Below are 121,838 nucleotides of genomic sequence, written 5' to 3'. Positions count from 1 at the left end.
CAAATTTGCCTCATCATTGCTGTCATTCCTCCCCACAGATGGTCATGGTGCTTTCTCTATTTTCTTGAATGCATCCATTGATTTATTCTCTCTTTTTCGCATTTCTGACCTTGCTTGGATTGCTATTGTTTGTTATGTTGAGACTGCAAGGTAGGTTATGGGATTGGGATGAACTCTCGCTTCTGTTATCTATACAATTGTGCATCGACATACTGGCATGCTTTGGTATCATAAGAGTCTGCTCAATACTATAGGTCTTATGTTACGTTGTTTAATGTCTTGTGTAGATAATCTATGGAAAGATTTAATGTCTTGATTAGCAATAGTTGTCTGATAGCCAGGCATGTGGATGTTAATATTTGCAGAGATTTCCTTCTTGTCCCTCAAGGGTTTCTGGTTGTTGCAACTTGTTTTCTCATAGTCCAAATGATTTTTCTGAAATGTGATTATCAATTGCTCCTTTGTTCACTGATCACTGCCATGTTGTGTTCTGAAGGTAGTTGCTCAAGCAATTCAATCCAGAATTGCTTTTGCTTCGGGAAGTTGCAATGTTTCCCCCCCTTTTCCTTCTAGTATTGTTTAGCAACTTTTGTTGACTGGTTTGGTTTCATAGAGCCTGTTTTCAATGAGTAGCATGCTTTAATATCCTTAGCTTGTGTGAAGTGTGTGCCAATTATCTTGACCAGTTAAAGGTATGTATACACATACTCGTGCATTTACAATTATCGTGACCAGTTAAAGTTTGGCTGGATCGTCTCTGTTGGTTCCAGGATCTATTCTTTCTCAGGTAAGTAGTCAGAGTACTATTGTGTATGGTCTATTGGGCTCAGATGCATATAAACTCAAGGATAACTGCATGCTCTCTACATATATGCAACACATAAAGCTTAAATCTACTGTTAAGTTGCTGTTGCCGCATTGGTTGGTGAGTCCTGGTTTTGTTTATCGTTCTAACATGAAAATTTCTGGTGAAGTTGGTAATAGCAGGTTGATAGTGGTTTAGATCCTGTTCAAGTCACAGGTAGTAACAATGAAGCATCTTAAATTATTATATTTATGAAACCAAGGAACCTTCGTTGTTAGCCAATTTTGACTTGGTCGGCACCATGTTTATCCTGCTTTGAGTAGACAGCCGGCTGATGACATTGAACATGTGAATGTGTCTTTGGGTGTAAAAGCTGATGGTGAATTGGATTTCTTTTTGAGAATAAGAGGATAACCTTTTCTTGTTTTTGTGTTGAATATTTAGGCAGGCGTGGATTAAAGAAAGTGGTAAAAGAAGCATCAAGCCGAAGTGAATGTCTCCAACAAGTAAAGTTCCTGCTTTCACTTTGCTGTCTCTCTCATATTGGTAGAATATAAGAAAGGGCCATTGAGTGCTCATCCACTGGTGTCTCTCTCAGCTGATTTGTCTCTCATCTTCTTCCTTATCCTTTTCTTTACTTTACAGAGACATTCCCCAACAAAACAAACTGCAATACCGATGCAAAAAATACCAGATTGGATCGAAGCAGGGCTTCCAATGGGATTGGATATTTGAGTTGTTGGTGTCCCCTCAGTAGGTTGATGAACTATATGATGGTAAAGTGTTCACTACCTCTTTCTGGTCTGTCGACATCGAACACATGTTGTCTAGCGAGGAGCCGCTGAATTTGGCCAAAGCCAAAGTAGGGATCGAACTATATGCAAAGATGCTCTACTATCTCTTACAAAAATCGGTAGCTTTTGGTACATGGAACATGATTGGATTGTACAGGACCTTCATGGTTATTGGTATTTCATGTTTGGTGCGAACAGGACAAAAATAGTTCTTGTTTCGTAGAACACCTTATTCTATGGCGTTTTGCGTAGTTCCATTCTGTATGATTCTCGAACAACAGATGGAAAGTCACTCATCATGGGTCGAGCAAGTTAATCTACTTTAATCTACAACAACATTGTTTTTAAGAGCTTTAACTGGGCCAATTGGATTACAGATTGGTTTTTTAGAAAGTTGGCGTGGGTCATGAAGTCTCGGGTCGACTAAACAATCTCGAAAGATGAAAAGATACCGAGTTAAACATCCATTGAAGATCATGAAGGTCAAATAACTTAACACTCAAAACAAGGCATCCACCAAGAAGAGCACCTATCACCTGCAGTGCAATACTTGAAAAATTGAATCCGTGAGCCTACCATACAGTAATGCTATTGGATCTAGGGTTCTTTGTTGTCGTGTGTGCTAGGGTTCTGATTTTCAGGCCATCTCTCTACTGTTTAGGTATTATAGGCTTCGGGTGGGTTCTTGGTTTGATAGGCTTGTCCAACACTTCTGAGGCCCTTTATTTAGACTCGAATTTTCCTATTAATTAAAGATGCTAATTATTACTAAGTTAGATATTATAGTTGATAATTTTATTTTTTTTCTACTTTACAACTTAAATAAACCCAAAAAAATCTAAGAAAACATGAAAATAAAACAAAAACAATAAAGTCCTAAGCAAAATAAAAAAATAAATTATAAGTATAATATTTATTTTTATAAATTAAATAGAAATAGATAAAAACAACTAAAAAGTATTTTTTTTTCCCTGAAAAAACCTCCTCCATCAATTTTCCAGGCCGCGTTTTCGGTCGCAAGATTGCAGCCAGTAACGACCTCCGACGGGCTACATATGCTTCAAATGATCTTACAGTTCTATACAAAGAAACTGAGGATTTGAACCAATATTTTTCTTTCTACAAAATTAATTTGCAAATGACAGATCTCAAGCATACAACATATCTCCACTTCTTTGCATATAGAGCTGACCTGGGACGAGAACATGCTTGAATCCTAGATATTATGTTATATTAACAAACATGGTATTTTTACTGTAATCCATGCACCTCTTCTGGTTTAGAGTGGATTGTTGTACAACTTTTTTCTTTTATTTTGATTATTGAATTTTTTTTCTTTACGAATTGATCCCTTTGTGGTCAGATTGATGGCCAATTGCATCTAATATGTTAGAGAACTACAAGAATAAAAGATAAAGAGCTGAATTTAAAAGAATAAGGAAAATAGATGACAGTTTCAAAATTGGTATGAAAAGCTTACTTTGGTCCTTCTACTTTTTTAATTAATATTTTTCAGTTATTTTAGTTCTTAAAAAATTCTATCTTGGGCAATTTTTTTTTTAATATTATTATTCTTAGTTTGAGAGAAAAGAAAGAAAGTTACTGAATTCAAGTTGAAGAGATGGAAAATCATCGGTTAACATTAATTTTTACAAAAAAAAGGTTGATTATTGTCAGCTAGTTTCATTCAATGAGAAGAGTTGCATTAAGATATTTTTTGGTTTTTCCATCATTTGAGAATGTAAATATAAGCTCAAAATGTTTTTGAATTCATTTAATTTGAGTTTTTGGATTGATTGTGGGGTTTTAAAGCCATGAATGAGTTAATTATTGTCTTTCTTGTATTTTCTAGGTATTTTAGATTAAAAATAGACTGAAAAATAAAAACTTTAGGTATAAAATGCCCTGCCTTGATTTTCAAGTAACCCTTTAGCCGCTAATTTTTATAGTAACAGATGACATGTTATTTGTATTTTATTTAAGAATTAAATCGTTATCCATCTTTTTACATCTTAAACTTAAATAAATCACTTTATTCTTTGTTATTTAAAGGTATTTTTTTTTATTTGACTTTAAAAAACCCCTCTATTTGTTATGAATCAAGCAGTGCATGATTTTGGCAATGGATTTGCATCTTTTTTAATTGGTCATTTGAATTAATTTAATTGCATCTAGGTTAATTTGGTAAATCATGTAATGATCACGGGGACTTTTTTTTTGAAATCAGCACTCAGACAATGGAAGACAACTATTAAAAAAGCCCAGGATGCCAGCATTATTCCTTGGCCAGGGCATTTCTCCAGTGTTTACCAAAAGTTTATTAGTTCTTGAAAAGGGTTTTTTGATTTCTTGAAAGAAGAGTACGCCGGCGACCATGCTGTGGTTTGAGTGGTCAATCCTACAAAGGGCAAGAGACCCTCCATAATGTTATCCTCTCAAAGGCCAACAGAGACAATTACAACCACCCAGAAAAAGCAAGATTTAAATCCATGATTGTGGAGTTGAAGGCTCGAGTTTTTATTTAAAAAAAGAAAAGAAAAGGAAAGAGACGATAAGACATTTGGTGTCCCCATTTATGTCAGCAATTGCTCTACTGGGCATAATGGGAGTGTCGCTGCCATGCTTTGGAGGCTTTCGTGGATCTAATGTCATTTCTCCCCTCACTCAATCCGGCCGTGTGTCCAAACTTGCCTGCAAAAAGTTTCATGTGTATTGTGAATTGGGTTTTTTTTTTTTTTTTTTTTTTTTTTTTTTTTTAAGATTAAGATATCAAGAACATTTGAAATTAGAGAACAATATCAATTTAGAATGCAATAATAATTAAAATAATAATAATAATTTTAAGTTAAAAGACACTTCCAATTTTTAGTTGAAAAACACTTAAGTTTTTCATAAAGAATCATTTCTCAAACCTTCCATTTATAATTTTCACGGGAAATTGTTTATTAAAATTATACATCATTGTTAGTCCTCATTTTGTGCTACATTAGCTTTTTTTTTTTTAATTTTTTTTATTTAAAAAAATATTAAATTAATTTTTATATGTTTTTTTATGATTTTAATATGTTGATGTTAAAAATAATAATAAAATTATTATTTTTATATAATTTCAATTAAGAAATATTTTTTTAAAGTACACTTTATATCATGTTACCAGATAAACACATACGTGTAATTATGCATAATCCAATTAGGATTTGATGGTAGTTAGCAGATGGTATGTTATTTTGCTTTCTTCCATTTATCCTCCTTGTCAAACAAGAAAAGTATGGCTCATTTTTCCATGGACCTAATTTCTCTAGCACTGTCGTCATTTACTTTAAAGGTGTTTAGAAATATGACAATAATTGATTTTTTTTTATTTATTTATTTCAAAAATACATTAATATATATATATATATTTAAAAAATAATTATTTTTGATATCAGAATATCAAAATAATCTAAAAACATATTAATTTAAAATAAAAAATAAAAAACTTTTAAAAGTATTTTCTGACCGCAATATCCAACACTGTCGAAATGCATCAAGGTAGAGATGTGACAGGAAAAAAATAAGATTTATAGATTATTCAAAGAATTAATTAATAATATTTTTTCTTTATTTCAAAACAATTAATGTGGGATGATAAAAGGTAGATTTATATTAATTAAGCTAAGAAAATCATTGGTGCTGAAGAGTGAAAGCTGAGCCAAGCAGACAAAAGATGACACAATAATGGTGTTTAATGGCTTTATAATTATGGTAGATAGATTGAGTAAAGGGGATGAAATTGAGGGCGTGATAGAGTGGTTTTAATTACGAAGAGAAGAGCACGCTTGAAGACAAAGGGCATTGATGCTGCTATCTTTAGATCTCTCTAGGGCAGACAGTACATTCGTTTCAATGCCTTGCATGAATCCCATCCTCTTGCTTAAACAACATTTATCACATGTTTACTCTTTTTCTTTTTACTTTGAAGTCATCTTATGTTTAATAAGTATTCCTTAATGATGTTGTCGAGGATTTGAGATGGATGATACTTTTATCTTGATTTGATAAATACCAAATCAAACCAGTCAATTTGAATGAATGAAGTTTTTTTTGGATAATTGGATAATTATTTTATTTAATGAATAATAGATTGTGTATAGATATTGTGAAACTCAATTTAAATTTGATGTGAAGCATATTCATACCATTCAATATATATTACTATTTTATTTCACACTGAACAATGAATTATACTTAAATAATAGATATTGATGTGATTACCCGAAATCCAATTGATAAGGTATAGATATTTAAAATTTTTATTCTTAAAATAATAAATAAATAAAATATGAATATAATAAAATCCGAGCTATAGATATTCATTATCATCCATATAACCGTATTAATAAACATTCATTCAAATGGATATCTTGTTTTAATTGCTTTAAAATTAGAAATTATGGATGAAATATTTTGTTGGTATATTATAAAGATTTCATCGGTATTTTTCAATACTGATGAAATTGATGACAAAATATTATTGTTGAAAAATTACTCGTAATAATTTTATGTTCATCAGCATTATAAAATATCGATGAAATATTTAGTTGGCATAAAAAAGAATACTCTAGAGACATTTTTATTGATGTTTTCATTTATTTTTATTATTTGTTATAATCCCTAAACCAACAATAATTTCTAAACTTCTTTCTCCATGAATGCATCAAACAAAGGAATAACAAAGCTTATAGTTTCTAGTCGGTACAGATTTGTAAACACCCACAACTTAAGATCAAAACACTCTCGAAAGCATATAGTTGCTAATTAAAGTGAACCTGCTAAAGATCATAAATTCAATTATAAAAAGGCAAGCTAAAGTAGCGATTGAATATAAAATTAAATAGGACGCTTGGCATGTAGAAGTTTGGATCTTCCCATAAATATCAAATCATGCATACCATTCTCAAAATCTTAAGGAAATATTACCTCGGATAGTTAGTGTATTTCTATATAAATTTCAAGTTTTATAAATTATATATTAAAAACTTAAATTTTTGGATCGAGATATATTTTAAATATAGGATAAAGTGATGAGGTTTCATGCCTAACTTGGCAGCCAAGTACGACTTCAAATCTCCAACTCATTCAATAACACACCATTGTTTACCGTCAGAAAGCTTGAATCACAGCCTAACAAAACAAGACTCAAGACAACAAAAGATGGCCTCGGCATGATGTTGAGCATCAAAGGAGTGTAAAACAAGACTCATGACCAGTCAAGAGTTCACATCTAAGATACTGTTTCATCGTGTTTTTTAAAAAAATTAATTTTTTTTTATTAAAATTTAATACAATTTGTATATTTTAGATCGTTTTAATGTGTTGATGTTAAAAAATATATTTTTTTAAAAAAAAAAAAAAAAACTATTAACATGTATTTTAACATGAAAAGTTATTTAAAAATCAACCATTACCACACTGACAAACACAATCTAAACCCTAAAAGTCAACTAAGCTGTCAATTAACCTGTGTCGGCTGTATAACAGTAACACAGCTAGCGAGAGCAAGGTTGGCAATTAAGCTTAATCATGGTTTCCAGAGCATTGACATGCTCAGAAACAAACACAGATTCTTCGTTGGAGTTGCTCAAAGCATACGCAGGTACGCCAGCCAATCTCTCGTCATTAATGCAAGTGGCTTACACATTACTTGACTAATGAATGAGTGGCCATATGATATGGGTTAATTAATCACAAGGTATATTGGTAAATAAGTATTGGCTTATATATGATTTCCCCTCCCCCTTCAAAACTTGTAAAAAAATCCAAAAGTATTCCATAGTCCTTGGTGTCCATGCTTCACCATAGTATCGAGCTATTTTTTTTTATGTAAAAAATAATATTTAGGTTCTGAAATGAGATAAAAATAAGCTAATTTTTTATATAAAAATTAATGTTTAAGTGCTGAAATGGGGTAAAAATGACATAAAAAAACTAATTATAACAAACATGTAATCCTAGCAATCAGGGGTTCAAAACTCACGATCTATGTTATGAGATTATAATAATCCGATAAAAAAATAAAAAGGATCATAAATCTGTTTTTTTTTTAAATATTATTTTAACTTTTTAAACCCATGACCTAGGTCATCAGACCCGAAACACCTAATCTAGAAAAATCATGAAGTTTAATTTTCAATTAATCAAATATTAAAGGATAAAATTAAAAAAATAATTTTAATTATACAAAAAAAATTGAAAAATAGCAATTAAAAAATTGAGGTTTAGAATTGAAAAACATAATTAATTTTTTATTTCAATAAATGGTTAAATTGAAAAGAAAAATAAATTTAGAAAAAAGAGAAAAAAAGAACAAAAGAATGAGGATTAAAATTGACATAAAAACAAAAAAAAAATTGATTAAAGGGTGAAATTGAAAAGAATAATAACTTTTATAAAAGGGACCAGAAAAAAAAATTAGAGATTAAAACAATGATGATCAAATTGAAAAATATAATACAATTAATTTGAATTGATTGATGAGATTGAAAGCCAATAAAACTTTTATAAAAAGGATAAAAAAAAATCAAAACCAAAAAAATGAGGACCAAATTGAATAATATAATATTTGATAAATTAAGATTGAATGATAGAATTGCAAACAAATAAAAATTCTACAAAAAAACCAATTCCAAAAATTAAAAATAAAAAAAAATAAAGGATTGAAGTTTAAATACCAACAACAAAGAGAGAGAAAAAAATACTCATTGATGACAAATCATACCAACATCAGAGACACATGCTGCATCAATAAGAATAGAACATGACGACATTTCCAACGACATAGTAGGAGGATATTTTTCAACGCCAGGAAGCGCCACCCGAAGGGCACTATCTCGCGCCTCCCAAGCGCACCTAATGTTTTTTATTTAGTCAAATATAGAATTGCCCTTACGCTGACTTTGTATTTGCAAAAGAAAACATTATGAAAAACCGAAAACACCCCCTAACCTCATGCTTAATTTTTTTAAGGGTATTTTTTTTAGTTTTCACTTTGTATTTTATTGTTTATTATTTTTTATATTTTGTCAAATATCAAAGTGCCCCTCAATTTAAATTATAATAACTAAAGAACCATTATGAAAATATAAAAATAATTGTTAAAGCAAGGTTTAGATTTTTTGCTTCCAATCATATTTTGGCCATTTCACTATTCAACTAATATGAAAAAAATACTTATCTATCCCTCGTTGATTTGGAAACGATAAATGAACATGTGAAAAGACATTTATACCCTTGGAAACAAGTGATAAGTTTTTTTAGGTTTACTGTTCCAGTTATAACCATTATGAAACAGTTTTTTAACGCAATTCCAAAGGAATGCATGGTACTTCCATGTAATCCTGCAGAGGTCCCCTGTTGAACATGTGAAAAACAATTAATCCCACGCACCTAATTCATCTCCGTAAAACTGCAACATTATCACCACATTCAAAACTTACAGCCGGCAAGCCCACACTATATATATATTATTAGCCTTAATTATAGCAAAAATAACACTTTCAATCTTTGAATGTAACCTCTTAACGTAAGATCCAAAGTGTGACAAGAAGTTGATTGTTGCCATGCGCACAAAATGACTCAGAGAGAAGAGACATCCCTTATTAAAATTTTAATACCATGTTAAATAATTATATATTATTCTTTATCATAATTATTTTTGAAACATAATGATAAAAAAATTTCAAGAATAATTATCTTGTTAGTGTATATTTGGTAATCTAATAAAGAGTACTTTCAAAAAATATTTTAATTTTTTAAAAAAAATATATTAAAATGAGTTTTTAAGTGTTTTTGGTTCTTAACAACAACATATCAAAACTACAGAGTACTAAAAAATATCAATTTAATTTTTTTTTTAAATACTGTTATAAACTAAAAAAACAAACTGTGCCGAATGTCATTGGACGAGGAATGCTTTCAATAAAACAATAAGTCAAGGTATTTTTCTGAGTCTATATTATATTGAGGTCATTTGTGGAGGCTATATTCCACCAACCAGTAATCACTTTAACTGATCGTTAGCTTGTATTCTATGCAAGACACTGTCTGCACACGCAAATAGATAAACAAAGTCAAGCTGGTGATACCGACAATCTAACAGATGATGATGAGATGCATCAACTCTCATGCATACATCTGACAGATATATTTTTGCAATATATAATTAATGTTTATTTATATTATTCAACGAAAAATCAAAGTTGAATGGAAGGATATTGTGAGGAAGAAATTATTTAAAAATATTATATGCTTTGATAAATTTTACGAGGATATAGTTTTGTGAGGGAGACAACTACCTAGAAAATATGTCCTGTGTCGAGAGACTGTGTCTGGCCATAACAGCAATAACAATGCCTTGGCCAGCCACAAGCACTCTCGGATTATAATATCGAATTAATTACATATAATCGTATGAACCAAAGGATGATTTACATTTCATATTTTAAAAAATATATGTCAAAAAAAATTTCATAAATGCAGCAGTCTGGAATGATTTAAGATTTGATATTACTGTAAGGTTTAATGTTATAAAAGATAATAGGTAAAAGTACTTTAATAGCCCATTATATTTTTAATAGCACATTATATTTTTATTGATATTAATATTGTGTAAGAAAAATATGTAAAAATTTCTCTAAATACCTATTATATTTTCTTTAATATTAAAATTTATATAAGAATATTTATTATTTATTAATGCATGTCAGAAATTTTCTCTCATTAAAATTATCAAGAAAAAATTACATAAGCTATAAATACAACATGAATCTTCAAACACCAGGTTCTTAATCTTCATTCTCTGCTATATATTTATTTTCAGAGTTTTTTTTTTAAATATCATTATATTTTTTTAAAAAAAGATATTTAATTATCATAGTTTTTAAATTTACTAAAAAGAATCTATATCAAGCATCATTCATTAAGCCACCTTAGCTAGAAAAAATAAATTAAATTACAGATCAATGAAATTAACTAATTACCTAACACATAAACTTTATTCTTAAATTATTTGAATTTTCAGGACATCATCCATTACCAACTGTCATGGAGACTTGAACAACTGGTTGAACATAAAGGCCAATAAAAGTAATACCTACACTTAGTACATTGTTCGTTGAGTTCTTCTTTTTTTTTTTAATTAATAAACGCTTGAAAATTTTGAATGAAAATTCTTATTTTTTTTCCTATCTTTTTACTACAATATTATTTTGAATGAAAAACTTGTTGTTAATGAGTTTAAAATTCCAAATTAAATTATATATTTCAATGATTTTTAGCATTTGATCTGTCTCAAGTGGATCTCACCACAAAATTGTTGATTTTTAGTTTTTTTTTTTTTAATGTGAATTAACATACATATCTTATATGCAGGAATTTATTAAAATTCTAATGTTTACAATTTACATTCATCAAACTCCCAAACAATCATGGCATGTTTAGCTAAAAAAAAAAACTCTTCATCTCCATTTTTAATTTATATGTATTAGGATATGTTCAATAAAAAATATATTTTTATATGGATCTCCATTTCCAATTCTCTTCTCTATTTTCAAGAAACAATTAGGGAAAAAAAAAGTAGAAGAACATCCACACGGCCTCAATTTTATCTATGAACCAAGAAAGCACCACACATGGATCCAGGCTGGATGGATCATTAACCCAGAATAATTTTGTTTTAGTAAATGAAACAATCTTCATCTTATAAAAATTAAGTAAAAAATATTGAAGTGAACATGGTCAATTCTCGCCAGATTGGCTGAAAAAACTGGATCTTCTGAAGTGAACATGGGTCGAAACCCTTTTCAATGTGGGATTTGAAACCCTTTCTCGTTTCGAATTTTTTCAACATAAAGTATATATATGAAAAGGCTTCAAATCCCACATTGAAAAGATACTATGTATCCTTTTAAGTTGAAGTATTTCAAAAGGTTTATCCCACATTGAAAAAACATGATTTTTTTTTGAGAACATAGAGTATATATACCAATGGGTTTCAAATCCCACATTGAAAAAACATGATTTTTTTTCATGTAAACTAGAGTATATATATGAAAGGGCTTTAACCCCACTTTGAAAAATACTATATCCCTTTAAGTTGAAGTATTTAAACCAAAAGTTTTTTTTTCCCACATTGAAAAAACATGATTTTTTGCTTTAGAGTATATATACTAATGGGCCATGATTTTTTTCCATAGAGTATATATATGAAAGGGCTTTAAACCCTACATTTGAAAAAATACTATGTTATCATTTTAAATTGCCAATTTTTTTATCCTATTTTACATGGATTTTTTCTAACCCGGGTTGACCGGGTTGACCCATCGAGACGGGTGGGTTTAAATAACTATGCTTCTGAGGCTTCTTGTTATTTTTTTCTCTCCTAAGATAGGCGAATAGACTTTTCAATTTATCGTGTTTTCCAAGTCAATTTGGTGTAGCAGATTCCCTTTTGGAAATCAAATCAATGTGTGCGCGTAAAAAATTATTTCTGGTTGCTTGTACCTTTTAGCTACGGCTACTATCACATGAATGAAATGCATCGCTTCTCATGATGGATTGTGTCGGAAAACCCTTCTTATTAAAAAAAAAGAAGTATATATAACTTCTACATGCACCCAAAAAGAGAGAGAAAAAAATAAGAAAAAAAAAAGGAAATTTGATCAACTTTAATGTTGTTTTGTTCTCTTTTCTTTAAATTTTTTCATTGATGTTAACTCGTTCAATCTAAATCAAATTTAGTGGTTAGTTAAATTATAAATTAGTATGGTGAAGTTAATTAGATTTTTTATAGGTCAATATTCTTTTTAATTTATTTAAAATTAGGTAGATTTTTTTTCCTTTCTCAATGAAATAATCCTTAATTTTAAATCCATGGAAATAGTGCGTCAAAACAAAGATGGATACTATTTACTATTCAAGATTTTTTTCATGGATTTAAGAAAATAATATGGGGATTTAAAGTGTATTTGTTTTTATTTTTTAATAAATTATTTTTGTCATTAACACATCAAAATGATCTAAAGACATTAAAAAAAAATCTTAATTTGAAGTAAAGAAAAAAAAATTCTTTTAAAAATAATTCCAAAACACAATGCCAAACACACCCTTAATGTTTCCCTAATAAAGACTTTTCAAATATAAAGGATTAAAATGTAAGATCTCTCAAAGTTAGGGATGGCTCGGCCTCCTCGTCCTTCAACACCATATTTCCGCCCCTGGGGTTGAGAGTTATTTGAAAACAGTTGGAATCAAATTGATAAAATGCATATGGTTTAGGATCTAATCAAGAATGAGTAAATAAATTAGGGACTAAAATGAGAAATCCCCAAGAAAAAAGGCTGTAAAATAGAATTGCTAAAAAACAAAGACCTTTCCACTAGTCAGATAGGATCCTGTTCAATTTCCTATTGTTTTGTGGGCGTTCAACGGCTCCCGTTTCAGCACGTGACTGGGACAAGTATGAAACAAACAAAAAATTATTTTTATTTATTATTATTTTATATTCATTAAAAAAAAACTAAAATAATTAATTACCGACAACTCTGGATCCAATGCTAGATTAATTTGATTTATTAATTATTTGAAAAATTTCACCTAATTTTTTTTTAAATAATTTTGGTTAATTATCATCCTCTTTTAATAAATTACCCTCTGCTAAATTCTCCCACTTAACATAAAGTAAAATTCTCACCCACACTTACCTTTACCAAACATCTTCAAAAAATAATTAATTTACATTTTTATTTCTGAGAAAAAATGAATATATATATAGTTAATGATATAATTCTCGTGTTTTCACATTAACATAAATAACTAAAATTAAAATTTAATATATTTTTGTTAATAAACTATTATTATAACTTAAGTTTAAAATATATTAATGGAGTATAAATAAAAATCTTGCAATATGATTAAGGGAAAATGACATAAATAATCATGATGGAGATGAATATGTTATTGTAACATCATTAGTAGAAATTTACGAATAAAACAAAACTAGTTATTGGCCGCCCAGATATAATAATACCAATAAAAAATTTAAAAATATAGTAATAATTTAAAAATATTAAAAAAATCAAAATTTAATAAATAAATAAAAAGTTAAAAATCACTACCGAATAGTGCCTAATCAGTACAAATCTCACACCCCGAGGTGGACTAAAAAATATATAAATAAAGGGTCCCTCCCTCTCTCCTTCTCATTCCCCCGCTGTCAACAACACATTTCCTTCAGGCTTCATAATTCTACGAAGAGAGAAAGACAGATATACTCTTATCAATGGCTGTAAAAATCTATATCATGTAAGCATCACTATGATCTCTCCTTACCATCTTTGTTTTGGGTTGTTGTTTTCATTGTGTTTCTTTGTCTGTGTTTTCTTCATCATGATTCTTTTGGTGCATACACGTTTGACTTCTGATCATTTCTTGATTGTGTTCTTCATGTTCTTGTCTCTTTTTATTGTTTTGAACGATTCTTTTAGCTGTAAATGCAGTGATAGCTGTTAGTTTCTGTTCTCTTGGTGTTAAATGGCTCCAGGAAGTCAGCTTCCTTGAGAGATTCAGATTTTGATCTTTGGTAACTGGTTTGAATAATATTTGGTGAATTTTAATTTGATCAGGGATTCAAGTTTCTTTCAAGAACCAAATCAAATTCATCAATGGATAATTAAGTTCATGGATTTGTTGTAAAAAACTATAGAGAATTCTCATATGCCACCATCATCTGTGTTGTGAAAATATCTTGTTGATCTTGGCTAAAAGGTTAATTAAGAAGGGGAGTGATAGGCTATGAGACATGAAGCTGTTTATGTGTTTCAAGTAGAGGGGTCTAGTGTTCTTTCCTTTTCATTTCATTGCAATCTCTATCAATGAAACAAGAAATTTATACAATAAGTTTAGTAAAACTGTGAACACAACAGTTATCAGTAGGTGTTAGCCAAGAAAAAGTGGTTCTAAAGCTGGACCTACCTTTGAAATTATGATTCAGAGAGAGGAATGCTGGCCTTTTGCTTTTAGGAAACGTCTTCCCTTTATTCTCCATTATTGATACTTTATATGCATAACCATCACCAATGGCTTTCTTTATGATCATGGCCTGGAGTACACCATTGTTATAAAACCTCGCAGGCCCAGCGAGTCAACTTGCCGGCTTTGAGCCGGTTTTTGGCTTAGGTTTCATGTCAAACCATTTTTTTTTACAACACATCATAACGGGTGTTTTGAAGAAAATAATCAAAACCTAGGTGAATCCGCGGCGGGGTTCCGGGTTGATCTGCCCAACTTGTGATCCAGACCTTTAATCGAGTTGAGTTTTATAACTATAAAGACACTATTAACAATCTTCTGTTTAAAATTTTAAATTAATAGCTTTGTTGATATAGAAATTCATGCACTAAAAGCTGTCCCCTTGGTGATGGTTGAGTCCTATTATCCACCACGTTGATGTGTTATTGATGGTGGTTATACCACTCTTAGGACCAAAAATCTTTTTGGATTATTTTTCTTGATGTAGGCCTCCATAGTGCTTGCTATTGTTTCCCTACAAAGCTTCCTGTCTCCATCAAGCATTGAGATAACTTATTTATGAATTAATTACCTTTATGCAAATTTCCTTTTCCTTTTCCTTCTCATCATCCTGTAGGGATCGAAGATCATATCAATGATATGACTGAAAGAAATTTCTTTCTCTAGAAATAAAATATAATCGGGAAAATAGTCTCACTGATGGACAGTTTATGATTCTGTTTATCTACTTTTCTAGATCTTCAGAATAGTCTCACTGATCATGTCAAGTGTCAATTATTTGATTCCTTCTGCAGTTACTACTCCATGTATGGACATGTTGCAAGGCTAGCTGAAGAAATTAAGAAAGGAGCTGATACTGTGGAAGGAGTGGAAATTAAGCTATGGCAGGTCTGTGTTTAATCTTGTCCGAAGCACTGACAATTTGAACTCTTTAGCCTTAGGCGGTGATAAATCAAAGTGATTGAGAAACATATTTTCCTTGTGAAGAACAGAATGGACCGATTATATTTCTCTGGAAGAGAACATTGCTATTGCAAAGAAGTCAAAATCTGTTGAAAAGGAGATATGAGTTAATTTAGATGATTTTCTTGGCTAACTGGCTAAAACCTCAGCTGTATTTGATTCATCCATAAATCGTAAAAATTCTGATATTACATCACAAATTTCTTAAGTTTTTGCAATGTTGCTCTAGGAAAGGTATTTTGTATTTTAATGTATCGAGGACTGGAGTTCCCCTGATATTCTTGGCATATTGATCACAGGTACCTGAAACCCTGCCAGAAGAAGTTCTTGGAAAGATGGGCGCACCACCAAAGAGTGATGTCCCAATCATCAAACCCAACGATCTTACTGAGGCTGATGGTGTTCTTTTTGGTTTCCCCACCAGATTTGGAATGATGGCTGCACAGTTTAAAGCATTTTTGGATGCAACCGGCGGGCTATGGGGAACCCAACAGCTTGCCGGCAAACCAGCTGGAATCTTTTTCAGCACTGCATCTCAGGGAGGTGGACAGGAAACAACAGCGTAAGTTCCATTTGAACACCTGACAAAAACCCTTTCTTGTTCTTCCAAGTTCATAATTCTGGACGTCTACAGTATGAACTCTGAAATTCTAGCACTTGTTTTTCCTCTCAATATGCAGCTTGACAGCTATCACTCAGCTTGTTCACCATGGAATGATCTTCGTCCCCATTGGATACACCTTTGGAGCTGGCATGTTTGAAATGGAGCAGGTGAAGGGTGGCAGCCCATACGGTGCAGGTACCTTTGCCGGGGATGGCACCAGACAGCCTACTGAGCTGGAACTAGGCCAAGCTTTCCACCAGGGGAAGTACTTCGCCGGCATTGCGAAGAAATTCAAGGGAACTGCTTGATTTGAGCCAGTAAATTGCACGTGCTTCATATAAATTCCAGTCGTATGTTCACCTGATCAATAAAGTGCACCTTCTGGATTATATTTGGTGTCACAAACGTATGTATGCTTCATTCCTTTATAACAATGGCTTCTTGTAGTGATGAAAGATTTTTTTATGGAATTCTGTGAAAAATCATTTTGAATGTTCTTCACCTCCCATGCTTATCTCTAGTTACAGAAGCTGCGTGTTAAATCTCTTCCAGTTCTCTGACGCCTGAAGGGTTTCCATTGCCAATCACAAATCGCCAGTCCAGTCAAATTTAGTAGATTCAAAGGAAACTGATGAGTATATTAGAAATTGAAATGAACAGTTCATGCTCAGCATTCAAAATAGCATAAAATGGGTTAAAAAACGGGAACAAAAATGCTTTTTTTGGAAAATAAATTCCGGGGAAAGTGAATTCCTGGAAAGTGAATTCCGGGAAAGTATTTTCTGATGTTTGTTAGTGTTATGGTCCAGTGTTTGGTTGTATATGAAAAATGAACTGGAAAATATTTATTAATAATTTTTTTTAATTTATATAATATAATATAAAATATTTAATATAAAATATTTAATCAACAATAAAAAAAAATGAAAATTTAAAATGTATAATGATGGTTTATTTTAATAAATATAACTATATATATCATATCATATTGTAGAGAAATAAGCTTGTGAAATATTTTTTACTATTCCATGAAACCATTTATAATTCCATTACATACGAAATACATCCGACAAAAACTATAGTTTCAATAATATTTTTAGCATGTAATAAAATTGGATAAAATATTAAGGTATAAAATTCACTCTAAACTATTTTTTTTTTAATGTTAAAAAATAGCAAACTAAAAAAAAAAAAAAAGGAGTTCTGCAGGCAAGTGAACAGTGCAAGAGACTGCACTGTTCACTATTTTTTAGTGAACAGTGTACGCAATACACTGTTCATGTTAATTGTACTGTTCATTGAAACAGTGCAATTAACATGAACAGTTAAGAAAGCACGAGAACGCCGGCTCAGGAAAGTGTTTTCCAAGAATAAAAAGCGGAAAACACTTTCCTGAGATTAACGTTAACATTTCCTTTGACCAGAATTCACTTTCCTTTGACTCACTTTCCATGTATTTGTCAAACATTCCTGGAAACAAACATGGCCTAAATATAACTCGTTGAAATTATACTTGGTAAAATAAAAAATAAAACTATAAATCTAAAATTAAAAAAAAATAAAAAAAATATTACAAATAAAGCCATTGCTTCACACATCGAAGGAGCGCTTATCTTTTAAAAGCAAAATATACTATCACAATTAAATCTTAAGTTTTATTTTTGTATGAAAAAATATTTCTTAAATAATTTTTCTTTAGTATTTTTTTTTCGTTGTTCATCTTTTCATTTGACAAGTTATATATATATGTGTGTGTGTGTTTTATTTTTGTTTGTTTTGTTTAAATGACCACAAAATAAATCTTTTATTTGTTTTAGTTAATTTTTATATTCTTTTTTCCATAACGACCATAATAAATAAAAAGTTCATATCTTAAATTGTCATTTTGTTTTTCATTATCACTTTTAATATAACTAAATATTCATCAATTTTTATTAACGCAACTTTCATTTCAACACGTGTACATACAATATCAAATTTACTAAACTAATAAGCCAATCAAAGCCTAATCCATCAAACATAGTTGGGTGTTGGTAAATCCGGTTTTCTAAAAGTGTTTTTTTATATACAAATATATTAAAATATTATTTTAGATTTTTATTTTATTTTTTATAGCAGTATATAAAACATTCAAAAAAACAAACATTAAAAAACTCAATTTAAAATTTTTTCAAATCAAACAAATTTTTAATACACAATTTTAAATGCAAAAACAATTGTGCCTCGATGCACATTCCGGTTCTCTTTTCCTTGTTCCCTTGGTTTTTTTTTATTTTTTATTATTTTTGTAAAGGTGTATGTGAAAGTAAGATTGTTTATGTTTTTAGATGTTTTTTAAAAATATTTTTTAAAAAAAATATTAAATTAATATTTTTTTATGATTTTAATATGCTAATATCAAAAAAAAAAATTAAAAAAAATTAATATAGTTTTAAACAAAAAATATTATTTTAATACAATAATTTAAAAAAAAATTTATTTTAATATATTTCTATAAAAAAATTATATTTTAAAAACAACTATTATCAAACTCCTAATCACTCCTATTCACCATTACAATTACTCCTTTTGAGCTGTAGCATCGTAATACACCTTCAGACAATAAATAAATGGTGTTAATCTCATCAGTAACACTCCAACTTGGATTATCCTTGTATACAGACATATGCATGCGTACATTCTTAATCTCATAAACTGTATTCCCTTACAAGAAATTTCAGTTTCATGTTCTTGTTGCGATGATAGGATTTACATGCTTTTGAAGTTTCTTCACTTCCTGTGCTTATCTCTAATTCCAGAAGTTGGATGATAATTAGCATCAGTCGGCTCTCTAGATGCCTCAATGGTTTCTAATACCAGATGAGAATTTTCTCTCCGATCAAATTCCGTTGATTCCATGTGCTTTGAAAGAGTAATTAATGCGTCGTTAGTGTCTGGCATGCATTCATACACCTTAAAACAGCTGAATATAAGGTGAAAAGGAGGAAGAAGCATCCAAGACCCCTCCGGGAAGAAGAGGAAGAAGAAGAGAATAATGAAAATAATAAATTTGAGTTTACCGGTAATCAAGAACCCAAAATATTTTAGGAGTCGATTTCATATCTAAGTCTAACAACTGTGATTAAAATTTCTCATGAGAAAAAAAGGGGAAAAAATAGAACCAAAGATTCCAGTAACACTTCTCTCTTTCTCCTCATCTCTTTTCTGTGTTTTTATTTTGGGACTGCTGTAGGATGTCTCTAAGCTCAGCTGAGTGGTCCAAGATATTTGATCTTGGACCAGTGATGTCCCCACACTTACGAAGAAGACCACTTCTTGCAGTCCTGGATTTTCCTTGTCAGTTTATTATCATTATTGTATGGCCATCTCACTTACTCTCTGCAATTCTCTGTTTTTTCTGGGCTTCTATTCCTTATTTCTACATCACTTATCAATGCTCCTTGGCAAGGTTTTTCTGGAATCAAGGCAGCAACAGCACGCATCACTGTTGAGGTTTGTTTTTGTTAGCCGAAATCACTAATTCTTTTCAAGTTTTAAGCTGTGGCCCAATATTTTAGTTAGAGCAAGATCAGTTGTAAGGCCTGAATCAAAGAGAATTGGTCGGGCCTTGTCTCCAAGACTTAGATATGTAGATGATCAGTACTGTGGACTGGCTAGAACTCCTCATAAATTCTAGATAAATATTTGAGGTGAGCCAAAAAAAAAAAAAACCGAGAAATTGATTAAACTGAGAAAATTAAAAAAAAATAACTAAAAAAATCAAATCATAAAAAAAAAATCGGTTAGAATTTTAAAAAACCTGACCGGTTTTGTTCATTTTGATTCAGTTCGGTTTTATAAACTTGAAATCGAAAAAACCGAACCGAACCTAAACCGGAAAAAATAGAGCTAAATCAAAAACTGGTTTGAAACAGGTTGTTCCTAAAATAATCAAACTAAAACTGGTCAGTTTGAACAGGTTTCAGTTCGGTTTTGATTTTTTTTCAAAAGAGACCGGTTTTGGTTATTTTTTTTTAATAAAAACCAAACCGAACAAAAAATAATCACTTCTAATAAATTCTTCTATTTCCTATTACATGCAATCTGAGATTGTTTTCCCAGTTATATCTTAACCACAGTCGTTTGGTTATGAATTCTTTATAATTGTTTGATAGTGAGATAAAAGTTTTTTTTTTAAAAAAAATTAATATGGTTTTTGTTTTAGATTATTTTTTAAAATATTTTTATATTTTTTTAATAAATTAATGTTAAAATTTAACAAAATATATTTTAATTTATTTTAAAGTAAGAAATACTTTTAAAAGTTCTTTTATCAAACACTATCAAAGCAAAATGAAGTCATCTTGAATTGTTCTAATTTAAAGTGAGAATAATTGTCGATCGTAATTGCATTAACAGTGAGTTTTGGATTGGCATGATGAGTTGATATATGGATAGAATATATATTATTTTGAAATGGTAACGAAAGTGACAATGAGATTGATAACTCGAGGAGGATACAAAGTAATTGAAAAAGCTTACTCACTTGGTCCCATATCAAAGAAGTTACGTAGGTACTTCAATCGTCTTTTCAAAGTTCCAAGCCATGTCTTTTGATTCTTTAAATAGATGGTGTTTGAAAGTGTTGTAATTATTATTTTTTAAAGTGATTGTTTTATTTAAAAATATATTAAAATAATTTTTTAAAAAAATTAGGATATTAAAATATCTAAAAATATATAAAAAAAATTTAAAGTAAAGAAAAAAATAAAACATTTTAATTTTTTTTTTAAGATTGATTGAAAAGAAATAACCCTTTTAAGCATGAACGAAAACTTCTAGCATAAGACAACTTTAATCTCCATTGATTAGCCAAAACAAGAAAAAAGAATAGCTAGTTTTTTTAAAAGTAAAAGAATGTATCTCCATGTCTTTTGATTTTTTAATGAATTGGTGTTTGAAAATGCAGTAAATATTATTTTTTAAAGTGTTTTTCACTTGAAAATATAATAAAATAATATTTTTAAAAACTTTTAAAAATTCAGGACATTAAAATATCTAAAAACACAAAAATATTTTTTTAAAAAAAATTAATTTTTTTCAAAAACATTTTTGAAAACACGAAAATAAACAATTTTTTTCAATTCAAGATTGATTGAAAAGAAATAACCCTTTTAAGCATGAAAGAAAACTTCTAGCATAAAACAACTTTAATCTCCATTGATTAGCCAAAACAAGAAAAAAGAATAACTAGTTTTTTTAAAGTAAAAGAATGTATCTCCATGTCTTTTGATTCTTTAATGAATTGGTGTTTGAAAGTCTGGTAAATATTGTTTTTTAAAGTGTTTTTCACTTGAAAATATAATAAAATAATATTTTTAACTTTTAAAAAATTAGGACATTAAAATATCTAAAAACACAAAAATATTAATTTAAAATAAAAAAAATTAATATTTTTCAAAAATATTTTTAAAACACAAAAATAAGTTATTTTTTCTATTCAAGATTGATTGAAAAGAAATAACCCTTTTAAGCATGAACGAAAACTTCTAGCATAAGACAACTTTAATCTCCATTGATTAGCCAAAACAAGAAAAAAGAATAGCAAGTTTTTTAAAAAGTAAAAGAATGTATCTACTGCAGCTGGGAGTCGCATGCTTTATTAGCATCACAATGATGCCCTAGATGCTTTTCCTTTTTAGTATTCTCTCTATGTTTCTTCTTTCATCGACCTCACATTAGAAGAAAAAAATAACAACAAGAACTCAATTCCCATTGATGCTGTAGTATATCCTACAGCAACGGGTACCGATCCCAACGCTTGAAGGTTGGAGACGATACCCCATCAACAGATTGATCAATTACAAAGTCATGGAAAAGATTATAAAGCAAAAGTGTAAGAGATACCGATCAAGAAGATATATATTAGCTTTTGAAGTGGCTTTTTTCTTCTTTTTGCATGATTAGTCACTTGTCATGGCGAGAATTCTTGAATTTCAAGCATATATGAATTTTGCACAGTTCTTGATGATTAGCCTCTTCATCAAATGGTATTCCCTACATTTTAATAACCTTTTTTTTGCTTTACAGGCACGATTCTTTTGTCATGCTATATATGAAGGTCCAACACTAAAGATATGTACAGAAATTACTAGCTAGCTACAGGGATTCTCATACTGTGAATGTGGATCGATGGGCTGCCATCAATGCAAAAAGGAGAGCGAAAGTTGCGAACTTTGCAGGAATATTGATTGCTTTTCTTCAGGAGCTATGAAGGGAGTAGTCGTGCCCTTATTGGCTTTATTCGGGAGTGCATAAAACATCCACACGAGGTGAATATTCTCTGCAAAAGACTTGCTGGGAACTTCAAGTATACGAGAAGAACGCTTCTTTGGAATCCATGGAAATGGATTTTGCAAAGTTGACCATGTCCAAAAAGGATGGCCTTGCTGAGCAGCCATGGAAATGAAACAGGCATCTCCATCTTGAAATAAACATTTATGGCCTGTTTAAAATTGCGGTTCAGCTGTACAATTTCACCATTTTTTTAATGTAGAATCAAAGCTACAATTCTGTATAGTAATGATCATCGTTGTTATTATTATTTCCTCACAGAAAGAACACAACAGAGATGGGTTAAGTCAGTAGTAATTATAACAATATTGCAGGCCGGATCTTCATGTTGAATAAAGTTGTGCACAAGTACACTTATTACCCTCAAAGCAGCACTTCTTACATAAATCAACAGTACAAGACACAAATGATCAGGGAGGGATTAATTCTTGAGTGGAAACCATTAAGAATGCTTAACAAGCTAGCTACCCACCCACCATCCAAGAGTAATGCTTCCATGAGATTAAACTCTATTTGTTTTTATTTTTACAAATTTATATATTTTTTTATTTTAAATTAGTATTTTTTTTATGTTTTTAGATTATTTTAATACGTTGATATTAAAAATAATTTTTTAAAAAAATATATTATTTTAATATATTTTTAAATAAAAAATAATTTTAAAAATAATCATAATCATATTTCTAAACATACTATAATTCTCAAGCAAACCTTACGTTTACTTCCAAGGTTTGCAAGATATATAATTAGACTAGCTTGCGTATCAATTATTATTATGCATCTTTTTATGATTTTAATGGCACGCCCTTGCATAGATTTTCACGCATGATGGATTTTAAAAGTAATTTTTAATTTTTAATTTTTAACATTGATGTATATTAGAAAATAAGTTTTAAAAATTAAAATTGAGAAAAGAAGGAAGTTACTTGACCACTAAACTTATATCTAAGGGTTAATTAATGTGTGTATACTAAAAAAATTTAAAATTAATTTATATATTTTTAAAGAACACGAGGTAAATAGATATATAAATCTATTTATATCTCTTCAATACTAAAAAAATAACACACGCACGCGGGCGAAACATACCTTACAATTCACATTTAACCAAACACCTTATTAGAATATGGTATGATCTTTACCTAATATACATACGGGGAGGAAAGTTTATACACAAACAAGCATGCACGTTATCTATTCATCTAAAAAGAATAAGCAGAAAACCCTAAAAGCAAGAATAGCTGGCCGACCAATGACTTAGCAACCATATAAACAAGTGAAAAGGCTATAAATCAAATCAAAAAAAGCTCCACGCACTCGTACATATATATATTTTTGAATAACAAACAAATCAATGAGTACAATAATCCCTTTATTTCTTTTTTCTTCATCTACAATAACAAAAGCAATATATATTTATACGTATAAAGGTGGAATCGTGGTGCCAGCTCTATGCATCCACAACAATGGCGCAACAGGAACAAAAGGCCTTTTGTTCCAATCTGCTAAATTCACCCCATTCATATGTAACGATCAACAACATACAATTAATCTCTAAATTCACAGATGTTAATATATGTAGCTGAATTTAGCAGCTGTTCCTGTGCTTAGCCCCCACCTTTAAGGTATTAGTTAATAACCAGTAGTTCCTACGACTTGGATTAACTTCTAGATATTTATATTCTTCATCTCAAGTGGCTCCTAATCATTTGATAGCCTAACATCATTAATTCTTCTTGTAGCTGGCCCAGCATTGTCTGTCCATCTTTGAAGCCTGAGTTCCTTTTTCTCTTTTTCATTTGTTTTCTTTAGCTTTTCGTTCAAGACTGGAACAGCTAGCTAGCACAGCAGTGCAGTGGCTCCTGCTATAATCTTCTTCCTATATTGAGGTTATGAGCGTTTCCTTCCATCTTGGTTGGTTTGATACAAAACTATAGGGATTTAAATCAGTGCTTGATCGTTAGATATATAGAAGCTGTTTAGCTAGCTTTACTATAATCATCCTTCTACCTGAAAGTGCCACCAAATGTTGGTGTCCAGAAATCAGCAGTGGTCTCATTAGCAACAGGAAACGTGCTGGATATTGGCACAAGACATAGTCCTCGGCTTCTTAGATCTTGTTTTGGCCCTTCTAGGTCGTTCAATTTGTCTTCTGGAGCCTGCCAATTAATTATATTGTACTTCAAAAGAATCTTTTGATTCATCACATGCATAGTGGCGCAGTGTTGGCCAAAAGCAACAAAAGGAAAAAAGGGAAATAAAGAAAGAATTGTATTATACCTGTTGATGTTGAATGGGATTGCCATTTTTCATGTATGGATTACTTAAAACCTGCATTAACAAAAAAAAAAAAACATATATTAAATGCTAATTCATTAGTTTAGGCTCTTAAATGTATTTGTTAACGTCTAACTCTGTTTAAATCAAGTAGGGTTTTCCCATTAACTTATGTATACAGACATTTATAGGATTCCTAAGATCGTAGGACTCAAACTCAAGACTTCTTACCCTACTTTGAATTAAGGAGTGAGAATCAATGGATGAAACACTCGTATGGTAAGAAGAAGAAGATAAGATAACATACAGTGGCTTGGTCATGGAGGAACTTGATATACTCAATAGCTTCATGGAGAACCGATGCAGTATCAGTCTGAAAAAGGTAAGAGTACATGACCAATGGATGAGCCTTCAATCGAATCAAAAAGCAAAGAATTGTTATGGTCAATGTGCAATTTGAAAAAAGTAGAAAAATCCAAAAGCTAACCTTTCCGAAAGGTGAAACCAATTGCTGGAGGGCAGTTATTCGGTCCCCTAGCTTCTCTTTCCGGACCTGATGACAAAATAACATCTTCACATTCACTTCTTCAAAAGATAAAAGGAATATTAAGGAAAAAAAGCATGAAAGATAAAAAATAAGCTGTACGTTTCAGTACTCAAAAGCTTGATTGATTGTGTTTTGTATACCTTGAAAGTTGGTAATGGAGATGGTGCTTCAATTCGAGGCCTTTTGAATGCTGGTTCACATCCTTTCTTAACTACCGAAACCGAGTCTCGAACCTCTTCTCTGTTAGGCTGAAATATAAATAAATACACGAAAAAAGATTTAGTCTGAAACCCTAGTCATTAAATATTGATGAATAAGGCTAACTAATGAGTTGTTTAATCATCATCTTTACCTGTATGGTGAGGCTGGGGCAATTGGGTTTCTCTTCAAAAGCTGGCAGAAGAAATTGAGATGGTGATGAGGGTAAAAAGCTTGCTCTAATATCATTTATTCCGGTTGGTGAGGCATTCCAATAGGTTGTGTTGTTAGTAAAGTGCAAACTACTAGCCTGTTGCTTTTGCAAACAAGATTTTATCAAGGGAGATACTTTAGTCCAAGAAGGAGATGACAATTCACTCATGTTGGTCCCATAATTTGGAGCTGTCGGCGACAGGTAATTCATGGGCCGGTTGTTGAAAAGAGATTGTACTTGTTGTGGTTGAGGATGATCTGGTTCGAATAAACTTTGTATCAATGTTGAAGGGTAGCCATAAGAAGCTGTTGGCTCCATTGAAAAGCCTGTAGAAAATCCCTGGCAAGTTGGTGGCGAATTGCTGGAACTGTTAACCGGATTTAGCCTTTGTTGGTCCAAGGAGAAATCTTCAGCAGTTCTTGCATAGCTCTTTGGACTCCAATCTTTTTGGATTTGAGAAGAGTTCAGTCCTCCTGAATTCATGTCTTCTTGCAGCATGGAATTGTAACTCTCAGTTCTTCCATTCCCAGAGCTGCAAAAAGATCGAAGAATCTGATCATTGATTTAAAATCTTTGCCACTTGATAAAACTTCGATGATCGTTAATTTTGACTTGCTTTTCGAAACAAAAACAATAAAACAAAGTCAAGTATTCTTTTCCTAACTTGTGGTCGGAGTGCTTCGGACTTTAAGACCTTCGAGTTGGATTTCAACCATAATTGGAATTTCAGGAGAAAAAGAAAAAAGAAAAAAAAAAAAGAGGATCAACATGTGTACCAAACTTACAGTAAAGCTTGGTTCCAATCCGACGACGACGACGACGACGAGAGCCCGAACCCCATCATTTGCAAGGTGGAATCAATCAAATTACTGCTACCCCCACTATCTGAATTAGCCTGTTGAGGCTTTGGAGAATTTAGGAAAGCTATAGAGGTATCAGACACCGAAGTAGTGTTATGAGACTGATCCTTGCATGATATTGACCTCGGCTTCAAGTCTACCATGTCAGCCGTGGCCCATGACCCATTATAAGCTCCCATATGATCACTAGGGAGGCTCACCGTAGAACATGGTGATAAGCCGCCGATGAACATGCTTTTTGAAGAATTCATCCACCAGTTCTCGCCACAAATCCCGGCCTGAAACTCCTCTGCCATGGCCACAAACTTGTTTGTATTGATAATCTTTGCGTGTCTTCTTATTGCAGCTTGAGACTTTGAGGTAAAGCTTAGCTCTCTCTCTCTCTTTATAATGAAGCTATATACAATATTTATATTATATGGTTGAGGGAATGTAATCAATATGTTATATTATATATGGAACTGTTGAGGGGTACGGACAAAGGGAATTTACAGAAATAATATATAGTTGACATATCAAAGGGGATGATTGGACAAATGAGAGGAGGCATTTTGAATCGAATTTTTTTTCTTTTATTTACTTTTCTTCTCTATTAATTTTTGTTCTCTCATTAATTTGTTTCTTAATTAATTGGGGATAGAAGATTTTTTCCTTCTTGGAGCTTCTTATTCTTTATTATTATTTGTTATAAACCTGAGGAGTATTTTTTACGCAAACGAAAATAACAAGAAAGATAGCAAACACAAACTATATATAATTTTATCAAATAAAATTCTAATTTAAAATTTTATTATGATATAATTTTTTTTTGAAGCAGTCTCTTGATAAACAAATTAAAGAACGTCTCTGTTTATACTAAATATAAAATATATAAACTAAGTAGGAAGAATAAAAACACATAAAAAATAATTTTCTAAACTAAATAAAAATAAAAATAAATAAATAAACAAATAACTTCCCCTAAAACTCTTCACGCATCCATTTCAATCTACTTTATTATACTTTATTATCTTTAAATCATTTCATATATCTATAAGAAACTTCTTTCTGGAAAGTTGCAATGCATATCCTTAAATTTAAATTATATTAACTCTATATCATATCAATGAATTATTTTAACTTGAAAATCTAAACTACTAATAAAACTTCAAAAATCGTTATCTATCAACTGTGATGCAAATCTACTTACAATCTTAGCCACACATCAAAATTCTTTTCCTATTTTTAATTTTTTTATTGAAAGATTTTGTTCCTTCTGAGTAAAGGGAAGTGGGCATGGTTATGATTACGATGGGGATTCATGAAGATGCCATTTTATAGTTTTTGGGTGCTCTTGTAAAGGTGACTGTGTGCCCTGCCCTTTAATGGTTATCATACCAATTAGCAGAGCCATTTTCGTGGTTACTGCACTGGCTGTTATTAATAAATACCTGAGCCATTTTCATGGTTACTGTGCTGGCTGTTAACGAGTAAGCAAAAAAGATGAAATAAATAAATAAATAGTAGTTGTGCCCTAGCACATTGAAATCAACTCAAAGCGTGTTGATTAAATTTCCCTAGCCTGTGCCAGCCAATTTGATGCACACAAGGCTAAAACAACACACAATCTCCCACCCAAAATAGGAGTTAGGAACCCCGAAGGGTGTAACTCAATTAATCAAGTTCTAGATTTGCTCTTTAGATGTTACTAGTTCGACTGTCACAAATCTCAAAACTACTGAATACTTACCTGGTTGTTAACTTCAAGTTTTTAGAGGATTAGTTGAGGTGCGTGTAAATTGATTCAAACATCCACAGTTATCAAAAAAAAAAAATATAAGAGTTAAAGTTTCCATGAATCTCTACATTACTTTCATATGAAATTAAAATTTGTTTTCAATTAAATTTGAGAGATGAATCTAGTTAGGTTTTACTATGCAAAAACTAACCTTTGTGTACATATTGGATGTAGGGTTTTCCCATCAAGTGAAAAAAGAAAATAATAATTCTCAATTAATACAAGAGTGGGTGCATTACCCTCTTTTATGGAACTACTGGATCCTCGTATTGATTTTAGTAGGTTAGTCGTTTCGTACAAGCATGTAAATATATATTATTGGGGTGGATATGGCATTAGTCCACTATTAGGTATATGATGCTATATGGAGTCTATTACAGATTCTCTATGGACTATTCATCTTGAAATAATTTATAAAAATTATCAAATAACAGTGAAGGGAGCTCTCAGCAATTATGATATGTTGGGGTGTTCCTCAACAGTCTTAATTAAGTCTTAAGTCATTGTATATAGAGCTTATCATTCACTTCTACAGCCATCAACTCTTATCATGTTTCCCATTTTCTCAAGACACAGCACATGGAAATTCATACGATGAACAGCTACCTCCCATATGAATACGAGGAAAATGTAGAAATGATGAGAAAATCAACTCCCATGTCCTGATTGCGTGAGCTCTTTATGCATTATCCAAATTGCTTGGCGCAAAAAGGCTATGAATAGCACTTAATTACACGGTTCAATTTTCTCCAAAAATTGTTTGGGAACGCGTGGTGCAAACTGTATTTTTAAAAAAATTAAATTTTTTTTTGTTAAAATTTAATATAATTTGTATGTTTTGGATCGTTTTGATATGTTAATATTAAAAAAAATAATAATAAATCATTAAATATGTATTTCAGTACAAAAAATTATTTAAAAAGTTAATCACTATCATATTGACAAACCTACCGTAACTTGTTGCATGGCACACGGTATGACTATTTTATGAGCTAGGAGATTTTCTTTCAATAGATCCGTTGGCATTACAAGTTCAATCACTGACCAATAATGTAATGTTCCTACGTTAGTTCTTTTTTACGTATAGATATAAACTATAGATCAAGTATGCTTTCAAGAAAAGATATATGTGGAAAATGGAAGAAAATTGCTAGCTATTATAGACATAAGGCGAGGCTAACAGATGATCAGTGGCACACTTGACCAAACAATTTGCTGCACCTAATTTCTTATGCGATGAAATCAGCAAATTGGGATCAATCTCTTGACAAAAATCAATGGAGGGTCAATCGGATAAGTTACCAAACTCGTCAATGATCGTTTAAATTAATGAATAGGTAGCGGATTCTCTCATTTCAAAGTCAGATTAATTAAACATTGATCCCCAAATATTAGGTGCAAGGACTAAATGCAGCTCTTGTATCAAGGTAGTCAACCTTGCATGGTTTAACTTATTTGCTTAGCAACAAATTCACTTGTGAGGACTACATCATTTGTTCCATTTCCCAAGTAAAAAAAAAAAGGCATTGAATCTATTAGTTACATAATCAAATTTTACTCAAAATAGGAAATATATATGTGATGATGCTGTGAAAACTTCAGCATGACTATATTTTAGGCTGAATTGTGTGAGCTTGAACATAGATTTTGTCTCTAAGCTTTGATGTTTTTGCCAAAAAAAAAATATGAGTTTATTATTGAAACAAGAGACACTCTCATATTTAAGTTAATAAATATAAAAGAAGTAAATAATATATATAAGAGAGAGAAAAGTGCAAGGAGCGTGTGTTTATTGAATGAACTGGAGTAGAGCCCTGAATGAATGAATTTACATGTTGAACCCGAAACATTTATAGATCTTGGTTATGTTAGCTTACCCTATAAAAAGTGGTGTTACAAGCACCTCATAGCGAGTGAAGTTGCATATACCTCATGATGAGTTGTTAGTTGTTATACCATTAGTGAAGAGGTAGGTGAGCATCATTGATTTTAGTGCTTTGTTGTGCTATTAATGGAGAGGTTGATGTTTGTGCTCTATACATAGAATTTAATGTGTGCCATGAATTTTAATGATTGGTTTAGAGGTGCGCGGAATATACATCAGTGGATGATGCATGAAGCATTTTTGACTTTTTCAAGCTCAAAAAATACATGAAATGTGTATTCAAGACAGGCATATTAGAGAGTGACGAGGATGAATCGATATCGGTTATCACATTCGAGCTCGGCTCGAACCGCTAAGAATTTGTTTTTCAATATTTTTTCACCATCTATATGTTTAATAATAGTTGACTTGGAAAAGTTGAGAAATCAATTTTCAAAAGGGCATAAGTTAGGTAAGATTCATAAGAGTCCTAATTTTCCTTGGAATTGCAAGAAAAGACTCTAATTTCATTTCTTCAAGCTCGCTGGACGCTCGTATTCTATATCTCTAGAAGTCAATAGTCTTCCATTAGAATCAACTCAAAGAATTTTTTGCGGCAAGCGTGTGGAATATTATACACGATGTACGTAGAGGATGATTTCATAATAGTCATATAAAGCTAGCTGTACACAGCGAACCATGGTAATTGATTGTCGCAATTATAAAATATGTGTACAAATGTATAACTTGTGGGCCCCTAACTAATGATGACTCAATTTACTAAAAATCTAATTAATTAGCCGCACGATTCTGAATGGCCTAACAATATATAATGCCAGATATTACAAATATTTCTTCTCCATCCAATATTCTCTATCGAGACAATTTTAATGGTTGTTTGTTTTTATATTTTAAAAATATTTTTAAAAAATTAATTTTTTAATTTTTTTTAAATTAATATTTTTTTAGTATTTTCAGATTATTTTGATGTAGTAATATTAAAAATAATTTTTTTAAAATAAAAATATATTATTTTAATTATTTTTATATAAAAAAATACTTTAAAAACAATAATAAATACAGGCAAAGACACGCAGAGGAGAGACATCGTTTTTCTATAGGATCAGAGACAACGTTTGTCAGTATTGCAATAGGGCTGAAATTGATGAATTTATAGCTAAGTACCTATATATTAATTTTCTTTCTTTACGTGAGACTTGATCATATCTTCTACTTTCTAGAATTTGAAAGATTGACATAGAATAATAAATTTATTTTTTATAATAATTTTAAAGTTATTTTTTATATTTTTAAAATAAAAAATCCATAAAAACATGTTTTTTATATTCTTTTTCCCTCAAAATAGTAACTAAACATAAAAATTCAAATTAAATAATATTGTTTCACTATCCGTGTATATTTATAAAATAAAATATTGAAATCCGGATTTCTATTTACATGCTTTAATTTTTTATAATAAACTCTTATGTTTTTTCTTAATTCGAAAAACAGAGAAATTAATTAAAATAAGCTTTGACCTCAATGGGAGCCAACCATGTCCCTTTGTTGTTTGTTGGGGTCAAACGTAGGGCCCACGCGTGGCACGGGCGCGTGCGACAGCAACTGGGTCCGCTGCTGTCATCGCAAGGGGTCAAAAGCCTCCTTGGATTGTGACCGTACCGTCATTTCCTCCTTGTTTTCCAATGGGAAATGGAATACAGCCTCCTCTCTCTTCAAGAACATGCTTGCCTTTCAATCTTCATCTTCCTCATAATTAATTCCTCAATCCCCTGAATTGTCAAGATCGAAACTCACAAGTTCAATTATGGCATCCATCAATTCTACATTCACACCACTTTTTTAGACCGTTCAAATCCCCTCAAGATCAAGAGCAATCATGAGCCATAATTTATCTCTACTATTTTCATATTTGAAGGGTGGTTAAAGAAAGTGGTAATTGTTTTTTAAAATGTTTTTTTTATTGAAAATAAATAAAAATAATATTTTTTTTATTTTTAACATTAATATATTAAAATGATATGAAAATATCAACAAAAATATTTAAAAATGAAACAAACATGCTCCTAAGCTCAAAATATTTGATCAATTCTTGAGGAGCAAAAGTAAAAGTAACCAAAACAAATCAACTTCAAAAACTCCATCAAATGTTATTAACAATTTTAAACGATAACCATTACATATTTATAATATAATTATACTATACTATACTATACTATAAAAACAAATACAAGGGGAAGAAAAAAAACAAAAAACAAAAATAAAAAAAATAACTTTTGAGTGTGTAAGAGAGTTTTATAATTTTATGATGGGATCGAATGTTATTGTCTTTATCTCTTTTTATATTTATCTTTCTATAAACATCTAGAAATTTAGCTATAGTTTAAGCATGATAAAGTTTTCTATATATATATATATATATATATAAAATAAAATAAAAAGTTAGTGAAATGGGAAATGTGGCTCTGAAATACTCAAGATATACGTACAGAACGACCTCTTTGGATCTTCTGCTTGTCTTCTTTCGTTGCTCGAATGTTCCGTTCTAATTCGTTAGAAACTGACCATTTTGTCCTCTTGTTGTTTGCTCTTGTCTTGGCTTAGGACTCTTACCATACGCACCAAATAGTTGTTCAGGCATGCTCCTTAGCCTTTAAGAGATATATTATATACTACTTAGAACCTTTGTCATTGTCTTAGACCCTACTTCCATTTTCTTTTTAATGTTTGTTCTTCTTCGCAACTATAATAACAGGAGCTTAGCACATGGTAATCTTGGCTTTTTAAGGTTTAATCCCATGTTTTCTCAATTTTTCACATGATTTAATACGCATGATTCATGACTGACTATCCGGGAGTAATGTAATTTCTGTTTTTTTTGATGTGTTTTAGTATTAAATTAATTTTTTTATAGTGTTTTTTTATTAATTTTTTTATATACTAATATCAAAAATAATTTAAAAATATTTTCGAGCGAATAATATTTTTAAAAAGCAATTTGCATCATAATACTAAACATATAAATAGCATAATTATGTACAATATGTTTCATCGTGAAATTTAATAAGTTATTTTTTATTTATAAATATATCAAATGCAAATATTTGTATATATAGTAGCGGATCTTTTAATTGTTGAATATTAGTTTGGAAGAAAAAAAATTAATTTTCATTAATTTTCACTAATTAAGCTTTTCTAGATCAGAATATTTTAAAATTACATTGATGTGTTGATGAAAAATTGTGTGTTTTAATTAGAAATTTCTCTTACATTCAGAATTATTATAATAATGTTAAGAATAAATATATTAACTACTAAAACCGACATTTAAAAGATTGATAGCAATTGATGGATGGGAATTACATTTAATATTGCCACTGATGATGGGTTTGCAGATAAAATTGCAATTAGATTAGTGGCTAATCCTGTGTTCAACTGCTAATGACAATCACCTTATTAAATAATTCAGGTCCTTTTCGAGTCTTCGAGACAAAATTAGAATAAGTTATTGATAAAAATGCTAGACCACAAATAATTTATCATATTTTTAAGTTGGACCACCCTCTTTTTAAGATTCTATATTTTAGAATTTTTAATAATTATTTTACCCTTTCTTCGTTATAGATGGGATAATTTTAAAAAATATATATAAACTTTAAATATATATATATATATATATTAAATTTTAACATATAAAATTAGAAAATCTATGCTTGAAAAGAAAAAAAAAATTTCTAATCTGAAAAATAAATTATATTCTTATTATCTTCAGTTCTGCCTTTTTCTTCTTCTTTTTCTTTTTGATAGAAGTTAAAGGAGTATTTAAAAAAAAAATGCCACTAAATGTTACTTTTATTTTTATTTTTTAAAGATGAAATTCATGTTATTTCCAATAATATTGTCTTCTCTACTATATATGTTTACATATGTTTAATAATATGTTTACTATATATTTTTAATTAAAAATATATTAAATTAAATAATATTTTTTAAATGTACAATACACACACCTCATCTTATTATTTTTTTTAAATGCCACTAAATGTTACTTTTTTTTTTAAAGATGAAATTCATGTTATTTCCAATAATTAAAGATAGAGTTCCTAAATTCCAAACAAAGACGGGTTCTTAATCATTGGTTTTGTGAACTTAATGACACGATCTAGGGCTTGAATTTCATCTTTATCCTTCGTTCTAGCTAATTCGAAATTCATTGATTAATAAGAAACAAAATACTTTTAGACCAAGCCATGTTGGGAATTGGATTTAGACCAAGCTACCATCACCAAAAGCCATTGAACACAAGCATAAACACTCCAATTAGAGGCCTTTGCTTGCACTCAATTTCTTTAAAGAATGAAAGCCATTGACACTTAGTTTTTTTTTCTTCTTCTTTTTGATCATGAAAGGGCCACTGACTTTACTAAACATCCCTTCGATGGCTTTTTGACATTTTAAAGAACTTAGTGAAGTTGGAATGGTTAAGTAACTTGCCCTGTTTGATAGTACAAACAAACACACAAAGAGAGAATCATATGGGCAACAGCTTTTTGTATTTATTTGATTAATTTGTTTACAATAATTAAGCAAGCATGGGAAACAAGATAAGATAATGTTGTCTCCTTTACAGTGTATGTGTTTGATAACGCAATGCATGATATTTTTTAATTTAAAATATATTAAGTTAAATAATATTTTTTAAAAATTTTAATATCACTGTATCAAAACTATCAATAAACATCAAAATAATATTAATTTAATATATTTTTAAATAAAAAAACATTTTAAAAACTATTAGATAAACAAGTTAAACAAACACTCTACCCTGAACCGAACAAGACCATATGTAACCTCCTGTCTTGCAAAAGTCAATATGGCTTTCGTCCAAACACTAAATTCCCAAAGGAAAGTTAAGCTCCTGTTATAAGATATTTATTGAATTTCACTAGTAAGTTTTATCATTTTTTATGTCGTTAGTTGTTAGTTCTTTTACTATTATTCATTATTTTATTTTTTTCTAAAAAATTGTTTTCCAAATTTTGAAACACAAAAATGAAAAATAACTAGCAGAACTCTATTCATTATTCTGAAATCATTTTGAACAAAACCTTTTTCTATCAAAATGAACTCTATTTAAAATATTTTTTTTCAAAAACAATTTTAAAATAATAATAGTGAAGATTTAAATTTCTAAGAGTATACGTATCATTAAAAAGCCCGTTTGTTATTGTATATTAAAATAATATTTTTTATTAGTATATTAAAACAATTAAAAAATACTATTTTTTTTTTTAAATAATTCATCAATTGGCAAGGAGGATGATCCTCATCCGTGAAATATTCATCTTATTACCTTGAAGCCAGCACGCCTAAAGAGAATTGTTGGCATTATTTTATTTGATAGCCACACACCCACACAAAAAGGTAATAATTATTTATGTGCAAGGCTGCTAGCAAAGCTTTCTTTGCCTGTCATTACACAGGCAATCTCTCGGAAATACGTTCTAGCAAGGAGATATTCTACACATAACTACAAGGTTTGGTTAGCTCTTCTTCCTGTCTGCTAGCGTTGCTTTCTACCCTAATCTCTGCTAACCCTCTAAAATAAACATGTTTTGTTGAGCAACTGATGTAAGTAGAAGATTTGGTCAAATATTTATGATAAAATATGTACTTATCACGCATCGAAATGGACTTTTTCTTCCACAGGATTTGATAGTGTTGTGATGTAACATGCACCTAATCTTGCAACCACACAGCAAGAGAATCAAATCTGATAGTTTTTGAACTTGGGACTTCCTTCTTCTATCAAGACTCGGTACGTGGGTTCTCAAATTTGTCCAAATCAGCTACAGGGAAGAACATGGGGATGCCGGAAAATGACTGGTGTTCTTGAGGTGGTGGCCGGAGCTCCAAGCTGCCTGGAGAGGCAGGCTGTGGCAGAAAGACAAGGGGCTTACGAGCATTTTAGCTAGGATGGCAAGACCTAGCCCAAGCTCAATTTTGCTTTCTAAGCCTAACCCAATAGCTAGGATGAATTCGTTTGGGATTGGATCGGGCTATTGGTGTGGATTGGATATTGTCTTGGAGTGAAGGCAAGATTGGATCAAATAGTGTCTTGGATATTAAAATGTTTTTTAAAAAAAAAACAGAAAAACTATGGGCATGACATTTTTATCATGGATTCTTTTCTAAAATATTGTGGATTACAATAAAAAAAATTATTTGGGTTTTATATCATTTATTTTAATCCCTTAATTTTTTAATTTTTTATTTTATTCTAGTTAATTGTTTTGGATTTAAGCCTGAGAAATTTTTCTAGTTTGTTTTATATATGGTTATTGGAAAAATTTGTTGGGGTTATGTAGGTTATTGATTTTATAGAGAAAAAAAATAAAATAAAAACTTTCATGGAAACCTATAACTATAAGTAGAAGAAAAATTTTCTAATTGTGGTAAATATATTTTCAGTACCCAAAATGATGTATTCACCCCAAAATTTATAATTACAACCTTTATTTACTTTCAAATACAAAAAATAATAAGATGAGAAAAAATCACTAGAACAAGTCTCAAATAGCTTTGAATCCATGCCAATGATACCTTCAAAGCTACATCCATAAAATTACTCAACAAAATTATTAAACCGATCTTTCAAAGATCAAGTTTAAGAGAATATTTGTTTTTATAGATTCTTCTATTTTTGAAACAAATTATAGAAAACAAGTGTTTGGTAATTAAAGAAACGCGATTTATTGCTTGTGAATCTCAGCAGAATTTATGCTTAACACATAGGCAATGAAAAGCAGCTTGTCCATGCCAATGATACCTTCAAAGCTACATCCATAAAATTACTCAACAAAATTATTAAACCGATCTTTCAAAGATCAAGTTTAAGAGAATATTTGTTTTTATAGATTCTTCTATTTTTGAAACAAATTATAGAAAACAAGTGTTTGGTAATTAAAGAAACGCGATTTATTGCTTGTGGATCTCAGCAGAATTTATGCTTAACACATAGGCAATGAAAAGTAGCTACAAGCTGCTTCGTCTCATCTATGCAAGGTGAAAATTCACTCTGCACTATTCACCTTTGTGAAGTGAACGAGTGAATTAATTCACTCTGCACACAAAGGTGAATAGTGGAGAGTAAATATTCACTCTGCATTGTTTACGTTAATAGTAAAAAAAAATTATTTTTAAAAAGTTTTAATTGTGTTTTATTCAAAAACTAGTATTTAACATTATTCAATGATACTACATAAATTAGAAGGAGATTGTATGATGGTGTAACATTTGCAGAATTTAATCATAATTCTAATTTTGTTCTTAGTGATATTTTACCTAATTTTGTTGCTCGCTTAAAAAACCATGGAAATTGTAGTCCTTGTCAGATGAATTTTGTACATGATGGAATTGTAGATACTTTAATGAAACAATAAAAAACATTATACATAAAATATTATTTATTTCATGATGTAATAACATTAGTTAAATCTATAATATTTAAATTAAAAACCATCAATATATATATATATATATATATATATATATATATATATATATATATATATATATATATATATATATCTTTTTTAACTATTTTATAACCTGAATTTGAAAATCATTTTTAATCAAATATATTAAACTATTTTTTGTTTAACCTCAATTTTAGTTACAGTTTTAACCAAACATATATAAATACAAAACTAACCTCAACAAAAAATGCTTTTATAAAATATTTTTTTTCAAACCACAACCACAAAAGCTATCACAATACCAAAGACACTCGACTTGAATCAAAATTAAGCCTGATTTATCTTGTTAAATTTAAAATATTTTCATTGCAAGATTTTTTTTTAAATTAAAATAATATTATTTTAAAAAATAAAAACTTCTCAAACTTAAACCCAACTAGTCAACTATAGGCATCACATTTTTTTTTTATCATGGATTCCTTTTGTATTACAATAATTTTTTTTTATTTGGGTTTTATATAATTTATTTTAGTCCTTTAATTTTTAATTTTTATTTTATCTTTTAATAGTTAATTGTTTTGAGTTTAAGTTAAGAAGTTTTTCTAGTTTGTTATATATATATATATATATATATATATATATATATATATATATGAGTATCACAGTTTGAAAAAAAATATCGGTGTTATGTAGGATTGGATGAGTTAACCCTAATTGATTTTGATTAATTTAAAATATTATTGTTATAAAATTAAAAAAATATAATAATATTATTTTGAAAAAAAAATAAAAATTAAATCAAGTTTTAACTAAGAAAAACCGGATAACCAATCAAATCATACTAAATTAAATCTAATCCAGTTTAATTTGAAATAAGGCATGAGCCGGGTTGGACCATGTTTAGAAAGTGTTTGAGATTATAATGTATGATATTTTTTAAAGTACTTTTTATTTGAAAATACATTAAATTAATATATTTTTTATTTTTTATCCTAAAAAAATATAATTTAAATTTTTTTAAAAATATTTAAAAATTAAAAAAATACAATCCAACCACACTTGCCAAACAAAGGCTAACATTCTAAACGCTATCGTTTCAACTGAACAGGCAATATCTCATCTCCATTCTACCTTATCTTTTTCCAAAACCCCACAAAATCATTACTCAACACACGAACACACCACTCTCCCGTCACTCTTTCCAATGGCAACATTCACACTCTCTTCATCTCTAACACCCAAAACCCTAACCCCTTCGCTCTCAAACCTTAAACCCACCTTCTTAACTTCACTCAAACCCCAATCATCGACTAGTTCCCAGCTGATTTCAGCTCCCAAGATTAGGTATCAGCCCTTGATTACAAGGGCTGCTGTAGGTTCTGATTACTCAGCAAGAAGAAGTAACAGCAGTAATGATGATAGAGAGACGATACTGTTACCCGGTTGTGATTATAATCATTGGTTGATTGTTATGGAGTTCCCTAAAGACCCTGCTCCTACTAGAGAACAGATGATTGATACTTATCTTAATACTCTTGCTACTGTCTTGGGCAGGTTAGTTTCTTTCTTGTTCTTGTTTTAGTGATTTCGTTGCAAAGTTTGTGTCTTTTGTGGTTTTGATTGAGAAATGGATGATTTGGTTGATGGGTTTTGTTTGGTTTTCCTCGTATTGATGGCTAACTAGGATGTGTGTGAAAATGGTTTCTTAAGGTTCATGTAGTAAAGTTATGTCCTTTTTCGTCGGATGTTAATTATTAATTTTTTTTTGAAAAATCAATATTTTGGTTGATGGGTTTTGGTTTGTCTGGATTTTTGGTTTGGTTATTTGTATTGATGGCCATGATGATGCATACGGGGATGGCTTTTTGCATAAAGGTTGTGTCTTTTAGTGCCATTTATTGGTCTTAGTTGGTTATGGTTTTATTTAAAGTTACCATGGTTGATGAGTTTTGTGTTTTTGGATCATTAAGAGATGAGGTCTCGATGTTTCAGTACTGAAGGTTGTGTATTTGGTGTTATATGTTGATGATAGTTTGGTTAGATGTGAAAACAGCTTACATGGATGATGAGCTTTTTCTGGTTTTGTGTTTATTATTGTGCTTTTGTATTTGTGTTGAATTGGGGATTTTATGAAGTTGGTTATGTTGGTAAAGTTTCTTTTTTCATTCCCAACAATAGTAGGAAATTGAATGAGAGTTTCTTGGTTAGTTTAATTGTGATAGTGTTTTGTACTGCATTTTAATGTGTTGGTGCTTATGAATTTTTTCTCCCAGCATGGAAGAGGCGAAGAAGAATATGTATGCTTTTAGCACCACCACCTACACTGGGTTCCAATGCACAGTAGATGAAGCCACATCTGAGAAATTTAAGGGTAAGAAATTATTGACATTGGTTTCGACTTTCATTTTTCGTGTTGTATAGCATAATATTATGGTACATTACGAAGAATTTATTTGTATCTTCTTGTTATGTAGGTTTGCCTGGGGTCCTCTGGGTACTGCCAGACTCATACATAGATGTTAAAAACAAAGATTATGGAGGTGCTTTACTATATCAGTTAATGACATGTTGCTTAGCATATGTACCCATGTGGGTGATGTTACGATGGATCCCTTCATGCACTTTTTATTTTTCATTTTGTTGTAGGAGACAAGTATGTCAATGGGGAGATTATTCCATGCACATACCCTACTTATCAACCCAAACAACGCACTACTTCAAAGTACGAGAATAGAAGGTATGAGAGACGGAGAGATGGACCACCTCCAGATCGAAGAAGAACAAGACAGGGGACAACCAAGTCAGAGCCAGCCTCTCCATGAGTCAGTAAAATGTATCTTTTCTTTTATGAGATTTGTTTTCTCCTTTTCATGTTTTCTTATTGAAAGTTCTGAAATGTTTAGTGATTCACCAATGGATTTTGTTTATGCAAACTTCAGCTACATATGATTTATTTTACTCTTCGCTCCATATGGTTATCATGTAATTCAATTTTTCACAACATTGCAATTGATCTAGAATGGTGTTGTTTTTCAGGCAATTGATGTTTTAGCGTCAAAGTAGATGCCATTTTCAGGAGTCCCTGGATTATTCTTCGTCTTTTGGTGGGTGGGAAATTAGGCATGCATATTTGAACATTGAGGTTAGAAAACTCTATTTATATAGTGAGTCTGGTGAGTGCATGATACATATCCCTTGTAAGGTCAGATGAGTTTTTCCATCTCCACGAGTATGAAGTGTTGTCTGTGTTCTGTGACAAATGGAGCTTTGATGTGTAAAGATATCTGTTAAATTTTTTTGATTCTCTTCTGTTTTTGATCATACCAAACTTGTTAAAGACTTTTGGATTTGATGGCGTTTGGTATGATCACATAATAATAACTAGCTTTTAAGACAATTCTATTTGTAAGCTAAGCAAGTTTGGCAGCTGACCACAGCCATTTCATCCACTTTGATGTGTTTTAAATAGCTTTCCCATTTTATCTTTGTCAGATACTTTTGTTGTTGGTTAAAAAACCCAGAACCAAGAAGTTTGAGGTGTTCATCTGTTTTTTCTGAACACCACTTTTCAAGCACTCGATACACCTAACAATATAATAGTCCAGATGCAACTCATGATCCCCAAAAATTGCTGCAGCTTCGCTTGCATTTGCCCTGCATTTCTCTCCTTTAGACACTATGGCTAGTATCAGTGCCTTGGCTATGGCATCCCTGCTAAAAAGAACCATCTCCATTTCTGTCTACTACCACAGCCGAATCTTTCCCAACTAGAATCCTTATGTTGATGAGTTGATCTATGATGAAAGGTAAAAGAACAAGACAATGTCCAAATTGCGAAGTTTCTACCACAGCTCCCTCGCCGGTGAAGAAGAGACCCCAAATTGATGGGTGCCCCGAAATCCAATCTGTGGTGCTCATCTCACACACAATTCCTTTGTTACTCGTACGTTCAATAAAACCTAAGGGGAGAGCATTTACATCACTATTAACCCCACCAGGGTTTCTAAGATCGATACAAATGGCAATCCTGATAGTTCTGATCCATAAACCATCTCATATATTTGGTTTTTTGTTGGCTTGATCTCACTCCCAAGCCCCGCTAACACGACACACTTTGGTTTCTGCTCATCAAGCTAATTAAACATCTTCCTCCATGACTCGCCATTAACCGTTGCTCCTGTTTCCGGTCTCTCTGGAGGGAGTAAACCCACTGGAATTACTGGTTTTCCACCTGGTTTCTCATGAAGATCGACGTACTCATCTTCACATTCATAGCGAGGACCTATGGCCAATGCTTGACATGCTTTAAGAATCTGGGCAGTCCTTTCCGCGTCTGATTTTCCTTAAACCTTATCTCCATGGAAGTCTGCATGGAAACCAATAGCCTCATGAAAATTGAGAGCTGTGGAGGAGCGAAAGTCAAACCATTCTCGTGGTTTTGTCAAACTTTCCGCTGAGGACCAAACCAAGTCCTTTCGGCCATCTCCATCTAGATAATTGATCAATAATTAAAACAAGAATACAAAATTTCTTTTTTTTTTTCTTTTTCTTTTTACTATGGATGTTCAGCCCAGCTCATTACATGTACCTCGACTAATCCCCCGAGACTTTTAAATTAACGATCAGGTAAGTTTCCAGTGATTCTAAGATTTGTGGCACTTGAACTTGTGATATCTAGAAAGCAAACCTAGGATCTTGTTAGTTGAGATGCATCTTTCATGTTAGAATACAAAATATTTTAAATGGGTGGAAGTAACTCTAAATATGAGCATTAAATTCATAAGTTAATTCTCTCTAAAATAATGATAATAAAGTCTGCATATTTAAGAGGTTTATAAAATTTCAAATAAGCAAGAATTATATCTCAACTAGAAAATAAAAACCAAAATTTAAGATTACAAAGGAAAGAAGCACAAAATCCAAAATAAACAACAAATTTAAAAATAAGAAGGGAAGTCACAAAAATTGCTAAACTAGGAGTATTGGTGAGATTTTTTATATCTAAAGGTTAAGCCGTTATAAAAACTATAAAGAAAATATTTTTTAAAAACTCCTGTAAAAAATTGAGTATAATGCAATTGTTGAATAAAAAATTATTGTTATTTTAAACTATTATTCAGGCTTATCACGATTATATCTCATTTTAAATCTTGATCTGACTTAATAATTTATAAATACATCTATAATATTATTTATATAGTCTGTCTTAGATAAATTTTCATCTAGTTATACCATACTGATATAAAACATCTCAAAATCACTCATTAATAGACCCGACTACATCATTATTCTAGAAGCCACGAGGATGCAGCTGCTGCTGCTGAGTATGGAGAAATAAATGATCATGAGCGAGGCATCATGTTCTCGGGCTATCTCCACCGCTCAACGAGCTACAACATCAGCTATTATCCAGTCTGGTGATTTATTGCATACAAATTGCTTGCTTAGAGGAGGTTGCAAGAAATTGATGCAGCTTTCAAGTGCTGAATTTCTAAGCTGGTAAAATCTGTGGTGTCCTGTATGGATGTAGCCTGTATATAAATTTGTATTTATTATTGAAATGGAGATCTACACATTGCTCTGAACCAGGAAACATGGCCCGCATATGAGGATCCGTTCTTTATCAAAGGCAGGTGGCTTCACCATATAATGTCCTGCTAGGCTTACAACAAGGATGATATAGTGTTTTATATTTTAAAAAACTTTATAAAAAATATATTTTTCACAAAGTGGAATAGACACTTGACCACAAGAAAATAAAGCTACTCCTCATAAATTTCCGAACCTAATAAATTAGATTCTTTTTCTGTCACATCCATCTCTAACTTTCACGTTTGTGTTAAAAAATTCTTGCAAAGCAAACTCTCAATCATACGACCTTGAATTGCTTGTCTTTTTCCATGGACTAAACGCAAAGGCACATGCATCTTGTCTCGAGATAGCTTGGTGGTTGGTTCACAGCGCATATCTGAATTGTTTCCGTATCTGATAAACACAAAGGACAAATTCCATGATGTGGGCTTTTAATCCATGGCAATTATAAACTCTTATCAGATAGGGATTGTAGGGTTCTTGTACATAGGCACTTGCTAGGTCTTGTGAATTGATCAGTTCAGATCTGCTGATAAGATTGGTTTCTCTCTTGTTGATGTTCTTATAGAGAGCTTTAAGTTCAGGTCATTTACTTTTATGTGGAAAATGATTGCTGCAAACACCAAAATATAACTATGCTTTAGTTGCTGAAGAGATTACTTGAGGTAGATCCATCAATGGCCTTCTACAGTTACAGCTATGAAGAGGATTATCAAGGTGAGTACTATACCGGAGAGTACTCGATAATTCCTTATAATAGCAGCTATGATCCTTCCCCAGATCATGATTCAGTGGCTTATTCCAGCTACAACTACAATGAGCACCAAGTTCTTGCCTATGATCCACCTTCTTATTATGCTGCTTATGATCCTGTCTCAAGTTACTCAAGAACTGCTTACTCTGCATCTACTTTCAGTGAGCCTATGTGTATTGAGTATGATCCGGGTCATTACTATAATGAACAGACGCGATTCATTGTCTCGTATAATGTCTCAGAGTTTAATGAGCCTGCGTACGAAGAATATGATCCAACTCCTTACGGTGGTGGCTATGATCTCGCTGCAACTTATGGAAAACCTCTTCCTCACTCGGCCGAAACTTGTTATCCTCGTTCAACGCCGGATCCGAATGTCTCATCACTGAATGGTTTCTCTTATGGATCGATTAAAGCACCTTATGGAAAAGATGAAGTCAATGAACCTGCTGCCAAACCGCAAAATGAAAGCAAACCAATTAGCCCTCCTGCTATTGAACCAGCGCCGGTGCCCGTGCCCGTGCCCCTTGAACTTAGCAACGGCCGTGGAAATTCTCAAGAGAAGTTGCAGAAAGGTGAAGAAAGTGAGGAAAAGGGAGTTGATCATCCTGATCCCTCGCCTGGCTATGATACCGGAATTGCCAATGGATCATGTGGAGAATTTGGTTATGAGTATGGCAGGCCAGGGCCACAAATTCCACCAGGATATGGCCTGGAAGCAATGGACCTTTGTGAAAGTTTATTTGGTTACTGGCCTTGTCTATCTCGGTATGCTAGGAATGTCAATGACTGTCAAGAAGCTGCTGACTGTGGAAGCCATGGGAATCAATGGAAAGGGACTGCTGATTATCTCTTCGGAAGCTCAAATCCTTATGGTGAAAGGGACGATGGAGGCAACAGCTACGGGAATGCTATTTATGGCTATGAAAGGCATTATCAGGAGGAACCTCTCCACTACCAGGTTAAGTATGTTGAAGATTCATGGTCATCGTAATCATGTCAGGCACTCATCTGTATATATATCTTCTTGAATCATTCTTCAATTCCGTCCAAAAAGGTGGCCACAAAAATGGGTCTTGAACAATGGACCTTGATGATTTGCAAAAGCATCATCATTGATCATCACATCTTCAAAATCCAACAGTGGAAAAGTTGAGGTTGCTGTAAGCATTTTCTTTGCTGGCTTCTGTAATTATTGCTGTGGTGATTGCTGTTTAGGCATAGGCCAACCAATTTTCCATGGATCACGAGAATTGTTATAATGGAAGCATTCATCATTAGAAGTAATCGATGGAAGCATTCATCATCATAAATAATAGATGGTTCGACACATAGTTGTCATTCCAGGATTTACTTGGAGAAAAAGTTCTGGCTTGTTAGGTAATAGATGGCTTAATTTTTATTAAAACACAGTTTTTTTTTTCTTTTTTTTTTCCCATTTGAATCAGATTAATCAATTCACTACAAACTTGTCCGAATCGGTAGTTGTCTTTCTCACCCAACAAACCTCCAAAAAGAATTTCCAATTGAAATTTGGAGATTATACTGTTCATAATTCAACCTACATGGTCTTAATTGACGAAAAACAACTAATATAATGATAAAATTGGCTAAATATTTTCATAATTGAATCATTTGTCGAATTGATACAAATACAAGGATTAAACTATAAGTTTTTCCACAAACCTTATTTGACATACAAGGAAAAAGCATGGCAGACAAAAGATAACCTCGTAATATCCACCATGGTCTAAGCAGCAGTTTCTCTCCGTCTCCTCCTTTTTCTTGGCATTGCTGGCCGCCTGCCAAGTGTAAGCTTTGAGGTTGGATTCTTCTGCCTCTTCTGTTGTCATGCATACCAAAAAACTCTTTGGTCTCAACCTCACTTGACTTGTTACCAAATTAGCTAACTTTGCATTTACCACATCACCCCTTCTTTTTTCTTTATTAGTTATGTTCCAATCCTCTCTGCTTTGTTTTCTTGACCTATTTATCCTTTTAATGTGGTATATTAGCATTAAAATAACAATTTAATATGAATTTAATAAATACTGACTTCATTTAATCTAAATAGATAAATTTGTTTTAAATAGTTATCTTATTCGAAGAGTAATGAGTAGAGTATAGATATTATCAAACCGACTCTTAATTAGATAATATATATATATATATTTTTTAAATAATAAATAATAATTGGATAATGGATATCCAAAACTCAATAAATAAAGTATAAATATTTAAATTCTTTACCTTATAATTAATGAGTAAGATATGGATATAAAAAAATCCAACCCGTGAATATTTATTGCAATCTCTACTTAACATGTCTCCTATTATTATTTTACTAAATGAGAAAAATACTATGTCCATGTAATTCATTCCCACACTCACCTATGACATTCACATCAAAATTGAAACATTTGTAGTTTTATTCTTTCCAAAAAAATTATCTAAACTAAAACTAAAATCATTATAGATAGTATTAACTAAAACACGTTGAATTTTAACTATAGAATTAGTATTGTTCACTCATACCCAAAACATTATGGATAGCATTGTGTATTTTTTTATAATTCATTTTGATCCTCAAAGTTTTATTTTATGCAATTTAATTCTAATTGAAGGCCAATTACTTCCAATTTCTTAGTCAAGGGTGAAAGTAAAAGAAAGGAGACAGGAATGAAAAGGACATCAAACATGGATTGCTTGCCAAAAATTTAAGAAAAGATACACATTGGTCCTTGAATTTTTAAAATAGCACATGCTTGCTAAGGAAGGCTTGCTTAGGCCTTAATAAAATGGGCTAGGCCACCTTTTCTTTTCTTTTTCTTTTTTTCTAAATTTTTTAATTAAAGCTTCTTTTTATATATTTTTTTTAATTTTTTATTTATATTTAGATTATACGTCTTTTCTTTTTTATTTTATTTTGAGAGCCTTTTTTAAATGATAATTATTTTTTTTGGTTATTCATTTAATTTTTTAGGAGATTTTTTCGGTTCATCTATAATAATATTTTTTTAATCTTTTGTATAGATAAACTTTATTTTTGAAAATAATTTTTTTTATTTAATATTTTTACCATGTGTAATCTTGCATAATATTTTTTTTTCTGTTTTTTTTATTCAATCAATTTAACATGTAAGTCTATTTCTATTATTATTTGTTGAATAAAAAAATTATTTTAAGAAAACAAATTTAGCTACAAACAACCGGGTAAATGTCTCATCTTATAACATTAAGTATCTTGATTTAAACATATCTCTTGATTTTCTCAGTTTTGTTTTTAGTTATTGTTTGTGATTTTTTTATTTATTAACATATGTAGCTCTTACTTTATTTGATTACATATATGCACCGACTTTTTTATTTTCACTTAGAATTTTTTTTAATTACAAAAATATTTTGAAAAAACCTATGTATAAAATTTTTTATTGAAAAAAAAAATCTAACTCATTACAAAACACGGATCAAATATCTAGGTTAGACTACTATGGATCATATTGATAATATATAACCCAATCAAATTCAAACTTTTATAAAACTCACTTGATATAGGTTTTTCTACCACTTATAATATTTCTTTGATATTTTTATGTAAGCTAAAAATTATTATATCTAATAAAAATTTAACAACTTAATGTGTGTATGCATATATATGATAAAAATAATCTTGTCTTATTAAGTAAGAGTGTTTATTTTGCATTTAAAAGTGTTTTTAATTGTTTTAATTTTAAATTATTATTTTTAAGATTTTAAATAGTTTTGATGTGCTGATATTAAAAAATAAAATAAAATAAATATTAGTTTAATACATCTTTAAACAAAAAATATTTACAACAATCTTATATATTTAAAACAATCTTGCCCCGTTTGTTTGTTGGAAAGTAATTTCCTTTTGGAAAGTGAATTCCGGGGAAAGTGAATTCCGAGAAAGTATTTTCTGATATTTGGTAGTGTAATGAAAAATAAGTTGGAAAATACTTTCAAGTGTTTGGTTATGTCATGGAAAATGAGTTGAAAAATAACTTAATTATTAATATTTTATTTTTCTCAAATTTATTAAAATAATGAGAAACAAATCTTACAAATTAAAAAGTTGAATGAGAATAAAATTAAAAAAAAAAAATATAATTTCATAAATTATCTCAAATAAAATAAATAATAATCAAAATAATGGAGATCAAATCTAAAAAATAAAAAAATTGGAAGATGAAGAAATTAAAATAATAATAATTAACATTTCATAATTTATTTCAAATAAAATAAGTAACAATCAAAAGAATGAGGACCAAATTTGATAGATAAAAAACTTTCATTAAAAAATAATAAGGGAAAATCAAATAGCAATTATAAAAATGAGGACCAAAGTTAATATACAAATGAAATTCTAAGGGATGAAATTGAAAAACAAATATTCAAAACAAAATATATATAGCAATCAAAAGTTTGAGGACCAAATTTGATATAATCAGCAAATAATATGGCATTTCTAAATTTTTTACAACTTTCGAAAAGTATTTTCCGCCCAAAATAAAAGAAAAACACTTTCTTGAAAACCAAGCCAAATTTTTCTTTGACTGGAAAGTAGTTTCCGTTGATCGGAAAGTGCTTTCTAGTGACCAACTTTTCTAATGACAAACAAACACAAAAAAGTTTGGAAAATGATTTCTTGAAAATCACTTTCCAGGATACAAACACAGTCTTAAATATTAACTAAAACTCAAGTTATTCTCCAATATCAAACCAAATCATAACAATAATAAAAAAATTAAGGTCATTTAAGTAATTTCTTACAATTGTCATTTATTAGTCCCCTCAAAACTAGGTTTATCAATCAGGGGCAATTTGGACAACAGATTTTTCCAGGGCCTCAATTTGTACTGGTCCTGTGAACCCTTCACTCGCTCATCATCACCTCAAACGCGCACTGCCCCGTAAAACACAAACTGTAACAAAAGTTCTGAAACCTTAAAAACCTCAAACAACATCCATCTATTTATCTGTCTGTGTCTCTGAAACACTGTCCTTCAGGTATAGCCATAACCCTTAACAATGTCTCTGACACAAAAATCTTTCCTCCCTCTCTTTCTCTCGCTTATTTTCCTCCTCTCCACCATCACCACAACCACTTCCACTTTACAAAACCTCCTTCGAAGCCAAGGCTTACCAGGTGGTCTGTTTCCAAACAACGTCAAGTCCTACAATCTCGAGCAAAATGGTCGCTTAGAAGTGCAGTTAGATGGTCCATGCATGACTAAGTATGAGGCAAGAGTGGTCTTTGACAGTGTGGTTAGAGCTAATCTTAGTTATGGTGGACTTATGGGGCTGGAAGGACTTATTCAAGAAGAGCTTTTTCTTTGGTTTCCTGTTAAAGGTTTTTTGGTGAATGATCCATCTTCTGGTTTGATCTTGGTTGATATTGGTCTTGCTCATAAGCAGCTTTCTCGTTCTCTCTTTGAAGTCCCTCCTGTTTGCAAGCCTCGAGGTAATTAGTTGGTTAATTAATTAAACAATTTATCTTTGATTTCTCTTAATGGGTTTTGCTTAATTTATTTTAGTTTTGACTGGATTGATTTTGATTCTGGCGAGATTTGATTTTGAAGAATATTTTCCTTCCATTCTGATGTTTTTGTCTCAATTTTTTTTTATCATGATTTGGTGGCTCGAGGAGAAAGATGAAGAATAGTAAAGAAATAAACAAATTATAACCCTCTAATTCTGGATCATAAAAAATGAGTATACATTTAACTTGATGTAATCAAGCAATTAATTGTTCATTTAATGAGAAAAAAAGAGGAAAAACTTTTATTTTTATACATGGGATTTTTTTTTGGGGGGGAAATGCAGCAACTTTGTTTATTTTGAAGGAATAAAAGAAGAATTTCATTATTTTTCTTCTAAAAAACATTTTTCCAGTTGAATATTGGGAATCAAAATTGAGAAATAATGTGAAATACTGCAGAGGCTGATCTGTTGGAGAATCTTGGAAGGAGGATGGGATTTCAAGCTCAGAGATGAGAGCAATTCAACTCCATCAAATTGAGACAGAAGTTTTCCATTTTTGTTTCTTGTTTTTTGTTATCCTTTTTTTTTTGCCTGTATGGATGTTAATAGAGGGCTGTAAAAACAAAGAAGGAAACTTGGGGGATGAAATTAAGGAATCAAATGACAAACTTTCGGGATTTATAGAATCTTATCTGTTAAATATTTAATTATTACTGGAAAGATATTAAAGGATCGTGTTCATCTGTTATCTTCCTATCTTTTGTTCAATTTGAAAGGAAAGGTTGTTGTCGACTGAAGAGAGGGAAGCCGATTGAATAGGTTAAATTTGGTGCCCTATATACCTAAATGCATTTACTTCTTCGTATGATAAGGAAATCGTGCTTCGTTAATTCAGCCGGATACATAGTCTCTCTCTTTTATTTTTATTTTTTTTTTATTTTCTAGATAGATTTTGATTATTATACCAAAAAAAAAAAAAATGAAATAATGCAGACTAAGAAGACATGTTTTTATGCACCTTTCGTTATGAAAATAAAAATTTTCATTTAAAAAACTTCTTACAAACAAATTCATTTTATATTTAAATTTTTCTAACCAAACACTTATTTATCATTTATTTATCTATTTTTTTCATCATGAAATATTAACTACACGCTCTTAATAAATTTTAAACTATAAAATTAGAGTATGTCTTCTTCATTTATAGATTTCTACTCCATTTTTTTTTTTTTTTATATAATCATTGATTTTATTAAAAACATTGTTATTTAGACAGTAATTATAAAAAAAAAATGAAAAAACTTACATTGAGAAATGAAAATAATAATAATAATAAAAATTAATAAATGTTGGTTTATTTAAAATTTAATGTTATTTATACTGATCAGAAAATCAAAATTTGAAAATAAAAACGAGTGATTATATGATTTCAGCTAATAAAAAAAATAAAATAAAGAATCAAGCTAAAGTAGAAGTTAAGATCCGCAATACTTTCTTGAAAGAAAAGATTATTCTAATATACCTAAATTTGATTTGGAATATGAACGGGAGCAATGAAAATTGAGTTACAATTTGGTGAATTTAAAATAGGCACAAGGTTTTGCCAATTTATGGCAGAAAAGTACGCATGGAGTTATCGAATTTCAACAAATGAAATGATTGTTAAAGGAAAATAAATAATAAATACAATTAATTAATTAGAAGAACAATTGTCCTGGATCCGAGTGTGCTCTTGCTCTTATTTTTTGTGCGATTATCAAGTGTTAACCAGCTTGGTTGAGCTAGAACTTCCAAAACCATTTCACATGCATAGGCTAAATAAATATTTTATGAATGCGAAATATTTTTATATTGAAAGAAATTATATGTAGTCCATAACGTACGGTAGTTGCAGTCTTGTTTTGTATTATATTTTGAACTTAGTGCCTTTGGGGTGTTTTTTTGGATTATTATTGCATTATTGTAGTGGATTTTTGTTCTTGGTTTTTATTGAGGTATTGAGAGTGTGGTTGGGGTATTTTTTTGATTTTAAAATTATTTTTTGACATCAATGCATCAAAATAGTATTAATATAAAAAAAAAAAAAAATTAAATTTTTTTGAAAACACTTTAAAATACAAAAGAAAGAGGGCCATGCTCTCTCCTTACATTCTGTATTCCTCTTCAGTCAAGTCTTTTCCTCACATTTTTATAATATGTTTAATTTGGGATTGAGGTAAGTACTTTTATTTTTTAATTTTTTTAAAAAAACATATTTCTCTTAAAAAATTATTGAATTAATAATATTTTAATCTTTTTGATAATTTTAAAATATTGATGTAAACAATACAAAAAAATTATATAAATATATTTTCAAGCAAAAAATAATAAAAAAAAATTAATTTTTTCAAATAAAAATGTTTTCATACTATTCTTTTAACACATTATGTCAAATAAAAAAAAAATAATCATGTTCGAGCAATAAATAACTTACAATATATAAAAGAAATAAATATCAAGAGGAGATGTATAGAAACTTATATCCAACTCAATCAAAATAACAATATTTTTTTTTATTACAAAAATTATTTTTTAAAATTTCTTAACTGCGACCTTAAACTTATTTTTTCATTAATTAATTTAACTATATAGAATGAACCCTGATGATTGTGCATAAACCGCACTTACTTGTTTCCCTTGCCCTCAATTTGGGTAACTAAACTAATAATTTAATTTCGACATTCATAGAGATCAAATGCAGATTTAATTTTTATTTTCTTATAAATAGAACGAAGTTTTGACAAATAAATTAAAAAAACAAAGTATTTTACAGATAGATTGACAAGTACAACATTCACATTTAAATTTTGATTTAAATTTTCTTGGTGTTGTCTTGAATATTATATGTGATGAAAAATCATCAACCAAAATATGATGATTTGAGTAACTTAGTCCCACAGCTGATCACATTATTAATATTCATGCTTATCCAGCACAATTTCCTTGTCAAATTGATTGTCCAGGTCACAGTATACACTTTGATTGCCAGTACTGCATTATTCCTGTCATTTCCTAGTTAAAAATTGATAAAGAGCGGCTGTGACTAATGAATAATATATATGTATCAATTGTTCGTCTCATTTAACAATAAAATAAAATAAAATAAAATGCTGTAACAACTTGTTATGTGTAGAACATACATCATCATGGTATCAGATTCTCAAAAGTTTCTGGGGAAACTTTAGAGAAAACTGTGATGAAAAGAAACTATACTTCAGTTTTTGCTGAATCTAACTAACCAATAGATACTTCCCGACTTCCAAATCCTTTAAAGATAAAAAATAATTCAGGTAGGAGGGACTTGATTTTGTCCCATGACAAGTTAACTTTAGGTTAAGATTTTTATAAATAAAAACCTTCTTAAATAAAATAGATTTGATAAATATATTAGACAAAAAATATTTGGGTTTGACAATTAACCAAGTCTAAAATAACGTGGGGTTGATAAACATGTTAGATCCAAAAATATTAAACTGAACAATCAACCAAATTCAAAAAAACAAGGGTCTGGAGAATATGCTAAATTCAAAAACTTGGACTTGATAGTTAGTCAAATCCAAATAAACATGAGTTTGACAAACATGTTAGACCCAAAAAAACTTGAACATTACCAAGTTCTAAGGATTATATACATGATCTGAACAATCATTTATAATTTAAGTATTAAAGATATGATAAACTGCTATATTTTTTTATCTACAATAATAATTTATATTAAGGTAATGATTTCCCTGAAATAATAAGTGTATACAATGTCTTTTAAAGGATTTACTATACTTACTATTTTATTAATAATATGTAAAAAATATTTGCTTTTACATGCAATATGTACGGTGATTGTTATCTTTCATGTCATATAATCAACTTTTTACCTAGAATTTAATTTTAAACAACTAGTTAGAGTTTCTAGTTATTACAAAACTAGTTTGAAATTTTTATAATCTATTCAATCTTAATAAATATATTGAAAATAAATAGCGTGTATTATGAGCAATATATGCTTTAGTTGACATGTTTTTTTCCTAGTTATAAACTCACATAATATCAATTATTAAAATAATTTTGAAAAAACTAATTTGAAGAGTAATTGCCATATGATTTTCTTCAAAACAATAAATTCTATGATATTTGAGAGTAGTTAATTAGAATTAGGTACCTCATATTTTACTTTTAATACAAACAAATTAAGAAGGGAAGGAAAAAAGAAGAGAAAATAGAAAAAGTATTCTTAGGTGTACTTAGTGATCTATTTATTTATCATATGTATTTATTTCTTCAAAGTATGCGTAAAAAGCAACTGTTTATTGTTATTCTTGAAGTGCTTTAAAATTTATTTATTTTTAAAATAATATGATTTAATCATGTTTTAGTCTTTATTAGAGAGAAAAAAATTTGATAGATCAACAAGAAGAATTGGTAGAATTACACTAGTTTGGAATTATTATAGTTCACTAAGAAAAGAATATGGTATGTCATCTACTATATGATTATAACTATAGTACACATGACATTTTCTATGGTATTAAGTTTCTTTCTTTATTAATTTTTTTTTTGTGTATTGATTTTCATTCCCAATTGCAGAAACAAGAAAGTAGTTGCTTTATGAGAAAAAAGATAATATCAATGTTTTTTATACAAATTATATGTACCAAAATAATAATAATAATAATAAATAAATAAATAATTGGTAATAATTTATTATTTAGTGGATTTATTTAGTATTTAATTATTTAATATTTATATTTAATTCAGAAGACATTAAAAACTATGTTGGTTAATATAAAAAGATTGGTGTGAGCTCAGTGAAGTTTTTTAAAGGCATTGTTTTTAAAGCAATTGTTTAGAAGTGTGATTATGATTATTTTTTAAAATATTTTTTACATCAAAATATATTAAAATAATTTTTTTTTTATTTTTAAAAATTAATTTTGAAATTAGTGTATTAAAATAATTTAAAACATATAATTTTTTTTTTAATTTTTTATCTAAAACACACAAAATTTTGAATTTTTTTGAAGCCTGTCTTTCCAAACGCTTTTTTAAGCTCAAATTATAGAATCAAGCCAAAGTCCCAAAGGATCAAACGACATGCTTTCAGTGAAAGATGAAGCGACAAGTCGTCTATTTCTTTAAGGGTCAGCCAGAGATACTCTACAAGCTCCCCCCGACTGCACTGTCCGAAAACACCCCCAAAACAAAAGAAAGGGATGTCGTCTCTTTCCCGCCTTCTCCGCCGCGCATTCTCCACCGCTGCTACTGCTGCCACAACCATCACCTCCGACGCAGCCTCTGACACCGCCAAATCACTCTCTTATCTAATCTACAAAGAACGTAACCACAAGAAACTCGTCAAGAAATTCAAAAATGCCTCCGTAAACGAGCACTTTCGCACCAAAGTTGCCATTTACAAAGAAACCATTCGCCGTCTCTCAGTTTCGAGGAAATTTGACTACGTAGAAGAAATTCTAGAGGACCAAAAGCAATATAAGGACATTTCAAAAGAGGGTTTCAATGCTCGTTTGATTTCTCTTTATGGTTCGGTGGGCATGTTCGATCACGCACGCAAGGTGTTTGATGAAATGCGTGAAAGACAATGCGCTCGGACGGTCATGTCTTTTAATGCGCTGTTGGGAGCTTGTCTTAGTTCGAAGAATTTCGATGAAGTAGAAGGTTTGTTTAGAGGGTTATCGAAGGAGATAAATATTGAACCAGATTTGATTTCGTATAATACGGTCATCAAGGCATTCTGCGAGATGGGTTCATTGGATTCGGCAGTTTCGTTGCTGGATGAAATGAAAAAGAAGGGTCTTGAGCCTGATTTGATTACTTTTAATACACTTTTACATGGGTTTTATGCGAATGGAAGGTTTGTTGATGGGGAGAGGATTTGGGACCAAATGAAGGAGAGGAATGTTGAACCAAACATAAGGAGTTATAGTGCCAAGTTGTTTGGAATGGCATCAGAGAAGAGAATGAAAGATGTGGATAGGGTTGTTGAAGAAATGAACAGCAAGGGGATTAAACATGATCCCTTTAGTTACCATGCTTTGATTAGAGGGTTTGTTAATGAAGATGATTTTGACGAAGCTAAGCGTTGGTATGGCGAGATGTTGAAAAATGGGTGTAAACCGCATCGTTTGATTTTCGAGACATTGATTCCTTTTTCTGTTGAGAAGGGTGATTTAGCTTTCGCTTTTAAGCTTTGCATAGATGTTATCCATAGCAAGTTGGTTGTTCAGGAGGTGTTGATACAAAGTGTCGTGGATGCATTGGCTAAGGAGTCAAGGATAGCAGAAGCAAAGGAGCTTGTTGGTCACGGGGAATCAGGTCGTGCCCATTCTTATAAGTTGAAATTGCCAACGCCAACTTGCAATGCATAGACCTCTCTGGTTTCTGTTTTTCGTCGGGTATAGCTGCAGATGTCGAGGAAAGGAGGGTTTTTTGGAGCTAGGAGTTAGAAAACTCACAAACTCGTAGCTTGGTGATGCTTTTTGATCAGTGGTACTCCCCACTACTTTCTTAGTTTGGTCTTTTCTTTTTTCTTTTTTCTAGCTGCAGTCGTAGTCAATCTGTGTCCTCACTTCTGATCTGCATATGCATGCTTCGTTTTCATTTTATGTCTAGTTTGTAACCCTTATGTGTGAAAAGGCTCTCATTTTATAATTAAAGGGATATTACATTTACAAGGAAAAAAGTGATAAAATCAACAAGAAGAACTAGACTCTTTGTCAATTCGGAACTATTATTAGAATTCATTTATGATCGCGTGCCCTCTAATGCATGATTGTGACTGCACTTATTTATAATAAAAAAAACGTTATAGCTTTTTATTTTTTAAAAACATCATTTTTTCATTCATTGTATTAACTTAAGAATTTCTATACATGGTGTTTTAGGTTTCATCCTCAATTTTAGAGAGTAGTTATGTGTAAAAGATACTATCAATGCATTGTGGACTCATTATTGGACTTTTTTTTTGTCACAATTTTTATAAATTAGATATTCAATAATATGAAATTGATTACAAATCATAATAATAATAATAATAATAATAATAATAATAATAATAATAATAGAATGTCCTTGAGATAATTACTAAAAATATTTAAAGATTTGAGGTAAAAACAGGTGTTTACACTGTTCATACAGTAAATCACTTAACCCTTTTTTTTTTCATTTAATTTAATCCTCTTGTAGCTTTATTAGATGAAACTAGTTTTGAAATTATCGTAAAACTATCAAAATTAAAAAAAATAGGACTTGAATGTAAAATTCAAAGAAAATATATGCCTAATTTAAAATTCTTAATAGATTTTATTCTTATCCAAAAATTTATTTTATTTGTTTTTCAGTTTTTAATTTTTTTTTAAAAACCGTCTAAAAATAGCTAGGGAATAAAAAAAATGATCAATTCCTTATAAAAGATTTTTATTTATGAAATAATTATATTATCTTTATATAAAATATAACACTTCAGAAATTTAGTTATGTTATTTTTAATTATTTAGATTAATGTGGGTATTTGAGCTAATTTATGTTTACTTTAACTAATCTCATGAGTCTTGAAATTAACGATTATATAAGTCTCTAATGGCTCGAGGTTTATAAGACTTGAATTAATAATTTCTAAAAAACAAATCTATAATATAACTAGTTAAGCTATACTCCTATAAGTTTTCACGCAGGTCTTGGTGATCCACAAAAAAAAGCAGTATATGATCAATGTGGTGAAGAGGGTTTGAAGGATCAAGTACCACCACCTGCTGCGGGTGGTGCTGGAGCTTCATTCTTTTCTGCAGCAGATGGGCCCACATCATTTAGGTTCAATCCTTGAAATGATGATGACATTTTTGCTGAATTTCTCGAGTTCTCAAGTCCATTTTGTGGGATGAGAGGTGCTAGTTCCCAGGTGGGATGTTTGGTGATGATATCTTTAATTCTTATGGTGAAAGTGGAGGTTCAGTGCATCAAAAGTGCTCCTAGAAAAGCTGCTCCAATTGAGAATAAGCTGCATTGTAGTCTTGAAGAGCTTTACAAAGGAGCTAGCAAGAGAATGAAGATATCCAGGGAGACTTTTGATGCTAGTGGGTGAGTATTAAGAATTTCCTTCTATGTTAATTAACCTTCTCCAAGGGGTTTCTGTTTTTTTTTATATCAAATTGAGCATCAACCTCCCATTTTGATTTTCAATAATCCATTTACTGGGATTTGCTTGTAGATTAATTAAAGGTTTCTTTTTTCTTTTCTTTTTTTTAACAAATTTGAGCATCAACTTCCCATTTGATTTTCAATAATTCATTGCCTAATGGGATTTACAAGGTAGATTAAAGAATCAAATGCATGTTATTTTATGAGATATCACTTGTTGATGTTTTTCTTTCCAACGCTCTAGTTGCTGCTTGCTAGATAATTTCACTAAACTTGTAATTTTCTTGTTTTGCAGCAGCTCTTGCCTGTGGAGGAGATTCTCATCGTTGACATGAACCCAGGTTGAAGAAAGGCGCAGAGATCACCTTCCCTGAGAAAGAGAATGAACAGAAACATGTTATACCAGCAGATCTAGTCTTCGTTATCGATCAAATCTCTCATGGGACCTTGAGATCAATGTCAGAATGTGATGCGCCTACCTTGAGATCTCTTGTTATTTATGGCGTCAGCTTTTGATAGTTTCTGTTTTGGTAATTCTACAATGCCTCCTCCCATAACTTCAGAGGACTGCGTTTCTGTTTTTACGTTAATTTGTTTTAAAAAATTCAAACTTGAAGCAATTACAAGGGAGTTCAAGTTAGTTAAGGACACAAATAACATGTTAATTAACATTAAAAAATTGTGATTTTGAGAAAAATAAAATAATATTTAAATAAATACTAATAATGACTTTTTTGAAGAAAAAAAATTATTCATTATATTAAAAAACAAAATAAATTAATTTTTGGATTAGGCCACATTTCAAATATTAGACAAGATAAAAACTATTATTATCACTACAGTATGTTGTTCATTTTTATTTAATATCTACCATAATCTAAGAAAAATTATTCAGTTCAATACACTTCAAATATTCATCAAACATATTCAGTTCATTTTTAGAAAATCTTTAAATGTTTATGCCACATCGATAAAAGATTAATATAAACAATTTAAGTATAACTAATAAAAAAATTGAAAAGTGTAATATAAAAATAATGTTATGTTATATTTATCAGCAATAGTCTATAATAATAATAATAATAAGAAGAAGAAGAAGAAGACGTGGAAAAGGTTTTTTTAGATGAATATTAAAAAAGGTTAAACGACAAAACATTTAAAAAAGAAAACGACGGGTCGTGTATTTCTTTTTTGGAGCCCCTTAAAACCCTCTGTAAACCTCTACAGCGACCTCTCCAACACCACCACACCCACAAAATAGAGATGTCGTCTCTTTGCCGGCTTCTCCGCCGTACATTATCGACCGCCACCTCTGCCAGCGCCACCGACAGCTCCAAAGCCAAATCTTTCTGTAAAGAAATATATAAAGAACGCAATCTTGAGCAACTCGTCGAGAAATTCAAAATTGCATCTGTAGACGAGGATTTCCGCACAAAACCTTCCGTTTACAAAGAAGCCGTTCGCCGCCTCGCAGGCGCCAGGAAATTTAACTACATAGAAGAAATTTTAGACGACCAGAAGCAATACAAGGATATATCTAAAGAGGGTTTTAATGCTCATTTGATTTCTCTGTATGGTTCAGCGGGCATGTTCGATAATGCACGCAAGGTGTTCGATGAAATGCTTGAGAGAAAATGCGCTCAGACGGTCTTGTCTTTTAATGCTTTGTTGGGGGCTTGCGTTAACTCGAAGAAGTTTGATGAAGCAGAAGGGTTGTTTAAAGGGCTATCCAAGGAGTTAGAGATTGAACCAGATTTGGTTTCGTATAATACAGTCCTTAAGGCTTTTTGCGAGATGGGCTCAATGGATTCGGCTGTTACATTGCTAGATGAGATGGAGAAGAAAGGCTTGGAGCCTGATTTGATTACTTTTAATACGCTTTTACATGGGTTTTATGCGAAAGGAAGGTTTGTTGACGGGGAGAGGATTTGGGAGCAAATGAATGAGAAGAATGTTGAACCAGATGTACGAAGTTATAATGCGAAGTTGCTTGGATTGACATTGGAGAAGAGAATGGAAGATGCGGTTAAGGTTGTTGAAGAAATGAAGAGTGAGGGGATTCAACTTGATACCTTTAGTTACAGCACTTTGATTAGAGGGTTTGTTAATGAGGGGGATTTGAAGAAAGCTAAGCATTGGTATCATGAGATAGGGAGAAGTGGTTGTAAACGGGATAAATTGACTTTGGAGGGCTTGATTCCTTTTGCCCTTCAGAAGGGTGATTTTATGTTTGCTTATGGTATTTGCAAGGATGTTCTCTGTAGCAAGTTGCTTGTTCAAAATGCTCTGATACAAAGTGTGGTGGATGCATTGGCTAAGGAGTCAAGGATTGAAGCAGCAAAGGAGCTTGTGAATCTTGGGGATGCACATCATACTTATTCTTACAAGTTGAATTTGCCTTCTATTTAGCTATGTATTGTCCTTTATGGTTTTGACTTTTTATCCGGTAAAGCTGCAAATGTTTAGAAAATAAGTAGTTTACTAAGCATTTGGAGTTAAATAATTCCAAACATTTTAGCTTGGAGGTGCTTTTCAATAAGTAGTACTCGAGAATTTTCTGTTTGTTTGGTTTTGTATTTGATGGTCGTGGTAGTTAATCTATCTTTTAACTTGTCAATGACATTTGCAAGCTCTGATTTTATTTATATCAATCTTATATTGTTAGATTTGCTAGATTTTGTTTTCATGTTGTTACGCATCATTTCACAGTTGAGTGCCTGTTATGAATGCACCAATGAAGTCCTAAACTATTTCACAATTGAAATTGCTTTGAGATGCAATTTCTTGTATTGTACAGTTCCTCAATCTGTCTGAAAATTCATCTTTCAGCAATGAAGGCTTTGGATGTCTGTCGAATTTGTATATGAGCCCCTCAGTACTCAATCTACATGATTGTTTAATATTTAGTTAAATGTTGTTCTTTATCACTATGTTTGCCACAGATCATGGAGCAGATTTAGATTGTTTACTCACTCGCATTGAGATAATATGATCATCTGTGCATATAATATGTGCTCCAAATATGTTTCAAATGCAGATGTTAACTACTAGTTTAACGAAGTTGGAAGCTTGGTAACTTCAAAGATATTGTTTAGAACTGATAAAGGGGGTCAATATGAGAATGTGGTGTTGGATTTATCTGTTTCTCTGGAAATTCACTGTTCTCAAATCTGAAGTGTTCCAATTTGACTAAACCCCGGAGCAAGAATGTGATTTTATGATTGTTGTTTTAGTTATCAAACGATAACCAGTTTATTGAATAGGTAGAGTTTGTTATGGCAGCCTTGAGAAATACTCGAGCTAAAATCAAACAAAATAAATCCGATGGAAATGTGCATGGACTGGAGTTTCCTCTTTATCCTGTTGGCATGCCTTCATTTCACTTGTTGGAAATTTCATTGTATTACTTCATCGATTACATCTTGAGTTGCTTCTAATTGCACTGGCTGTTTATATTATAATACAAAGTTATATCTTTTTAATTATAAAAATCATCATTTTTCAATAAAGGTATATAATGAATTTATATACTTTGTATTTTTAGTTTATCCCTAAGTTTAAATATTAGTTAGTACATGTAAGATAAAATTAATGTATTTAATAATCATTGTTGTACTTAATTAATTAATTTTTTTTTTTGTCATAGTTTCTGCAAATTAGATATTCATCAAGATGATATTATTATTAAATCTCAAATTAATAATGAAAAAAAAATATGCTAGAGATACTTGATATTTATTGCTGTATTGTGTGTGTGTGTATTACAATCCAAAATAAAAACAATTCTCTAAGTAAAAAAAAATATATGCTAGAGATACTTGATATTTATTGCTGTATGTATGTGTGTGTATATTACAATCCAAAATAAAAACAATTCTCTAAGTAAAGAAATTGAAGTATAAATAATAATAAATTGAAAAATGTAATATATTAAAATTATTTGAAATAATTTATAATTAGAAAAGACAATAATAATAATAAAAAAAAGACATTAAAAATGGTGTTTTTATGAATATTAAAAGAGTTAAACGACAAAGCATTTAAAAAAGAAAACGACGTGTCGTGTATTTTCTTTTTTGGAGCCCATTAAAACCCTCTGTAAACCCCCACAGCGAACTCTCCAGCCACAACCCATAAAATCGGGATGTCGTCTGTTCTCCGCCTTCTCCGCCGTGCATTACCCGCCTCTACCTCTGCCGTGGCTTCCGACACCACCAAAGCCAAATCTTACTGGAAAGAAATCGTTAAAGAACGCAACCTTGAGCATCTCGTTGAGAAATTCAAAAATGCATCTGTAGACGAGGATTTCCGCACAAAAACATTTGTTTACAAAAACGCCATTCACCGTCTTGCAGCCGCCCGGGAATTTAACTACGTAGAAGAGATTTTAGAGGACCAGAAGCAATATAAGGATATATATAAAGAGGGTTTTAACGCTCGTTTGATTTCTCTGTATGGTGTAGCGGGCATGTTCGATAATGCACGCAAGGTGTTCGACGAAATGCTTGAAAGAAAATGTGCTCGGACGGTTCTGTCTTTTAATGCGTTGTTGGGGGCTAGTGTTAATTCGAAGAAGTTTGATGAAGCAGAAGGGTTGTTTAAAGGGTTATCCAAGGAGTTAGAGATTGAACCAGATTTGGTTTCGTATAATACAGTCCTTAAGGCTTTCTGCGTGATGGGCTCCATGGATTCGGCTGCTACATTGCTAGATGAGATGGAGAAGAAAGGCTTGGAGCCTGATTTGATTACTTTTAATACGCTTTTACATGGGTTTTATGCGAAAGGAAGGTTTGTTGACGGGGAGCGGATTTGGGAGCAAATGAAGGAGAAGAATGTTGAACCAGATAAACGGAGTTATAACTTGAAATTGCTTGGATTGACATTGGAGAAGAGAATGGAAGATGCGGTTAAGGTTGTTGAAGAAATGAAGAGTGAGGGGATTCAACTTGACACCTTTAGTTACAGTGCTTTGATTAGAGGGTTTGTTAATGAGGGGGATTTGAAGAAAGCTAAGCATTGGTATCATGAGATAGGGAGAAGTGGTTGTAAACGGGATAAATTGACTTTGGAGGGCTTGATTCCTTTTGCCCTTCAGAAGGGTGATTTTATGTTTGCTTATGGTATTTGCAAGTATGTTCTCTGTAGCAAGTTGCCTGTTCAAAATGCTTTGATACAAAGCGTGGTGGATGCATTGGCTAAGGATTCAAGACTCGAAGAAGCAACGAAGCTTGTTGGTCTCGGGGAATCGTGTCGTGCTCATTCAAGTTGGAATTGCCAAAGCCACCTAGCAATCCAATGACTTCTCTGGTTTCTGTTTTTCACCAGGTATAGCTGCAAATGTCGAGGAAAGGAGGGTTTTGTGGAGCTAGGAGTTAGATAACTCGCAAAATCTTTGTTTGGTAATGCTTTTTGATCTGTGGTGCTCCCCACTTCTTTGTTCGGTATTGTTTTTTAGCTGCAGTGGTATTGCGTCTATGTCCTAAACAGATGATGCGCCTCATGTATTTTATTTGTTCTTCACAAGATAAGCACATAGATTCTTCGCCAACAATTGATTGCTCCTAAGTGTTTCCAACACATTTCTTAGATGACTAAGATGTAATTCTAGTGTTAAGCTATACATTAAGATGTTATCAAAGGAAACCACAACTATGCCTCTCTTGTCTTTTAGTGTTCATGATTAAAACATTTTCCACCACATATGCAAAAATATGATCACGCCTGGATTTTTATTTTGAAATAAGTACCTTGGAAACTAATATATCAACAAAATATGAAGAAGAGAGGTGGAAATTAAATTGATTATTAATACTCTTGTGAAAAGAATATTGAAAGGAATTTATTATGCTGTAATGTCTTTTTTTTTCCATTTTTGGTACTATATTTAATAAAACCAGGCAAAAAAAATATTTTCTTGTAAATATTTTTAACTTGAAAAATATTTTTCTTAAAGATATGGCAGAGAAGAGAGAAAGAGGTGATAAATAAAATGATTGTCAACTGGTCTTAATAATAATAAAAGATAAGGTTATAGAAGAGGAGGAAGTGGTGGTGGTTGTAAGATAATGATGTTGATGAAAGGGATGGTCATGTGATGTTGATCATGTTGATGATGAAAAAAAAGATAATGAAAAAGAAAGAGTAGAAGGGGGTGGTAAGGTAATTATGGACTATAAATATTCATATCTTGACTCAAGCTTGATGGAAGTAAAAAGTTAATATAGCGTCAATTCAGTTTAACTTGGTAAGCATAATGAGTCAATTTATGAGATAATTTATTACTAAGAGAAAACACCTCACTTATTTTCCTCACAAATACCTCACAACTTTGTGGGATTACTTTTCCTCTCTCACTCTCCTCTTCTTCTCTCTTATTTCTCTCTTGTGGTGTAATTAAGGCTTGGATGCACTTTCTATTTATAGGCAAGCATCCATGCCTTTGTCTTCCAAAAGACAAGAGCACCAATTGGTGCTGCAAGAGGCACCGAATTGGTGCCCACTTTATTGACTTAGGCAACACCAATTGGTGCCAGCTAGCTTTACATTCTCCCACTTGAAGACTTTGATGATTTAATCAAGTCTTCACCCTTGATCATTTGTGATTCTTCTATCCTTTTTACACTTGTCATCTTTATGCTGCTTACATTTCAGTTAGGCCATAAGAGGATCTACACCATATATACTTGTCAGTGTTGACTAGTTTGGTCAAAACATCTGCTGGGTTTTTCTTTGTGTGAATCTTCTGAAAATCTACACTTCCATCTTCCACCATTTTGCGTACAAAGTGATATTGAACATCTATCTGTTTTGTTCTTGAATGAAATGCTGGATTCCTTGCAATATGCAAAGCACTCTGACTATCATAATACAAAAGATTTGTGCCCGAGCTCCTCTATAAGTTTTTTCATCCATATTGCTTTTTTACAAGCTTTTGTAGCTACCATGTACCCAGCTTCCGTTGTGGATAAAGCTATAACAATCTGAAGTTTAAAGACCCAGCTCACAGCTCCTCCTGCAATTATAAACACATAGCTTGTAGTGAATTTTCTTTTCTCAAGGTCATCAGCAAAATATGAGTTAACATAACCTTTGACAGTAAATTCTGATCCTCCATAACATAATACAACATTTGAGGTATCCTTGATGTATCTTAAGGTCCTCTTAATAGTATTCCAATGCTCTTTACCAGGATTTGCCATGTATCGACTAACTGCTCCCACAGCTTGTGCAATGTTGGTCTTTTACATATCATGGCAAACATTAAACTTTCCACTGCTGATGCATACGGTACTCGAGACATCTCCATCCTCTATGCTTCATTGCTAAGAGACATACTTGAGGATAATTTGAAGTTAATAGAAAGTGGGGTGGAAATTGGCTTACAATCTTGCATGTTGAAGCATCACAAGATTTTCTTCAAATAATTCTTCTAAGAAAGCCAAATCTTCCTCTTACTTCTGTCTTGGTGAATTTGCATCCTTAGAATCTTGTTTGTCGATCCCAAGTTCTTCATATCAAACTCCTTAGCCAAATGTGCCTTTAATTCTTGGACTCGATCGTTATTGGGGCCTATTACCAATATGTCATCCACGTATAACAACAGAATAATGAATTCATCATCTTCTTCAAACCTCTTGTAATACGTACAATGGTCTGAATTGAGTCTGTTATACCCAAGGCTAATTATAAAGGAATAAAATCTCTTGTACCAACACCTCGGCGGCTGTTTGAGATCGTATAGAGATTTGTTTAACTTGCAAACCAAGTTCTCTTTGCCTGTTTCAGCAAAACCCTCTAGTTAGAGCATATAAATTTCTTCTTCAAGTTCTCCATGAAGAAATGCAGTTTTTACATCTAACTACTCTAAGTGAAGATCAAATATAGCACATATTGCCAAGATTACTCTGATTGTAGTAAGTCGTACCACCAGAGAAAATATTTAATTGAAGTTTATTCCTTCTTTTTGAGCATATCCTTTCACCACCAATCTTGCACGATACTGCTCCACTTGATCATTGCCATCATGCTTTAGCTTGTAAACGCATTTGTTGCTAATGGCCTTTCTTCCTTGTGGTAGCAGAACAAGATCCCAAGTGTTATTCTTGTGTAGAGCTTCAATCTCCTCTTGTATTGCTGTCATCCATATGGATACATCTATGCCTTTTATAACCTCATGGAAAGTTGATGGCTCTCCATCCTTTGTTAGAAGACAGTATGCAATGTTGCTCTCAGTAACATATTTTGAGTGCCAAACCAATGGTCTTCTTTCACGAGTTGATCATCGAACTTCAAGAGTTTCAATATCTAATTGTTCTTGTTCTTCATGCTTTGATGCAGCTTCAGAAGAAGTATGATTCTGAGTATTTTCCATCTAGATTGTTGTAGTCTCCTTTAAAATGCTATTATGTTATTCTATTTGTATTTTATCTTATGCAAATATGACATCTTTGCTAATGACTACCTTGTGGGCAGTGGGATCCCACAAGCGATACCCCTTTACTTCATTAGCATATCCCAAGAATACATATTTTTTGGATTTTGAATCCAGCTTGTTGACTTCTTGAGTATTGTACATCATGTACACAAGACTTCAAAATATATAAAATTGAGAATAATCAGCTGGGTTTCCAGTCCACATCTCCATTGATGTCTTTAGCTCAATTGTAGTTGATGGAGATCGATTTATCACATAACAGGCGTTATTAACTACTTCTGCCCAGAATGGCTTTCATAGACCTACAACCTTCAACATTGCTCTTGTTTTTTTCAATAGAGTTCTGTTCATCTGCTCTGCCACTCCATTTTGTTGTGGAGTGTATGCTGTTATGAACTGCTTTTTGATACCTTTATATTGATAGAAGTTGTTGCTACCCAATTTTCGACCCATGTTTTGATAAATTTTCAGAAAAATCCAAAAATAGAGAAAAACAACGAAAATCCAAAAAAAATATGTTTTTTAATATATTTTTGTCATTGTAGCATTTTTAGCACCGTTTTAAAAGAATTTAATTTTTCAAAGATTTTAGGAACGCGTTTGACTTTTAACGTGTTATTTTTAAAATCATTGATTTTCCTCATTGAGTCGATGTTGATATTGTTGTTTTAAAAAAAAACAAAAAAATAAGAAAAAATCAAAATTTTTTTTAAAAAAAGTTGAGGGACTAATTTTGAGGCCCAAGCAACATTTTGCCTATAAATAGTAGCCTTCAACACACACAAAAAAGGGGGAGCAATTTTGAAAGAAAAAAATACAAAAAAAAGGGGTAAACCTAACCCTAAAATCCATCTATACCCAAAACACAGTCGGACCCCCCTAGTGGCTTTCATTTTCTCTCACCACAGACCCATTCTCCCCGGCCATCTCTCTTCCCATTCTTCTCCCTCACCAGACACAACAGTCGGCTAAGACAACCCCTCAACCAAACACCACCTAAACCAACGTCATCCTTCCCTTTTTTGCCGTGCCAAGGACAAACCAGAGACCTCCCCCTTGCCCCTCCAACTTCTGTTCCCCTTTTCTTCTTCCCCGATTCCACTCTTATAGACCCAACAACTTCTAGCCACTCTTCAATCGGCCACAAACCCACTGTCGCCCTCTCAGCCACCGTGAACAGCCGCCTCCAGCATTTCCTTCCCACAACAGCCGATCACCACACCAACACCCATCGATCTATCCATTCCTCCACTTCAACACTGCCAACAACCTCTCCCATCTCCACAGCAGCTCCATCAAATACAAGCTGCAGCAGTAAAGCCAATTAAAGTCGATGATCAGACCACTTCGTTCTCTTCCATCTCCGCCGAACCGGACACCAGCAGCTGCCCAGCGATCGACAGAAACCCATTCGCCAGCCGGCCTCCTAAACAGAGAAGAAGGCGAAACTAAAAGAAAAGTAGATCCAAAATGGAGAAGAAAAAAAAAACAGATCCATGACCAAGAACAACAACTAAAACCAACTGGATTGCGTCTTTTTCTTCTTTGCAGGTGATGTTGCTCCTCACTACCAGTGTAAGAGGGAAGAGGAGACGAAGTCGAGTCGGATCCACCAGTTGTTTGGGTTTGTCTGTGGCGGTGGTGCATGAGGTCCAAGCGCCGCCACTATTCTGGCAACTCCAGAAATCCATTTGACACTGTTCCGAATTGTTTTGGATTATTTTGTAATTTTTAAATTGTTTAATGTAATGTTTGTTTAATTTTGAGTTTTTATAATTTGTACTTTGTAAATGTGGATGTAGAAGAAAAAGAAAAGAAAAGAAAAGAAAAGAAAAACAAAAAAATATATAGTAAAAGTGAGTTTGTGTGTTTGGATTTTTATTTATTTATTTATTTATGGAATTTTTTTATTATAAAATCGCAAAGATTAAAGAAGAATTTAATATTTTGATTTGCTCACGGTCAATAATTATTAACTTATACGTAAGTTGTATTTCTAATATCCGATGAAAAGACAATTATTAAAACTTCTTTAACACATCAAAGCCACGAAGTAGCTTACCTCAGGTAGGGTGCGTTAGGGGTGCTAATATCTTCCCTAACCACAACCAGTCCCCTACACGCGAATCTCTGACAAGACCAATATACCCGAGTTTCCTAGTAGCCAAATCAACAAAACAAATGAAAAATCAATAAAGAACCAAATCAACAAAACAAATGAAAAATCGCCATCGGACGCCACGCGGATTTTGATGTGCGACAATAACCAAAAAAATTAAAAAAAAATAAGAGATGAATGTAAATTAAGATATTTATTGAAACAAAATGAGCTATTTACCTCATTATATTTACTGAACTTGTTTATTTAAATCAATAAAAGATAAATCTACACATTAAAAAACTCATAACCTAAAATATAATTACAAATGAGATTGAGGGAGTAAACTCACGCTCTTAAAACATGTTTGGTAAATTGCTGATGATATTTACCAAACAAATGAGACTGATGAGATTGATGGTGTATAGAATTTAAAATTTAATTTAATTTTTTTTTAAATAATATTAATTTGATTGATTCAAATAAACTTGAATTGATCAATCCAACTCATGAATTAAGTTTGGATTAAGGTATAAGTGTTTAGAAGTGTGGTGAGCAGTTGTTTTTCAAAATGCTTTTCACTTAAAAGTATATCAAAATAATATTTTTATATTAAAAAATATTTTTTGATATCAGGATATTCTATATTAGTTATATAATTACTAAATCACTAAAGTTAAAAAAAAAATTCAATTATTTAAAATAATGGGTGTAGATCCACACTAGTGGAAAATTGACTGAGAGGAAACCCTCTTGAAAACACTAAAAATCCCATCAACCTTGAAATATTATAGTTGTTTTTTTAAAACTAAAAAATCATAGAATAAAAGTATATTTATTTTTGTGTTTTAAAAATATTTTGAAAAACATTTATTTTATTTTATTGCTTTAAATTAATATATATTTTAGTATTTTCATATTATTTTGATATATTGATGATAGAAGTAAATTTTAAAAAATAAAAAATATATATATTATTTTAAAATATTTTCAAATAAAAAATATTTTAAAAAATTACCACTATTAAACAATCATGTTACTCCATTTAATAATGGGGCATACTTTTTGTTCCCTTCCAATTTGCTTCAACTTTCCTCCATTCGAAGCCTATTTGCGAGGAATAATTCCTACAAGGAGCTTGGCTAGCTGTTGCCACACCTGCTACTTCCCTCAGGTTTCTTTATTGGTATGAAAATGAAACCTTCACAGACACCTTACAATGCCACTAACGGTTCAGAATCCTATGTAAGATCAGGCAGACTGAAGATCAGTACTTTTCTCGTGACAGAGACTAGCTTAAATAGCTTAAATAGCTTGTTTAATTTGTGAAGGATAAGCCCTGGCCCATTGGCTTTTGCCATCTACCACTGAATCATTAAGAGAAATTCTATGGTACTGTTTTTCAAGACCACATAGATCTCGGTTACCAACTATCCACAGGTTGAAATAACACTCCATCAGTAACCGGAGGAAGACCCTTTATTCATATTTTGACCAGATGATTCTCCTGTGAATCACATAGAAGCATACTTAAACATATTCCATCAATGACCCGCACATAAACACTAACCTCTTTCAGATTCTGTGTCCATGAGTAATTTGTTGAGATTTGCCATTAATGGTCAATAAATATGCAACCTATCCTAAGAAGTAGAGTTATCATTTGTCAACGGATAGTTACACCCACCATTGAGAAAAATGGTGGAATTTAATTTCATTATTAATACTCTCGTAGTAAACAGCATATGAAAAGGGCAGCAAAAGCAAGTTACTTTTTGTTTGTATTTTTTGTACTGTACATATTAATGAAAGCAGCTAGCTCACAGGTTGCCTAACCATGTCCATGATCCCTCTGGAATTATAATATGGAGTCGTGGGCTTTTTCTTCTTTTTTCACCGACACATTTTCATAGAAGAGAGATTTCATATGCTCCTCAAGACTCGGAAGGCGATGGTTGACATCGTAATCGTACATCAAGGGGACCATTCTTGCAATATTTAGAGAAGCCTTGGAGAAAGTTGATGAAAATGGATTTGGAGAGAGGCATTCCTGGTTGAGTTGTTCCCACGCATCAGAAATCATGCGCACAACCTGCTTTCGTGCGTCTTCGAACGATGATCCTTCGTTTTCTCTCAGATAGCATTCGACGTATGATCCATCATGGCCATCTTGATTCTCGTCCTGCGATTTTGTTTACATATATACGCTGTATGATTCAAAGAGACTTTCGTCCATAAAAGAGAGACATTAAAATAGGAAGATGATAGACTTTGATGTTACCTTGGCGCTTCCCAAGTCATCCCACAGGCGCAGAATTGTGGCTGTGGATGATATGATGGGTGGAAAATTGCTAATAAGTTCTTCATTTTCCTTGCTTAAACCTTGGCCCAGTAGAAAGAAGATGTGAACCAGAACTACATGGACACCAGAACTGACAATCCCATTCTTCAAGTACTCCTCACCACTCGGCAACTTCCCAGAGGCAAACCATCTTGCTTCCACAACGCCCTGCACAAACTAGCCCCCTGCAGAAAAATCAACCGAACAATCATTATGTGTTAGAAAATTAAATTCTTATCATAGCTTAATTTTAGCTTTTTGCGCGAAAATTGTTGTGGGATATCATACTGCTTTTCGGAGAGAGTCAGCTGGGTTCCACCCGTGTTTGTTGTAGATCTTGTAGCTGATTTCGTTTGTGATATTGTTCAGAGCCTTGAAACATATCTTCATGTAGTCCGGTAATTGTTCAGCGGCCGCAATGTCCCATCTAAAACGATGATGGGAGAGAGTGAGAATTAAGAAATCAACTATGGACGTTCAAACTTGATGCGGGAGAGAGTGAGAATTAAGAAATCAACTACGTCCGTTCAAACTTTATATTATGAAAATAAAATTATAACTACACAGAATAAAAAGTTGATTAGAAAAATCAAATGGAGCCCATCGAGTTATTAGATTTTTTTTTTTCAATTAGATAACAATCAAATGTAACCAGATTACATGAAGCTAAATACCAAATTGTCTAGCTATTCCATAAACAGCTTCTAACATGATGCACAACACGTTTCATGTACTCTTTCTTCCCTCAGCAGCTGAGGTTGATTTAGATTTTAATAATAGTAATGAGATTGCTTGTCAAAACTCCATAAAACTCCAAACCCTAAATTAGAGTCGAGTCAATTCAGTTCGGCAATGATAAAGATTGCCACTCTTTCCTTTGTTAGATGCTCCGTTTTTTTCCAGTTATTTAATTTTGCCAAGTGTTTTTTAGAAGGAATTGAAATGAAATAGATCATATTTTTATTATAAATAGTTAATATTCTAGTCAAATCAAAATATATATTGCAAGAAAAAAGAGAAAAAACAAAAGGAAAGACTTTTGCTTGATGGAGAAAACCCAACAACTTGTAAGAGGTGTTTGAGAATACCCATTACTGATCGCTTGAGACAAACCAGAGGAGCTAACCTTTCCTGTTTGAGATAAAGTTTGTTGATATATTTTGGGTTTGCATCAGGAATGTAAAACTCTGCGGCAGAACGATCAGGGAAACCTATTTCCCACAACGTGGAGCCATTCCTTGGAGCCTCATATACAAGATCACCGACATCAATGTTACAACCTGCTTTACACGTCCAACATTCATAACCATCAGATATACAAAACAAGAAATTAAAAGATTAATTAAGGGCGGGAGAAAAACTAAGACCTGAGTTTATGTTAATGACAGAAGTAAATTTGTAATCTCCAATAAAACCAGGGACCCATGCATAAAGATTGTAGTCACCGGGCCGTATGCCATTGATTGTGAAATTTCCACCTTCATCTGTTTTGGTCCAAAATTGGTAGCCAGATGTGAAAAATGACGTGTTAAGCATGTATGAGTAGCTCAACATCGATGCTATACCCAAAATGTTAGAAATACTATACAAAATTTGGTCACCTTGGATTCTAGCTGTCAGCAGCCAGCTTCTACCGGGGCTGCCAGCCCGGTTGAAAGCTAAGCTGATTATTTGTGATTGAAGCCTTAAAAAAAGACTACGTAGACTATAGTAAGAAGGATGAAAAAATGGAAAAAATTATGTTAAAACAGTTAAGAAGACATTTAAAACTGTTATGGCAATTATAGTCATATTTACTATTATAAAAAACTGTTACAAACTGTTTTTTTACGTGTGTAAGAATCATGACCCTCTATTAGTGGATGGATGAGATCAGCTTGGTTTCTAAAATAATGGAATCAGTTACATGCTGAGTTTGGTACATAAAAGCAGAGTTTGCTGCATTGATTGAGATATAGAAAATATACAAGAAAAACATGGACCATTCTCCCGCATAATGAGTGCTGTGCATTACCTGGTGGTGATCAAGCGCATCAGAAAGCTAGCATTTTGCTGGTGTTCGTGGTCATGGACCAAATGAAGGAAAATCTTAGACACTTACGCCAAGAGTAGTGGGGCCCACATGGGAATTGTTTGAGGGGTCCACCCGTTCTGAACTCATTGCTCGGTGTAATTTGAAAATTTAAAATAAAATAAAAATTAATTTATTTTACATGAATTGGAATCTTACGTGAGATTCACGAAAAGTCTGTACTGTGGAGACCAAAATATTGTGGTGGGCCATGAAAAAAAAAAAAAAAGTCTTGAATTGCATGTGTATGAACAGAGAACTACGTACAAGTTAGTTGATCTTATTTGATCATTCTGCTTTAAGATATATGGCTTTTTGGATGTTTTAATATCTCAACTTTAATTTTTCTAAGGCCTCTCCGATCTGTAGGTTATTTTTTCAACTCTAGAGTTAATTTTAAATGTAAATAAATCTATCAATTAGATCTCAAATTTTAGCCTTACCAATATCGTTGGTCTTTCTCAACCTTTTCTTTTCCATCATAGGAAGATTTTTAAATAATATATGAAAAAATATTTTAACTACTGAAACAGTTATGAACAATATATAAAATGAATATTATAAGGTCAACAAAAGAACTATCTTTTAATATCAGGAATATATTTTATATATAAATTTGTAATTTTTTATTTTAAAAAAAATAATATTTGTAAGGTAGAAAAACAAAAGAGGGGGAGAACGACAAAAGGAAAAAAGAAAAGAAAAAGAGGAGGATAGGGGAGAGAGTGAAAAGAGGAAAGCAAACTAAGAGAGGGAGACGAACGAAATACAGTAAAAAAAAAAGGCAGAAAGAAAATAAGGAAGAGAACAAACATAAGAGAGAGACAGAGAGAGGGAGGGTGGAAGGAAGAGAAGCATAGAGGGAAATACAAGAGAAAAGAGTTTAAAAAAAGAAGAAGAAAGAAAGCAAGGCCGAACAAGGAGACCGGAACAAATGAGCAAAGGAAGAGAAACTAAACGGTGGAGCAGAGAATCTTAGGAAAGTTTAGGATAGAAACAAATATGGAGTTGGCTTAGAGGCGTGAAAACACTATCTTTAAGGTGTTTATTTGTCCCACACAGAGACAACACCTCCAGAATACAACTAAGCCCTCTAAACCTCTAAAAGAATGAGAAGATAAGACCAAGAAAAAAATATATGTATTTTTGTTATGTTTCTTTTCTTTGTATTAACATGCTTTTATAGACTTGAAACATAACGATGAAACAATATGATTGTTCATCAAACAATATGATTGTTGATGAACCACTATGATTGTTCATCAAACAATATGACTATTGATGAAACAACATGATTGTTCATCAAACATTATGACTGCAATAACATAGTTCCAAATGTTATCTTTTGATATTATAAATATCCATACAATAATAGTAGGAAGCCAAATAGGATAGTTTGTCCACCATGGCTTAATTTACTACACAATAGAAACCCACACTTAGAAACATTAGGAGAGAGTGTTTCTTTCTAATGTGGGATAAATATCTTTTATTTATTCATTTACAAACTACACCAACAGAGAACACAGACAACAGAGGAGGTCAGCATCACCACCGGTTTCCTTTCTCCAGAACCAGGTATGTTCATGTCTTTTCTTCGCAACAATTGACGCCAGGTTTGTCTAGAAAAACAAAAAGAAACAAGAGACGAAAGCAAGCCAAAACATCACCATTTAGTTTTTTTCTCTCTCTGTTAATAACCAGGGGTCTTCGTAACAGCTATCTGCAAAACAAATGAAGCATGAACAGTGCGAACGTAATAATTACATTAGCACTGTTTCATGCACGTGTACAATTTTATGCGTGCATGGCTTAGTTGGGTCAAGCTACATGGGTGGCTGGATCCAACCCAAAAAAAAAAAATTCTTCAAAAATTATTTTAAAAAAAATTTGTGATTTTTCGCAAAATTTTTACTTCATTTTGATCAATATCTTTTTGTATTTTTATATTGTAAAGATATAAATCTGGTATTAAAATACCTGGTTTTCGTCAAGACATTAAAAAATAAAAAAAAATGTTTTTGTTTTCATGCATACAACCAAGTCTCTCAAAAATAAAAATAAAAAATTCATCATATTGTATTTTCATATCACAAAGAAAATTTCAAAAAAATATATATTAGCATGCATTTTTGATTTTAATAACCAATTTATTAAAGCCACGAGAACTAGGCCAATATTCAAAAATTCTAAAAAATTATTTTGTTTTTTTTTCTTTTAATATCTAGGTTTACAACCTTATACGTAAGATGTATTTTGGATATTAAATTCTTTTGTTAACGTCAGAACACTTAGGTTTTATCCGATAAGGTAAGGATCTCTTTACCGAGAAGGACTTTTCTTAAACCTCAGACGGACCAACAACTAGAAAACACAACAAGACCTTAGATTTTATCAAATAATTAAACAATGCAACCTACCTTAGGTAGGGTGTATTTGGGGCGCTAAAACTTTTTCTTTACGTAACCAATCTCCATAGCTGATCTTTGTGACCAGTTAGGATTTCTAATAACTAAAATACTAGGTGGCGACTCCCATTTTATTTTTACAATGATAAGAGATAAAAATTCATTGTCTCCTAACATTTACTACATTTTTAGATAATACAAAATTTTAAAAGTGATATTTTTACCACGATGAAGTATTCGTACGACAAGTACAAACCTCCTCATAAAAGGTTCCGGTATTTGATTCATCGAAGCCTGTAAAGTTAGAGGAGCATTAGTCAAGTTAAACGGCATCACTCTGAATGTGGAATGCCTTTAGTGAGTTTGAATGGTGTTTTTTCCACGTTGTTGTCATGCATCCTTGTTTGATGTTATTCAAACTTTGATAATAGTAAAGGTAAAAAAAAATTACGGAAAAAAACAGTGCCCAAGTTGCTAATATTAGAGTTTTTTTTTACCCATTGTATTTGTTTTTGTATTTTAAAAATATTTTTTAAAAAATTATTTATTTAAAATTAATATTTTTTAGTTTTTTTTATTATTTTGATGTTTTAATATTCATAATAATTTTTTTTAAAATAAAAATATTATTTTAATATATTTTTAAATAAAAAATATTTTAAAAAATAATTTTGAAGACAATTTCTTATGTTTCGGTACCTTATAATAAGACGGAGAGCCTCTCTTGTCTTTTTTTGTGTTCACCACATGCACAAATATCACGCCCTTGGAAACTAGACGTGGAAGAGATTACACGTCAGAGAAAGTACTTGGTAATGTTAACGTCAAATCATTTTTTTTATCAGAGAAAGAGACATGGAAGAGATTACATAAAAACCTTGGAAACTAATATATCAACAAAATATGAAGAAGAGAGGTGGAAATTAAATTGATTATTAATACTCTCGTGAAAAGAATATTGAAAGGACTTTATTCTGCTGTAATGTCTTTTGTTTCCATTTTTCGTACTATATTTAATAAAACCAGGCAGCTCATAGGTTGCAGCATAACCATATCCAGGGTCCCTTTAATAGAAATTAAAGACCCGTTCATTTTACATAAAATATTTATAAATGAAAACTATTTTATATAAAAAATATTTTCTTGTAAATATTTTTAACTTGAAAAATATTTTTTTTCATAAATATTTATAGATTTTGTTCAAAATTATGGAAAAAAGAGAGATGATAAAGAAAATGATTGTAAACAGTTGGTCATGATAATAATAAAAAATAAGGTGATAGAATAGGAGAAAGTGATGGTGGTTGTAAGATAATAATGGTGATGAAAGAGATGGTCATATGATGCTAATCTTGTGAAAAAATATATAATTAAAAAGAAAGACTAAAAAAGGAGTGATGAGGTAATTATGAACTATAAATATTTGAGATTCGGTTTATTCATATCTTAACTAAAGCTTAATATAAGTAAAAGTTAATATAATGTTATTTCAGTTTAACCTGGTAAACATAATGAGAAATAATTTACAATTCAATTGATCATGTAAGAATTTAAATATTTTTAATTTGAAAAATATTTTTCTCTTAAATATTTTATATATTCTATTAATGACTACGATAAAGAAGAGAGATAATAAAAAAGATGATTATAAACTGGTCATAATAATAATAATAATAATAAAAGATGATAGAAAAGAAGGAAGTGATGGTTGTTGTAAGATAACAATAATGATGAAAAAGATGATTATGTCATGTTGATCATGTTGATGATGAAATAAAAAAAGTGTTGAAAAAGAGAGAGTAGAAGATTGTGGATGTGAGGTAATTATGTAAAATATTTGAAATTCAACCTATTCATATCTTGGTTTAAGGTTGATGTAAGTAGAAAGTAAATATAAAGCCAATTTAATTTAACTTGGTAAGCATGATGAGTCAATTTATAATTCAATCAACTATAATTTAAGTTATTTTTTTTTAATATTTTTTCAAGATGATATAATAGTTATTTTTTAATATTTTTTTCAAGACGAGTCAATTCATGAGTCAATTTATAATTTAATCAACTACAATATTTTAAATTTTGTTTTCGTTAACCTAAGTTAATAATGGTTATTTCCATGACTTTAGCCTTCCAGGTTGAACTCTGACTGAAGGTGTGCAATATACAAATAACTCGAAGAAATTGTAAGGAAACCTTGGACACTAACATCTCAAAAAAATATGACGAAGAGAGGGGGAATTTAATTTCATTATTAATACTCTCGTAGTAAACAGAATATGAAAAGGGCAGCAAAAGCAAGTTACTTTTTGTTTATATTTTTTGTACTGTACATATTAATGAAAACAGCTAGCTCACAGGTTGCCGAACCATGTCCACGATCCCTCTGGAATTATAATATGGAGTCGTGGGCTTTTTTGTCTTTTTTCACCGACACATTTTCATAGAAGAGAGATTTCATATGCTCCTCAAGACTCGGAAGGCGATGGTTGACATCGTAATCGTACATCAAGGGGACCATTCTTGCAATATTTAGAGAAGCCTTAGAGAAAGTTGATGAAAATGGATTTGGAGAGAGGCATTCCTGGTTGAGTTGTTCCCACGCATCAGAAATCATGCGCACAACCTGCTTTCGTGCGTCTTCGAACGATGATCCTTCGTTTTCTCTCAGATAGCATTCGACGTATGATCCATCATGGCCATCTTGATTCTCGTCCTGCGATTTTGTTTACATATATACGCTGTATGATTCAAAGAGACTTTCGTCCATAAAAGAGAGACATTAAAATAGGAAGATGATATTACCTTGGCGCTTCCCAAGTCATCCCACAGGCGCAGAATTGTGGCTGTGGATGATATGATGGGTGGAAAATTGCTAATAAGTTCTTCATTTTCCTTGCTTAAACCTTGGCCCAGTAGAAAGAAGATGTGAACCAGAACTACATGGACACCAGAACTGACAATCCCATTCTTCAAGTACTCCTCACCACTCGGCAACTTCCCAGAGGCAAACCATCTTGCTTCCACAAGAAACGCCCTGCACAAACTAGCCCACTGCAGAAAAATCAACCGAACAATCATTATGTGTTAGAAAATTAAATTCTTATCATAGCTTTAATTTTAGAGTTTTTGCGCGAAAAATTGTTGTGGGATATCATACTGCTTTTCGGAGAGAGTCAGCTGGGTTCCACCCGTGTTTGTTGTAGATCTTGTAGCTGATTTCGTTTGTGATATTGTTCAGAGCCTTGAAACATATCTTCATGTAGTCCGGTAATTGTTCAGCGGCAGCAATATCCCATCTAAAACGATGATGGGAGAGAGTGAGAATTAAGAAATCAATTATGGACGTTCAAACTTGATGCATGTGAATAATAAATCCTACAACCGATGATGACCTGTTGATAACTTCTGTGAAGCAAACGAGCTCATCGAGAGTGCCATGAACATCGAAAATATCGTCTATTATGTATATCATAGAGACGGGTTTAGTGAGCTCAATCCTTTGTTCTGAAAGACTTGGATCCGTGAGGCATGCCATTGACCACATATACCATTTAAGCGGTTGATCTCTTGCAAATCTCAATTCGGTAGACAATCCGAGGTCTTTCCACCATCTAAATGAGCACATTAAAGTAAGAAAATACGTGAGAAGGATTCGGTGCATGATAGCATGGATATAAAATCAGTTAGTCACAATCAAACTCACTTCAAGATCTCAACAATTTCGTGTTGATGTTGGGATTGGACCCTCTCACACTCGGTCTTTGCAAGTTCTTGAAGCTCACTAATCCATCCCTTTGGCTCGTCATTAAAATAGTAGTTGGCCGTGAAACTCGCCAGGCTTTTGTGATGTGGATGGTCCAAAGAATTCCTAACTAATCTAGCTTGATTATTGTCTAGATGTGTCAAACTTGAACGTAGAAGCTGATAACTATAATCTCCAGCTTCATCCAGCACATCTTCACCTCTTATACTTAGCTGTGAAGCTTCATATAAACTCACTAGGCCCATGATGTCGCTACTTAGTTTTTGCTTGAATCTTCCCTCACTGTCCTTGAAGTTGTCAAATACTCCTACCACATGTAAATTTCGAGATAAACAAGCAATCGAAAGGATCATAACCTCACATATAGCATGAAAAGAAGATGGGATAAACATTAAAAATTAACAACCTGCGGATACGTGGTAACCTTGTTGTCTCAACAATCGAAAGCGAAGCGCAACCTCATAGAGATTGTTATCACTATGAATGGTGCTTAATAACATAGATTGCCTTGTTAGAATTGAATCAATCTCCTCTTGGAAATGATAGTCAATGCAAAGGCGTTGGATAGCATCAATCATGGCCAGACCTTGAATTGGCTCCTCTCCTTCTTTCCTCAAAATATGCTTGCATGTCTGCAACTTTTCTGCAAACCCAGCAGTGTCAGAAGCATCCTGCAAGAGTAAAAAAACAGTTCCATTGACATAAGTTTTCATAAGGTAATAAAGGCCAATTATTATTTAAAAAAAATTGAAAAAAATGACTAACATTTCGTTAAAAATTCCTTGATAAACACAGTTATAAGTGTAAAATCCATATATATATAATTACATTATTAATAGTTATGGGGTACTGTTTTGTGGGACCAAAAGCCAATGTCTGTTTCTGTGAAACGCTCCATTTTTGAGTGCTCGAAAGGGTAGGCTTAAATTCTTTGAGGATGGGCTTCACCCTTTCTGTATTTCGGTTTTGAGGAAATGGCCAGCCAGAAGCAGCTGTGAAGGAAACACTGCAAGACAACGCCATTGAGAGAGAGAGATTTTTCTTGAGGGAGTGAGTGTGTTCGAGTACACTACGAGATTTCAAGCTGCGCCACAACTTATAAGATATTGGTCCAATAGTAAGCGGCCGTCTCAGAAACAGTAAACTCAACACGTTTTGCACATAAAAGACATGCAATGATCAATTCTTTTTAAGGTTTTTTTTTTTCCTTTTTATTTCTTAAGGTTATTAAATTAGATGAGAAGATATTTCATGTAACCCTTTACATTTTTTACTATGTATATTATAATTTTTAAAAGCTAAATCAAACGAATTGATATATATATATATATATATATATATATATATATATATATATATATATATATATATATATATATATAAGATGAAACATTATATTACAAAATAAAATTATAACTACACAAAATAAAATGGATCTTGTTTTTATTATAAATAGTTAATATTTGTAGTCAAATAAAATATATATTGCAAGAAAAGAGAGAAAAAATAAAAGGAAAGACTTTTGCTTTGCAGAGAAAAACCTAACAAATTGGAACAGGTATTTGAGAATGTGGTAACAGTTTTTTTTAAAAAATATTTTTTGCTCGTAAATGTATCAAAATAATATATATTTTTTTATTATTATTAAAAAAATATTTTTTATATTAGCACGTCAAAATAATCTGAAAAACACAAAAAAAAATTTAAAGTAAAGAAAAAATAAAATAAAATTAATTTTAAAAAAATTATTTTTGAAACAAACAAACAAATAGATTTTATAATGAATCTAATAATATAATAATTAAATTGTGTTTGCATAACACAAGTATTCATTTCCTTCACCCAACAACAAAAATTATCAAAAGAAATATCAAGAACAGGAATTCAACTATGGAACTATTGTTGTCATTGTAGATTTGTAAAACCTCGTAGGGTCTCACTGGGATGGACGAACGCTTGGATTTGCTGATACTCTACCAACTCTTTAATTTCTGTCAAAGAACCATCTCAACCCAATAGCTTAAGCTATTAGGTGAGGTCCCATGATATGATTTATATTATTCTCTAACACACCCCCTAAAGTGAAAGCCCTTTGGGCTTGAAACTTGCACAAGCCGATGTTACCTTGTGCTTAATTTTTATCAAATAAATGGGGATGTTGAGATTCGAACTCGTGACCACTTGGTCATCAAGGCTCTGATACAATGTCAAAGAACCATCTCAACCCAATAGCTTAAGCTGTTAGGTGAGGTCCCAAGATATGATTTATATTATTCTCTAACACCTTTCAATCCTATAAAATTAATTTCCCTTTCTGTGGACAAGGTCAATTTTCAAGTTCGTTTGTATCATTTAATTTGCATTCTCTGAAATAAAAAATAAAAGATAAAAAAATTTAGGTTAATAATTATAAGAACTTATTACTTTTTTTAAATAAAAAAATAATTCTTTGAAAGTTACGAAGAGAAAACAAACATTAAGTGTGTATTTAGGAGTGTGATTGCAGTTACTTTTCAAAATATTTTTCTTTCAGAAAAATATGATGATAAAATTTTTTTATTTTTAAAAAATTATTTTTGAGATCAGCACATCAAAATGATTTGAAAACATCAAAAATATATTAATTCAAAGAAATAAAAATTTAAATTTTTTTCAAAAATATTTTTAAAACACATTACCAAAAGAGGTTGGCAAGTGTTTTGTTAATTTGCATAATTAAAACTTCTAAATATGCTGGTCCCTTTGTGTGAGATGCATGCAAAGTGAGGTGAGGGTTTTTGTTTTTATAATTGAATTTTTTTTAAAAAATTATTTTATAGTTAAAATAAAAATAAAATATAAAATTTTATTTTAATATCTTTTTAATTAAAAAATATTTTTATAAAAACATCGAAACACCACCACCGCAATAAACACAATTGAAATCTTTCATGAGATTCGCGAAAAGTCTTTGTCCTGTGGAGACCACAATATTGTGAATTGCATGTGTATAGACAGAGAACTACGTACAATCTTAAACGATCATGATTCCCACCGGTCTATTTTCTGCTTGCCAGCTTGTGGTGTCGTACGCCCTCAAGGAAGCCACGTCATCTTTTCCTTCCTTTTGTTTTTTTCCGTCGCAAACAAGAGTTTTTTTAAACCGATATTAAATACTCCCATTGAATTGATAATCTGAAAATTATATATCTGCCTTTAGACTGAACTTAGAGAACAAATCTTTTTTATTAGAAAAATCGACTTCTTGGGATTAAACCTAATTTTTACTCATTGCAATAAAATTGTTTCTTATTTTATGGATTATATAAACTTAAGAAATTGAGAGAGATAAACATTTCTTCAATTCTTTGGATTTAAAGTTTTGTATTATTATTAACGTGGGTATTTGGATTAACTCGTACGCATCTCGACTAATCCCACGAGCTTTAAAGTTAATAATCATGTAAGTCTTCAGTAATTTTTAGAGGACTTGAACTCGTGGTCATTAAAAAATAAATCTAAAATTTGATCAGTTGAACTATCTTTCAGGATATAAAATTAGTTTTTTTCTTCATAAAATATGATATGTGAAATGGACATTAATGATTAGAAAGTTAAGTATTTAATAAAACTTTAAAAATAATTTCATATTAATTCCTTAACTTTCTACCTTTCAAAGTAATTGTTGGTCCTTCACACAATTAACCAGCATATTCCATGTTTTACTTTCTTTTATAAATAAAATCTTTGTACTTTTTTCTAATTAATATATGTAAAATCTACCATTTTGTTCTATCTCTACCATTAGATTTATAATACAATTTTTTTTTTCTCATTAAGAAGGTTTTTTTTTTTTTTTTAAGTTTTAGCATTATTTATTAATTAACATAATACAGCTAGCAATGAAATCCTAAAACTTGACTTTTTATATGTATATTTACAGTAATAATCGACTTGAATTTCAAAATCGACTCCTAGTGAAATTGACAATTGGAAACTCCTTGAAATTCCCAACTCTTCATGTTAAATGAAAAACTATATCTCCATATGATATTAATGAAACTCAACTTTACAATATTTTTCATTCGTGATATAAGAACGCTGACTATATAATATAAGATAATAAATGTAATTTATAATACAAAGCACGTGTTTAATCATATAAAATCAATTTTTTTGTCAAAAAAAACTTGTGTTCATATGAATCTGTTATGGTAAACGTTTTACACTACATGAGAGGAAGAATTATACGGGAAAGAATTCAAATCTTTTTTCAAAGATATTGTAAGCCAATGCCTTTTTTTCAAAAAAATAGTCAATCTTTTTTGACCAAACGTTTCTGTAAAAGGACCGGATGAGTACGTAATTTGATGTCTGGCATCGTCAATATATACCTAAAATTTGACCACATTTAATGGTATGCTAAATATTTCACTTGCGTGTTTTTATTTTTATTTTTTCAAAAAATCCTAGGTATTCATATTCTTTTAATGTGTTTTCTTACATAAAAAATTTAAAATGTAAATTAAATAAATTAATAACTATTTATGTAAATAAATGGAAAAAAATAATTAACAATAACTGTTGTTACTCAATTTTGGACCCAAGTGCTAGAGACGGTATATGCCCGTTTTGAACTGAGTGTAGCTCATGTTTGTTGGAAAAAATGATAAAAGCATTAAAAGATATATTTTTTTTTTCGAAACCCTGTTTGAGCTGTTTTCTGCTCTCTTTATCCTTCCCCTTAGTTGTCAAAATCATCAGGTTTCTTAGATTGACTAGAATGCTAAATTCATTCCTTCGTTATCTTGTTTTTGAGGTTGAATAAATCCTTCAGAATTTGCACTAAAAAATGGTTTTGTTGTTGTCGCAATTTTTTGTTCCAACTTAGGCTCTGATTCTGACTCAGTTTTGTACGATATCTGACCATCTTAGGTATATTCTGTCACTCATTACATGTTGAAAAATTGACGTACACCTTTATTAGGTCCTAGGGATCATTGGGCAGATTCTCAGTCAAATTTGGATGCTCAGCATTGTCAGATCAAGCACCTTTTTGACCAATTAGATTACTGCCAGTTTCTGTTCTGTAAAAAGATTTTATCTCACTTTGACTCCTTCATCAAAGTTGTAGTCCTAGACGCGTAGATTAATTTGAGCTTTTGACTCACTTGATTCCTATATCAGAGGCTCAAGATATTCCCGTTTGAATATCTAGCGTGAAGACAGAGAATTCTGTCGCGAGAAGGATATTGACGCGAGTCTGCACTAAAAAAACTCTATTTTTGGCCTAGTTTTTGTGATTTTTGTTCTTAGTTCATACTCTCAGTCATATCAGGATTCTCGGCATTCATCAGGTTTTGAGTTAGATTTCGGAGATCCCTTTTGACCAAACCAAATACTGCTAGATTCTGTTCTATAAAAGGATTTTATCTTACTCCGACTCCTTCATCAAAGTTGTAGTCCTATACGCGTAGATGAATTTGGGCTTTTGAATCACTTGATTTCGATATTAGAAGCTCAAGATATTTCCATTTGAATATTTAACGTAAAGGCAGAAATTTCTGCCGCGGGAAGGAATATAGCCTAAGTTTTGCGCGGACTGATTTGAAGGATTTTTTTTGGACCAAGGACTGAATTGAAAAGTGCTAAAATGAGGATTTTAATTGAAGAAGGATATTGGAAGCTGGAGAGGGAGCTAGATCATCATAAATGACGGGATTTCTACCACACCGAATGAGGAAAATCACGTTTTTGTGCAGCTATAATTCATAGGAGACAGCAGCCTTTGACATCTGCAAAATGCCATAAAGAGAATAACCTCACCATCATCTAATGGCTGGGATTCTATCCCTAACATAGATGGCTGGGATGATGTGTTAATGTTGGAAAGAAATCACTAGAATCAGCATATAATCAATGAGAATATTGTAGTTTCCTCATTTGTATTATTTGGCTTCAAATCAGCTGGGATTTGCATCCTAGATTAATGCATTGAATCTTTCCTAATAAGAGCTGTGTATAGACTATATTATATTATGCCTCTGCTGACCCTAAAGAAAGGGGGGGGGGGGGGGGGAGGCAGAAAAAGAAAACAGGAGGCCAGAAGAGAAAAGAGAGGAAAGAGCAAAGACACAAAAGGAGAGGGTAAGACTGAGAGTATTATTAAGGCTAAAAAAAAAAACAAAGAGATCGAGATAAAGAGAGGAGATTGACTGTAGTCTACCCCGTCTCGCGGAAAAGGAGTTTTACAAAACTATAAGAAATTTGGAAAAGCTCCTAAGGGCACAAGAGGAGGTTGCTTTTCTTCGGGTCATCAGAGCAAAGGAAAGGCAGGAACTACCCGTTGATTTATAATTCATTTTAGCAAGCAGTAAGGTACAAGTTTCAACTTTTTTTTTTCCTGGCTATATTCAAACCTTGGTTCTTTTGTCCGTTTCGGTTCCAACTTTTTTTTTCTCTCTCTTTTCCTTTGCTCTGGACTAATTCGGTTTCTGCCTGGACACAAAAATTATATGTGCTCGTTTGCTTTTACTCTAATGGCTTTGAGTTAGAGACGTCATTTATGTTAGAGTTGCATATTTTCTGTTTGTTGCTACGGGGGACCGTGAGCCTCAAGGGGCTTTCATCATCCTTCCCCTCCTCTGCTCACTGCCTCCTTCACTGGGATTTGTATAGGAATGTTTTCCACAATTATTTAGTTTTATCCATAAGGGAAAACATGAGAGGGTTTCCTTTGTATTGGGGAGTCTTTTGGCAAGTGTTGGTTCACGTGCTCATTTCTGTTTCCTTGGAAAGAGAGGTAGCTGTCCATTGGTAGGTACTTATAGTCTTTCATATACATAATGTAAAGGCATGTGTTCAAAGTTTTTTTTTTCTTTGCACGAAACAAGCATTTTGCCTGAGATTAAAAAAAAAGGGGGGGAGCGTGAGTCACGGTTTCTGCTATAGGATGGGGTTCAGAGCTGTGGCTTTCCTGTGTATATGGATTTATTCCCTTCTGTTGAAAATGATAGGTTATGCTATGTTTAGGTTCTGAGTGAGTTGATGGATCGAATTCTATATGATGAGATTTGGCTTTAGAGGGCTTTTTTTTTATTATTTTTTTTTATTTTCCTCCTGCTTTGTTTTAGCTGAACTGTTTAGATGTTAAGATGTTTGAAATATATGTGATGACTTGCTGTCTTTATTTGTGATTACTGTGATGCTTGTTTTTTGATCAAATAAAAATGTGTTTTCTTGTGTGTTGCATACAACCAATACCCTAACATGTTTTTTTTTAATGTCTTAAAAAAATGAATATTTAAACTTTCAAAAATGTGCTTTCGCATGGATTTCTTAACACAACAAAAATTTATTTTCTTGCATTTCTGAATTTTACAATATGTTTGGTAAAACTCTAAAAGATATTGACCAATATTCCAAAAAAATTCAAAAACTCTTATTTTTGGAGGGGATCATCTATTATTCACCGTTATAAAGAAATCCCAAAGGATGAATATCCAAAATTTATCGGGAATAACTTGTAATTATTCACTGTTAATATTTGGATAAAGAAAACCCTAAGTGGTAAATATCCAAAATAATTTTCTAGGGATAATAAGTCATCAAACATCTTTGAAAGAAGCCTTAATTATAATCGAGAACATTTCAATTTTACTCCACGGTTTATGAGACGTGACAGTATGAAACACTAAGGCAAAAAAAATAGGCTTTTAAAGCGCCTTGAATTTCCTTAGATTTCTAAAATTTTTTGTCCCTCTTCTTGCGATTTATGAAGTCGCAAATCTTGAAATACTAAGGAAAAAAATGAGCTTTCGAAGCATATGGAATCTCCTGGATTTCTATCTTAATAAATTTAGTTTGAATCAAACATAGAAAAACTGATGGAATTAAAAAACATCAACACCATAGCAATTATAGAGCAAACCAAACACCAAGCAGCTTACCTTAGGTAGGGCGTACTAGAGGTGCTAATACCTTCCCTTTACGCAACCAGTCCCTTGCCTTAGAATCTCTGAAAGACCAGTTAGGGTTCCTAGTGATCAAAATACTAGGTGGCGACTCCAAAGAACCAAATCAACAAAACAAATGAAAAATCGCCATCGGACGCCACGCGGATTTTGATGTGCGACAATAACCAAAAAAATAAAAAAAAAATAAGAGATGAATGTAAATTAAGATATTTATTGAAACAAAATGAGCTATTTACCTCATTATATTTACTGAACTTGTTTATTTAAATCAATAAAAGATAAATCTACACATTAAAAAACTCATAACCTAAAATATAATTACAAATGAGATTGAGGGAGTAAACTCAGCTCTTAAAACATGTTTGGTAAATTGCTGATGATATTTACCAAACAAATGAGACTGATGAGATTGATGGTGTATAGAATTTAAAATTTAATTTAATTTTTTTTTAAATAATATTAATTTGATTGATTCAAATAAACTTGAATTGATCAATCCAACTCATGAATTAAGTTTGGATTAAGGTATAAGTGTTTAGAAGTGTGGTGAGCAGTTGTTTTTCAAAATGCTTCTCACTTAAAAGTATATCAAAATAATATTTTTATATTAAAAAATATTTTTGATATCAGGATATTCTATATTAGTTATATAATTACTAAATCACTAAAGTTAAAAAAAAATTCAATTATTTAAAATAATGGGTGTATATCCACACTAGTGGCAAATTGACTAGAGGAAACCCTCTTGAAAACACTAAAAATCCCATCAACCTTGAAATATTATAGTTGTTTTTTTAAAACTAAAAAAATCATAGAATAAAAGTATATTTATTTTTGTGTTTTAAAATATTTTGAAAAACATTTATTTTATTTTATTGCTTTAAATTAATATATATTTAGTATTTTCATATTATTTTGATATATTGATGTTAGAAGTAAATTTTAAAAAATAAAAAATATATATATTATTTTAAAATATTTTCAAATAAAAAATATTTTAAAAAATTACCACTATTAAACAATCATGTTACTCCATGTAATAATGGGGCATACTTTTTGTTCCCTTCCAATTTGCTTCAACTTTCCTCCATTCGAAGCCTATTTGCGAGGAATAATTCCTACAAGGAGCTTGGCTAGCTGTTGCCACACCTGCTACTTCCCTCAGGTTTCTTTATTGCCGTCTAATCTCTAATTCTTCAATTCCAGGTATGAAAATGAAACCTTTCACAGACCTTACAATACCACTAACGGTTCAGGAAATCCTATGTAAGATCAGGCCAGACTGAAGATCAGTACTTTTCTCGTGACAGAGACCTATCTACTTCTGCTTTTCCATGAATCTGTGTGCTGCATTTAGTTTAAAACTTCTCTTTCAAGAATAAAGCAAACAATAATTGCCTTCAATTTACTCTTAAGTTCAAGATGCTTACTTCCTGCGATGCCATTAGGATATGCACCTGTTTCTTGATGGCAAGCATGGAAAATCAGAACTAGCTTAAATAGCTTGTTTAATTTGTGAAGGATAAGCCCTGGCCCATTGGCTTTTGCCATCTACCACTGAATCATTAAGAGAAATTCTATGGTACTGTTTTTCAAGACCACATAGATCTCGGTTACCAACTATCCACAGGTTGAAATAACACTCCATCAGTTACCGGAGGAAGACCCTTTATTCATATTTTGACCAGATGATTCTCCTGTGAATCACATAGAAGCATACTTAAACATATTCCATCAATGACCCGCACATAAACACTAACCTCTTTCAGATTCTGTGTCCATGAGTAATTTGTTGAGATTTGCCATTAATGGTCAATAAATATGCAACCTATCCTAAGAAGTAGAGTTATCATTTGTCAACGGATAGTTACACCCACCATTGACAAAAATGGTGGAATTTAATTTCATTATTAATACTCTCGTAGTAAACAGAATATGAAAAGGGCAGCAAAAGCAAGTTATTTTTTGTTTATATTTCTTGTACTGTACATATTAATGAAAGCAGCTAGCTCACAGGTTGCCGAACCATGTCCACGATCCCTCTGGAATTATAATATGGAGTCGTGGGCTTTTTCTTCTTTTTTCACCGACACATTTTCATAGAAGAGAGATTTCATATGCTCCTCAAGACTCGGAAGGCGATGGTTGACATCGTAATCGTACATCAAGGGGACCATTCTTGCAATATTTAGAGAAGCCTTGGAGAAAGTTGATGAAAATGGATTTGGAGAGAGGCATTCCTGGTTGAGTTGTTTCCACGCATCAGAAATCATGCGCAGAACCTGCTTTCGTGCGTCTTCGAACGATGATCCTTCGTTTTCTCTCAGATAGCATTCGACGTATGATCCATCTGTTAAATAATATTTATGATTGTCTTATTTATTAAGGTAGAATAGTACTTTCAGTTTAACCGTATATATACTTTATTTGTAATTAGGTTAAGACTATGCATTCATAATATACAGTTTATTCAGAATTCTAGCCTCCTTTTTGTGTTTGATCTCAATTAGTTTAACATGGTATCAGAGCTGGTTTTATGAAAACGAAGCTTTAATCCCAAATACAGCTTCGCGGATCCAACTCTACGGTGAGTTGGCTGGGGGTTTGCAGGGGGGCAGCGCGCAATTTTTTTTTTTGGAGTGATATTTTTGTCTTCCGCTTCTGCAAAATTAGGTATTTCGACAGTCTCTGCAATTATTTTGGTAATTTCGACAGTTTCTGCAATTATTTTTGGTATTTCGTCTTCCCTTCAGCTTCTGCAATTTTGGTATCTGCGTTCAGTTTTTGCAAATTTGTTTTGTGTTTTGGGAAGTAATCGTATAATTTCGAGAAGATATTTGTTTAGTTTCTGCAATTGAGTATTTTTGTCTTCCGCTGCTTTTGCATTCTGGTTATTTGTGATTGTTGATTATGGCTACTGAAGAGATAATTCGCTTCAGTCTGTAAGTGTGAGGTTGGATGGGAAGAACTATTCATATTGGAGTTATGTAATGAGAAATTTTCTTAAGGGTAAGAAGATGTGGGGGTATGTTTAGTTGGAACTTATGTGATACCTTAAGAATATTGAGGAGGGGGTATGCTGGTTTTGATAGATACATGGGAAGCAAATAATGCAAAGATCATTACTTGGATCAACAATTCTGTTGAGCATTCAATAGGGTACGCAGTTGGCGAAATATGAGACAGCAAAAGAGGTTTGGATCATCTGCCAAAGGTTATTCAACACAATCAAATTTTTGCAAAAACAGTATTCAATTAGAGAATGACATACGAGCTCTTCATCAGAAGAATATGAGTATTTCAAAGAGGTTTTATTCTGCTATGACAGATCTTTGGAATCAATTGGCTCTTACTGAATCGGACAGAATTAAAGGCATGTGGTGCCTATATTGAGCGTAGAGAGCAGCAAAGATTGGTACAGTTTTTAACAGCACTTCGCAAAGTGATTTCGAAGGACTTAGAGGTTCAATTCTGCATCGTTCTCCACTGCCTTCTGTTGACTCTGTTGTCAGTGAGTTTATTGGCTTGAAGAAATACGTTTTCAGTCTTATTCTGAAAAAGGAATTCTTTCTGGCCTTCAATCCTTCAGTACTAGCAGTACCTTCTAGGTCATTCTCTAATCATTAGAATAAGTCCTCACACAGGGTTGGCTTCGATGAGGCAGCTTCTGTAAGGCAAGAAAGGTCATTGGAAGGCTCAGTGTCCTAAGTTGAGACATCAGGAATCCAAGCTTGGAAGCCTGGAAATCAGTCACAATCTAATGCTCAAAGACCACCTCAGGGTTATAAACCACAACACACAATACTGCAGCATAGCTTCCCTCGATTCTATTACCGATCCTAAATATTTTGGCTGAGCAATTTCAGAAGTTTCTCTCCTTACAGCCACAAGCAATGTCCGCTTCTTCTTCCATAGGTCAGTTGCCTCATAGTTCCTCAGGTATGTCACATTCTGAATGGGTCTTGGATTCTGGTGCTTCTCATCATATGTCTCCAGATTCCTCATCTTTTACCTCTATATCCCATTTATCCTCCATTCCTGTTATAACTACTGATGGCACTCAAATGCCCTTAGCAGGTGTTGGTTCTGTTGTCACACCTCACATGTCTCTCCCTAATGTTTATCTTATTCCACAACTCAAATTGAATCTTGCGTCTGTTGGTCAAATATGTGATTCTGGTGATTATTTAGTCATGTTTTCTGGTTCCTTTTGTTGTATACAGGATCTGCAGTCTCAGAAGCTGATTGGGACAGGCCGTAGGGAGAATGGACTATATATTTTGGATGAGTTAAAAGTGCAGTTGCTGCTGCTGTCGCTGCTACTACTATAGTTGATTGTCTTCTTTCGTTTGAGTATTTCATCTTCTAGTTTTTATTTATGGCATTCTCGTCTAGGTCATGTTTCGTCTTCTCGTTTGAGATTTTTGGCATCCACAGGAGCTTTAGGAAATTTGAAAACTTGTGACATTTCTGATTGTAGTGGATGTAAATTGGCAAAATTTTCTGCCTTACCTTTTAATCGAAGTATTTCTGTTTCTTCTTCACCATTTGATTTGATTCATTCTGATGTATGGGGACCTTCTCCTGTTGCCACAAAAGGAGGGTCTCGATATTATGTCTCTTTTATTGATGATCATACTCGTTATTGTTGGGTTTATTTAATGAAACATCGTTCTGAATTCTTTGAGATATATGCAGCTTTTCGAGCTCTTATCAAAACTCAATATTCTACTGTGATCAAATGCTTTAGGTGTGATTTAGGTGGGGAATACACTTCTAATAAATTTTGCCAATTGCTTGCCCTAGATGGAACCATCCACCAAACTTCATGTACAGATACTCCTGAGCAAAATGGTGTTGCTGAAAGAAAACATAGGCACATTGTCGAAACTGCTCGTTCTCTCTTGTTGTCTGCTTTTGTTCCTAGTGAGTTTTGGGGAGAAGCTGTTCTTACTGCTGTAAGCTTGATTAATACAATTCCATCTTCTCATAGTTCGGGTCTATCTCCTTTTGAAAAGTTATATGGGTATGTCCCTGATTATTCCTCATTTAGAGTCTTTGGTTGTACTTGTTTCGTTCTTCGTCCTCATGTAGAACGAAGTAAGCTATCCTCTCGATCCGCTATTTGTGTCTTTTTGGGCTATGGTGAAGGTAAAAAGGGTTATCGTTGTTTTGATCCAATCACTCATAAACTTTATGTGTCTCGTCATGTTGTCTTCCTTGAGCATATACCTTTCTTTTCTATTCCATCCACTACTCATAACCTGACTAAATCTGATCTTATTAGTATAGATACATTTTCTGAGGATTCTGGTAATGATAACTCTCCCCATGTTCGATCAATTTGTACTCATAACTCTGCAGGTATTGGTACTTTACTCTCTGGCACACCTGAAGCTCCATTCTCATCTACAGCCCCTCAAGCTTCATCTGAGATTGTGGATCCACCTCCACGTCAGTCCATCCGTATTTGTAAGTCCACAAAACTACCAGATTTTGCTTATTCTTGTTATTCTTCATCATTTACTTCCTTTTTAGCCTCTATTCATTGTCTTGTTGAGCCCTCTTCCTATAAAGAGGCAATTCTTGATCCTCTTTGGCAGCAAGCTATGGATGAGGAACTTTCTGCATTGCATAAGACAGATACTTGGGATCTAGTTCCTCTACCTCCTGGTAAGAGTGTTGTTGGTTGTCGTTGGGTGTATAAGATCAAGACTAATTCTGATGGGTCTATTGAGCGATATAAAGCTAGGTTGGTTGCCAAAGGATACTCTCAACAGTATGGTATGGACTATGAGGAGACATTTGCTCCGGTTGCAAAAATGACTACTATTCATACTCTTATTGTCGTAGCTTCGATTCGTCAATGGCATATTTCTCAACTTGATGTTAAAAATGCCTTCTTGAATGGAGATCTTCAAGAAGAAGTTTATATGGCACCCCCTCCTGGTATTTCACATGACTCTGAATATGTTTGTAAGCTTAAGAAAGCATTATATGGTCTCAAACAAGCACCCCGTGCTTGGTTTGAGAAATTCTCTATTGTGATCTCGTCACTTGGCTTTGTTTCTAGCAGTCATGATTCTGCTCTTTTTATTAAGTGCACTGATGCAGGTCGTATCATTCTGTCTTTATATGTTGATGACATGATTATTACTGGTGATGACATTGATGGTATTTCAGTTTTGAAGACAGAGTTGGCTAGACGATTTGAGATGAAGGATTTGGGCTATCTTCGATATTTTCTGGGTATTGAGGTAGCATACTCACCTAGAGGTTACCTTCTTTCTCAGTCGAAATATGTTGCAGATATTCTTGAGCGGGCTAGACTTACTGATAACAAGATTGTGGATACTCCTATTGAGGTTAACGCAAGGTACTCTTCTTCTGATGGTTTACCTTTGATAGATCCTACTTTATACCGCACTATTGTTGGGAATTTGGTATATCTCACCATTACTCGTCCAGATATTGCATATGCTATTCATGTTGTTAGTCAGTTTGTTGCTTCTCCTACTACTGTTCATTGGGCAGCTGTTTTTCGTATTTTGCGATATCTTCGGGGTACAGTTTTTCAAAGTCTTTTACTTTCATCCACCTCTTCCTTGGAGTTACGTGCATACTCTGATGCTGATCATGGTAGTGATCCCACAGATCGCAAGTCTGTTACCGGTTTTTGTATCTTTTTAGGTGATTCTCTTATTTCTTGGAAGAGCAAGAAACAATCTATTGTTTCTCAATCATCCACCGAAGCAGAATATCGTGCCATGACATCTACTACCAAAGAGATTATTTGGTTACGTTGGTTACTTGCTGATATGGGAGTTTCCTTTTCCCATCCTACTCCTATGTATTGTGACAACCAGAGTTCTATTTAGATTGCTCACAACTCGGTTTTTCATGAGCGGACTAAGCACATTGAAATCGATTGTCATCTTACTCGTCATCATCTCAAGCATGGAACCATTACTTTGCCTTTTGTTCCTTCTTCATTGCAGATTGCAGATTTCTTTACCAAGGCGCATTCCATATCTCGTTTTCGTTTTCTAGTTGGCAAACTCTCGATGCTTGTAGCGGCCGCATCGTGAGTTTGAAGGGAGATGTTAAATAATATTTATGTTGTCTTATTTATTAAGGGTAGAATAGTACTTTCAGTTTAACCTATATATACTCTATTTGTAATTAGGTTAAGACTATGCATTCATAATATACAGTTTATTCAGAATTCTAGCCTCCTTTTTGTGTTTGATCTCAATTAGTTTAACACCATCATGGCCATCTTGATTCTCGTCCTGCGATTTTGTTTACATACGCTGTATGATTCAAAGAGACTTTCGTCCATAAAAGAGAGACATTAAAATAGGAAGATGATAGACTTTGATGTTACCTTGGCGCTTCCCAAGTCATCCCACAGGCGCAGAATTGTGGCTGTGGATGATATGATGGGTGGAAAATTGCTAATAAGTTCCTCATTTTCCTTGGTTAAACCTTGGCCTAGTAGAAAGAAGATGTGAACCAGAACTACATGGACACCAGAACTGACAATCCCATTCTTCAAGTACTCCTCACCACTCGGCAACTTCCCAGAGGCAAACCATCTTGCTTCCACAAGAAACGCCCTGCACAAACTAGCCCACTGCAGAAAAATCAACCGAACAATCATTATGTGTTAGAAAATTAAATTCTTATCATAGCTTAATTTTAGAGTTTTGCGCGAAAATTGTTGTGGGATATCATACTGCTTTTCGGAGAGAGTCAGCTGGGTTCCACCCGTGTTTGTTGTAGATCTTGTAGCTGATTTCGTTTGTGATATTGTTCAGAGCCTTGAAACATATCTTCATGTAGTCCGGTAATTGTTCAGCGGCCGCAATGTCCCATCTAAAACGATGATGGGAGAGAGTGAGAATTAAGAAATCAACTATGGACGTTCAAACTTGATGCGGGAGAGAGTGAGAATTAAGAAATCAACTACGTCCGTTCAAACTTTATATTATGAAAATAAAATTATAACTACACAGAATAAAAAGTTGATTAGAAAAAATCAAATGGAGCCCATCGAGTTATTAGATTTTTTTTTTTTCAATTAGATAACAATCAAATGTAACCAGATTACATGAAGCTAATACCAAATTGTCTAGCTATTCCATAAACAGCTTCTAACATGATGCACAACACGTTTCATGTACTCTTTCTTCCCTCAGCAGCTGAGGTTGATTTAGATTTTAATAATAGTAATGAGATTGCTTGTCAAAACTCCATAAAAACTCCAAACCCTAAATTAGAGTCGAGTCAATTCAGTTCGGCAATGATAAAGATTGCCACTCTTTCCTTTGTTAGATGCTCCGTTTTTTTCCAGTTATTTAATTTTGCCAAGTGTTTTTTTAGAAGGAATTGAAATGAAATAGATCATATTTTTTATTATAAATAGTTAATATTCTAGTCAAATCAAAATATATATTGCAAGAAAAGAGAAAAAACAAAAGGAAAGACTTTTGCTTGATGGAGAAAACCCAACAACTTGTAAGAGGTGTTTGAGAATACCCATTACTGATCGCTTGAGACAAACCAGAGGAGCTAACCTTTCCTGTTTGAGATAAAGTTTGTTGATATATTTTGGGTTTGCATCAGGAATGTAAAACTCTGCGGCAGAACGATCAGGGAAACCTATTTCCCACAACGTGGAGCCATTCCTTGGAGCCTCATATACAAGATCACCGACATCAATGTTACAACCTGCTTTACACGTCCAACATTCATAACCATCAGATATACAAAACAAGAAATTAAAAGATTAATTAAGGGCGGGAGAAAAACTAAGACCTGAGTTTATGTTAATGACAGAAGTAAATTTGTAATCTCCAATAAAACCAGGGACCCATGCATAAAGATTGTAGTCACCGGGCCGTATGCCATTGATTGTGAAATTTCCACCTTCATCTGTTTTGGTCCAAAATTGGTAGCCAGATGTGAAAAATGACGTGTTAAGTGTTGGAAATCAGTTATTTTGATTAGAATAAAGCTCCTGTATTTCAGGAGCCAGTAAGTTAGTTTGTTAGTGCAAGTCAGTATAGCTTTGTTAATGCTGACTATGACTTAGTTATTGTTTGTGATTTTCTGTTTTTCTGTTACCACAATCTTCGGCTAAGAAGATGTGGTTTGTTTTCCCATAATTCCAAGTTGTAATGGCTATTTAAGCCAAATGAATACTACTGAATAAAACGTGGATTCACAGTTAAATTGTGAAAGATCATTGACATTTTAACATTAAACATGTATGAGTAGCTCAACATCGATGCTATACCCAAAATGTTAGAAATACTATACAAAATTTGGTCACCTTGGATTCTAGCTGCCAGGAGCCAGCTTCTCCCGGGGGTGCCTGCCCGATTGAAAGCTAAGTTAATTATTTGTGATTGAAGCCTGAAAAAAAGACTACGTAGACTATAGCAAGAAGGATAAAGAAATGGAAGAAATTCTATTAAAACAATTAAGAAGACAGTTAAAACTGTTATGGTAATTATAGCTATTTTTATTATTACAAACCGTTTCTTACGTGTATAAGAATCATGATCCTTTATTAGTGATGATGAGATGATCTTGGTTCCTAGATAATGGAATCAGTTACATGCAATGTATATAAAAGCAGAGTTTGCTGCATTGATTGAGATATAGAAAATATACAAGAAAAACATGGACCATTCTCCCGCATAATGAGTGCTGTGCATTACCTGGTGGTGATCAAGCGCGTCAGAAAGCTAGCATTTTGCTGGTGTTCGTGGTCATGGACCAAATGAAGGAAAATCTTGACACTTACGCCAAGAGTAGTGGGGCCCACATGGGAAGTTAGGAATTGTTTGAGGGGTCCACCCGTTCTGAACTCATTGCTCGGTGTAATTTGAAAAATTTAAAAATAAAATAAAAATAAAATAAAAATTAATTTATTTTACATGAATTGCGAATCTTACGTGAGATTCACGAAAAGTCTGTCCTGTGGAGACCAAAATATTGTGGTGGGCCATGAAAAAAAAAAAGTCTTGAATTGCATGTGTATGAACAGAGAACTACGTACAAGTTAGTTGATGTTATTTGATCATTCTGCTTTAAGATATATGGCTTTTTGGATGTTTTAATATCTCAAACTTTAATTTTTCTAAGGCCTCTCCGATCTGTAGGTTATTTTTTCAACTCTAGAGTTAATTTTAAATGTAAATAAATCTATCAATTAGATCTCAAATTTTAGCCTTACCAATATCGTTGGTCTTTCTCAACCTTTTCTTTTCCATCATAGGAAGATTTTTAAATAATATATGAAAAAATATTTTAACTACTGAAACTGTTATGAACAATATATAAAACAAATATTACAAGGTAAACAAAAAGAACTATCTTTTTAATATCAGGAATATGTTTTATGTATAAATTTATAATTCTTGAATTAAAAAATAATAATAATTTTTTGAATAATTTAAATATTGGGCAAGTTCTAATAACTTTAATAAATTGATTATTAAAGTTAAAATGTATGCTAAAATATATTTTTTTGAAGTTTTCTTTATTGTAATGAAAAATACAATATAATTTTTTTTTCTTGAGAGACTTGGTCGTATGCATAAAAACAAAAACATGTTTTTTTTTTAATGTTTTAACAAAAACCATGTATTTTTAATACCGGATTTATATTGTACGACTTAAAAATGTTAATCTAGTACTTAAGCGAAATTGTAAAAATACAAGGGGAAATCCCACATCTTAAAAAAAAAAAATTATTTTTTTTTTATTGTGATGGGTCAGTCCCAACCCAAAAGCAAACTGGGGCCAAGATCAACCTAAAATGAAATTGAACTAGAACCGCCCAAAACATATGAACCAAAACCAGCCCAAGTGAAAAAAAAAAAAAAATATATATATATATATATATATATATATATAATACAGGCTAGACTCAGCCCAACCACGTGAGCTGGACTGAAACAAATAGCTAGTTACTGTACTGAACACAATAACTAGCTAATTATTTTCTATTTTTGTTGCAGAACGTGAATTGCTCACATTCTGCATGCCAATGGAGAACACAGAAGAGAGTACATAAAAGGGGAGAAGATTACCTAGAGTGAGGGAGTGTGGTTGCTGGGCTGACGATGGCTTGTGATGGCGGGGGGCTTGTGGTGGCGATTAGGTGTTGGTTCCAAGCGGTGCTGCTGCTGTTTCAAATGATGGAGACCAAGACCCAAGAATCAGAGGTCACTGTTCTTCCCTTCTCCTCTGTTTTCTTTCCTTTTTCCTGCTATACTTCCCTCTCTTCCTTGTTCCTCTCTTTCTTAACAAATGCTCCCCATGTTTCCTTCTTCCGAACGTAAATAAAAAAAATTGCCCCCTCAGTTTTTTTCTTCTCAAAATGTCCCTCTATTCTCCCCTACTTTCCTTCTGCTTCCCACTGTTCGTCTTTGTTCCCTCTCCTTTCTCCCTACTGTCTCTCTTCTGTTTTTTCTCGTATGTTTAACGCTCTTCTCTTTATTTTTTTTTCTTTTCACTTTCCTCCTCCTTTCTCATGTTTTTTTTTTTTTATGAAAAATATCCTCCCATTTTTTGCTTCTTTCCCGTTTGCTTCCCTCTTTTCTAAAAAAATTCTTCCTCTCCCCCCGTTTGGCTTTTTTTCCTTTTCTCTCCCCTATTTCGAGTTATCTCTTCTCTCCCCTCCAAAAATCCCTAGTTTTTCAACTCTCAACCCCTCCTCTCCTTATGTTCTGCTCTCTTCCCTCTATTTATAGGCAGGAAGAGAGAGGTGCTACCCTACCCTGTCATCGTCATGGCAGGGCAAGGCAGGTTGGCACGGGGTGGTTTCTGCGTATGCAGGGGAGTGCCATTCATAACAGTACTATTTTGGGCATTTTTTTTTAATAATAGATGAAACGACGTCATTTTACCCAAAACACGTTGTTTCATTTAAAAGGATATAGCGTCAAAAACATGTCATAGTCCAAATCAGTCCTTAATTTTTTATGTGTTCAATCAAGTCCTCAATTATAATTTTTTATTTTAAAAAATCAATTCAATTGCATCCCTGCCAAATTTAATTGTCGGCCTTGAAGTTGACCACCTTTTTCAAATTGATCGTTGGCCTTGAATTTATGCAATTGGACCCTCAATTGATCAATAAACTTTCAATTTCTTCAATTCAGCCCCTGATTTGGTCAATTACAGCCCCTCTATTTACATGCATTTTTCATCGGTCTTTGGTTTTAGATTTCTTCAATTAAGTCTCTAATTTAACTCTTAAAAATTATATTCGATCTTGAATATTTCTAACTATGACGTTGGTAAAAATTCCACCACAAATAATTCCAACTCTGGCGTTGGTAAAAATTCATAGCTACAAAAAAAAAATCAATATATATATTTTATTTCTATTCTTTGATATCAGTGAATAAATTGATAAAAATACATTTGTATCCCCCACAAGAAAGAGAAACAATACAAGCATCAAACATGAATCATTCAATTTACAGTGGAACCCATAAACCTCAGCCTGCTTGCGAAAACGTTTACATTTAATTCATCAGGAAGATGAAAACATGGTTCCTGTTTGCAATTGATGGCAGAAGGAAAAGGTCTAGCTCAATATTGCTTCAAATATAAACAGTGTAACCCAGACAGGACTCCAATCACGAAAGGCAAACCTACTATGCAAGCTTGTTTATTAGTTGAAAAGAAAAATATCATGCTCCTCAAGGGGGCCACATATAGTCTCTCCTCGCTAGAGGAATCTAATTTCCTTTTGGAATTTCTTGTATCCGGATGAGAGATCTTGCACTGTGCATACATAACACTTATCTTCGAGCCCTGGTATTAGAATATCACAGTATGGAAATGATACAGAAGACCTCAAAATGGCAAGACAGACATACATAATAGAGTTGAGAAAATCTCGTTTTATTCTGCTGTAATGTCTTTTGTTTCCATTTTTCGTAACTATATTTAATAAAACCAGGCAGCTCATAGGTTGCAGCATAACCATATCCATGGTCCCTTTAATAGAAATTAAAGAGTAGTGCATTTTACATAAAATATTTTATAAATGAAAACTATTTTATATAAAAAATATTTTCTTGTAAATATTTTTAACTTGAAAAATATTTTTCTATTAAATATTTTATATTTTCTGTTCAAGATTATGGTAAAGAAGAAAGAGATGTTAAAGAAAATGATTGTAAACTGATCATGATAATAATAAAAGATAAGGTAATAGAAGAGGAGGAAGTGGTGGTGGTTGCAAGATAATGATGGCGATGAAAGAAATGGTCATGCTATGCTAATCTTGTGAAAAAAAAATATATAATGAAAAAAAAGGGGATGGTGAGGTAATTATGGACTATATCCATGATCCCTCTGGAATTATAATATGGAGTCGTGGGCTTTTTCTTCGTTTTTCACCGACACATTTTCATAGAAGAGAGATTTCATATGCTCCTCAAGACTCGGAAGGCGATGGTTGACATCGTAATCGTACATCAAGGGGACCATTCTTGCAATATTTAGAGAAGCCTTGGAGAAAGTTGATGAAAATGGATTTGGAGAGAGGCATTCCTGGTTGAGTTGTTTCCACGCATCAGAAATCATGTGCAGAACCTGCTTTCGTGCGTCTTCGAACGATGATCCTTCGTTTTCTCTCAGATAGCATTCGACGTATGATCCATCATGGCCATCTTGATTCTCGTCCTGCGATTTTGTTTACATATATACGCTGTATGATTCAAAGAGACTTTCGTCCATAAAAGAGAGACATTAAAATAGGAAGATGATAGACTTTGATGTTACCTTGGCGCTTCCCAAGTCATCCCACAGGCGCAGAATTGTGGCTGTGGATGATATGATGGGTGGAAAATTGCTGATAAGTTCTACATTTTCCTTGCTTAAATCTTGGCCTAGTAGAAAGAAGATGTGAACCAGAACTACATGGACACCAGAACTGACAATCCCATTCTTCAAGTACTCCTCACCACTCGGCAACTTCCCAGAGGCAAACCATCTTGCTTCCACAAGAAACGCCCTGCACAAACTAGCCCACTGCAGAAAAATCAACCGAACAATCATTATGTGTTTGAAAATTAAATTCTTATCATATCATTATGCGGATATCATACTGCTTTTCGCAGAGAGTCAGCTGGGTTCCACCCGTGTTTGTTGTAGATCTTGTAGCTGATTTCGTTTGTAATATTGTTCAGAGCCTTGAAACATATCTTCATGTAGTCCGGTAATTGTTCAGCGGCAGCAATGTCCCATCTAAAACGATGATGGGAGAGAGTGAGAATTAAGAAATCAACTACGGACGTTCAAACTTGATGCATGTGAATAATAAATCCTACAACTGATGATGACCTGTTGATAACTTCTGTGAAGCAAACGAGCTCATCGAGAGTGCCATGAACATCGAAAATATCGTCTATTATGTATATCATAGAGACGGGTTTAGTGAGCTCAATCCTTTGTTCTGAAAGACTTGGATCCGTGAGGCATGCCATTGACCACATATACCATTTAAGCGGTTGATCTCTTGCAAATCTCAATTCGGTAGACAATCCGAGGTCTTTCCACCATCTAAATGAGCACATTAAAGTAAGAAAATACGTGAGAAGGATTCGGTGCATGATAGCATGGATATAAAATCAGTTAGTCACAATCAAACTCACTTCAAGATCTCAACAATTTCGTGTTGATGTTGGGATTGGACCCTCTCACACTCGGTCTTTGCAAGTTCTTGTAGCTCACTAATCCATCCATTTGGCTCGTCGTTAAAATAGTATTTGGCCGTGAAACTCGCCAGGCTTTTGTGATGTGGATGTTCCAAAGAATTCCTAACTAATCGAGCTTGATTATAGTCTTGATGTGTCAAACTTGAACGTAGAAGCTGAAAACTATAATCTCCAGCTTCATCCAGCACATCTTCACCTCTTATACTTAGCTGTGAAGCTTCATATAAACTCACTAGGCCCATGATGTCGCCACTTAGTTTTTGCTTGAATCTTCCCTCATTGTCCTTGAAGTTGTCAAATACTCCTACCACATGTAAATTTCGAGATAAACAAGCAATCGTAAGGATCATAACCTCACATGTAGCATGAAAAGAAGATGGGATAAACATTAAAAATTAACAACCTGCGGATACGTGGTAACCTTGTTGTCTCAACAATCGAAAGCGAAGCGCAACCTCATAGAGATTGTTATCACTATGAATGGTGCTTAATAACATAGATTGCCTTGTTAGAATTGAATCAATCTCCTCTTGGAAATGATAGTCAATGCTAAGGCGTTGGATAGCATCAATCATGGCCAGACCTTGAATTGGCTCCTCTCCTTCTTTCCTCAAAATATGCTTGAATGTCTGCAGCTTTTCTGCATACCCAGCAGTGTCAGAATCATCCTGCAAGAGTAAAAAAACAGTTCCATTGACATTAAGTTTTCATAAGGCAATAAAGGCCAATTATTATTTTTAAAAAAATGAAAAAAATGACTAACATTTCGTTAAAAATTCCTTGATAAACACAGTTATAAGTGCAAAATCCATATATATATAATTACATTATTAATAGTTATGGGGTACTGTTTTGTGGGACCAAAAGCCAATGTCTGTTTCTGTGAAACGCTCCATTTTTGAGTGCTCGGAAGGGTAGGCTTAAATTCTTTGAGGATGGGCTTCACCCTTTCTGTATTTCGGTTTTGAGGAAATGGCCAGCCAGAAGCAGCGGTCAAGGAAACACTGCAAGACAACGCCATTGAGAGAGAGAGAGAGAGAGAGAGAGAGAGAGAGAGAGTGAGTGTGTTCGAGTACACTACGAGATTTCAAGCTGCGCCACAACTTATAAGATATTGGTCCAATAGTAAGCGGCCGTCTCAGAAACAGTAAACTCAACACGTTTTGCACATAAAAGACATGCAATGATCAATTCTTTTTAAGGTTTTTTTTTTTCCTTTTTATTTCTTAAGGTTATTAAATTAGATGAGAAGATATTTCCATGTAACCCTATACATTTTTACTATGTATACTATAATTTTTAAAAGCTAAATCAAACGAATTGATATATATATATATATATATATATATATATATATATATATATATATATATATATATATCATAAGTGAAACATTATATTACAAAATAAAATTATAACTACACAAAATAAAATGGATCTTATTTTTATTATAAATAGTTAATATTTGTAGTCAAATGAAAATATATATTGCAAGAAAAGAGAGAAAAAATAAAAGGAAAGACTTTTGCTTTACAGAGAAAACCTAACAATTTGGAAGAGGTATTTGAGAACGTGGTAACAATTGTTTTTTAAAGTATTTTTCATTCGTAAATGTATCAAAATATTATTTTTTTATTTTTTAAAAAATTATTTTTGATATCAATACATTAAAATAATCTGAAAACACTAAAAAAAATTTAAAAATAAAGAAAAAATAAAATAAAAATTAATTTAAAAAAAAACGTTTTTAAAACAAACAAAAAAATAAATTTTATAATGAATCTAATAATATAATAATTAAATTATGTTTGCATAACACAAGTATTCATTTCCTTCACCCAACAACAAAAATTATCAAAAGAAATATCCAGAACAGCAATTCAACTATAGAACTATTTTTGTCGTTATTGTAGATTTGTAAAACCTTGTAGGGTCTCACTGGGATGGACGTACGCTTGGTTGATACATACCAACTCTTTAATTTCCTTTCAATCCATTAAAATTAATTTCCCTTGCGGTTGACAGGTCAATTTTCAAATTCGTTAGTATCTTTTTTTTTTTTTTTTTTTGCATTCTCTGAACTAAAAAAATAAAAGATAAACTAAAGGAGTAATTTGCATAATTAAAAACTTCTGGGACTAGAATATGCTGGTCCCTTTTTTGTGAGATGCTTGCAAGTGAGGAGAGGGGATCACTGCTTGTGTTTTCGTTTTTGCAGTTGAATTTGTTTTTAAAATTATTTTTTAGTTAAAATAAATATAAAATATAAAATTTTATTTTAATATATTTTTTAATAAAAAAATATATTTATAAAAACATCAAAACACCACCGCCACAATAAATAAACACAATTGGAATCTTACATGAGATTCACGAAAAGTCTGTGTCCTGTGGAGACCACAATATTGTGAACTGCATGTGTATAGACAGAGAACTACGTACAATCTTAAACGATCTTGATTCCCACCTGTCTATTTTCTGCTTGCCAGGTTGTGGTGTAGTGCGCCCTAACGGAAGCCACGTCATCTTTTCTTTCCTTTTGTTTTTTTCCGTCGCAACAACATGTGTTTTTAAACAGCTATTAAAAATGTTTGCTGAGTACTGTGGCTGTGGCTGTGGATGAGATTTACTCACAGCCATATATAATATTATTTGAATAAAAAAACAAATTTCATCGATAGGACCTATAAAAGTTAAGTAGAGAAGACTAGGACAGGAAGCTGTAACAGTGAAGGCATACTCCATTGTATAAATGCAAGTAAATTTTAATTCATACACTGTTCATTAAACTTCAATTATTTTTATTTTTTTTTTGAAAAACCAGTGCGAATGAATTGATGTATTGTTCACATGAAAAGTTTAGTTTTTTTCTGAAAAACCAATGCTATTAAGTGATTTCACTCGCACTATTCACGTGAACGTGAACAATTTTTTTTTGTTTTTTTTTTAAATTAGTTAAAGGTGAATTAAATTTACTCATACTGTAATCTCAATTTTATTCCTGATAATATTTTACCTAATTTTTATTGCACGCTCAAAAAATCATGAAAACTATAGTTTTTATTGAATAAATTTTGTACGTAATGAAATTGTAAAAAAATTTTAAAAAAAATTGAGTTTTACTTGAAAAAACTACTATTTAATAACACTATATAAATTAGAAGGATATCGTATGATGACGTGGAATTTGATCGCAATTTCAATTATGTTCTTGCTGGGTCCGACCCAGTTAAAACAAAATCAGTTTTTATTTTTATTTTAATTGTGTTTTATTCAAAAAATTAGGAGGAGATTGCTTGATTACATAATAAAAAATTCAATTTTTGTTGTTGTGTACTTAAGAAACCATGAAAAATATAGTCATTGTTTAATAGATTTCGTATGTGATGACATTGCATATAGTTTAATGGAATAATAAAAAAATATTTGATATCAATATTATTTATTTCATGATGTAATAATACTAGTTAAATCTACAGTATTTAAATTAAAAATATTTTTAATTAGTTTATACATTAATTTGAAAAGCATTTTTTTAACCAAACACATTAAACTACCTTTTGTTCAACTACAATTTCAACCATAGTTTTAACCAAACATATATTTTTCCAAACCAACCTCAACTAAAAGTATTTTTTATAAAACAACTTTTTAAAAACTATAACCACAACAATAACCGCAAATACCAAACATACCCAATACTCCTTTTGAATTAATAATCTGAAAATTATATATCTGCCTTTATGACTTAACTTAGAGAACAAATCTTTTTTATTAGAAAACCAGCTTCTTGGATTAAAGCTAATTTTTACTCATTGAAATAAAATTGTTTCTTATTTTATGAATTATATAAACTTAAGAAATTGAGAGAGAATAAACATTTCTTCAATTCTTTGGATTTAAAGTTTTTTATTATTATTAACGTAGGTATCCGGATTAGCTTGTATGTATCTCGACTAATCTCACGAGCTCTGAAGTTGATAATTATGTAAGTTTCCAATAGTTTTGAGAGGACTTGAACTCGTGGTCATTAAAAAACAAATCTAAAATCTGATCAATTGAGCTACCCTTCAAGATATAAATTTGTTTTTTTTTTTCTTCATCAAATATGATATGTGAAATGGACATTAATAATTAGAAGGTTAAGTATTTAATCGAAAAATAATTTAATATTAATTCCTTAACTTTCTACCCTTCAAAGTAATTGTTGGTCCTTCACACAATTAACCAGCATATTCCATGTTTTACTTTCTTTTATAAATAAAATCTTTGTACATTTTTCTAATTAATATATGTAAAATCTACCATTTTGTTCCATCTCTACCATTAGATTTATAATACATTTTTTTTTCTCATTTAGAAAGTTTTTTTTTTTTTAAGTTTTAGCATTATTTATTAATTAATAAAAGTTTATGTGAAAACATAATACAGCTAGCTAGCAATGAAATCCTAAAAATTGACTTTTTATATGTATATTTACAGTAATATTCGACTTGAATTTCAAAATCAGCTCCTAGTGAAATTGACAATTGGAAACTCCTTGAAATTCCCAACTCTTCATGTTAATTGAAAAACTATATCTCCATATGATATTAATGAAACTCAACTTTACAATATTTTTCATTCGTGATATAAGAACGCTGACTATATAATATAAGATAATAAATGTAATTTATAATACAAAGCACGTGTTTAATCATATAAAATCAATTTTTTTGTCAAAAAAAACTGGTGTTCATATGAATCTGTTATGGTAAACGTTTTACACTACATGAGAGGAAGAATTATACGGGAAAGAATTCAAATCTTTTTTTCAAAAGATATTGTAAGCCAATGACTTTTTCAAAAAATAGTCAATCTTTTTTCTTGACCAAACGTTTCTGTAAAAGGACCCGATGGGTACGTAATTTGATGTCTGGCATCGTCAATATATACCTAAAATTTGACCACATTTAATGGTATGCTAAATATTTCACACGCGTGTTTTATTTTTTTTTTTTCAAAAAATCCTAGGTATTGAGATTATTTTAATGTGTTTTCTTACAAAAAAAATTTAAAATGTAAATTAAATAAATGAATAACTATTTATGTAAATAAATGGAAAAAAATAATTAACAATAACAAAAAAAAATTAAAAAAAAAATAAGAAATGAATGCAAATTAAAATATTTATTGAAACAAAATGAGTTATTTACCTTATTATATTTATTGAACTTATTTATTTAAATCAATAAAAGATAAATCTACACATTAAAAAACTCATGACCTAAAAATATAATTACACATGAGACTGATGGAGTAAACTCACGCCCTTGAAAAATTTTCACGCAAGGCCCATCACATTAACAATATTATTTAAAATGAATATTTTTTTTATTTTTTAGAAATAATATCTTAAAAAATCAAACACAAACAAAAGAATTCTAAAAAAGAAGCTTGTATTAAAAAATAATATGTAAAACTCGTGATCTATGTTATAAGACCGTAACAAACCTATTGGAAAAATATGTCACTAAAATAATAAATGTATTTTTTTTCTTCTTTTTTTTATATTTGAAATTCTTTGAAAAAATGCTAAAAATGATGCAAATATATTAATAACATATTTTTTGTTTTTTTTTTTATTTTTTGCTTTTTTTTTTTTTCTAGAATTTTTAAAAAATGAGGTTAAAAATGAAGTAGCAGCAAACTTAAAAATATTTAAATTAGAAAGAATTAAAACAATAATATTCATATTGTTTAGTTATTAAATTTTTGAAAGCATGATAAACAATTATTTTAATCTAAAAAGTTTAAATTATTTAATGAAATTCAATCAATAACCATATATTAATTTTTTAACAACAGCAAGCAACAAGATTTGTAGATGAACAACAATAAAAAGATTCTTGAAAGTTCTGCGATGAGGCAAAACCATCATCAACTTTACCATAAAATTAAGTAATTTTAACATTTTGAGAAATCTAACGTTACATCCTGGTATGGAGACTGGATTAACTTAGATTAATTATTTTAAAAAAAAATGAACTCAAATTAATCTAGTCAACTAGAACTCTTATTCTTCTGCGGTTTATTGGGATTACAACTGTGGTTTATTGGGATTATAAGCTCAAAGATGTTATCAATTTTCGTGAACTAGAACTCTTGTTCTTCTCCATGAAGCTTGAATTCTTCTATAGAAAGACATGAAGATGAAGTCTGTAAATGGAGATGAAAAGTATTAAGCCTGGGAACAAATATTGGAAAAGATTGAGCCACTGGAAAACGCAGAAAAGCAACCAGCATAAAGTTCATGGATTGAAACTGAAGTTGATAATATAAACTCGTTTGTCATTTCTACAGGTGCTCAAAGAACCCCCAGTACTTCAAAAAGTCTCTCATTTTCCACACAATTCATTGTCTGGCAACAGTTTGTCAACATGAAAATCATTGGTTGCTAGTGATAGAATGATCAAACCTGCAATATTGTTTGAGGTTATGAGAAAATAGCCATCATGCAAACTAGAGATGAAGGCTCAAACTTTGTTTTCCTTTCAAAATAAATAAATCGCAGACAATTCAGTAAAGAGAGGAGAACCTGCTTTCGAACCATTTGAGAACTCTCTTTCACCAAGTCTCGTACCATAAAGTAAGCAAATTCATGTAGTACAATGTCACTGTAGTTTCTATAATACAACTTAGTATGGATGTAATGGGGGAAAGGAATTTTATTTATCTCTAATCAAAATGTGTTCCATTGACCTCACACAAACAATATTACTTGAAATATAGTAGGGAGATTCTCTCAAACCTTTATTTATGAAATTCATGCCAAGGAATTTAGTTTCTTTTCAAACAATTTGGATCGTCGGAGAGCATCCAAAGCTTCAGCTTGCTTCCCTGCGCGTTTCAAATTTACTGCCTTTACCTTCTCTGCCTTGATCCGTTCTTCCAACTGAATTCTTTCCTGGCTATTGCTTTCACTCTTGGTAGGACTGACTTTCACAGGCCCTGGTCTCTCTGAACCTTGTGATATTGTACTGGTATCTTCAATTCCGATTGCTTTCAAGGCAGATAGAAGTTGAGGATCGAGAAGATCTTCAACAACTACATCATCTACTGGTTCTGCTACGTTGGCAGAAGACATCTCATCCAACTGGGCTTCGAGAGCCTTGGCCAATTCAAACTCAGCTTCTGCTTCTTCCACCCGGCCTTCTCTTCGCAGCTTCAGGGCCTGACGTTTGTGACTCAGTGACTCCTGTTGCAATTTAAATCGATCACGCCCAGACAATGGTTTTGGAGCCAAATTTGGGGCACTAGGATCCTTTTGTTGAGCAGATGGAGCATTTGACGCAGATGTTGACCCATCATGGCTACCACCTACAGGTTCATGTGTCTCTACCTCAAGACTCTTCTCCAACAGCTTTGCCTGCCGAAGTTCCTCTCGAGCTTCTCCCAGTTTTCCTTCTCTCTTTAAAGCAACTGCCTTCCTCTTACGAGCCAAGACTTCTTGTTGAAGGGAAATTTTGTTCTGAGAAACCAATCCTTGAACATAATCTGTTTCATCTACATGTGGTTTCTTGCCTAAATTAACTGTTTCTTCGCTCAGTTTGGTTCTAGCATTTTCTTTGCTTCCAAAATTTTTGGGTGCATGCACATGACCATGGGGCTCAGAAGAAAGGGAAATATCTGAAACAGAACTGATTTCTTCATCCTTGCCTCTGACTGTGTGACTTCCCAAGGAGCCAACATGAACATGATGCTCCGGCAGACAGGATGCATCAGAACCAAAAATGACTTTATCTTCTAGTTTTCCAGCTGGTATTTGACTGTTCCAATCATCTCCTGTCAGCAAATCCATTACATTCACAGACTGATGAGCAGGAGGAATGAAATCATTTCCATGATAAACAAACATTTCGCTAAAAATTCCGTTAAAGGCCGATTATTATTATTATTATTATTATTATTTTAAAATGACAAACATTTCGTTAAAAATTCCTTGATAAACACAGTTACAAGTGCAAAATCCATATAAATATATAATTACATTATTGATAGTTATGGGGTACTGTTTTGTTAAAATCCATATACCAAAAGCCAATGTCTGTTTCTGTGAAACGCTCCATTTTTGAGTGCTCGGAAGGGTAGGCTTAAATTCTTTGGGGATGGGCTTCACTCTATCTGTATTTTGGTTTTGAGGAAATGCCATTGAGAGAGAGAGAGAGAGAGAGAGATTTTTCTTGAGGGAGTGATTGTGTTCGAGTACACTACGAGATTTCAAGCTGCGCCACAACTTATAAGATACTGGTCGAATAGTAAGCGGCCCTCACGAGTCTCACAAACAGTAAACTCAACACGTTTTGCACATAAAAGACATTCAATGATTAATTCTTTTTAAGGTTTTGTTTTCGTTTTTATTTCTTAAGGTTATTAAATTAGATGAGATTTCCATGTAACCCTTTTCATTTTTAACTATGTATATTATAATTTTTAAAAGCTAAATCAAACGAATTGATATATATATACATTTTTAACTATGTATATTATAATTTTTAAAAGCTAAATCATACGAATTGATTTCCATGAAACGTGTTATTAGATATATTTTTTTTTCAATTAGATAACAATCAAATCTAACCAGATTACAAGAAACTAAATACCAAATTGTCTAGCTATTCCATAAACAGCTTCTAACATGATGTACAACACGTTTCATGTAGTCTTTCTTCCCTCAGCAGCTGAGGTTGATTTAGATTTTAATAATAATGATGAGATTGCTTGTCAAAACTCCATAAAACTCCAAACCCTAAATTATAATCAAGTCATTTCGATTCGGCAATGATAAAGATTGCCACTCTTTCCTTTGCTAAATGCTTTGTATTTTTTAAGTTATTTAATTTTGCCAAGTGTTTTTTTTTGAAGGAATTGAAATGAAATGGATCTTATTTTTATTATAAATAGTTAATATTCTATTCGAATCAAAATATTTATTGCAAGAAAAGAGAGACAAAATAAAAGGAAAGACTTTTTGCTTGATGGAGAAAACCTAACAACTTGTTATAGGTATTTGAAAATGTGGTAACAGTTGTTTTTTAAAGTATTTTTTTTTATTGTAAATGTATCAAAAAAAAAAATATATATATATATATATATATATTGAAAAAATTATTTCTGATATGAACATATCAAAATAATCTGAAAATATTAATTTTTTTTTTAAAAAATTAATTTATTTTACATGAATTGGAACCTTACATGAGATTCACGAAAAGTCTGTCCTGTGGAGACCAAAATATTGTGGTAGGCCATGAAAAAAAAAAAAAAAAAAAAAGTCTTCTTGAATTGCATGTGTATGAACAGAGAACTACGTACAAGTTAGTTGATGTTATTTGATCATTCTGCTTTAAGATATATGGCTTTTTGGATGTTTTAATATCTCTACTTTAATTTTTCTAAGGCCTCTCCGATCTGTAGGTTATTTTTTCTACTCTAGAGTTTATTTTTTTGACCTCTATCCTTACCAATATCGTTGGTCTTTCTCAAACTTTTCTTTTCCATCATAGGGAGATTTTTAAATAATATATGAAAAAATATTTTAACTACTGCAACAGTTATGAACACTATATAAAACAAATATTACATTGCATATCATGAAATTATAAATATAGCAGCTTGAATGATTTATATTTCTCAATAATTTATTTTATATGAAAATATTTTTTTTTGTCGCACCTATACAGCGTCGCGGCAATCGTCCACCCTCATTGTAATGGTGTAGTATCTAACAAATGTGGGAAGACAAGGAATTTTTCTCTCTTATCAGTGCAAAAATACAATGGGAGTTACCACCTAATATTTTGGTCACTAGGAACCCAAACTGGTCTTAGAGATCGGGTACAAGGACTGGTTGCGTAAAAGAAAGATATTAGCACCCCAAATACGCAATACCTAAGGTAAGCCGCATTGTTTTATTGTCTGATATATGCTACGATTGTATACTATTTCTAATGGTTGGCCTGTCTATGGTTTAAGAAAAGTTCTTCTTGGTAAAGATATCCTGATCTTATCAAGTAAAACCTAACAATCCTAAAGTCAACAAAAGAACTACCTTTTTAATATCAGGAATATGTTTTACGTATAAATTCGTAATCCTTGATATTAAAAAAACAAATTAATTTTTTTGGGATTTTTTTTAAATATTGGCCAAGTTCTATAGACTTTAATAAACTGGTTATTAAATCGAAAATGCAAGCTAAAACGTATTTTTTGAAGTTTTTTTTGTTGTATGAAAATACAATATGATTTTTTTTTTGCTTTGAGAGACTTTGCCGTATGCATGAAAATAAAAAACAAGTTTTTTTTTTTATGTTTTAACAAAAACTAGGTATTTTAATACCGGATTTGTATTTTTACTATATAAAAATACAATCCAGTAATTAAGCAAAATTGATAAAAATACAAGGGGAAATCCCAAATATTAAAAATGATTTTTCTGATTTTTTTATTCTGATGGGCCAGACCCGGCCCAAAAGAAAAAATTGAACCAGAACCGCCCAAAAGAAATCAGGCCAAAATCAGCTCAAGAGGGAAAAAAAAAAAAAAAAAAAAAAACAACATTCTACAAGGTTGGACTCAGCGCAGCCATGTGAGCTGGACTGAAACAAATAGCTGGTTACTATACCGAGCAAAGTAACTAGTTAATTATAATTACCTGGTTACTGTGCGCAACACAGTAATTGTTACAATCAGAAAATCTAAAATAAAAACAGAGTACATGAGAGTTTGATGCACACTTGTTTTGCAGAGAATACTCCAATATAATTAAAAGATATCAATGGCCTTTTAAAGCCTTTACAAAATAACTGAATGAAATAAAACCACAACTTTACAGCACCTGCAATTGTAGGAGCTAACTAGATATTATTTTGAACGTGCAACAATACTTCCTTTATAATAGGAACAGTTATGCAAGTGAAGCTAAAGACAAGGACACTGAATTCAAAGAAATCCGAACAACTTTAACATCCTCCCTTAAACTGAATATCATTATCATTTAGTTTACTGCTGCATAAGAACAAACACCCAGCATACCTCGTAGCTTTAAGAAAACGTCTAAGCTTCAAAGGCTTTGTAAGAATATCTGCAATTTGCTCATGAGTTGAGCACTAAACCAACTCCACAATTCCCTCCTTTGTAAGATCATGAAGAAAGTAGAAACGAATATCAATGTGCTTGCTACGACCATGCAGAACTGGGTTTTTTGAAAGCTTGATGGTTGATACGCTGTCACAATATACTACTGTAGATTTGCATTGATCATAGCACAGTTCCTTTAGAATTCTCCTTAACCAGACAACTTGACAAGCACTAGATGCTGCAGAAATAAACTCAGCCTCAGTGGTGGAAAGGGTGACCACTGGATGTTTTTTAGAAAACCAAGACACAACACCTTAACTCATCAGAAACACATACCCCGAAGTGCTCTTTCTGTCATTTTGATCACCTGCGTAATCACTATTAGTGTATCCTAAAAGCTCTTAATTTCCTTCTTTCTTGTAAAACACCCCGAAGCTAATAGTTCCCTTAATATACCGCAAAACTCTCTTCGCTGCATGTAGATGCATTTCACTGGGATGCTCCATGTATCTACTGATCAGACTCACAATAAATGTTATATCAGGACATGTAGTTGTCAGATACATAAGACTACCAAATATTTGTTTGTAGAGTGTACTGTCAACCCTTACTCCATCTTCATCCTTGCTGAGTTTATGCCCAGGAACTACTGGATGTTTCACTAAATTGCATTGATCCATTTTGAACCTGTCAAGCACCTCCTGTGCGTATTTTCTTTGTCCAATGAAAATACCATCTGGTTTTTGCAACACCTCAATAATAAGGAAATACTTGATCTTTTCGAGACCAGTCATCTCAAATTCACTCATCATGGATTATTTGAAATCTTTGAACATAGCTGCATCATTTTGGTAAATATAAGGTTATCAACGTAAAGTCAAACAAATAAAGCCTAGTTTGAATATAACCAAGAAGAAGAAGTTGACATATACTAGCAGATTTTGTTTGCTTGAACGCAGAAAATGAAGTACAGGCGGATGGAAAAGCCCTCGCTTTTCTGCCTCTAAAAAAAACCAAAGAAAGCCTCCCTCTTTCACTGCCCTCACTTTCTTCAGTGCTGTTAGCTTCAGATTCCTCCTCATTGTCACCAACACCTATGCCCTCTACTTCATATGTTTCCCACTCAAGGTCAGTTGCAATTGCTTCTTTATAACAAACCTCCCAATCCCAACTTTGATCTTCTTCAAAAACAACATCTCTGCTTACAATTATTTTATGAGAAATAGGATCAAATAATCTGTAAGCTTTTGACTCGTCACTTACCCCAAAGAATATACATTTGTGACTCTAGTTGTCAAGTTTTACTCTTCTGTTATCAGGTACATGAACGTGAGATATATATCCAAAAACTTTGAAATGACTTACTGATTGTTTGATATCGCTCCATGCCTCTTCTGGAGTCTTACTTCTCACAGCAAACGTGGGACTTCTATTGAGAATTAATAAGCACAGTCTAGTTAACTGCTTCAGACCAAAATGTTTTTGGAATATGCTTCCCAAAAAGCATGCAACGTACCATATTCATTATTAGATATTTTGTTTTCAATTAGATAACAATCAAATGTAACCAGATTACATGAAACTAAATACCAAATTGTCTAGCTATTCCATAAACAACTTTTAACATGATGCACAACATGTTTCATGTACTCTTTCTTCCCTCAGCAGCTGAGGTTGATTTAGATTTTAATAATGGTGATGAGACTGCTTGTCAAAACTCCATAAAACTCCAAACCCTAAATTAGAATCGAGTCAATTCGGTTCGGCAATGATAAAGATTTCCACTCTTTCCTTTGTTAGATGCTCCGTTTTTTTCCAGTTATTCAATTTTGCCAAGAGTTTTTTAGAAGGAATTGAAATGAAATGGATCTTATTTTTATTATAAATAGTTAATATTCTAGTTAAATCAAAATATATATTGCAAGAAAAGAAAGAGAAAACAAAAGGAAAGACTTTTGCTTGAAGGAGAAAACCCAACAACTTGTAAGAGGTATTTGAAAATGTGGTAGTAGTTGTTTTTTTAAAGTATTTTTCACTTGTAAATGTATCAAAATAATATATTTTTTTTATTTTTAAAAAAATTATTTTTAATATCAGTATATCAAAATAATCTAAAAAAATTAAAAACAATTAAAGTAAAGAAAAAATAAAATAAAAAATGAAAATGAGAAATAAAAAAAATATATCAAAAAATATTCGAATGAAATCCAAAAATAATAAAAGTGAGAAAAGGATGTTGGAATGCTCATTAAATGGCTAGGAATTGATTGAGGAGGTTCAGAAATACAAGAATTGAAATTTGACATTATATATATATATATATATATATATATATATATATATTATGAGAGCCCTATTGACAAAGAAAATTCAAGTTGAGAAAGAAATGTCCAAATAAGATGTTTATGGACTCAATTAAATTTTATCCAAGGTTTAATTGAATTTATAGAGGGTTTGATTGCAAGAAATTTTATTTTTTTAAGTCAATTTTTGCTTTTATTAGATGAAATTATAGTTATGGGGTCCAATTATAATTTTAAAGAGTTGATTTGATCAAATTAGGGGCTTAATTGCATACTTATTGAAGTTTAATGGCCAATTAGGGACTTGATTGAAACGATCCGAAACCAAGTACCAAACCGAAAAAGGCGTTAAAATCAAGGGATCCAATTACAATTTATCGAAGTCTCTCCAAATACAAAAAAAAAAAAAAATTTATTTTCATGCATAGGGCCAAGTTCTCTCAAAAACAAAAATAAAAAATTCATCATATTGTATTTTCATATAACAAAGAAAATTTCAAAAAATATATATTAGCATGCATTTTGGTTTTAATAACTAGTTTATTAAAGCCACGAGAACTAGGCCAATATTTCAAATTAAAATTCTAAAAATTTATATTGTTTTTTTTTTCTTTTAATATATGGGTTTACAACCTTATACGTAAGACGTATTTCGAATATTAAATTATTTTGTTAATGTCAGAACACTTAAGTTCTATCCGGTAAGGTCCGATAAGGTAATGATCTCCTTACCGATGAGGACTTTTCTTAACCTTAGATGGACTAACAACTGGAAAACACAATAAGACCTTAAATTTTATCAGACAATTAAACAATGCAGCCTATCTTAAGTAAGGCGTATTTGGTGTGCTAAAACATTCCCTTTACGCAACCAACTCCCGTACCTGATCTTTGTAACCAATTAGGGTTTATGATGACCAAAATACTAGGTGGCGACTTCCATTCTATTTTTACAATGATAAGAGACAACCTAACATTTACTATATTTTTAGATAATACAAAATTTTAAAGATGATATTTTTATTGCAACGATGTATACGTGCGATAAGCACAAACCTCCTCATAAAAGGTTCCGGTATTTGATTCATCGAAGCCTGTAAAGTTACAGGAGCATTAGTCAAGTTAAACGGCATCACTCTGAATGTGGAATGCCTTTAGTGAGTTTGAATGGTGTTTTTTTCCAAGTTGTTGCCATGCATCCTTGTTTTTTTTTGGTATAACCAAGGGTATCCTGAGCGCTGGCCCAGACTAATCCCCTTTCACACCGGGTGGCAAGTGCTCCCCAAGCGGCCGGCTGCAGACGAAGAGAGGGGTTGAACCCCAGACCTCGTAAGTGACGAGAGTGCATCTAACCACTCCGCCAGGACCCCATGGGTGCCATGCATCCTTGTTTGATGTTATTCAAACTTTGATAATAGTAAAGGTAGTAAAAAAAATTACAAAAAAAGGCGTACTTGCTCGATGTTGGCAAGGACGAGCGATGGACTCGAGTACAGCGAGCACTGGACGAAGAAAAAAAACAGTGCCCAAGTTGCTAATATTAGAGTTTTTTTTTACCGGATGTATTTGTTTATGTATTTTAAAAATATATTTTTTAAAATTATTTATTTTAAATTAATATTTTTTGATTATTTTGATGTTTTAATACTAAAAATATTTTTTAAAAAATAAAAATATTATTTTAATATATTTTAAAATAAAAAATATTTTAAAAAAATAATTTTCAAGACAATCTCATATGTTTCGGTACCTTATAATAAGACGGAGAGCCTCTCTTGTCTTTTTGTGTTCACGATTAAAACATTTTCCACCACATGCACAAATATCACGCCCTTGGAAACTAGACGTGGAAGAGATTACACGTCAGAGAAAGTACTTGGTAATGTTAACGTCAAATCATTTTTTTATCAGAGAAAAAACCTTGGAAACTAATATATCAACAAAATATGAAGAAGAGAGGTGGAAATTAAATTGATTATTAATACTCTCGTGAAAAGAATAATGAAAGGAATTTATTCTGCTGTAATGTCTTTTGTCTCCATTTTTCGTACTATATTTAATAAAACCAGGCAGCTAGAAATTAAAGACCCGTTCATTTTACATAAAATATTTTATAAATGAAAACTATTTTATATAAAAAAAATATTTTTTTGTTAAATATTTTATATATTCTAATCAGGATTACGGTAAAGAAGAGAAAAATGATGAAGAAAATTATTATAAACTGGTCATGATAATAATAAAGATAAGGTGATAGAAGAGGAGGAAGTGATGGTTGTTGTAAGATAATGATGGTGATTAAAGAGATGGTCATGTGATCTAATCTTGTGAAAAAACATTTAATGAAAAAGAAAGAATAAAAAGAGATAATGAGGTAATTATGAGATATAAACATTTGAAATTCGGTATATTCATATCTTAACTCAAGCTTAATGTAAGTAAAAGTTAATATAGCGTTATTTCAGTTTAACCTGGTAAGCATAATGAAAAATAATTTATAATTCAATTGACATGTAAGAATTTAAATTATTTTTTTCATATTTTTTTAAGATGATATAATTTTAAATTTGTTTTCGTTAACCTAAGTTAATAATAGTTATTTCCATGACTTTAGCTTTCTAAGAAAAAAAACCAATATTTTACAAGGCTAGACTCAGCCCAACCACTGGACTGAAACAAATAACTGGTTACTGTACTGAGCACAATAACTAGCTAATTATTTTTTATTTTTGCTGCAGAACGTGAATTGCTCATGCATGCTAATAGAGAACACAGAAGAGAGTACATAAAAGGGGAGAAGATTACCTGGAGTGAGGGAGTGTGGTTGCTGGGCTAACGATGGCTTGTGATGGCGGGGGGGCTTGTGCTGGCGATTAGGCGTTGGTTCCAGGCGGTGTTGCTGCTGTTTCAAACGATGGAGACTAAGACCCGAGAATCAGAGGTCATTGTTCTTCCCTTCTCCTCTGTTTTCTTTCCTTTTTCCTGTTATACTTCCCTCTCTTCCTTGTTCCTCTCTTTCTTAACAAATGCTCCCCATGTTTCCTTCTTCCGAACGTAAACAAAAAAAATTGCCCCCTCAGTTTTTTTCTTCTCAAAATGTCCCTCTATTCTCCTCTACTTTCCTTCTGCTTCCCACTGTTCGTCTTTGTTCCCTCTCCTTTCTCCCTACTATCTCTCTTCTGTTTTTTCTCGTCTGTTTCACACTCTTCTCTTTATTTTTTTTCCTTTTCACTTTCCTCCTCCTTTCTCCTGTTTGGCTTTTTTTTTTCCTTTTCTCTCCCCTGTTTTGAGTTATCTCTTCTCTCCCCTCCAAAAATCCCCAGTTTTTCAACTCTCAACCCCTCCTCTCCTTATGTTCTGCTCTCTTCCCTCTATTTATAGGCAGGAAGAGAGAGGTGCTACCCTACCCTGTCATCGTCATGGCAGGGCAAGGCAGGGTGGCTTCTGCGCGTGCAGGGGAGTGCCATTCATAACAGTATTGTTTTGGGCATTTTTTTTTAACAATGGATGAAACGACGTCATTTTACCCAAAACATGTTGTTTCATTTAAAAGGATATAGCATCAAAAACATGTCATAGTCCAAATCAGTCCTTAATCTTTTATGTGTTCAATCAAGTCCTTATAATTTTTTATTTTAAAAAATCAATTCAATTGCATCCCTGTCAAATTTAATTGTCGACCTTGAAGTTGACCATCTTTTTCATATTGATCCTTGGCCTTGAATTTATGCAATTGGACTCTCAATTGATCAATAAACTTTCAATTTTTTTAATTCGGCCCCTGATTTGGTCAATTACAGCCCCTCTATTTACATGCATTTTTCATCTTGGTCTTTGGTTTTAGATTTCTTTAATTAAGTCCCTGATTTAACTCTTAAAAATTATATTCGATCTCGAATATTTTAACTATGGTGTTGGTAAAAATTCCACCATAAATAATTCCAACTCTGGCGTTGGTAAAAATTCGTAGCTACAAAAAAAAAATCAGTATATATATATATTTTTTATTCCTAATCTTGATATCAGTGAATAAATTGATAAAAATACATTTTTATCCCCCGCAAGAAAGAGAAACAATACAAGCATCAAACATGAATCATTCAATTTACAGTGGAACCCATAAACCTCAGCCTGCTTGCGAAAACGTTTACATTTGATTCATCAGGAAGATGAAAAATGGTTCCTGTTTGCAATTGTTGGCAGAAGGAAAAGGTCTAGCTCAATATTGCTTCAAATATAAACAGTATAACCCAGACAGGACTCCAATCACGAAAGGCAAACCTACTATGCAAGCTTGTTTATTAGTTGAAAAGAAAAATATCATGCTCCTCAAAGGGGCCACATATAGTCTCTCCTCGCTAGGGGAATCTAATTTCCTTTTGGAATTTCTTGTATCCGGATGAGAGATCTTGCACTGTGCATACATAACACTTTTCGAGCCCTGGTATTAGAATATCACAGTATGGAAATGATACAGAAGACCTCAAAATGGCTAGACAGACATACATACATAATAGAGTTGAGAAAATCTCGTTTTATTCTGCTGTAATGTCTTTTGTTTCCATTTTTCGTACTATATTTAATAAAACCAGGCAGCTCATAGGTTGCAGCATAACCATATCCATGGTCCCTTTAATAGAAATTAAAGAACAGTGCATTTTACATAAAATATTTTATAAATGAAAACTATTTTATATAAAAAATATTTTTATATATTATGTTCAAGATTATGGTAAAGAAGAAAGAGATGATAGAGAAAATGATTGTAAACTGATCATGATAATAATAAAAGATAAGGTGATAGAAGAGGAGGAAGGGGTGGTGGTTGTAAAATAATGATGGCGATAAAAAAAATGGTCATGCGATGCTAATCTTGTGAGAAAAAAAAAATATAATGAAAAAGAAAGAGTATAAGGGGGTGGTGAGGTAATTATGGGCTATAAATATTTGAGATTCGGCATATTCATATCCTAACTCAAGTTTAATGTAAGTAAAAGTTAATATAGTGTCATTTCAGTTTAACCTGGTAAGAATAATGGGAGATAATTTTTAATTCAATTGACCATGTAAGAATTTAAATTATTTTTTTTCATATTTTTTTAAGATGATATAATTTTAAATTTGTTTTCGTTAACCTAAGTTAATAATAGTTATTTCCATGACTTTAGCCTTCCTGGTTGAACTCTGACTGAAGGTGTGCAATATACAAATAACTCGAAGAAATTGTAAGGAAACCTTGGACACTAAAATCTCAAAAAAAGATGACGAAGAGAGGGGGAATTTAATTTCATTATTAATACTCTCGTAGTAAACAGAATATGAAAAGGGCAGCAAAAGCAAGTTACTTTTTGTTTATATTTCTTGTGCTGTACATATTAAAGAAAGCAGCTAGCTCACAGGTTGCCTAACCATGTCCATGATCCCTCTGGAATTATAATATGGAGTCGTGGGCTTTTTCTTCTTTTTTCACCGACACATTTTCATAGAAGAGAGATTTCATATGCTCCTCAAGACTCGGAAGGCGATGGTTGACATCGTAATCGTACATCAAGGGGACCATTCTTGCAATATTTAGAGAAGCCTTGGAGAAAGTTGATGAAAATGGATTTGGAGAGAGGCATTCCTGGTTGAGTTGTTTCCACGCATCAGAAATCATGTGCACAACCTGCTTTCGTGCGTCTTCGAACGATGATCCTTCGTTTTCTCTCAGATAGCATTCGACGTATGATCCATCATGGCCATCTTGATTCTCGTCCTGCGATTTTGTTTACATATATACGCTGTATGATTCAAAGAGACTTTCGTCCATAAAAGAGAGACATTAAAATAGGAAGATGATAGACTTTGATGTTACCTTGGCGCTTCCCAAGTCATCCCACAGGCGCAGAATTGTGGCTGTGGATGATATGATGGGTGGAAAATTGCTAATAAGTTCTTCATTTTCCTTGCTTAAACCTTGGCCCAGTAGAAAGAAGATGTGAACCAGAACTACATGGACACCAGAACTGACAATCCCATTCTTCAAGTACTCCTCACCACTCGGCAACTTCCCAGAGGCAAACCATCTTGCTTCCACAAGAAACGCCCTGCACAAACTAGCCCACTGCAGAAAAATCAACCGAACAATCATTATGTGTTGGAAAATTAAATTCTTATCATAGCTTAATTTTAGCTTTTTGCGCGAAAATTGTTGTGGGATATCATACTGCTTTTCGGAGAGAGTCATCTGGGTTCCACCCGTGTTTGTTGTAGATCTTGTAGCTGATTTCGTCTGTAATATTGTTCAGAGCCTTGAAACATATCTTCATGTAGTCCGGTAATTGTTCAGCGGCAGCAATGTCCCATCTAAAACGATGATGGGAGAGAGTGAGAATTAAGAAATCAACTACGTCCGTTCAAACTTGATGCATGTGAATAATAAATCCTACAACTGATGATGACCTGTTGATAACTTCTGTGAAGCAAACGAGCTCATCGAGAGTGCCATGAACATCGAAAATATCGTCTATTATGTATATCATAGAGACGGGTTTAGTGAGCTCAATCCTTTGTTCTGAAAGACTTGGATCCGTGAGGCATGCCATTGACCACATATACCATTTAAGCGGTTGATCTCTTGCAAATCTCAATTCGGTAGACAATCCGAGGTCTTTCCACCATCTAAATGAGCACATTAAAGTAAGAAAATACGTGAGAAGGATTCGGTGCATGATAGCATGCATATAAAATCAGTTAGTCACAATCAAACTCACTTCAAGATCT

The 121,838-nt window shown here is 32.0% G+C and overlaps 14 protein-coding genes and 1 long non-coding RNA gene across 19 annotated transcripts in view; 7 read left to right on the top strand and 8 right to left on the bottom strand.

Annotated features, from left to right (window-relative positions):
• The first annotated feature begins 13,779 nt into the window (after window positions 1–13,779).
• On the top strand, window positions 13,780–16,723 carry LOC118031506 (probable NAD(P)H dehydrogenase (quinone) FQR1-like 1). Its single transcript, XM_035035937.2, has 4 exons — window positions 13,780–13,938; window positions 15,459–15,552; window positions 15,927–16,189; window positions 16,308–16,723. Exons 1-4 carry the CDS (start codon window positions 13,916–13,918, stop codon window positions 16,537–16,539), a joined length of 612 nt encoding a protein of 203 aa, XP_034891828.1. The 5' UTR covers window positions 13,780–13,915; the 3' UTR covers window positions 16,540–16,723.
• A 7,133-nt stretch (window positions 16,724–23,856) lies between these two features.
• On the bottom strand, window positions 23,857–27,065 carry LOC118031505 (transcription factor bHLH112). The gene is made up of 8 exons (XM_035035935.2): window positions 26,586–27,065; window positions 25,741–26,332; window positions 25,529–25,636; window positions 25,329–25,394; window positions 25,149–25,214; window positions 24,845–24,895; window positions 24,575–24,723; window positions 23,857–24,495 (listed from the first exon to the last, which is right to left on the bottom strand). Exons 1-8 carry the CDS (start codon window positions 26,954–26,956, stop codon window positions 24,444–24,446), a joined length of 1,455 nt encoding a protein of 484 aa, XP_034891826.1. The 5' UTR covers window positions 26,957–27,065; the 3' UTR covers window positions 23,857–24,443.
• An 11,878-nt stretch (window positions 27,066–38,943) lies between these two features.
• LOC118031504 (DAG protein, chloroplastic) lies at window positions 38,944–41,101 on the top strand. Of its 3 annotated transcripts, none has more exons than XM_035035933.2 (5): window positions 38,944–39,351; window positions 40,071–40,168; window positions 40,272–40,337; window positions 40,444–40,619; window positions 40,834–41,101. In XM_035035933.2, exons 1-4 carry the CDS (start codon window positions 39,002–39,004, stop codon window positions 40,617–40,619), a joined length of 690 nt encoding a protein of 229 aa, XP_034891824.1. In that variant the 5' UTR covers window positions 38,944–39,001; the 3' UTR covers window positions 40,834–41,101. The 3 variants fall into 3 exon arrangements, with proteins under 3 accessions (XP_034891824.1, XP_073268457.1, XP_034891823.1); XM_035035932.2 differs by having other exon boundaries at window positions 38,945–39,351; window positions 40,444–40,630; XM_073412356.1 differs by lacking the exon at window positions 40,834–41,101 and having other exon boundaries at window positions 40,444–40,767.
• A 2,673-nt stretch (window positions 41,102–43,774) lies between these two features.
• Window positions 43,775–45,567, top strand: LOC118031503 (uncharacterized). The gene has a single exon (XM_035035931.2). The coding sequence runs from the start codon at window positions 44,067–44,069 to the stop codon at window positions 45,135–45,137; it is 1,071 nt and encodes a 356-aa protein (XP_034891822.1). The 5' UTR covers window positions 43,775–44,066; the 3' UTR covers window positions 45,138–45,567.
• Window positions 45,568–49,023: 3,456 nt separating this feature from the next.
• Window positions 49,024–50,334, top strand: LOC118031415 (uncharacterized). Its single transcript, XM_035035826.2, has 2 exons — window positions 49,024–49,628; window positions 50,106–50,334. The coding sequence occupies exons 1-2, from the start codon at window positions 49,196–49,198 to the stop codon at window positions 50,159–50,161; spliced, it is 489 nt and encodes a 162-aa protein (XP_034891717.1). The 5' UTR covers window positions 49,024–49,195; the 3' UTR covers window positions 50,162–50,334.
• Window positions 50,335–54,839: 4,505 nt separating this feature from the next.
• Window positions 54,840–58,512, top strand: LOC118031501 (small ribosomal subunit protein mS78 (rPPR3a)). 2 transcript variants are annotated; one of them, XM_035035930.2, is made up of 3 exons: window positions 54,840–56,188; window positions 57,373–57,775; window positions 58,134–58,512. In XM_035035930.2, the coding sequence occupies exon 1, from the start codon at window positions 54,895–54,897 to the stop codon at window positions 56,065–56,067; it is 1,173 nt and encodes a 390-aa protein (XP_034891821.1). In that variant the 5' UTR covers window positions 54,840–54,894; the 3' UTR covers window positions 56,068–56,188; window positions 57,373–57,775; window positions 58,134–58,512. The 2 variants fall into 2 exon arrangements, with proteins under 2 accessions (XP_034891821.1, XP_034891820.1); XM_035035929.2 differs by having other exon boundaries at window positions 58,131–58,511.
• Window positions 57,278–58,351, top strand: LOC118031456 (uncharacterized). The gene is made up of 4 exons (XM_035035897.1): window positions 57,278–57,287; window positions 57,373–57,437; window positions 57,555–57,775; window positions 58,177–58,351. Exons 1-4 carry the CDS (start codon window positions 57,278–57,280, stop codon window positions 58,349–58,351), a joined length of 471 nt encoding a protein of 156 aa, XP_034891788.1.
• A 586-nt stretch (window positions 58,513–59,098) lies between the features above and the next one.
• LOC118031499 (small ribosomal subunit protein mS78 (rPPR3a)) lies at window positions 59,099–60,244 on the top strand. Its single transcript, XM_035035927.2, has one exon. The coding sequence runs from the start codon at window positions 59,099–59,101 to the stop codon at window positions 60,242–60,244; it is 1,146 nt and encodes a 381-aa protein (XP_034891818.1).
• Window positions 60,245–70,044: 9,800 nt separating this feature from the next.
• Window positions 70,045–70,866, bottom strand: LOC140956132 (uncharacterized). The gene is made up of 2 exons (XR_012171198.1): window positions 70,649–70,866; window positions 70,045–70,549 (listed from the first exon to the last, which is right to left on the bottom strand). It is a non-coding gene; the product is annotated as an uncharacterized lncRNA (long non-coding RNA).
• Window positions 70,867–70,894: 28 nt separating this feature from the next.
• On the bottom strand, window positions 70,895–72,604 carry LOC118031662 (probable rhamnogalacturonate lyase B). Its single transcript, XM_035036150.2, has 3 exons — window positions 72,076–72,604; window positions 71,835–71,988; window positions 70,895–71,135 (listed from the first exon to the last, which is right to left on the bottom strand). The coding sequence occupies exons 1-3, from the start codon at window positions 72,260–72,262 to the stop codon at window positions 70,991–70,993; spliced, it is 486 nt and encodes a 161-aa protein (XP_034892041.1). The 5' UTR covers window positions 72,263–72,604; the 3' UTR covers window positions 70,895–70,990.
• Window positions 72,605–77,414: 4,810 nt separating this feature from the next.
• On the bottom strand, window positions 77,415–80,001 carry LOC118031663 ((3S,6E)-nerolidol synthase 1). The gene is made up of 7 exons (XM_035036151.2): window positions 79,779–80,001; window positions 79,357–79,621; window positions 78,891–79,257; window positions 78,580–78,798; window positions 78,345–78,483; window positions 77,990–78,238; window positions 77,415–77,900 (listed from the first exon to the last, which is right to left on the bottom strand). Exons 1-7 carry the CDS (start codon window positions 79,971–79,973, stop codon window positions 77,577–77,579), a joined length of 1,758 nt encoding a protein of 585 aa, XP_034892042.1. The 5' UTR covers window positions 79,974–80,001; the 3' UTR covers window positions 77,415–77,576.
• A 10,520-nt stretch (window positions 80,002–90,521) lies between these two features.
• LOC118031661 (probable terpene synthase 13) lies at window positions 90,522–95,877 on the bottom strand. Its single transcript, XM_073412281.1, has 5 exons — window positions 95,726–95,877; window positions 95,485–95,638; window positions 94,645–94,783; window positions 94,293–94,541; window positions 90,522–90,662 (listed from the first exon to the last, which is right to left on the bottom strand). Exons 3-5 carry the CDS (start codon window positions 94,744–94,746, stop codon window positions 90,522–90,524), a joined length of 492 nt encoding a protein of 163 aa, XP_073268382.1. The 5' UTR covers window positions 94,747–94,783; window positions 95,485–95,638; window positions 95,726–95,877.
• Window positions 95,878–99,572: 3,695 nt separating this feature from the next.
• Window positions 99,573–102,720, bottom strand: LOC118031660 ((3S,6E)-nerolidol synthase 1-like). Its single transcript, XM_035036148.2, has 7 exons — window positions 102,482–102,720; window positions 102,059–102,323; window positions 101,593–101,959; window positions 101,282–101,500; window positions 101,047–101,185; window positions 100,721–100,969; window positions 99,573–100,621 (listed from the first exon to the last, which is right to left on the bottom strand). Exons 1-7 carry the CDS (start codon window positions 102,674–102,676, stop codon window positions 100,298–100,300), a joined length of 1,758 nt encoding a protein of 585 aa, XP_034892039.1. The 5' UTR covers window positions 102,677–102,720; the 3' UTR covers window positions 99,573–100,297.
• Window positions 102,721–107,716: 4,996 nt separating this feature from the next.
• Window positions 107,717–109,501, bottom strand: LOC118031455 (uncharacterized). Of its 2 annotated transcripts, none has more exons than XM_073412475.1 (2): window positions 108,446–109,501; window positions 107,717–107,853 (listed from the first exon to the last, which is right to left on the bottom strand). In XM_073412475.1, the coding sequence occupies exon 1, from the start codon at window positions 109,493–109,495 to the stop codon at window positions 108,461–108,463; it is 1,035 nt and encodes a 344-aa protein (XP_073268576.1). In that variant the 5' UTR covers window positions 109,496–109,501; the 3' UTR covers window positions 107,717–107,853; window positions 108,446–108,460. The 2 variants fall into 2 exon arrangements, 1 of the variants encoding a protein (XP_073268576.1); XR_012171186.1 differs by lacking the exon at window positions 107,717–107,853 and adding an exon at window positions 107,919–108,112 and having other exon boundaries at window positions 108,233–109,501.
• A 10,846-nt stretch (window positions 109,502–120,347) lies between these two features.
• Window positions 120,348–121,838, bottom strand: part of LOC118031658 ((3S,6E)-nerolidol synthase 1) — a 2,599-nt gene continuing 1,108 nt past the window's right edge. The window contains exons 3-7 of the mRNA XM_035036146.2: window positions 121,829–121,838; window positions 121,518–121,736; window positions 121,283–121,421; window positions 120,931–121,179; window positions 120,348–120,831 (exon numbers count right to left, since the gene is read on the bottom strand). The exon at window positions 121,829–121,838 is cut by the window's right edge and continues 357 nt beyond it. Of these exons, the coding sequence (XP_034892037.1) occupies window positions 120,508–120,831; window positions 120,931–121,179; window positions 121,283–121,421; window positions 121,518–121,736; window positions 121,829–121,838 (941 nt within the window). The 3' untranslated portion in view covers window positions 120,348–120,507. The remainder of the gene's footprint in view (window positions 120,832–120,930; window positions 121,180–121,282; window positions 121,422–121,517; window positions 121,737–121,828) is intronic.

The sequence above is a fragment of the Populus alba genome, chromosome 11 (genome assembly GCF_005239225.2).
Source record: "Populus alba chromosome 11, ASM523922v2, whole genome shotgun sequence".
Taxonomy (NCBI): Eukaryota; Viridiplantae; Streptophyta; class Magnoliopsida; order Malpighiales; family Salicaceae; genus Populus; species Populus alba.
The sequence above is the reverse complement of the archived record's forward strand: the minus strand, read 5'-3'. Positions and strand labels throughout refer to the sequence as shown.

Coding starts and splice junctions, on each gene's coding strand:
- LOC118031504 (XM_035035933.2), top strand. CDS start 39,002: ATGGCAACATTCACACTCTCTTCATCTCTAACACCCAAAACCCTAACC. Junction 39,352..40,070: donor CTTGCTACTGTCTTGGGCAG/GTTAGTTTCTTT, acceptor TTTTTCTCCCAG/CATGGAAGAGGCGAAGAAGA. Junction 40,169..40,271: donor CACATCTGAGAAATTTAAGG/GTAAGAAATTAT, acceptor CTTGTTATGTAG/GTTTGCCTGGGGTCCTCTGG.
- LOC118031662 (XM_035036150.2), bottom strand. CDS start 72,262: ATGTTGAGCTACTCATACATGCTTAACACGTCATTTTTCACATCTGGC. Junction 71,989..72,075: donor TGTCATTAACATAAACTCAG/GTCTTAGTTTTT, acceptor CGTGTAAAGCAG/GTTGTAACATTGATGTCGGT. Junction 71,136..71,834: donor CTTTATCTCAAACAGGAAAG/GTTAGCTCCTCT, acceptor TCATCGTTTTAG/ATGGGACATTGCGGCCGCTG.
- LOC118031456 (XM_035035897.1), top strand. Junction 57,438..57,554: donor AAGAGGGTTTGAAGGATCAA/GTACCACCACCT, acceptor GAATTTCTCGAG/TTCTCAAGTCCATTTTGTGG. Junction 57,776..58,176: donor GAGACTTTTGATGCTAGTGG/GTGAGTATTAAG, acceptor ACATGAACCCAG/GTTGAAGAAAGGCGCAGAGA.
- LOC118031503 (XM_035035931.2), top strand. CDS start 44,067: ATGGCCTTCTACAGTTACAGCTATGAAGAGGATTATCAAGGTGAGTAC.
- LOC118031661 (XM_073412281.1), bottom strand. CDS start 94,746: ATGAAGATATGTTTCAAGGCTCTGAACAATATCACAAACGAAATCAGC. Junction 94,542..94,644: donor CTGACTCTCTCCGAAAAGCA/GTATGATATCCC, acceptor ATTTTTCTGCAG/TGGGCTAGTTTGTGCAGGGC. Junction 90,663..94,292: donor ATGACTTGGGAAGCGCCAAG/GTAACATCAAAG, acceptor TTTGAGCATTAG/ATTGTGACTGATTTCCAGGC.
- LOC118031501 (XM_035035930.2), top strand. CDS start 54,895: ATGTCGTCTCTTTCCCGCCTTCTCCGCCGCGCATTCTCCACCGCTGCT.
- LOC118031663 (XM_035036151.2), bottom strand. CDS start 79,973: ATGGCGTTGTCTTGCAGTGTTTCCTTCACAGCTGCTTCTGGCTGGCCA. Junction 79,622..79,778: donor ACCCCATAACTATTAATAAT/GTAATTATATAT, acceptor TTACTCTTGCAG/GATGCTTCTGACACTGCTGG. Junction 77,901..77,989: donor ATGACTTGGGAAGCGCCAAG/GTAATATCATCT, acceptor ACAAAATCGCAG/GACGAGAATCAAGATGGCCA.
- LOC118031455 (XM_073412475.1), bottom strand. CDS start 109,495: ATGGATTTGCTGACAGGAGATGATTGGAACAGTCAAATACCAGCTGGA.
- LOC118031660 (XM_035036148.2), bottom strand. CDS start 102,676: ATGGCGTTGTCTTGCAGTGTTTCCTTGACCGCTGCTTCTGGCTGGCCA. Junction 102,324..102,481: donor ACCCCATAACTATTAATAAT/GTAATTATATAT, acceptor TTACTCTTGCAG/GATGATTCTGACACTGCTGG. Junction 100,622..100,720: donor ATGACTTGGGAAGCGCCAAG/GTAACATCAAAG, acceptor ACAAAATCGCAG/GACGAGAATCAAGATGGCCA.
- LOC118031506 (XM_035035937.2), top strand. CDS start 13,916: ATGGCTGTAAAAATCTATATCAT. Junction 13,939..15,458: donor GCTGTAAAAATCTATATCAT/GTAAGCATCACT, acceptor TTCCTTCTGCAG/TTACTACTCCATGTATGGAC. Junction 16,190..16,307: donor GGTGGACAGGAAACAACAGC/GTAAGTTCCATT, acceptor CTCAATATGCAG/CTTGACAGCTATCACTCAGC.
- LOC118031499 (XM_035035927.2), top strand. CDS start 59,099: ATGTCGTCTCTTTGCCGGCTTCTCCGCCGTACATTATCGACCGCCACC.
- LOC118031415 (XM_035035826.2), top strand. CDS start 49,196: ATGTCTCTGACACAAAAATCTTTCCTCCCTCTCTTTCTCTCGCTTATT. Junction 49,629..50,105: donor TCCTGTTTGCAAGCCTCGAG/GTAATTAGTTGG, acceptor GAAATACTGCAG/AGGCTGATCTGTTGGAGAAT.
- LOC118031505 (XM_035035935.2), bottom strand. CDS start 26,956: ATGGCAGAGGAGTTTCAGGCCGGGATTTGTGGCGAGAACTGGTGGATG. Junction 25,395..25,528: donor CTCCATTACCAACTTTCAAG/GTATACAAAACA, acceptor TTTTGTCATCAG/GTCCGGAAAGAGAAGCTAGG. Junction 24,496..24,574: donor ACATTTGGTGGCACTTTCAG/GTAGAAGGATGA, acceptor AAATCCCTATAG/TTTTGTATCAAACCAACCAA.